The sequence below is a fragment of the Miscanthus floridulus genome, chromosome 18, assembly GCF_019320115.1.
Source record: "Miscanthus floridulus cultivar M001 chromosome 18, ASM1932011v1, whole genome shotgun sequence".
In the NCBI taxonomy this organism is placed as follows: Eukaryota; Viridiplantae; Streptophyta; class Magnoliopsida; order Poales; family Poaceae; genus Miscanthus; species Miscanthus floridulus.
The window spans coordinates 40,308,310-40,413,276 of record NC_089597.1 but is presented as its reverse complement, the minus strand read 5'-3'; the positions used below and the strand labels follow the sequence as shown (position 1 = coordinate 40,413,276).

General features: G+C 45.2%; 2 protein-coding genes across 7 annotated transcripts; one reads left to right on the top strand and one right to left on the bottom strand.

The window, feature by feature from the left end:
• Positions 1-34,838: 34,838 nt before the first annotated feature.
• LOC136521145 (12-oxophytodienoate reductase 1-like) lies at positions 34,839-36,819 on the top strand. Its single transcript, XM_066514842.1, has 2 exons — positions 34,839-35,397; positions 35,842-36,819. Exons 1-2 carry the CDS (start codon positions 34,959-34,961, stop codon positions 36,642-36,644), a joined length of 1,242 nt encoding a protein of 413 aa, XP_066370939.1. The 5' UTR covers positions 34,839-34,958; the 3' UTR covers positions 36,645-36,819.
• A 12,873-nt stretch (positions 36,820-49,692) lies between these two features.
• Positions 49,693-98,895, bottom strand: LOC136522155 (uncharacterized). Of its 6 annotated transcripts, none has more exons than XM_066515945.1 (6): positions 98,607-98,895; positions 98,373-98,493; positions 97,157-97,276; positions 96,994-97,043; positions 96,442-96,539; positions 49,693-49,721 (listed from the first exon to the last, which is right to left on the bottom strand). In XM_066515945.1, the coding sequence occupies exons 1-5, from the start codon at positions 98,696-98,698 to the stop codon at positions 96,488-96,490; spliced, it is 435 nt and encodes a 144-aa protein (XP_066372042.1). In that variant the 5' UTR covers positions 98,699-98,895; the 3' UTR covers positions 49,693-49,721; positions 96,442-96,487. The 6 variants fall into 6 exon arrangements, 4 of the variants coding, with proteins under 4 accessions (XP_066372042.1, XP_066372040.1, XP_066372043.1 ...); XR_010775800.1 differs by lacking the exon at positions 49,693-49,721 and adding an exon at positions 95,892-95,956 and having other exon boundaries at positions 96,492-96,566; XR_010775801.1 differs by lacking the exon at positions 49,693-49,721 and adding an exon at positions 96,129-96,196 and having other exon boundaries at positions 96,492-96,566.
• Positions 98,896-104,967: the final 6,072 nt, after the last annotated feature.

The window sequence follows — 104,967 nt, the reverse complement described above, 5'->3', positions numbered from 1 at the left end:
CGCGCGAGTGCACTCATCGGGTGTAGCCCCCGAGCCCCCAGGTGATTCGGACAGAATCGCCTGGGGGGTATTTCAATTCGCCAGAGGGTGCGCAAGAGAGCACCCGTCGGGTGTAGCCCCCGAACCCCCGGGCGATTCCGATAGAATCGCCCGGGGGGTAATTTCAGACCCTTCGCGGGTATGGCTGTGAGATTTGGTTTTTGTCAACTGGATAGTTTAAAGGGAACCCTGGTATCCCGTTCATGGGGATTCATCCAGGGTCAGCCCAGTTGGGACTTGGTTGTGGATCGAGGTTCCCTTGAGGCTCGTGCGCCTGAGTTTTGGTTGCTCACGGACCCATCCCTTGTTGGAACGTCCGTCGAAGCTGTTGGGCCAGCCCTCGAACTCTTGGGCTAGGTAGACCAGAGGAATGCTTTTTTGACCCATATCCCCTCTATGGGAAAAGAGTCCTAGCCTGCTCGGGAAGGCGAAACATCCAGCGTAATTTTAGTGGGAAAGGATAGGAATCACGTGCGCATATCCCGTGACATGACGTGGTAACATATTGTGGCAGGCTCAGAGACCTAGGCGGATGGTTGCTCTTCTCGCATCCGTCGCCCCTATAAAACCAAGGGGTTCGGCCCTAGGGTTCCGTACTTCATCTCCTCGCCTTTGCATCCACAATCTCCACCGCCAATCGCCTGATCTTCCTGTGCCCACATCACAGCCGCTGTCAAGCTCGTAGCCACCGTCAAGCTCGCGTCCACCCCCTCCCAATCATTCAATGGAGCCATGGTGCAGATCCGACATCATGCCTCAGCACCTGGAGGGCCTTGTTCATCGTGGCCTCCTTTGCCTGCTGACCACCGCCGAGGCATGGTGGCTGCTCGGTAATGAGGACGAGCAGTCACTGCTCGAAGGGTATGTTGTGTCCTTCACTCACTTTCACGAGCGGGGATTCGCCATACCTGCTCACAAGTTCCTTCGGGGGCTATTGGATTACTAGCAGGTGGAGTTGCAGCACCTTACTCCTGATGGGGTCCAGCACATTGCGGTGTTCATCACCCTGTGTGAGTGGTTTCTGGGGATTAGTCCCCACTTCGACTTGTGGCGGTATCTCTTCACCGTCAATCTTTACAAGAAGGGGGCCGGGAAGCAAGATCTGAGCGTGCCGATGTGATGCATCGGCATTCATCTCCGCAACAACCAGGTGAATGAATACCCATTGATGCATCTATCGACCTCCAACAAGGGGTGGCATTCACATTGGTTTTACGTCAAGGACGACGTTGCCGCCCCCTTGCCAGTGTTCTCCGGGCGCATCATTGAAGAGGTCTTAGGGCTGTGAAAGTGGGGTGTCCCAGACAAAGACAAGAAGAAGATCAAGTACCATCTCACCGCCCTCCAAATTTTGAAGGAGAGGGGCATGAAGGGATCAGGGATCATTGGCACCTATCATGCATGGAGGGTGGCACTGCTGATGAGCCATGCACTTCCCCCTTACCTGATGGTGCCCAGGGCATCGCTCGAAGGGACGACGCTTGTCGATGAAGCTCTCCCCCCACCGAAGTGGCACAACACATCAAGAAGGCGATGGAGCCTTCGAAGGACAACACCGGCATTGTCCTTGATTTCGTGTATCCGGTGCTGGGGCATCCCCCAATGCGTCCAGAACCGAGGTTCATCGATTTCGTAAGTTCTTTTTCCCCATGCCTCCTTTTTTCTTGAATTCTTAGCCCCTTGATGCTGACCTTAGGATAGCGGGACCAGCCAAAGTGACTCGTCTTCGGGGATAGCCCGGCTTCACAGCCGAAGGACCGGATCATGGCGATGGCAAATCGCACCGCGGCCGAGTGGGATAGGAAGATGAGGGAGCTCAAGAGGAAGAAAATGCTATGGAAGCAGCAAGCACAAGAGCGAGGAGAAGAGACAGGTGATGACGACGACGATGAGGAGGAGTTCGATGAGGTAGTTGCCGATGTGGAGTGGGATGTCTTAGAGGGTGAGGATACGCTGACTGGTACCCACTCATCCACGCAAGGACCCTTCCCATTCCATGTGGGGGGAAGTGAGTCCATGAGGCCAGTGGAGACAAGCCAAACTATGGGCCCATTCGTAGGACCAGTGGGAGTGGGCGGATCAGCTGCCGCGCCTAGGGTGCTAGTGGAGGGGGGCAGCTCCACTGCCATGCCCCATGAGCTGATAGGGGCAGGCGGATCTGCCACTGCACCTGAGGTGCCGATAGAGAGGGGTGGCTCCGCCGCCGCACCCTCAGAGGTAGGGGAGATGAGCCCCTCTGCCTGGGAGCAGGGGACAGGCTCGAAACGGTTCCGCCCAGATGAGTTAGAGCAGGAAACTAGGGGTTCATCCCCAAAACATTCCTACCGCCCAATAGCGCCAGCGTAAGTCACCGATTCCTCTATTTTTCCTGTATTTCTATTTTTTGTGTGACCTATGCCTTTTAACTCTTGTAGAGTCTTGAGATGGGGCCGTATGCCTTTTAACTCTTGTAGAGTCTTGAGATGGGGCCGTTCTTTGGCGCTGGCGCCGAAGAAGAGCGTTGCTCTTTAGGCAGAACGAGTGCCGTCGCCCAACGTCGCTCCTATTTTGGGTAGGAGCGGAGCCGATATTGCAGCCTTATCAGCCGGTCAGGTGTCGCCCGCAGTGGTGCCTGTGCCCTCGGTGGGTCAAGCAGGCATCGGGGCTGAAGAAGCACCTTCGGGGGTCATCGAGCAAATGGCGATGGAGGTGATTCCGCCGCCTACGTCATAGCAGATGGAGACGCCACTTGCGCTTGTGGTGCCCTCTGTGGTGGGCACGGCGCCACAAGCTGAGGCCCTAGCATCACAAGCGGAGGTGGCCATGACCATGACAAGCTAGGTGCAGCCAGATGCAACCACGATGGTGTCCGAAGGAGCGGCACAATCCATGCCACCGGCGGCCCAGGCGACGGCGCCCGAGGCGGGCCGGACAGAGGAGGATGTGGCCGGAGGGTCCCTCGGCATCATGGTGGTGGTGGAGAGGATCAATGGGGGGTTGCCCTCAGCCCTGATGTCGGGGGGCAGCCGCTCGCCTACGTGGGGTGAGCCGCCGCTCTAGTGGATGGCTCCTCAAGACCCAACGTCGACTCTCTTCTCGCTCGACGATGCTACCGAGAGCATGGAGCGAGAGAGTCTCGACATTGGGTTCTTGGCTGTGATGGATGCCTTGAGCCAGGCCAGGGGCATCCTATGTGATGTCATCGTTCCCACTAGCCGGGTATCCACTTGATCTTCCCTCTCGCTTTCTTCTTTTTTCATGTATTTTTGTTATCTTCGTATTTTTTATGCTGGTCTTCTTTTTAGTCCCTCATTGCTCGTAGCCAAGAGAAATCCTGATTCCTCCTTGAGAAAAAGGTGGAATGGGACCACCTCACCGAGGAGGCCTAGCTGCATGGAGATGTGAGCGCCCAGCTTGCTGCCGCCCAACAGCGGGAAGCCAAGGCACGTCGGGACACAAAGGAGATCCATGGGATGTTCTAGAATCTATCAGTGAGGGTGCAGCAAGACGAGGAGGCAGCCGCCAGGGTCTAAAAGGAGTGGGACAAGCTACTCTAGAAGGATGCCGAGGCCAGCTAGTGGCCCGCTGAGCTCTTGGAAGAGCTGGAGAGGGAGCAGGACCTCAAGCTAGAAGCCGAGGAAAGGTCCACAACCCTGCAGCAGAGGGTGAATCAGGATGCCAAGGTGATCGCCCGGTTGTGCAGGGAGCGAGACAAGCTACGCCAGACCACAGAAAGACTCCACTTGGAGCATGGCACGATCCGCGAGGAGCATGACCAAGCCGTCCAAGAGCACAACGAGGCGTGTCAGGTGGCCAGCTCCCTCCGGGCAAATCTTAGAGCCGTGGTGACCCAAAGGCTAGGGGTCGAGAGCATCTTTGCCGGGCTAGGTATGGAGCTTGCCGAGGTGTGGGGGATTCTTCAGGCCGAGAGTGATGAGCACGATCTTCTACGCACCACCATCGGGGTGGTCTTCAATGACATGGGGGTGGCTCGGCCGAAGGAAACTGTCTTACTTGTAGCCCATGCCGTGGATATCACGGCATGGGTGTGCCAGCTTGAGAAGAACGCCTTTCACACCAGGATCACCAAAGCCTTTGCTGTTGCCCACTCTCATTATGATCAGGAAATCAACTTGGAGGCAATGAGCCTTGGCTTCACGCCTAGCTATGCGAACTCCGAGCTAGATGAGATTGAGAAGGCGGTGACTCCTATTGCGCGGAACCCGGCGAATAGGCTGAAAGACATAGTTCTCCCTCCAAGGAAGTAGTTAGTTGAATAAGTTTGATAAACATTTATCTATACTATGTGGACAAGTGTTGGTACTTTTGTGTCCGAAAATATATTCGTAATTTTGTTTCATTCATTTGAGCTTTCTTCTTTTTTGCAATCGAGGAAAAAGGTTTATGCGATCCGACCCTAGGGCCTGAGGTGTATAAGGGGGAATTTTGATTATGCTGGTGAGCAAAGTTACCATAGCCATCGGGGCGTGGGCTTTTTGCAGTCTTACCTGGCATGCTCATTTATCCGCTCCCATAAACCTTGCCGCTAACCTTAACGTAAGGAAGAGGTCTGATGCAACGACTATTTTGAAAAACGAGGTATTTATACCTTTATCAGCCCCCGAGTGAGATCTGTCCCCTTGTGGTCTCTAGGGCCAGATGTTACTAGAGACCGAAGCGAGGGTAGCAAACTTACTCTTGTATTCGCACGTACCCCTTACTTAGGATTTTGGCGATCGTTTTGTGACCGTGCATTTGGTCTTATTGCTGGCCCAACCTTCCCTGAGCCCCCGAGTGTGGCGTAGATTCAGTCAAGGGTTAGCTTGTTTTGTGACTATTGCCCCGTCCATGGTTTCCGCAACTAGAGGGGTTGAGGCGACGTCACTTGCCTCGATGGCTCAAGTGACGTGCTTGATGAGCTCGCTAATGGGGATGTTCGAATAGAATCCGATCCCGTTGCTTTGTGACAGGGTCGGCAAAGCCCTCGGGTGGCGTTTCGTTGCTCCTTAACCTACCTTCCAATAGATTCCCCCTTAATGGGGATTGTATGGGCTCGGCTAGAGGTTGGATTGAACTAGAAGGTCGAGATGACCCTATCCGCCTTAATGCGGGTTGGGCAAACACCGCTGAGGCTCATCTACATTTTCTCCCCTGGCTCTTGTTTGATGCGAAGTGGCCTCGGACCCTTCGTGGGCTAGCCTTCGAACCTCAGTCCCTCGATCTCAAATCGAGCGGCTTGAGCCCCAAGCCCCTTGGGGTTTGATAGGGGTCGGTCGTGTTTCGCGCATCACCCTATCCTCGGTTTCTACAACTAGAGGGGCTGAGTTGACGACACTTTCCTCGATGGCTTGAGTGTCACGCTCAATGAGCTCACTAATGAGCATGTTCGTGTGGAATCTGGGTCTGTCATTAGTTGACGGGGTCGGTAGAGCCCTCATGTGGCATTTCACTATTTCTTAACCTACCTCCCGGCAGATGCTCGAGCCGTTCGATAGGCTCAGGTGGCCCGTTGGCCTCTCCTCAATGGAGATTCTGTGGGTTTGGCTCAAGGTTAGAATCAAACGAGAAAGGTCGAGATGTCCCTGTCCGCTTCTGAGCGGGGTCAGGCAAGGCCACTAGGGCTCATCTCGGTTTTTCTACCCTGGCTCTATTTGACGCAAGGTGGCCTCGAGCCCTTTGCGGGCTAGCCTTCGAACCTCGGTCAGTTGCTGCTCATATCGAATGAGGCAGGAGCCACTTCGTGGCATGGCATGAAGCGTTGAGATGCGACAATTGCATATGCGATGTTTGGATGTATGGGTTTAATGTACGATTTAATTGAAATGAAAGCGGGGGTAGGTAATGTTACCTTGGCGGTATGAGCAACAAGAAGCTCTTACTAGACATGTTCGTGCAGGGTTCGAGTCTGACGTTCACGATGGGGCCGACGTGACCTGCACGAGCATCGCAATTTTTTGTTTCCGTCTCTCGATGGCGATCTGAGCCGTTCGATTGATTTTAGGCGACCTGACAGCTTCTCCTTGAAGGAGATTCTACAAGAGGACCCCTCCAAACCCTTCTCGAGAAGGTGGATGCTAAAGCTTGGGGTGCGGGGAACTGTGAGATCGATTGTACTGGTGAACAAAAACACCATAGCCACCGGGGCATAGGGTCTAGTGGTTTGTCCAGTTTTACTCAAAGTTTTACACCCACACTCCGTGTCTCTGGTTTTAAGCATAAGGAGGGGTCAGGCGATGAGGATGTCTAAACAAGTAGACACTCTCGGTAGCCCCCCCGAGCGATGTCTATGCCCTGCCATTGCTGGGGTCAGAAGCTCGGTAATGAAATTAACACGCAAAGTAAGTAAACAGAGGTGCTTATCTTTCAGTGGTTGTCCGTTCATCATTTTACTTGGGCCATCCAATCGACCCAGGAGGCCCGTTGGGCCCCCCTAGATGGGGGTTCCATAGTCATGTCGTTCCATGGTCCTGCCTGGGGAAGCGGAGAGTCACCTACATGCAGGTGCGCCCTGATTCTTGCGCCCAGAGCACGATAGTGGTGGGCCATGCCCAGGCAATGTCCTATTTGACCCGGTGATGTCTCATCGACTAGAGCATGTCCCGTTGGTCCAGTCGTGTCCCCTCAGATTCCCGTCAGCATCGATTTCCCATCTGCATTGAATAGGGGAAGGGAGAGAGTTTTCTGTCCCAACCTTTCACCTTTCCTCAGCTGCTGCGCCTCTTCCTTAAATAGGGCAGGGGAGGGGAGTTCTTGTCCCATTCCTTCACCTATTCCTGAGCCGCTACCTCTCCTCCTTTCTCCTTCTCGCCGAGCGCGTTCGTATGTCGTGGCGATTCCTAATTGAGAGAGGGTAATGCGAGGGAGAGGAGAACTCACAGATTCGTTCATGAATCAGGAGTGCGATGTTGAGCTAGAGGTCATCCAACATAGATGAGATGGTGCTAGCCACCTTTGTCGAGAAGGGGCCACTGCTACCGAAGGGGGAGGCGCACTAGAGGGTGCTGAGCGTCGTCAGCTTTGCCGTCGTCCACGAGGCCTTCGTCGGGATGGAGCCATACGGGGACTTCTTCTGGCGAACCTTCTCTGGGCGAGCCTTGTTGGTGGGGAAGTCATCCAAGACTGCATTGATAGGGGGTTGCGCCCTTGCTACTGCTCAGATCGGCCAGTTCATGAAGCTTAATCAGATGTCAGAGACATCCATCAGCCATGGCGGCCTTTCTTCAGTGGGGAGCACCCCCCATCTAGGTGCCATTGTCAGGGTTGTGGCTGATTATGATGGCATAGTCCCTGGTCGCCCTGGCGATGGCACCACAGTCACTGATGTGGTTCTCGACATTGCATATGACAGCGCCCTCAAGGATCCCGTGGAGCGGTAGGACGTCGCCGATGGAGAGCGTGGCGTGGCGACCATAGTAGTGCCCATAGTAGAACTGGTCAAAAACTATAATCGAATAAGTTGTGGGGGAGCCCCCATGTGAATAGTCTTTTGTTTTTACGAATACATCAGTCCTTTTCATGATGAAATCACTTTGTAAGCGATGAATTTGTGCAAAGAATGAACAAGTTCTTAAATTTCGTTACGACAAATAGCTTTTCAGCTCTTCTCCCCCTTTTTGTAAAAGATGTTCTAGTGCCTTCCGACCCTTCCCATAGTTGAGGTCGCAAAAAACTTGGAGTGCGGGCAAATCAATTCTGATCACGCTGGTGAGCAAGGAGGCCGTAGCCGCTAAGGCATGGGTTTCCCGCAGTCCTACCAGTTGCACTCAGATTTTGTTCCTAAAATTCTTGCCTTTAGGACTTACCATGAGAAAAGAGGGAAACACTAAGAATATTTGCAAGATAACACTGAGAGTGTTCGTACGATAAACATACTTATATTAGCCCCCGAGTGAGGTCCAACCCCTCGCACTTTGCAGGGGTCGGATGTCACTAAAGATAGGGGATTTTTGAAGACAAAAACTGATAAGAAAATGCATGCATTTATTTAAGGGTAAAAACGATGTAGGTGCTCAATGTTCTAGGTGTTGGTGAAGACCTCGCCATCGATGGTTTTCAACTTGTAGGTGCCTGGCCAAAGTACTTCCGTGACGACGTATGGCCCCTCCCAGGGCGGGGAGAGCTTTTGACAGTCCTTGTTGCTCTGCACGAGGTGGAGAACCAGGTCCCCAATGTTGAAGGCTCGGTCCCGCACCCGTCGGCTGTGGTACCGACACAACGCCTATTGGTACTTGGCCGAACAGAGGAGGGTGATGTCACGAGCTTCATCTAGCTAGTCCATGGCGTCTTCGTGGGATGCCTCGGCTCCCTGTTCATCGTATGCTCTAATTCTTAGCGCTCCATAGTCGTGGTCAGTTGAGAGGACAACCTCAGAACCATAGACTATGAAGAAAGGCGTGTAGTCGGTGGCCCGGCTGGGAGTTGTCCTCGGGCTCCAGAGCACCATAGGGAGCTCGGCGGCCTAATGTGCGCCGAACTTGTTTAACCAATTGAAGAACCTAGGCTTGAGGCCCTATAGGAGCATGCCATTTGCACGCTCGACCTGCCCATTTGTTTGGGGGTGCACGATGGTGGCCCAATCGACCCGTATGTGTTGTTCATCGTAGAATCGAAGGAATTTGTTACCAGTGAACTATGTGTCGTTGTCCATGATAATGGAGTTTGGTACTCCAAAACGATGGATGATATCGAGGAAGAACAACACTGTGTGCTTGGACTTGATCACGGAGATTGGCCGAGCTTCGATCCATTTTCTGAACTTGTCTATGGTGACTAGCAAGTGGGTGTAGCCCCCAGACCAGATTGAGGGGCCCAACCAGATTGAGGGGCCCAACCAGATTGAGCCCCTAGACCATGAAGGGCCATGTGATGGGAATCATCTAGAGTGTCTAGGCCGGGAGGTGAGTTTGCTGAGAGTAGTACTGGCACCCTTTGTAGGTGTGTACGATCTGCTCAGCGTTGGCTACTACAGTGGGCCAGTAGAAGCTCTGTTGGAATGCATTCCCAACCAAAGTTCTAGGCGCAGCGTGGTGATCGTAGACCCCACCATAGATATCACTCAGCAGAAGCTTCCCCTGTTTGATAGGGATACATAGTTGCATGATCCCGGTGTGGCTTCGTTTGTAGAGTTCGCCCTCTACAAGAATGAAGGACTTGGCGCGACATGCGAGCCGTCAACCTTCTGTCTTGTCCATTGGCAGTGTGTCATGGAGGAAGTAGTCGAGGTAGAGTGTTCTCCAGTCAATCAGAGGGTTAGGCTCTGTCACTAGATCCTCCTCGAGCTCCATGACCTCAGGGCCAGACGGAGCCATCGGTTGGTCAGCCCTTGGGGCTGGACCAGATGGGCCATCATCGGCTCGCTCTGACCCTTTGTAGCGCACTAAGGGTTTGTGTTGGTCACTGACGAAGATGCCCCATGGCACCGGCTCTCAACCAGACATCACTTTTGCAAGCGCATCAGCCGCCTCATTGAGGCACCTTGGGATATGATTGAGTTCGAGGCCGTCGAATATATCCTTTAGCCGTTGAACTTCTTGGTAGTACATAGCCATCTTGGTATCATGGCAGTTCGACTCCTTCATGACTTGGTTGACGACCAGCTAGGAGCCACCCCAGATGTCGAGGCATCGGATGCCCAACTTGATGGCGATTCATTGGCTGTTGATGAGCGCTTCATACTCAGCCACATTATTTGATGAGGGGAAATGGAGCCGAACCATGTACCTCATGCAGACCTCAAGGGGTGATACGAAGACCAGCCCCATGGCGGTGCCCTTCTTCATCAGCGATCCATCAAAGTACATTGTCCAGTACTCTTGGTCAACGACCATCGATGGTGTTTGGACCTCGGTCCATTCCGCGATGAAGTCAGCCAACACCTAGGACTTGATCGCCATTCGGGAGGCATACGTGATGCCTTGATCCATCAACTTGAGTGCCCACGTCATGGCTCTTCCTATGTCATCCTGGCTCTAGATGACCTCACCGAGGGGGAACGATGTCACGACCATCATGGGGTGTGACTCAAAGTAGTGGCGTAGCTTCCTCTTGGTGATGAGGATGGTGTATAGGAGCTTCTGGATTTGGGAGTAGCGGGTCTTGGAGTCGGATAGTACCTCGCTGATGAAGTACATAGGGTGCTACACCTTGAGGGCTTGCCCCTCTTCCTCTCACTCTACTACTAGGGCGGCGCTGACCACTTGCGTGGTGGCCGCTATGTATAGCAAGAGGGATTCTTCGTCGCTTGGAGGAACTAGGATCGGCGGCCTTGTTAGAAGTAGCTTGACCATGTCAAGTGCCTCCTAGGCCTCGAATGTCCACTCGAAGCGGTCGACTTTCTTTAAGAGTCAATAAAGGGGGAGACCCCGTTCACTGAGGCGCGAGATGAATCGACTAATGGCAGCGAGGCACCCTATGATTCGCTGAACCCCCTTTATGTTCTGAATCGGGACCATCCTTGTGATGGCTAAAATCTTCTCTGGGTTGGCTTCGATGCCATGCTCGGAGACGATGAAGCCAAGCAACATGCTCCTCGGGACCCTGAAAACACACTTCTCGGTATTGAGTTTGATGCCATTCGCCCAGAGTTTCACAAAGGTTTGCTCAAGATCAGCAACAACATGGTTAGCCCGTTTGGACTTAACTACAATGTCATCAATGTAGGCCTCAACGGTTCGCCCAATGAGATCCACGCAGCATCTAAGCATACAGCGCTGGTACATAGCCCCAGCGTTCTTTAGTTCAAACAACATTGAAACATAGCAGAATGATCTGAAGGGGTGATGAAAGACGTCGTGAGCTGGTTGGACTCTTTCATCACGATTTGATGGTAGCCGGAGTACGCATCAAGGAAGAAGAGGGTTTCGCACCCTGAGGTAGAGTCGACTATTTAGTCTATGCATGGCAAAGGAAATGGATCCTTCGGGCATGCTTTGTTAAGACTCGTATAGTTAACACACATCCTCCATTTCCCACTCTTCTTTCATACAAGAATGGGATTAGCTAACCACTCTGGGTGGTATACTTTCTTGATGAATCCAGCAGCCGACAGTTTTGCTATCTCTTCACTGATGGCCCTATGCTTCTCCTCGTCGAAGCGATGTAGGTGTTGCTTCATCGGCTTGGAGCCTGGATGGATCTTCAAGGTATGCTTGGTGACCTCCCTCGGAATGCCTGGCATATCTGAGGGTTTCCACGCAAAGATGTCTTTGTTGCCACGAAGAAAGTCAACGAGCGTGCTTTCCTATTCAGAGGAAAGCGTGGTACCAATGCATACTATTTTACCCTCGGAGCTGCTAAGATCTATGAGGACCCCCTTGGAGCCTTCTGCCAATTCGAACGACCTGGTCGATTTCTTTGCGTTGGGCGCTTCTTCAGCGACCTCCTCCTTGAGGCTGGCGAGTTCCCCAGAGGCGATGATTGCCATGGCGTGGTCACAGCACTCGACCTTACACTCGTAGGTGTGCTGGAAGGAGGTGCCGACGATGATGACCCCGTGGGGGCCCGACATCTTTAGCTTGAGGTATGTATAGTTGGGGATGGCCATGAACTTCACGTAGCATGGATGTCCTAGGATGGCGTGGAAGGTTCCGGGGAACCCAACCACCTCAAAGGTGAGGGTCTTAGTCCTATAATTGAACTGATCCCCAAAGGTAACGGGCAGATTGATCTGCCTAAGTGGCATGGCCTACTTCCCAGGCACGATGCCATGGAAAGGTGCACGGGTTGGGTGGAGGCACATCCGGTCGACGCCCATCTCATTGAGCGTCTTGGCGGACATGATGTTGAGGCCGCTGCCTCCGTACATCAGTAACTTATCGCTGGCTGCCTACTCAGCTAGCCGCTGCCATTGCCGCTCTGACGATTTGCAGCCCCACCCACTGCCACACTACTGCCCTCCCTGCCTCATGCTATGGCGTAGCTGCTATCGCTACTACTTGCCTCACCGCGCACGTGGCCTTGTCCTTGTTGCCGGTGCTATTGCCTCACCATTTATGGCACTGTGGCCCCACATGTTGTGCTCGGTCATGGGTGCACACACATTCCCTCTAGCCATGATGGCCCATAGAGCTTGCACGTGTGCCAACTCGCTAGTGGCCAGTCATGCCCCACCAAGGCAAGGACGAGTTGAGCTCTGACCTACCTCCTCCCCTCTCTCTTCTCTGCTGCCATGGTGGACTGAGCCACGCCATTAAAGCAAGCAGGGAGAAGTCACCATCACCTAATTCGTTGCGTCTCTAGCTCAACCATCACACTGCCTAGCCGATCGTTCCTACCCCACCTTGAATGGTGCCCAGCCGAGCTTCCATTTTGGAGCTTTTCCCCGCCACCGTGCTGATAAGGCCGAGTCCACCCATCACCGAGGGTAGGTCCCATCTAACCACCTCGAGCCAAATTGGCTACACCACTAGACTCACCTTGAAATCCTCTTTGCCCTACGTGCCTTAGCTGAACCTCTACCGCCTCACCATCGTCGTTGACACGATCATGCCACCATGATGTCCTGCCACATGGCTCGGCCACACGTGGCCAGCCCTTCACCATCGTCCTCCACTCCAACCATTGCTTCAGCCTAGTCCATGGTAGCCTCCTGATGCTTGCACGCTAACCAATTAGGTCTGTTGCTGCCCTAGCTCATCGGAATAGTGGCATTAGCATCCCGCTGCAGCCTTCCCTCGGCAAGTCATGTCACCCACACTGATGCTTAGCATAGTCGCTCGGGTTGGATATGGAGACCGACCCATTAGGTGGGCCGGTGCAGGTCCTAGGTGGCCGACGTGGCCGCGCTGTGTCGCCGCTACCGTGCTGCCATGCGCTGAGTCCCTGAGGGTGCGCGCAAGGAATTACAAGAAAGTCAGGGTGTTAAGTGAGAAGATTTAAGAGAGGGGGTAATAGTATTGGGGCTTAGGTGTGATTCGGAAGAAAATCTGGGACTCTTTTGCAAAAATGCTAGCGCGTGAGCTTCCCCGTTGTGGGCTGGCCTCACATGGGATGCAGAAGCGGGCCGCTATGCCTGCGCCGCGTCATGTGGGCTGCGCGTGTGGGCCACGCGGGAGATTGGTTTTTCTTTTTCTAGGAATTTGTGAATGGTTTTCTAATTTAATTCTGAGTTGATCTTTGGTAATTAATATAAATTCGTGTAGGTGTCCAAAAATTGCAAAACAAATTTTGTTAGGTTCCTAAAATTATGATCTATCTGTTGGTGTATTTAGTTCATGTTTATATGTGTTGACACTAGGAGCTATTAAATCATTTGAAAGTACTTCATAATATTAAGTTAATTATTGTAGGATTTTTTGTGGTGAATTGATGATAGTTTGATCCTAAAATTTTTATAGCAGTTTCATTGTATTATTATGTGCTCACTATAATTTTTATAGCTTTAGAATAGACTAAGCATTAGGGTACTTAAATGCTATTTGTTTCAATATAAATTAAATCACTAGTAGAAATAAAGATATATCCTTAAATTGCCAAGCTAAGGGTTTGTTAGTTGAACCCAATACTTTGCTTGATGAAAAAGATACTTAGCTTAGTATCTTAGTCATTAGAGATATCTTAGTAGCTTAGTATGCATATTCTTATTTTAAGAGTAGTTGCCTAAATGCTAAGTGTTGCATCATCATCGCATGCATGTAGAGAACGAGTTGGCAGAGATCGTGACCACCGGCGATCATGAGTTCAAGGAGATCATCAAGGAGTATGAGGAGGAGATTCTCATGTAGGAGGAGGTCCTAGAGCCACCACTAACTAACTCAGCTGACACTGCACCTACCCAAGGCAAGCCCCGATGCATAACCCCTATTTTATAATTCACCATATATATATATGTGTTGTGCATTTACGTTATAGGAATTTTATTGTGGGGGGTATAACCCTAGGTACCCATGGCAAGGGGCATGGGCCACATGGTTAGGGACGGTCTAGCCCATAAGATTCAAGACTTGTGGCATATGGCATTGCTCGGCATACACCGCAAGGCATCTAGAAGATCTAATCAGATACTAAGGATATTGTAATCTAATACTTGCCATGTAACCGATTAGGATACTTTCCTTATAACCCTACCCCTCCAGAGTATATAAGGAGGGGTAGGGGTCCCCTAGACGGTAGATCTGATCACATGCAATATCATACGATAGCCAATACAAACCAACAGACCACAGGAGTAGGGTATTACGTCGTGCTGATGGCCCAAACCTATCTAACTCTTGTGTCTCTGTTGCCTTCTTGTTCTTGATTACGCGCACCTCTGCCGATCAATCTACCTTTGTGGGATACCCCTCGGAGGACTGCTGACGATATTCTGTCGACAGTTGGCGTGCTAGGTAGGGGTATGGCTGATCCCATCATGAACCAAATGAATTTCAAGATCATCAGCGTCGTTCGTAGTAACTCGGATTGTCACAGCAATGATGACCTACGACGGGACTTCTCGTCTCAAGCATCCAGCTATGACTTCAAGCCATCGACTTCAACCACAGTAGATTTATTGGATCCAATCTTAAACCTCACGTCGAGACTAGAATCTGTCCTGCACGCGGATCGACATAGTCAAAGTGCTAAAGCCCTTAATCGTGGTCACCATGATGCCACATCCGAGGTGCATGCATACGTACAATTCCAAGTCTCTAGACTCCATCGAGATCAATTCGATACAGGAAAAGGAAGCGGGCGAATATAACCATGGTGGCATCGGTAGCATGAGCCAGATCCGATCTAAAGCAAGCATCAAGATCAGAGCATGAATCTTCGTCTCCAACGTGACATCGACGCTAGAATTTCCAAATCAAGGTTTCAACGTCCTAGTTGAGGAAGCAAGCAGGGCCAAGGCATATATGGGTATATGCATGCATCGTATATGGGTATATGCATGCACAAATAGGTCATGCAAACCTCGTCCACTTACCAAGAACCTATCTACATGCAAGCCGATAGCAAGCAACCAGCGAGGAACATGCACGTATGAATAATTTTCTCGGCTACTTGTTTGCGTTTGTCAAAACCGGCTCCTACACGAGATCAACTCTGTCTGGGTACATACCAAAAACAGAGCATGACTTCGGCAATAGCACCACACAGATTAACACCGCCAAGCTCCGACTATGTCCGTCCTACTCGAACACGAGATCAATTCCGTTCCAGCCATCAAGCGAGCCGCTAAGCGAGTTGCCCATGTCACTGACCAGTAACATAAGGATGACATCGCCCCGAGTACTCGCTCCGACCAGCTGCCGCGTCACAATGATGATAGCCGTGAAGAAAGGCGCCGTGACAACCACGACCGCTGCCATGATGACAGTTCGGAAAGCTCGAGGGCCGGGCAATTTCATCAATGCCGACCACATAATGCCATACGCCACCGACCAGAGGTTCTGTCTAAAGCTAAGTCATGCTTTATTATTTTTCTAAATATTTCATATATCGCCATGTTGTATCTCCGTGCTGTTTTCTCCATGTTTATTCTCCAAACGATTTTTGTCTATGTATACCATCTTAAAGATGACATATGTTTTTACCTAAGGTAACTTCCTGAACAATCATGTTGACGCTCGGATGTCCCTAGATACGGCCCTGTCTTCGGCTCCTCCCTACATGTGCACGAGCGTCTGCCCTCTGCGTTATGGGTGGTCGGCAGCGGCTCCTTAGCAACGCTTTGTTCTTCCTACACGCACATGGGCCCCGTGCTCTGTGTTGTGGTTAACAGGCTAGCTAGGGCTAGAGACTCAGCTACACACTAACTGGTTGGACGGTTTATACTAAATATAAATACGTCTTCAGAATAACACTAAGTGTTCACACCAACTGATCGTCGAGCTGCATATGCTATTTCATCAGCATTGCTAATTCTTCTTCGGAGTTCATATATTTTATTTTTACATCATATACTACCTATTCTACACATTTGTTTCATAGGGGCATCGCTCGATCAATGAGCTTACGCTCAGGGATTGGACAAGATGATCATCATCTGGGTAGTTGGATCACCTATTGGACAGACTTCACCGCCAACCAACTGGTCGGACTACTTGGCACTCACTCCTACTTGACGTTCACTTCACCGCCGACCAGTTGGTTGGACTGCTCATTGCATGGGCTTCATCGTTAGCTATGCTAAGGCCTCGCCAGCTATGCTGGGGACTCCTCGGTATTAGGATTCTTCATGCAAGCATCACCAGCTAAGCCGAGGACTCCTTAGTGTTTGGATTCTTCGTGCAAGAGTTGCTAGCTAAGGCTAGGGACTCCCTTGGTGGCCGGGTCTTGCTACATCTCATCGGTGTGCTATCAAGCTGCTCCATGCTATTCGGATTAGTGTGTTGATCTTGGGCAACACATCTGGGGTCTTGATACGTGCTTGTTAGATGACTTCAGAAAGCTTTCAGACTTCTTTTCTTTGACCCTGCTACAAGATTTATTCTTCATCTTCCAGTAGGCTTGGGGACTAAGTGGCTATACTTCACCTGGCGGTGAATGTAGTGCTTATTTCTTGATTTACCTACTTTATTGATGGAGTATAAGTGGCTACACTTCTCCTAAGGGGAAGAATTTTCAAATTTTATCTTGAGCCCCTTACATCCTTCTGGCAAGCCTTACTTGGCTAAGTCCAAGGTCTCCTAACCAGTTAAACTGGTTGACATTGACTTTCACCGCCTAGGTCACCAGTTAAACTGGTCAGCTTTGATTTTCACCACCTAGGTCACCAGTTAAACCGGTCAGCTTCCACTTCCACTACTTAGATCACCAGTTAAACTAGTCGGCTTCACATCAAACTGGTCAGCCTTGTTCAAGATGGCGCTGCTCAAAGGATACAAGGCGCTCGGGGACTAGCTATGGGGGGTATAACCCCAAGTACCCATGGCAAAGGAAATGTGCCACACGATCAGGGATGATCAAGCCCATAAGATTCAAGACTTGCGGTGCACGGCACTGCTCAGTGTACACCGCAAGGCATCTAGAAGATCTAATCAGATACTACATATATTGTTATCTAATACTTGCCATGTATCTGACTAGGATACTTTCCTTGTAACCCTACCCCTCTAGAGTATATAAGGAGGGGTAGGGGTCCCCTAGACGGTAGATCTGATCACACGCAATATCATATGATAATCAATACAAACCAACAGACCACAAGAGTAGGGTATTACGTCATGCTGACGGCCCAAACTTGTCTAACTCTTGTGTCTTTGTTGCCTTCTTGTTCTTGATTACGCGCACCCCTGCCGATCAATCTATCTCCATGCGATACCCCTCGGAGGATTGCCAATGATATTCTGTCAACATTTATGGAAACCACATGCATAGATATACCTATCCTAAGAGTCTTACTAGTGCAGGTTCGAGTAGATGCTATGCTTAGGTCATCGGTAGCGTGAGTAACCTACCGTTGCTCTCAATAGAGGATTATTATTACTCTCATAATAAAAGAATGAAAGGAAAAATGGAAACATGGCAGGGATATGGTATGGGTATTGGTGGGTGCAACAGGTTGTCCCGCAACCAATGGGGCTTAGCTTGGTTACACTATTTTCCTTATTTGTGTTGATTAAGGACCGTTCGTTGCTATGGATGGTAGTTAGGTCACAGACTTATTATCCTGAGCACATACTTGCTTATGGGAGTGGGAAGGCTCGTTATGCTCTTGTCGTGGGTTCTGGCTCTTTCCAGACCGACTGATTGGAGGCGGGGAAAGGTGGAGGTCTAAGCACCATGTTGAGACTGGGTCTCAAGTGTGAGGGCTTGGAGTCCAAGTTTGGACGGGGACCTAGACCCCGTGACAAGAGTGGAATGGGTTGGTCTTGTTTTTGCCTGGGTACAAACGGGGCGTATGTTTTGGGGTACCTAGCTAGGATACATTGGTTCGTGAATCACCGTTTTCGTGAGACGGTACGACTTGGCTATGGTCTAGCACCATAGTAAGAACTAGAAGATGAAAGATGGTGAAATGGTTCTAATTGCTTAACCCTTGCTTGAAAGTAGAATAGGTGCTTACCTAGAATGGTTAGCTAATGAAGTAATCATGACTGCTAATAAAACTTGACTATAAGGATGAACTATTAGTAATGCTTTCTGCAAACAAAAAGAAAATAGCAAACCCATATTGCCTATCATATCCTTGAGTGTCGGAAAACTATTCCCACTAGTCGGGTAAGTCTTGCGAGTACATTGTGTACTCAGGGTTTATTCTACCCCTATTGCAGGTGCAGCTTGAGGAGTAGCTCTTGCGTGGAGGATTCTTCTAGTGGGCACAGACGGATCCTTGTATCGTTTTCGCTAGATGTTTATTTTCATTCCGCTGTTTGATTATCTCACTCTGAACTCTGATATTGTAATGAATAATTTTCAAGAACTCTTGTTGTATGAAATGGACTAAGTATTGTAAGCTCATACTCATTATTGGATTCTAGATGTAAAACGTGGATTGTTTCGAGTTCTCCCTTGGGTTGTGCTCGACGGAACTGACCGATGTAGTTCACTTTTGAGGTGCTTAGTGTCTAGTGGAAGATGAGCACCTCCGAAAGCGTGTTATTTCAGATGGTTCTGCCACATGTGTTCTTAATACATTCCAGCCATTATCGTTGCTCTTCTTGGTCATCCTTGTGGTTTTCATGGCTCCTATACTTTGGTTGTATTAATGGATTTCTAGAGTCATCATAAGACTTAGGAGAAAGAGCATAAGAGGGATCATTGGGGTCAAGGATGTGTTGAGACATGGGTTCAGATAAGACATCTAATGTGGGCATAGAAGGGGAGAGGATAGGAGTGGCTTCTAAATGGCTTGGTTCTCCTTCTATGGTATCACTAGACATGTCATCCTTGAATTCTTCCTACTATCCTATATGGGAATAAGGACACTTTCTAAGAGATCCCTTCTTGAAAGGATTTGAATTATATTCACTCGAAGGCTTCTTATTTAATGTTCTCCAAAAATCAGCACCAAAGAGATCATCCTTAATTTCAACAAGGATTCCCAAAGGTAGAATTCCCTCTTCTCTAGGAGGATTTTGGGGTATTGATGGTTCGAGATTGATAGCTAAATCTTGGGATCAGAGTGGTTATGATTTGGCTGTCAAAACTTCCTCTTCTTGTTTGGGAGAGGATTCCTTCTCTTCTTCGAGGAGTTTATTATGAAAGCTAGTGCAGGGAGTTTTTCCACTAATTCTATCAAGCACAGCCCATGCTTCACTTGCAGATAAATGAAGGAAAGCTACTCTAGAGGCTGCATCAAGGGATTTCCTAGAATCCTTGCTAAGACCCATATAAAAATGTTGAAGAAGTATAGGGTCTTGAATGGCAAGGTACGAGCCAGTGATGATGAGTTCGTTAAAACGATCCCACGATATACCAAGAGATTCTTCTTCTAGCTGTCTAAAATTTAGAACCCCTTTTCGAAGGCTAACCACTTTAGAGATGGGAAATAAATATAAACAAAATTTAGAGCATAACGTTTCCCAATCTCCTTGCATACTTTCTACGGTTTGACTGTACCAATATTTAGCTCTTCCCATTAAAGAGAACAGAAACAACTTCCATCTTAAGGTCTTATCAGACTTGCCAGTGATACGCAAGCATGCACAGATCTTTTCAAACTCTTATAGGTACGAGTATGGGTTTTCATTGCCTTCTCCCGAGAAGGATTTATCCCGAATCAGTTTTATAAAATACAGGCGCAGCTCATAACCAGGTGTATGATAGGGTTTGAGGATTCTGATGGCTTTACGCTTGTGCTCGTGGGTTTAACATATTGATAGATAGGAGTGGAATCCATGCTAAAAGAAAAAATAAAATAAAAGAAAGAATAAAAGATAAAATATTAAGCTAGACTTGTAGTTAATTCAGCAACCGTTTCCTCAGCAATGGCACCAGAAAGCTTGTTGGTATTTATTAACGCACAGAGATAAATCCACAAGCACATGGATACCACTGTAGCTTTCATCTAGAGGTATTCCAAGTATCGTATCCACTGGGAAACATGTGAGACTAACTATGGTCTAACTTAACTAGGGGTAGCAACAAGGTTAAGATAAATAGGAGCGTAGAGAGATAACTAATGTTCTCTAGTTCTGACTTGGGTAAGCTTATGTCTTATACTATTTAACTAGGGACATTACTAGGGAAAGACACCAGCAGAGGATGCTTTCCTTCGCAACCGCGTCCTACATGCGCCTACAGACGGGAGGTGGACTACAAAGGATCAATGAAGCTATATAGTACAGGCTATATAGAACTTATATCACTCATGCGATCTACCACCTTCTGGAATGCAGGGTGCATCCATGATTAACCCAACTCTAAGCACCACGCTTACACTTATGATTAATACTTTACTCCCCTATGTAGACAATAAAGCACTCAAAAGTGTCGCAAACCTAATGAACAATACAAACAAGATGCTTACTTGAATCAGAACTTAATTATCAGAGAAATCTCAGAAGTAAGCTCCAGTAGAACTTGAATCCGCCAAGGTACAAGCCATAGAGATAGCACCGATAGGCCGACACCTCCTCCAAACTCTTCCCTCACTCTCTATCTCACTATTTCTATTTATAAGACTAGATCCTATGGAGAACTAATCTTCTCTTGATAGCTGGCTCTGATCCTCATGATATGATTTAGGGTTTAAGGGATGCCTCAGAGAGGGGGGTACAGGGCTATTTATATAGGCTGGAGCATCCATCGTGATCCCTTGGATCAAGCTAACTTAAAGGATGGCGTAGATGCAACCTAGGAGGCGGTGGAGAACCAACTTAGTAACGAGGGGTAGACTGGTGGAACCCAGGGGCCGGTGAAAGCTCTAGTTTGGTTTTGGTTAATTGATGAAACCCTAAGTGCTAACCTAGTTTATCAAAGTGATTATGAGATAGGTAGCACTACTCCAAGTGATGAAGCAATGGTGAAGATCATGACAATGGCGATGGCATGGTGATGATCAAATGCTTAAACTTGGAAAAGAAGAAAGAGAAAAACAAAAGGCTCAAGGCAAAGGTAAAATTGTAGGAGCCATTTTATTTCGGTGATCAAGACACTTAGCGAGTGTGATCACATTTAGGATCGATAGCCATACTATTAAGAGGGGTGGAACTCGTATCGAAATGCGGTTATCAAAGTGCCACTAGATGCTCTAACTCATTGTATATGCATTTAGGATCTAGTGGAGTGCTAACACCCTTGAAAACATTTGTGAAAATATGCTAACACATGTGCACAAGGTGATACACTTGGTGGTTGGTACACATGAGCAAGGATGAAGAAGTTTGAAGTGAAATGGAGTTGGTCGCAAAGATGTTGGCGTCGGTCAATTGACCGGACGCTGGATCACCGAGCGATCGGACATTGAAGGGCTATGTCCGGTCGTGTTGTCGGATGGCACAGTGACTAGGGTTAAGCACTGGACGCTGGTCTATGTCCGGTCAAGCATAACAGGATGTGTCCGGTCGGCAAAAGATGGTTTTGGGAGCTTACTGGAAATGACCAGACACTGAGCTCTGAGCGTCCGGTCACTTGTGCCAGAGCGTCCGGTCAGTTTAACTCAGAATGACATGTGGCTTACATCGGGCAACCGAACGCTAGATCCAGCGTTCGGTCAACTGGACCAGAGCATCCGGTCACCCTGATCAGTACCCAGTGAAGGGGTACAATGACTCTATTTTGTGGGGGCTTCTATTTAAGCCCCATGGTCGGCTCAAGCTCACTCTCTTGCACATTTTCATTGACATAGAAACCTTATGAGCTTAGCCAAAGCCCTCCCACTCATCTCCATCATTGATCCATCATCTTTGTGAGATTGGGAGAAAATCCAAGTGCATTGCTTGAGTGATTGCATCTAGAGGCACTTGGTGTTCATGTTGCGCTATGAATTTCGCTTGTTACTCTTGGTGGTTGCCACCACCTAGATGGCTCGGTGCAGCGGTGGAGGATTGGCATGAGTTGGTGATTGTTCGTGGCCGTCTCCAGTGATTGTGAGGAGAGTTGTACCTTCCCCGGTGGAGTGCTGAAAGGTAACTCTAGTAAATTGCTCATGTCATTGAGTTACCTCACTTGTGGGTAGGTTCTTATGGTGTCCAATCATGTGGATGAGGTTTGTGAAACACCTCTTAGCCGCCGAACCACCAAGTTTGGTTGACACAACGGGGACGTAGCGTGTTGGCAAGCACATGAACCTCTGGAGAAAATCGGTTGTCTCTTGCCCATTTGGTATTCTCCTAGTGATTGGTATATATTCACCTTGTGATTGGTTCATCCCTCTATACATCGGTATAATCACCCTACTCACTCTTACATTCTTGCAAACTAGTTGTAGCAAGCTCTTTAGTGTAATTAGAATTGAGAGCTTGCTTTCATATTTAAGTTTGCTTAGTGAAGCTCTTTAGAGTAGAAAGATTAAGAGCTCTTAGTGAGTAGTATCATAGCAAATTGTGTGTCTAGCTATCATTGCAACTAGAATTGTTGGATAGATGGCTTGCAACCCTTGTAGAGCTAGAGCAAGTTTGCATTTTGCTATTTGTCATACTAATCAAATTGCTCTAGTTGATTTGTAGATTTTTAAATAGGCTATTCACCCCCTCTAGCCATATTAGGACCTTTCAAGTGGTATCGGAGCTGTGGTCACCATTTGATTAAAGGCTTAACAACCTCGGTGTTAAATTATGGCTCAAGTTGTGTTCAACCATGTGGGGGGCAAACCACCGTTCTTTGATGGCACATGCTATGATTATTGTAAGAGAAAGATGAGGATGTATCTTGGTTCAATCAATGATCAAGTATGGGAAGTGACTGAAAATGACTATGCTATCATTGATCCCAATGATCCAACCAACCAAGATAAGATCAACAAGCAATGCAATACAATGGCTCTCAACACCATATACAATGCCATTGATTCCAAGGTGTTTGAGCAAATCAAGGATTGTGAAAGAACAAATGAGGTGTGGAAGAGATTGGAGGAAACATATGAGGGCACACCAGCGGTGAAGAGTGCCAAGTTGTATATCCTCAAGGATAAATTGACAAGCTTCAAGATGAAGGAAGATAAGAGCATTCTGGAGATGTTCCATCATTTGCAAGTGATTGTCAATGATTTGAAGGCATTGGGAGAGAAGATCAAGGATGATGATGTCTCTCATCGGTTCTTGATGTGCCTACCTCCAAGATTTGAGATGTTGAGATTGCTCATCATAAGAGGAGGATTGAAGGAGATTACCCCCAACCAAGTACTAGGTGATGTCATGACCCAAGAGACATACCGTGTGGAAAGGGAGGGGATGACAAGGATGACAAGAAGGAAGAAGAAGACAAGAAGAAGAAGAGTATAGCATTCAAGGCTAGCTCATCATCATCCAAGAACAAGGGCAAGTCCAAGAAAGAATCAAGTGATGATGATGATCTTAGTGATATTGATGATGAAGCTATGGCCCTATTTGTCCGCAAGATGGGAAAATTCATGAAGAAGAAGGGCTATGGTGCAAGAAAGAGAAGAGATCACACCAAGAGCAAAGAGTATGTGAGAAGATGCTACAATTACAAGAGCCCCGATCATGTTGTAGCAAATTGTCCCTACAATAGTGATAATGATGAAGATGAGAAGAAGAAGCACAAGAAAGATAAGAATGAAAAGAAGGAGAAGAAGGAGAAGAGAATGACCTTCCAAAAGAAGAAGAAGGGTAGAGGCTATGTAGTCACTTGGGATAGTGATGGTTCCTTGGATGGTGATAGCTCTAGTGATGATGACAAGAAATCCATCAATAGAGCACTAGCAAGCATCGCCATCAACAAGAAGCTCCCCATCTTTGACACTCCATCGACATGCCTCAGGGCAAAACCTACCAAGGTAAAATATGATGTGAGTGATGATGATGAATGTGAAAGTGATGCTTGTAGGAGTGATGATGATGATGATGAGGAGTACTCCAAGGAGGAGCTCATGAACATGTGTGAGCAAGTGCATACTTGCTTTGAGATGAAGAGAAGGGAGTGCAAGGAATTGAACAAGAAAGTCAAATTTCTTGAGCAATCCCTTGATGAGCTCAATGCCACTCATGAGAGGCTAATGGAAGCCCATGAGAAGCTCGGCAAAGCTCACTCTAAGCTTGAAAAGGCTCACTCCTCTCTCATTGAGCAAGTCAAAGTGGAGGAAGCCAAGAAGGAGCAAGTGATCATAACATGCGATGTGGGACTAACATATGATCTTATTGATGAATCTTTTTATGAGTCCATCTTAGTTGCTTCCACTAACACTTCTTGTAGCACTACTACTTCCACTTCACCTTTGAGTGATGGTCTCACTTGTGATACCTCACTTATGGTGGAAAATGAGACCCTCAAGAAGGAGGTGAATGAGCTCACTCGTGCCTTAGGCAATGCCTATGGTGGAGATGCCCGCTTGCTAAAGTGCTTGGGTAGCCAAAGGTTTTCTCTCAACAAAGAGGGATTAGGATATACCCCCAAGAAAGGTAAGGTGGCCTTTGTCACTCCCAAAGTTAGCTTTGTGAAGGGCAATGGTCGGTTTTGCAATAGATGCAAGCAAGTTGGGCATATAGAGCAAAATTGCAAGACTAACAAGAACAAGCTACCTAATGTATCCTCAATTAAATTTGATTCTTGCTACATGCTTTTCAAGGGTGCCAATAGTGTGAAGGCTAAGTTCATTGGTACACCAATTGTGGGCCCAAAGAAGATGGCCATTTGGGTACCAAAGACCTTGGTAACTAACCTACAAGTACCCAAGCAAGTTTGGGTACCTAAAAGGAATTGATCTTCTTTTGTAGGTAAATTATAAAGCCAGAGGAAGGCATTGGGTGCACACAACACATGACCGGTGATCCAAGAATGTTCAATTCAATCAATGAAAGCAAGAGCAATGGGATTGATAGTATCACATTTGGTGACAATGGCCAAGGCAAGGTCAAAGGGCTTGGTAAGATTGCAATATCCAATGACTTGAGCATTTCCAATGTGCTACTAGTAGAGAGCTTGAACTTTAACCTTTTGTTGGTAGCTCAATTGTGTGATCTTGGTTTCAAGTGCATATTTGGTGTGGATGATGTAGAGATCATAAGTGTAGATGGCTCTAACTTGATATTCAAAGGATTTAGATATGAGAATCTATACTTAGTTGATTTCAATGCTAGAGAAGCTCAATTGTCAACATGTTTGATCACTAAGTCTAGCATGGGTTGGTTATGGCATAGAAGGCTTGGTCATGTTGGAATGAAACAATTGAACAAGTTGATTAAGCATGACTTAGTTAGAGGCTTAAAAGATGTCACATTTGAGAAGGATAAGCTATGTAGTGCATGTCAAGACGGAAAACAAGTTGGTAACACACATCCTAAGAAGAGCATGATGAACACATCTAAGGCATTTGAGTTAATGCACATAGACTTGTTTGGACCAACCACATACACTAGCATTGGTGGAAACAAATATGGATTTGTGATTGTGGATGATTTCACTAGATATACATGGGTCTTCTTTCTTGGTGACAAGAGTGATGTGTTTGCAACATTCAAATCATTTGTCAAGGGCATTCACAATGAGTTTGAAACAACCATCAAGAAAGTTAGAAGTGATAATGGTAGCGAATTCAAGAACACTAGAATTGATGAGTTATGTGATAAATTTAGAATTAGACATCAATTCTCGACCAAGTACACTCCTCAATCAAATGGGCTAGTTGAAAGAAAGAATAGAACCTTGATTGATATGGCAAGATCAATGTTGAGTGAGTACAATGTGAGTCATTCATTTTAGGCCAAAGCAATCAACATGGTTTGCTACTATAGCAACTGACTCTATTGTCACCCCATGATGGAGAAAACACCTTATGAGCTTTTAAATGAAAGAAAGTCCAACATAGCATACTTCCGGGTTTTTGGTTGTAAATGCTACATGTTAAAGAAAGGCACTAGATTGAGGAAATTTAAAAAGAAATGTGATGAAGGTTTCTTGCTTGGTTACTCCACTACTAGCAAGGCTTATAGAGTTTGGAATTTGGCTAGTGGTACTCTTGAGGAGGTTCATGATGTAGAATTTGATGAAACAAATGGTTCCCAAGAGTAAGATGATAATCTAGATGATGTAAGAGGCACTCAATTGGTCAATGCAATGAAGAACATGGACATTGGTGATATAAGGCCTAGAGAGGTGATTGATATTGAAGATGACAAGAATCAAGTACTCTCTAACTCAAATGTGCAAGCTAGTGATTCTCATGATCAAATCCAAGCAAGCACTAGTGATGGCAATGTGCAAGATCAACAAATGGCTAGTTCATCATCTCGACCAAGAGATCAATTAAATGCTAGCAATTAAGTGCAAGTGCTTCAACCAACCAATGTTGCAAGAGATCATCCATTGGACACTATCATTGGTGATATTTCAAGAGGTGTGCAAACAAGATCAAGATTGGCTTCATTTTGTGAGCATTTCTCATTTGTGTCATCCATAGAACCTAAGAAGATAGATGAAGCATTGAGGGATGTTGATTAGGTCAATGCTATGCATGAAGAGCTAAACAACTTCACAAGAAACCAAGTATGGGATTTAGTTGAGAGGCCTAAGGATCATAATATGATTGGAACTAAGTGGGTCTTTTAGAACAAGCAAGATCAAGATGGGATAGTAATAAGGAACAAAGCAAGATTAGTGGCTCAAGGTTACACTCAAGTTGAAGGTCTTGACTTTGGAGAAACATATGCCCTGATTGCAAGATTGGAAGCAATTAGGATCTTGTTAGCCTATGCTTGTGCCCACAACATCAAGTTGTACCAAATGGATGTGAAAAGTGCATTTCTCAATGGGTACATCAATGCGCTTGTGTATATTGAGCAACCTCCTGGTTTTGAAGATGAAAAGAAACCCAACCATGTTTACAAGTTGAGAAAGGCTTTGTATGGATTGAAGCAAGCACCTAGAGCACGGTATGAGAGATTGAGGGATTTCCTACTCTCTAAGGGATTCAAGATGGGAAAGGTTGACACCACTCTCTTCACCAAGAAGCTTGGAAATGACTTGTTTGTGATGCAAATCTATGTTGATGATATCATCTTTGGATCAACAAATCAAGAATTTTGTGAGGAGTTTGGAAAAATAATGGCTAATGAGTTTGAAATGTCCATGATTGGAGAACTTAGTTACTTCCTTGGTCTTCAAATCAAGCAAATGAAGAATGGCACATTTGTGAGTCAAGGCAAGTATATCAAGGACATGCTAAAGAAGTTTGAAATGGAGGAGAGTAAAGCTATTAGTACACCAATGGGGACAAGTGGAAGCTTGGATAGTGATGCTAGTGGCAACATGGTGGATCAAAAGATGTATCGGTCTATGATTGGAGGCTTACTCTATGTGACCGCATCAAGACCGGATGTGATGTTTAGTGTATGCATGTGTGCTAGATTTTAAGCCTCACCAAGAGAAAGTCATTTGAAGGCAACTAAGAGAATATTGAGGTACTTGAAGCATACATAACATATTGGATTATGGTATCCCAAAGGAGCAAGATTTGAGTTGATTGGATATTCGGATTCCGATTATGCGGGATGCAAAGTTGAGAGAAAGAGCACATCAGGCACATGTCAACTATTGGGAAGATCACTTGTATCTTGGTCATCAAAGAAGTAAAATAGTGTAGCACTTTCAACCGCCGAAGTGAAGTACATTTCGGCCAGTAGTTGTTGTGCTCAATTACTTTGGATGAAGGCTACCTTGAGTGACTTTGGAATCAAGTTCAAGCAAGTGTCATTGCTATGTGACAATGAAAGTGCCATAAAGCTCACCAACAACCCGATTCAACACTCAAGAACAAAGCACATAGATGTCCGTCATCTTTTCATAAGAGATCACCAACAAAAAGGGGACATTTGCATAGAGAGTGTGGGCACCGAAGATCAACTTGCTGACATATTCACCAAGCCACTTGATGAGAAGAGGTTTTGCAAGCTAAGAAATGAATTGAACATACTTGACTTCTCCAATATGTGTTGATGCACCCCCATTATATGACATGCCTCTCCTTCGAGCAAAGCAAGGTAAAGTTGATTGACATGTCATCCATCCATTGCTAAGGACTTGTTTAGTGCATCTAGTCATTCCTATCATGTCCTAGGCTCATTCATGAAAATCAAATGAATTTGATGCTTGTATGGTACCACTATTGCTTGTATGTTTGAAATGATCTAGTGGTAGCATATGACATGTTTGTGGGCTTGTAAACCTAATGTTTGATTTAGAAAATGAGCTATAAGTGTTTAACTCAACATGGTACAAGATAACCCTTATTTGGAGGTGTGAAGAAGCTTGTCCTTGGATCAAACCGAGTTAAATATCTTTTGCAAGTAATCTGGATTGAACCAAATTGGAAAAATGATCCTCATTTCACATGGTTTCACCCCAACCTATCTATAATTTAAGCTCACCTTTTGTGCTAATTGTTGACAAAGGGGGAGAGAAACAAAGATATAAGTGATAGGGAGAGATAAAAGGGATCAATTAAAATTTTGATCACACAAGTAGGGGGAGCAAGCTCATAAACTTGTATGATGCATTTGAATGAACATTTCATTTATTTGCTTGCATGGTATAAGTTCTTAATTTCAATATCCATGCTTGTGTGATGTATGCTAGTTATAGGTTTGAATGATGAAATGGAAAACTAGCATGCAAAGGCTAAGTAACTAGACTTATGTTTATTCTATGGAAACTAGACCCTTGCATGTAATGTTGATCTCATGGGGTATTCTAGTTTTTGTGTATGTCTAGTTACTAATGATGCTAAGGATGGTATAATGGTGCACTCCGGTTGGTATCACGCTTCAAAGGTCCATCTCTTATACCTTAGCATCATTTGGTAGAAATTGACTCCTATATTTCCTATCTAAACATATGTGCAAGCTACAATCCAAACTCTTAGCACATATGTAGGGGGAGCAATTACTACTATCTGGAGTTCATGAAACTTGTCCATATTCTTTTACACATGGTAAATATGCTTGGGCAAGCAACATGGATTCAATTAAATCTCAATTCATATCTTTGTGAAAGGGTTGTCATCAATTACCAAAAAGGGGGAGATTGAAAGCTCTAGTTTGGTTTTGGTTAATTGATGAAACCCTAAGTGCTAACCTAGTTTATCAAAGTGATTATGAGATAGGTAGCACTACTCCAAGTGATGAAGCAATGGCGAAGATCATGACAATGACGATGGCATGGTGATGATCAAATGCTTAAACTTAGAAAAGAAGAAAGAGAAAAACAAAAGGCTCAAGGCAAAGGTAAAATTGTAGGAGACATTTTGTTTCAGTGATCAAGACACTTAGCGAGTGTGATCATATTTAGGATCGATAGCCATACTATTAAGAGGGGTGGAACTCATATCAAAATGTGGTTATCAAAGTGCCACTAGATGCTCTAACTCATTGCATATGCATTTAGGATCTAGTGGAGTGCTAACACCCTTGAAAACGTTTGTGAAAATATGCTAACACATGTGCACAAGGTGATACACATGGTGGTTGGCACACATGAGCAAGGGTGAAGAAGTTTGAAGTGAAATGGAGTTGGTCGCAAAGATGTTGGCATCGGTCAACTGACCAGACGCTGGATCACCTAGCGATTGGACGCTGAAGTCTGTGTCTGGTCGTGTTGTCGGATGGCACAGTGACTAGGGTTAAGCACCGAACGCTGGTCTGTGTCCGGTTGGCAAAAGACAGTTTTGGGAGCTTACTGGAAACGACCGGACACTGAGGTCTGAGTGTCCGATCACTTGTGCCGGAGCGTCCGGTCAGTTAATAGCCGTTGAGATCTAGCGGCTCAGGTTTAACTCAGAATGACACGTGGCTTACATCGGGCGACTGGACACTAGATCTAGCGTTCGGTCAACTGGACCGGAGCGTCCGGTCACCCCGATCAGTACCCAGTGAAGGGGTACAACAGCTCTATTTCGTGGGGGCTTCTATTTAAGCCCCATGGCTGGCTCAAGCTCACTCTCTTGCACATGTTCATTAACATAGCAACCTTGTGAGCTTAGCCAAAGCCCTCCCACTCATCTCCATCATTGATCCATCATCTTTGTGAGATTGGGAGAGAATCCAAGTGCATTGCTTGAGTGATTGCATCAAGAGGCACTTGGTGTTCGTGTTGCGCTGCGGATTTCGCTTATTACTCTTGGTGGTTGCCACCACCTAGATGGCTCGGTGCAGCGGTGGAGGATCGGCACGAGTTGGTGATTGTTCGTGGCCATCTCCGATGATTGTGAGGGGAGTTGTACCTTCCCCGGTGGAGTGCCGAAAGGTAACTCTAGTAAATTGCTCATGTCATTGAGTTACCTCACTTGTGGGTAGGTTCTTGTGGTGTCCAATCGTGTGGATGAGGTTTGTGAAACACCTCTTAGCCGCCAAACCACCAAGTGTTGGTCGACACAACGGGGACGTAGCATGTTGGCAAGCACGTGAACCTCGAGAGAATATCGGTTGTCTCTTGCCCATTTGGTATTCTCCCGATGATTGGTATATATTCACCTTGTGATTGGTTCATCCCTCTACATGTCGGTATAATCACCCTACTCACTCTCTTACATTCTTGCAAACTAGTTGTAGCAAGCTCTTTAGTGTAATTAGAATTGAGAGCTTGCTTTCATATTTAAGTTTGCTTAGTGAAGCTCTTTAGAGTAGAAAGATTGAGAGCTCTTAGTGAGTAGTATCATAGTAAATTGTGTGTCTAGCTATCATTGAAACTAGAATTGTTGGATAGGTGGTTTGCAACCCTTGTAGAGCTAGAGCAAGTTTGCTATTCGCTATTTGTCATACTAATCAAATTGCTCTAGTTGATTTGTAGATTTTTAAATAGGCTATTCACCCTCCCTCTAGCCATATTAGGACCTTTCAGCCGGGCGGCCTATGTGTGGGGATAACCAGTCCCACATGTCCATGTCTTAGGCTACGGAATTACGCTATGGAATTACGCGAGTTCCCCTCGGCGGTTTTCTGGATAAACCCTGCTGAAAACACAGATTCACCAAAACTCATGGAATTTATTAGTTTAGACTCCAATACCTATGTTTGGTGATGGAATTAAGTATATATGCATGTTATGTTGATGGTTTATAATTGATGTTAGTGACCATCAACAGTGCTCATATTCCTTTGGCGCAAACACCAAATTTTCCAAAATTGCAGTGTTTTAGGTTCCCTTGTTATACACACCTATTCCTTTTCTATTCCTGTATTTTTTTCTATTCCTCTACTCCGTAAACTTGGGGATCTAAGGTTTTGCTGGCATACTTGAAATTGTGTTCTTGAGTTTTGAGTAAAAGATTGTCAACATTTTGTTGGCATCTAGCATTCTAATTTCCTTTGTGACTAATCCTAGGAACATCTAAACTGTGGAATAATTAGGTTTTCTAGTGAGGTAACCTAAATTGGGCGAATGACATGCACGTCGCTTGTTTTTCAAGATGAAGCCTGACTTTTTTTTTTGCTTTTTAGTATTATAAGTATAAGAAACAATTTTAATTAACAACATAGCTAGTGATAGTAGTTTTTAGAAGTTCGGTCTCTACAATTTTTAGAAGTTCAATCTTTATGAAGTTCCCATGATCCTTGTGGCCCACAAAGATATCAGCAAGAGCATTGTCCCCATTGATTATATCATGTCTGTTTCATTCATTGCTTCTTTTATGGAGTTGTTGCCATCTATTGTGACATGTAGTGTACCATAAAAATCTATTGATCCATGTTAACCCTTAGAGTCTTGACTCGCCTAACATATGAACACCCCAAACACTTAATTCACAACTTGAAAAGTGCCCTAGGGTTGTTGAAGTTCCTCAGTGTAGCATGTGTAGATATTTAGGCAAATTTGAGTATAATTTAATCCAAAAACTTCGTAAAATATTTTTGACAAGCATGTGCACGTGTGATCTAACCGTTGACGTTATATTGATCATATAAAAAGAAATAAAACAATTGGAGTTGTAGCAGTATACCCTAAGACAGGACCAAGGCCGTGACTTCGTTCCCACTAGGTGACATAGGGAGCTTATTGATATCATAGACCACAGTCGATGCAAGACGAGGTATGCAATACAGTCCTACGAACAACCATAAGAAAGTAGTCGTACATGTACTACTAAAGTAGATGTTCTCCTTCGTCGTGGACTGAATTGCCAGGAATAGGAGTGTGCTATACGTCGGGAGCAAGGAGAGAGCACAAAATTATTGAACAAGAAGTCCTTCACCTCTTCAATCAAATTAAGGATGATTCCAAAGATCAGTACATCACCGACATACGAAAACAAGACCACACCTTCACCCCTACCATAGAAATAGTACAAACATCTGCTAGCCTCATTCACAACAAAAACTAGCATATGTCAAAGTTTTGTCAAACCTCTCATGCCATTGCTTAGGTGCTTATTTTAGACCATACAAAGGCTCAACTCTTCTCTTGTGAATGTCTTTGTCCTAGCCTTCTCTTCAACATCAAGAGAACCATTATGGTCAGCAACGCCAAATTTTGTCTCAATCACTTCCCACATTTCTTTGGCAAAAGACAACATGTAGATGTCCACAATGTTTTCACCTAAAACATTTAGTATGACATCTCGAAATAGGTTTTCGTCAACCTTGACAACTTGCTCTTGTTCAGGAGTAAACTGTTTGGCCTTTCCTTATGCAATATAAAAAATGTTCATAGTTGTCAACCACAAGACCATATTAGCACGCCACCATTTGTAATTCATATCATCAAATACATTTGGCTTCGAAGCAACATCAAAACTAGTAACCAAAAGTACCTATTATAGGGTTTTTGGATCGTTAGATGTTTAGGAAAATTCAGGCATAATTAAATCCAAAAATTAGCAAAAAGTTTGTGAAGTATATACATGTGTGATCTACCCATTGACATCATACTGATCATATAAATAAGAAAGAAATCATTGGAGTTGTAGCCCACTAGGTGACATAGTGAGCTTGCTGAGATGTTGTGAACCACCGTCAATGCAGACCGAGGCACACAATTCAGTCCTGCGAACGGCCACTTGGAAGAAGATGTACTTGTATTGAAGTAGCTGAAGTAGTTGTTCTCTTTCATTGGGTACTTGATCATACATAACATTTAATCTAGGTCCTAGGATTTATTGACTTTAGTCGAATAAAATTAGAGCAAGGCCAATTAAGATCTAACAGCATGCATGGTGACCGTGTAGAGTTCTTGGTGTTAGTAGTAATTATCGCCATCGTGGGGAGGTAAGCACTGGTCTAAAATTCTCTGCCTTGCTGTCTTGATCAGTAGGTGCAGGGCGTGCTTCTTTCATTGTAGTCACCCATAACTACCTGGAACCTTTGGCGGGTCAGAGCTAGGACCACCCCACCATCCCAATTTTATTCAACTAAATTGTTGATATGTTGGCAATTCTAGTTCCTCCATTATTAATATTTGTAAAGGGTGTGTGGGTGTCAAGATAAATGCATGGTGATGTTGGAGACTTCTTTCCCACACACAAAATGTCTTAGGCATTGTGATCCACTTTTTTCAATTTTATACAACCTAATTGCTAATCTATTGGCAATTTGAATTGCTGGAGCAAAAGAGAATATTACCAGTTTGTGGATGAGAGTGGTTCCGCATTTAGTAGATGAGGTCTACCAATCTTACAATAAGCTGATGGCAAATTATTTTTTGTGGATCATGATCTTGAACATGCAGAATATATCAAATTTCTTTTAAATACTTTTGAATAATTGTCTTGGTTCTAAATTAATTATGTGCTCCTAGAGGATGATCGAGACAAATGCAACGAAAAAGACATCCAATTACAATCGATATAGATGGAATCAAAGTCGTTCAGCAATATGCTAATTAGTGTGTAGATCCAAAATGTCATAAAAACGAAGCTTCCTCAACCTCTAACAAAGCAAAGGAATGATACGGTTTACAGTTACATGAGAGAACACTTTTCTCAAGATTAAATACTCGACCTGAATAATGTATCTTTATCCGGGTGTTCTGTACCTTTCAACTAATTTAGAGAACGAATCTACCAGTATGTTTATGTGAATGTAATAAGGGCAGCTCTAACAATTGACTCATAATCTAGCTCTAAACATTTTCTTCATATTTTAATAAGGGAGATAGAGAAAAGCTAGCTCTTGATCAAGAGCTAGCCTCGTACATATGTGTCAAGATTATGTGAGAGTGTCTTGTAGAGCTATCCATATTATATGCTATGTGCTTGTTTAGTTTTCAAAAAGTTTTCCAAAAAGTGCTACAGTAGCCATCACATCGAATCTTGCGATACGTGCATGGAGCATTAAATGTAGACGAAAGAAACTAATTGCACAGTTTGGTTGGAAATTGCGAGACGAATATTTTGAGCCTAATTAATCCATAATTAAATATTAATTGCCAAATAAAAACGAAAATACTATAGTAGTCAAATTCCTAAAAATCACGAACTAAACACACACTATATGCTAAAAGTTAATACTATTAAAGATGTTGGCTTAGAGCTAGTAACTGCTTGTACCATTGCGGGTGTCCTTAGTGTGCTATTCTACTTACATGTCAGTGGTTGGTCGAACTAAAAAAATACACGTAGGAACGATCGGCGAATATCCTACGTGTAAAATGTCACACGTCCTAGTCACGTCATCTCTTATAGCAGATGACGTAGTTGCACAACAAGTCAAACAGCCCACACTGTGAACTTCGCGTGCGGTTGTTGCTGCTGTGCAGCCGAAACACGACCGGATACGACGAACCTGCGTGAGAAATGAGAATCAAGGGCGTGTGCGTGTCCGCTGCTGCTGCCACAGACCTGAACGCCAGTGGATGATGGAAAGGGTGACGCAACGGGTTGCATTGGGGCACGCAACAGGTTACACAGTCAGAAACAAACGGCGGGCTGGCATCCACTGGCCAGGAGACGCCCACTTCGACACGTATAAATGTACAGCGACACCGCTGCCAGGAGACGCAGAAGAAGCAGAGCAGAAGCAAAAGAGAGAACGCCGGCGACCACCGAACAGGGAGGCAAGATGGTGCAGCAAGCAGCGAAGGAGGTGATCCCGCTGATGACGCCATACAAGATGGGCCAATTCCAGCTCTCCCACCGGGTGGTGCTCGCGCCGTTGACGAGGTGCCGCTCCTACGGCAACGTGCCGCAGCCGCACGCCGCCTTGTACTACTCGCAGCGCGCCACCAAGGGCGGCCTGCTCATCGCGGAGGCTACGGGGGTGTCGGCCACCGCGCAGGGGTACCCGGAGGCTCCCGGCATCTGGACGCAGGAGCAGGTCGAGGCGTGGAAACCCATCGTCGACGCCGTCCATCGTAAGGGTGGCATCTTCTTCTGTCAGATTTGGCATGTCGGCAGGGTCTCCACCAATGGTATGTTCCCATCTAGGGCCATGTTTAGTTGCCCCAAATTTCAGAATTTAGCACTATGCAAAAAAAAGATTCTCCGTCACATCAAACTTGCGGTATATGCATGGAGTACTGTATGTTGACAAAATCAAAAACTAATTGCACAGTTTAGTTGTACTTTACGAGACCAACGTTTTGAGCCTAATTAGTCAACGATTGAACAATTATTATCAAATAAAAACAAACGGTACAGTAGCTACAGTGCAGCCCAAATCCGGCGGTGCCGATTCGGTGGCCGAACTAAACGCGGCCTAGCACAAACGTATATATGTCATGTAGCATTTCACTGTACCTCGTGAGCTTACCGCGTGAGCTTATAGCTTTTTGTGAGCTTGACCAGCATTTCTTTGTCTGATGAGGAGCTGGTTGTCTAGTTGGTTACTGATTTTCCTTTGATCCAATTGGCAGAGTTTCAGCCGGACGGGCAGGCGCCTATCTCGAGCACGGACAAGCAAATTTCCCCGGACCAAATTTCCCCGAGCGCCGAGCCCCAAATGGTGTATTCAAAGCCGCACCGGTTGCGGACTGCGGAGATCCCTGGGATCGTTGATGATTTCAGGCGAGCCGCACGGAACACAATTGAAGCCGGTTTCGATGGTGTTGAGATCCACGGCGCGCACGGATTCATCCTCGAGCAGTTCATGAAGGATAGCTGTAATGACCGCACAGATGAGTACGGCGGCAGCCTGGAGAACCGGTGCCGCTTCGCCGTGGAGGTCATAGACGCCATTGTCCGCGAGGTGGGCGCGTACCGCGTGGGCATCAGGCTATCACCCTTTGCTGACTACTTCGATTGTGTGGATTCCGATCCCATGGCGCTTGGCCACTACATGATCCAGCAACTCAACAAGCACGAGGGTTTCCTCTACTGCCACATGGTGGAACCTCGAATGGCAATTGTCGACGGCCGTAGGCAGATTCCTCATAGGCTCTTGCCGTTCCAGAAGGCATTTAACGGCACATTTATTGCCGCCGGCGGGTATGACCGGGAGGAAGGCAACAAGGTAGTGTCAGAAGACTATGCTAACCTTGTTGCATATGGAAGGCTCTTCTTGGCTAACCCGGACCTGCCTAAGAGGTTTGAGTTGAATGCACCACTGAACAAGTACGACCGTTCTACTTTCTACACGCAAGATCCCGTTGTTGGCTACACGGATTACCCTTTCCTCGAAGACGGTAGCAATAATGATGAGTCAAGCATTCAACCTTAATCATATAGACAATCAATCTGATCACAACTAATAATGTGGATGGTTCATCAAGTATGAGTTCATCATTATTTCCAACCTTCTTTATTGAGATTCTGGCAGAGTCATTACCTCATGTTGTATCATTCTGTACTCATATAAGGAGAAATAAATGTACTAGCTAAAATTATTGGAAGAAGTATCTACTGTTTCTAGAGAATTGTTGTCACGTACCTTTTCAAATTCCCTTCTTTGGCACAGTACAATGCAATTCTCGTGTTGCATTTCACTGTACCGTGTGAGCTTATAGCTTTTTGTGAGCTTACCCGGCATTTCTTTAGTCTTCTCGTGCAAATTATAATAGTCTAAATCCTTATGTAACAATTCATTGAATCCTCGTTGAGTCAATGGCCCTGTTCGGCTTACTCCATATTTGACTTGTTCGGCTTCTTTTTCTACCGGAACAGTGTTTTTCAGCCAGTTTCAGCGAAGTTTTAGACTAGCAAACGGCGCCAATATATTCAGTCAAAACTAGATTTTCGGTAGTTTAAACACTGAAGCAGTGTTTGGAATGCGGGATTTATGAATTCCTTTCTAGTGGAAAGGTTTTTGCGGTTGTATGTTTTGAAGGAACGAGAATCCACTGCCCCCTCTTGGTTTCAATTTCTTCGCGAAGTCTGCGAGACTGTTCGATGCCACTTGTTGACACCATTTTTTGCACGTGTCAAAATGATCAGAGTGGGCTAATCAGCAGGAGGAAAGTTACTGTATACGCTGACAGCCGATGAAAATCAGCTTGTAAAGATGGTTGCCGATGAATGGTGGTGATCGATGGAAAGGTTGATTTAGACTCGGGCGTTGCCGATAAGGTTGGAGATGTTATTGTCGATGCCGATGAAGGAAGGCTTGAAAACTACTGCCGATGAAACAGGAAGTATGCCGATGGAAAGGAGGTCGGTGAGAATTCCATCGTAATTGAGGCGGACAGGGAAATAGATAGGAGTTGATTTTCTTTTCTATATTTAGAGTATGATTCATGTAAGAGTCACGTGTTTCCTTAGATATGGACTTTGTGTCCTAGTCGTAGTCGTATTTGGTTATGTCTCTTTAGATCAGGGTATAAATATAGATTGAGGGGCAATGTAATAAATAATCAATCAATATCAAAACCAATTTTTACTCCTATTTGCATCTACTTACTTTTCGGCAACTTCGTCAATTTGCATATTTTTCCTTTTTACGAGTTCTCATTGATTCGGCGAGTTGCATCGCTTCAGTGCGACCTTTGGTGATTCTCGAGTTCCGTGTGAGTACCTCTTGGCCGTGTCTTCCGGGCGTATCGCTGTTGTCAGGACCAAAGTGCTCGTATCTTCATCCTTGTCGATTAACAGGTCAAATCGACTGGCACGCTTTGGATATCGATTCGGGTATTAGCCCTTTGTGTTTGCAGATCCACTTTTGCATCAACACATCTTTTGGCACGCTCGGTGGGACCAATCAATCCGATCAATATGTTCAATTCCGAGATCGATTCAGGGAACATTATCGCGGTATCAGAAGAAGATCTTAAGGAAGAGCAGAGGCAGGCTATGGAAAAGGCTGTAGAAGAATACTTGCAGCTTTGTCTGAAATCGTTTAGCCTGAACAAGAGTGGACAAGTCATCCAGAAGCAAGATTTGCCGTTGCCTCGGCAGGTTACCTTTGACTCTAATCCTGGTAAACTTCAAGAGATGGTTAATTCTGCAGTAAATCATGCTTTGATTAATCATTCCAATGTGCTGTCCAATACTGTTCATAATGCTGTGGTTCAAACTCTCAAAGAAGGACAAGCATCACCGCATTACGTTGGGCCTGTCTATCACCAACCAGAGCCGGCATCTGTCAATACTCCATCGGCTCCCTCGGCCGTTGTGGGTACAGAAGTTACTTCTCCTCCAGTATCGACAGGCTTACCTAATATTCAATCTACACCGATACGATCAGATCCGATACTACCAGGAGGACGAGTTTAGCTTAATACAGATCTATCAGCATCAGCTATGTCAGGCCCTATGTCTCAGAATAGCCAGATTCCTGCTAATTGGTGGGGATATGGTATGCCTCCAGAGTCATCTGCTTTCAATCCTGGGTTACCTCAAGTGTTTGATGCAGTAGGAAAAGCTCATATACCATCGGCTGTTTCACCGATGGCTCAAGTGCCTCAATATGCCATAGCAACTACTGTGCAACCAACTCCAGGAGGTTTCCAGATGCCTTTGGTTCAAACACCCAATTCAAGTCCATCGGCAAGCTTACATGCTGATGCAGCAGAAAGCCCCTGCTATGAGTCAAACTGGGGTTCAGTTCATGCCTCAAGCTGGTTATAATTATCCAACAATGTCAGTAAATTACCAGCCATCGGTAAGTTTTGTACCGATGAGTTCTAATAATGGTTGGTCAGGACAGTTACCTGTTCAACATACAGTTCAGCAAAATCAGCAGGTTGTAGGGATTCAACAAGGTCATATGCAAGCTGGTTTCTAGAATCAAGCATCGGCAACTCAGCCGATGAATCCTTTCCAACAGGTTAATGGACCACAAGTAACGACAAATATGCCGACTGCTGGAAATCGTGGGCCACAAAGATATGTGGAGGGATATCAGCAGGCACCTCCTGTAGAAATTCAGCTAGTTCATCAGCAGGAGGCTGATGCTTTTTGGGCCGATAAGATAGCAGAAATTATGAAGGATCAGTTTAGGATAAAGCCCAAGGTCAATACTTATTCTTATCGGACTCCATACCCTCCTGCATATGATTTAATTCCTCTCCCAAATCGGTACAAGGTACCAGATTTCACTAAATTCTCTGGGCAAGATGATACATCAACAATGGAACACGTCAATCACTTCATTATTCAATGTGGAGAGGCAGCTAGCGGAGATGAATTAAGAGTTCGATTATTTTCATCATCTTTGTCTGGATCGGCATTTACATGGTTCATTTCATTACCACCAAATTCTATTATTACTTGGGTTGATCTAGAAAAACAATTTCATAAGTATTTCTTTGCTGGAATCCATGAAAAGAAGCTTACTGATTTAGTAAAATTGAGACAGCGTAATGATGAATCGGTAGAAAGCTTTGTGCAAAGGTTACGAGATGTAAAAAATAAGTGCTACAGTCTGGTGCTGAATGATCGGCAGCTTGCCGATCTGGCTTTCTAAGGGTTATTGCCACATCTTAAAGACAGATATGCTTCTCAGGAGTTTGAAAGCCTCAGTCATCTTGTGCAAAGGATCTCTGATCAAGATACTAGGGTTTTTGAACCTAAAAAGAATTGGAGTAAAAAAGTATGATTTGTTGAAGAAGTAGGAGATTCTAATTATGATGAAGAACCAGTTATCGGCTTAGCTGAGTGGGTTAAGAATAAAAAGCCAATATCTTGTCCCTTTGGTCAGAAAGAGCCAGAAAAGTTTACCTTTGATATCACCAAGGCCGACAAGATATTTGATCTTCTGCTTCAAGAGGGCCAAATTAAGCTGTCACCTAATCATGTGATCCCATTAGCAGAAGAGTTGAAGAAGATCTTGTACTGCAAATGGCACAATGCAACTTCACACAGTACAAATGAGTGCAAGGTGTTCAGGCAACAGTTACAATCGGCTATTGAATCTGGGAGAATTAAGTTTGGTACTTCCAAGACCCAGAAGCCGATGAAAATTGATCAACACCCTTTTCCAGCAAATATGTTGGAGGCCAAAGGGAAGACCAAGGTATTGACGTCAGAGGCTGCTGAGAAAAATGTATCAGTGGATCCCTAACATCGGATAACTCCCGATGATGCAAAAAGAAAGGGTTTGCTGGGAGAAAGCAGTAGTTCCAAAAACCCTCCTCGACCTGGCATTGTGATTACCCATCGAAGGCAGCAGGAGGGTTGGCGTCAGTGTAAGGACCGATATCGACAACAGCAAGAAGAGAGACGTCGGGAAGAATGGTATCGGCATAAAAATCATTGGAGGTGCCCGTTTTTCATCCATTGCTGGAAAGAAGGTATTAAATTGCCAACTGTTAAAAATTGCCCTGAGTGCAATGGTTATTATGGGGTCAATCGGTCAGAAAGGAGGTTTCAACCTGGCAATCAGGGTTTATTTATCAATGAGCCGATCAGAGGCAGAGCATCAGTGCATGATCGGCTAGGGGGCAGACTTAGTGTACATGAGAGGCTTGGTAAACGCGCTGATTATTTTCCAAGGAATCAAGAGGAGCTTGAGGAGATGGCAAACGCAAGAGTTCCCGATGAAGAAATATTCTACAGGGACCCTAATATACGTCGTGTAGAATCAACTGGGACCTGTTATCAGCCAGTTTGGAAGACCAAGTTTCCTCGATGGTGCCCGGAGGGTCTGACAAAGACACAAAAAAGGAGGATGCAACGTGAGCATCAGGTGGATTTATACCGAGAGGAAAATTCCTCCAATGAGAGGTCCGGTCATCAGCAGTGGCAGTTAAAACACAAAAATAAGGGTCCATCGGCAGATATTAATATGGTATTCATGTTGCTGATGGAGTTTTTGGCACTATCCGATAATGAGGAAGAAGTTGTTCTCTCTGATCAAGTAGCTCAGTTGACACTAGATCCAATGATGGCTGTTTTTGAGAAACCTACCGATGACAAGAGACAGCATCTTAAGGCTTTGTTTGTGAAAGGCAGAGTTGATGGGCAGCCTGTATCTAAGATACTTATCGACGGAGGGGCTGCGATTAATATTATGCCTTATGTGATGTATCAGAAACTTGGTAAGGGAGATCAAGACTTGACCAAAACCGATATGATGCTGAAGGATTTTGAAGGCAATGTGTCACCGGCTAAAGGGGCAGTATGCGTTGAATTGACCATCGGCAGCAAAACCTTGCCGACGACGTTCTTTGTTATTAATGACAAGGGTGCATATAATCTGCTTCTAGAGAGGGATTGGATTCATGCTAATTGTTGTGTTCCTTCTACAATGCATCAATGCCTCGTACAGTGGATTGGGGATAAGATTGAGTTTGTCCCTGGTGATTCTTCTTATATCATCGCATCGGCAGAATCAGATACTTATGAGCGAATTAAATGTATATCAGGAGAAGTTTGGGAAAAAGAGTTCCTTAGAGTCGCTGATTATGAAATTCCACCGATCCAAGCAGTCGATTCTGAAGAAGAGTTTTAATGGATAGGTTTGCTGATGATGGAAAATTAGGTCAAAGGTTCACATCGGCAGATGATTTAGTAGAAGTTGATATTGGTGATGGCGATAGGCCAAGACCTACTTTTATTAGTGCTAAGTTAGATTCCAAGTGTAAGCAGCAAATAACTGATTTGTTAAAAGAGTATAAAGATTGTTTTGCTTGGGATTATACTAAGATGCCTGGATTAGACCGATCGATAGTTGAACATCGGTTACCTATCAAATCTGGATTTTGGCCACATCAGCAGCCAGCGCGTCGATGCAACCCTAATATACTTCCTGACATTAAGGCCAAAATAATTAAATTAATTGAGGCAAAGTTTATTCGGCAGTGTCGATATGCAGAGTGGGTCTCTAATGTGGTTCCTATTTATAAGAAAAATGGAAAACTTCGTGTTTGTATTGATTTTAGGAATCTCAACAAAGCCACACCGATGGATGGCTATCCAATGCCGATTGCTGATTTGTTGATTGATGCTGCAGCCGGACATCAAATTATCAGCTTCATGGATGGTAATGCAGGTTACAATCAAATATTCATGGCTAAAGAAGATATTCCCAAGACTGCTTTCAGATGTCCAGGTCATGTAGGGTTGTTTGAGTGGATAGTCATGACGTTTGGTTTGAAAAATGTCGGCGCTACTTATCAAAGAGCTATGAACTTTATTTTTCATGAATACATCGGCACATTAGTGGAGATCTACATTGATGATGTAGTGATTAAGTCTGGAGATATCACAAAACATCTAGCCGATCTACGAAAGATACTGGAGTGCACAAGGAAGCATGTATTGAAGATGAATCCTAATAAATGTGCATTTGGTGTATCGGCAGGTCAATTCTTGGGTTTTATGGTGCATCAGCGGGGCATCAAAATCAGTAGGAAGTCTATTGATGCAATTAACAAGGTGGTTGCTCCTGCCAATAAAACTGAATTGCAATCTTTGATCGGTAAGATTAATTTCATTAGAAGATTCATATCTAATCTGTCAGGTAAGATCAAGGCTTTCAGTCCATTACTTAAATTGAAAGCCGATCAGGAATTTGTATGGGGAGCTGAGCAGCAGTTAGCCCTAGATGAAATTAAGAAATATTTAACAAATCCTCCAGTGCTAGTTCCACCTCAACACAGGAAACCTTTCAGGTTGTATTTGTCAACTGATGATACCGTTATCGGTTCAGCTCTTATTCAAGAATTTGAAAGGAAAGAACGTGTTATTTATTATTTAAGCAGAAGATTAGTGGATGCTGAGACAAGGTATTCGGCCATCGAAAAATTATGTCTGTGTTTATACTTTTCTTGTGTCAAATTAAGACATTATTTGTTATCTGCCGAATGTACGGTCATATGCAAAGACGACGTAGTCAAGTATATGTTGTCGATGCCGATATTAAGTGGTAGAATCGGCAAGTGGATTTTAGCATTATCAGAATTTGAACTACGTTACGAATCGACTAAGGCAGTTAAGGGGCAGGTTATGGCTGATTTTGTCACTCAGCATTGTAATACAGTGGACTCTCTGGAGGTTGCTCCTTGGACACTTTTCTTCGATGGGTCCACATGTGGTGAAGGAGCAGGTATCGGCATTGTGTTGATTTCACCTCAAGGAAGGAAGTATGAGTTTTCATTGCCGATTGTTGCTACATCAACAAACAATCAGGCTGAATACTAAGCCTTGATAAAAGGGTTAGAATTGCTGAAGGAGATACGTGCCGATGCTGTTGAAATCTTTGGTGATTCTATGCTAGTTATAAATCAATTGGCTGGGATTTATGAATGCCGAAGTGAAGTTTTAATTTCGTATTATGAAAGATGTTTGCAATTGTTGAAAGGGTTTAGAGATTTTCGTCTTGAACATATTTCTTGACTGCATAATGAAGAGGCTAATCGACTAGCTCAGCATGCTTCAGGGTATCAACCTATTCAGGAAGTGCTAACATCGGCAGTCGATACCGATGACTGGAGAAAGGAGATTGTCGATTATTTAAAGGATCCATATAAAAAGGTTGAAAGACATATAAGGTTCCAAGCTACCAAGTATGTGCTCCTCGATGATGAATTATATTATCGAACTATAGATGGAGTTTTACTCAGATGTGTTAGCAGTGATGAATCGAAAAGCTTGATGGGTGAAATTTATGAAGGAGTGTGTGGAGCGCATCAATCGGCTTTCAAGATGAAGTGGATGATCAGAAGGAATGGATACTATTGGCCGACTATTCTTGAAGATTGTTTTAAATATTTTAAAGGATGTCAGAGGTGTCAAAAGTTTGGTAATATTCAAAGAGCGCCTGCATCGGCTATGAACCCTATAATTAAACCTTGGCTGTTCCGGGGATGGGCTATCGATCTCATCGGTCAGATTTATCCGCCATCGAGTAAAGGACATAAATTTATTCTGGTTGCTACTGATTATTTCACAAAATGGGTTGAGGCAATTCCTTTAAAAAAAGGTGACATCGGCTAATATGATCGATTTTGTGAAAGAGCATATTGTTTACCGATTTGGTATTCCTCAAACTATCACTACCGATCAGGGTACTATGTTTACATCGGGAGAATTTGATGAGTTTGCTGTAGGTATGGTAATTAAAGTTTTAAATTCTTCTCCATATTATGCTCAAGCTAATGGTCAGGCTGAGGCTTCTAACAAAGGGATCATCAAACTCATTAAGCGCAAAATTAAAGAAAATCCTAAGAGGTGGCATACAGTATTAAATGAAGCCTTGTGGTCATATCGGATGTCATGTTATGGTGCAACCAAAGTAACGCCTTATCAGTTAGTATATGGACACGACGCAGTATTGCCTTGGGAAATTAAAACTGGCTCTAGGTGAATACGTTCTCAAAATCAGCTGACAGCCGATGATTATGATACTCTTATGAAGGATGAGTTGGAAGATGTGGCGGGTCATCGGTTAAGGGCTTTAGTTAGCATCGAAGAAAATAAGAAAAGAGTAGCCAGATGGTATGACAAGAAGGTGAAGGTAAAGGAGTTTGCCGATGGAGATCTGGTCTGGAAATTGATTTTACCGATTGGGACTAAAAGTTCAAAGTTTGGAAAGTGGTCTCCTAATTGGGAAGGTCCATATCGGATAAATCAGTCTGTTCCTGGTAACGCATATATTCTAGAAACCCTCAAAGGGGTTGTGTTTCTCAGAGCATTAAATGGAAAATATTTAAAGAAATATTACCCTAGTATCTGGATGGATGCATAAAAGTATAAGTGCCGATAACAGTTCTATCGGCTAGAATTATACAAGTATGTCAATGTCTCATAAAGTGCCGATGCAATAGACAAGATTTACAAGTTTAACAAGGATTGGATAGCCAATATCGCACGCAGGCGAATCTGGTCGGCTTCCTTCATTTCTTTAATGTCTTCATCGACAGCACCCTCCACAGGCTTGAGTTTTTTCTTCATGGCCAAGGCTTTGCGAGCCTAGATGTCTCTTTCTTGCTGAAGGGCCTTGATGGCATTGGGTAGCTGGCTTTCTTCTTGTTGGGCATGAATTAAGGCTGCCTCGACTTCTTTCAATTCAGCCAATAGAGCCATCCTCTTTGCCGATAAATCTAAGATTTTCTGCTTAAGTTCAGCACCCGAAGTCTGCAAGTTGCCGATGCCCTTGTGCTTCTCATCGGCAATCTGTTTCAGTTGTAGCATCTCTTCTTTGAGTTGAGCCTGAGCTGCTCTATCGGTGATGCGTTGAGCAGCCCGTTGATATTGCAGTTGGCGGCTCTCTAAATGGGCTACTGGGAAGAGTGCTTCTTCAATATCGGCAGGGACCTGACCACGGATTGTTTTGAAAATTGCCTTTGCGGGGTCCGAGTCATCTACCAGTTGGGCGGTATCCTGCTGTAACAAGTCCAGAAGAGCTTCCAACTTGGACTTAATTTCTGCCGATATTGTTCCCAGTGCAAGGGAAGAACTTGCTTCCTCTCCATCATCATCAGAAACGTCAATGGCAAAGGAAAATAGGCTATTTGGGGAGTCTTGTTCCTGAGAAAAAGAAAAAGAGGTCAGTTAAGGATAAGTATGAATATTATAAATCGACTAGGTCAATCGGCTTACCTGTTTCAAGGCAATTTCCTATACTTGGCTAGAGGAAGCAGCCTAGAGTATGCCGTGTGGAGGATCGGCTGAGCTTGCCGATGGGATATCCTCTGTGGCCTCATCGGTGGTTGGCCCTTGGGGTATGATGACCGATGGTATGTCCTGTACAGGAGGATTAACTGGTTGCTCAGTTGCATCGACTGATTCTTGCCGGCTTGCAGACGTTGGGGCAGATGTGGGGATCGGCATGGACTTCTATCGTTTTGGCTATGCCTCGGCATCTGTTAAGGCTTTGCGCTTTGCTTGGGCCTCAGCAACGGTTGGCTGGGGGGCATCGGCACTTGTTGGTTGTGGAGCTTGAACATCTCGTACGCTTGCCGATGTACCCATTTGTTGCTGCAAAACAAGTGTAAGGTATGATATTTAATAGATAAAATGTAAAATCAAAGGGATACCTCTGAAGGTTTGTCAGAGGTAGTGGTGCTTGATGTCGGAGGAATTGCCGATGACGATCCAGCAGCGGCTCTTACACCCTAATGATTAATGTTAATACAGTCTATGATCGGCATGAGTAGAAATAAACAGGGTTGTTACCTTGAATGCCTTGATCAGGGTTGTAGCAGCAGCCAATGGAGTGGCCCTAGCTGTAGCCAATTTGGACTTGGAGGTGATGGTCTTGGCACGGGTCTTATGGTGAGTCAAAGCAGCTAAGGTGGGGGCATTGTAGCCGATCGGTGATATTGGGGAAACAGGCTGAAGATCGAAGGGTTTCCCACTTTTGCTCATAGATGGTGCTGGGTTGTTAACCTGTCACGAGAAAGTTAGTTACCGATATATGAAAGGAAAAAGCAGAAGGAAGTTAAAAGAAACTTACTGCGTCATCGGGGATGGCGTATTCAGGGTCGATCATGTGCCGATATGTGTGAGCAGATGTTGCAAACAGTTGTTCCCTCCATTCTCGCCACCATTGCTTATATGATTCGGTGATGAAAGATGTTGGCATCCAGATGGATATATCGACATCTGTAGTATCGGCATCGGGAGAAAGTCGCACTACCCTGCTCCAATCTGTTCCGTAGGTGATTGTTTCTCTGGGTTTGATCACATCGACAAAACAAAGTTTGATTGACAGTTGCCCAAAAGCCAATTGACGGGATACTGCCGATGGATTGTAAAATTCATACGTGATATTGGTGTTTTTCCCGCTACCGAATGTGTTTACTGGGATTGCCCTGGGAGTAATGATGGCCATCATGAGTTCATTATCCTGATTCAGAGTGTCATCGGCAAAGTTGAAAAGAAGGGGGAATCTATTTTCTTCATCAATATAAGGTACCTAGGCCCTATGATCACGAGAAAGACCATTGTAGAAGCTTTGGAAGAATCTGCCGATTTGGTCTTCATTGGCCTCTGTTCCAGGGAGGACAATTATGGCTTCACCAAAATTGAGGTGTGAGCGTGTTGCCGATTCCTCATCCCCAAGCACGTGGTCTTCAACAATTTCTCATGGGAATTGTTGGGCAAAGAAGTCCCATTGCAAACGTTTGTGCACATGGGCATTTAGCCACATGTTGATAAACCACCACGGGCCTCCTAAGTTGCCGATGGGTTCGCCAAGCAAAAGTTTCTGAGACACTTGATGAAGAAGATGATAAGTGGAGCTCAGAAGGTATCGGCCAAGAGGGAACCTTACACCATTGGCCAAGAGTTCAACCGCGGGGAGGAAGGCGTTGGTTGGTCCTACTGATCGACCACAGAAGATAAATTTTTCTAACCACATATTCAAGAATGTGGCATGTTCCTTCTGGTTAATTGTCCCGGTCCTCTGGCATTCTTGAATATATCCCGTCCAACCGCCGATGTTGCGGGTATTCACCCTATATTTAGATTTTCTGCCATAGATGGAGCCTTCATTGGCAGTTGAAATGTCCAAGCCAGTGAGCATGTAGACATCGGCAAGTGTGGGAGTAGCTGGGCCATGTCCAAACATAAAAGTGTTTGTTGTGTCTGACCAAAAGTAAGCAGCTACAATCATCATTGACTCGTTCTTTTGCATATCGGCAATGGATAGCCTAATGCATTGGTCTAGCTTCCGTTCTGCCCAGTGTACTTGCATCGACCTGTTGACCCTCAAGTACCAATCTTTCCACCCTTTGGTGGTTTTGGGCCAAGATCGGAATGTATCTTTCCATAAATTCAGAGAGAAATTTTGGGCTCTAAAAGGGATTCTGTTAACCTCTGCATTAATCAGATCAGTTAGATCTAGGTTGCCCATTGGTCCTAGGCATTGGAAATGTGGCTGATCGGTTGGAATAACTAATTTGTTGTGAAGTTTCTAAGTTTAGAGGATCCGAAGAACAAAGAAAAAGAGAAAAAATTACCAACTGTATGAACTCACAAAGACCAGAGGAATCGAGGTAAAAAGTAACGGAAGTGGAACGAACTGCAGGGACGTCGAAGTTGATTGCCATTATCTTGAGGTAGATGGGGGCACGAGCTGGAGACTCGAGGTTGATGCTGGAGAAAAGTTCTTGTTGGTAGAGGTCATGCAGTTGTTCGTCGGAGTCGCCGCCGGAAAGAGAGAATGCCAAAGATTGGAGTCTGAGGGTAGAAGACGAGCGTTCCGGAGAAATCTATTTATAAGCCACTCGGAGTAGGGGTATTTTGAACTTATCTCTATGCCGCGTGCATGTGGGTCGAGGTGGTTCAGATGGATATGGTAACTGGTCGCACGATAATCAAGGGATTGTACAGATGATTTGATGGCAAGTAATCATGACTTGGAAGAGATCTTGGTATAGGATATTTTAATTCTGAAAATGGCGGCATTATTATGTTAGGATCTTGCCGATGGATTATTGTTTCGGTATCTTAACCATAATCAGGGCAAGAGTGGTTGGAAATTGTGCGATATTTACTGAGGTGCGTGAATCAGGACTAGATTTGATTAGATTTGATAACAGATCAAGTTTTGGCTTGGAGGATGAGTTATGGTAATTAGGCGAAGGCAAACATTATCTGGAGTAAATTTCAGAGCATTAATGGTTTTATACTCCGAAATTGGGGGGCATATGTTAACACCGTTTTTTTCACGTGTCAAATTGATCAGAGTGGGCTAATCGGCAGGAGGAAAGTTACTGTATACGCTGACAGCCGATGAAAATCGGCTTGTAAAGATGGTTGCCGATGAATGGTGGTGATCGATGGAAAGGTTGATTTAGACTCGGGCGTTGCCGATAAGGTTGGAGATGTTATTGTCGATGCCGATGAAGGAAGGCTTGAAAACTACTACCGATGAAACAGGAAGTATACCAATGGAAAGGAGGTCGGTGAGAATTCCATCGTAATTGAGGCGGACAGGGAAATAGATAGGAGTTGATTTTCTTTTCTATATTTAGAGTATGATTCATGTAAGAGTCACATGTTTCCTTAGATATGGACTTGGTGTCCTAGTCGTATTTGGTTATGTCTCTTTAGATCAGGGTATAAATATAGATTGAGGGACAATGTAATAAATAATCAATCAATATCAAAACAAATTTTTACTCCTATTTGCATCTACTTACTTTTCGGCGACTTCGTCAATTTGCATATTTTTCCTTTTTACGAGTTCTCATTGATTCGGCGAGTTGCATCGCTTCAGTGCGACCTTCGGCGATTCTCGAGTTCTGCGTGAGTACCTCTTGGCCGTGACTTCCGGGCGTATCGCTGTTGTCAGGACCAAAGTGCTCGTATCTTCATCCTTGTCGATTAACAGGTCAAATCGACTGGCACACTTTGGATATCGATTCGAGTATTAGCCCTTTGTGTTTGCAGATCCACTTTTGCATCAACACCACTAATTGGCGAACACTCACTATAATTTAATCAGCGGACAATTCTCCGACAACTTCCAGACTTTTCTTTTTAGAAAAATAATTATTCCCGCATGCTTCCTTTTACGGATGGTCTCCTTCACTTTTCGGGCAGAGGGGCGCGTGCATCTCATTCTCTTTTCACGTGCTACTACATACGCGCAGCAGCTTCCTTTTCGCGCTCTTACGCGCGCCCACATTTTCTTTTTCTTTTTTTTAAAGTGTACGCGCATAACTTACACTAACTGAGTTAACAACGTAACTTCGAGGAATAAGTTAAGCGTGCTAAGTTATACAAAATTACTTATTCTTTTTCACGAGCTATGTCCACAAGCAATTTAAATTTTGAGAACAGCTATGGGAATAACATTCTCTTTAGATTTCATCGGTATTTTTTCATTTCAGAAACTAATCATTCAAGAACATGGAAAAATGGTTTAAAAAGGGTGGGGGCAAAATAAAAGTAACTTTTACACCCTATACTACACAACAAATTCCATAAGATGGTACAAACTTGCATAACAAGATATATAATAACTTTCATAACTTGTGCAACTATGATAGTCAGCATCTCTGTAACTATGATATTCAACATATCTCTGTGTCTTCAAATGGAAGATCTACAAAATATTTAATATTTAAAATAACAAATAAAAAACAAAGTTGATAGCAAGAAACACATAAGTTAATAGCAAAACTAAGATGATTATCTAACATTGTGTGATAAACATGAAACTAAGTACAGTAATTTAATCAAATAAGTTAGGTAGCATATAGATGAAAACACAAGTTAGATACACAATAAATTTAGCATGCAACACAACTGATGGCATAAATATGAAAAAACAAGCTATACAACACAACTTCGAAAGAAAAAGTTATGCAACACAACTTGTGCTTAAAAAGTTATACAATACACCTGATGTACATAAGTATTCACAACAACTTATGCACGTAAGTTAGTTCGTAAAACTTATGTAGGTAAGTTATACAACAAAACTTATATTTGTAAGTTACATAACACAAGTTATGCAGAATATTATGTAGTGAACGTGTCCTAATTATAAATTAGTATATGATTAGTATATGAGAAGTACATATGGAACTATAAATATGGATTATGGTATATAGAGAACTTGTACTTATCCTAATTATGAGATAAGTTATGACCATAACTTATGAAAGTAACTCATGTCATAACTTGAGAAGACATAAGTTATTCATCACAACTTATGCACATAAGTTAGTCCACAAAACTTATGCAAATAAGTTACACCGCAGAACTTATGTTAGTAAGTTATACAACACAAGTTATACAGGTTATTATCTAACTGATATTATCTAGCTGATATTCAGCATCTATGCAAAGTAAGCATAGGTAGCCTTAATTTGAATTGATAGAAACAAAATCAATTCATTTCTGAAAATCGTAGAATAACACGACAATAAATTAGAAATACACATAACATGGAAAATGAAGAATTATTTGGCAAAAATCAACATATCAATCTATCAGAGCAAATGTGTCAATTGTCACAATCACAATTAATGGTTCATTTAGTACCAGGCCTAATAGAGCATCCAACCACCAACACAAACCATACTCGGAGAAAAACACATTCATCAGTTTTGTTTGAATCATAAACAAATTGTTTTAGTGGGAAAAACAGGAAGAGTTTTATAATGACAGATGTCGATGCATGTTCCCACTACTTGAAGCAGTTAGAAGGAGCCCTGCAGTAATACCAATCCACACAAAAGCAACTTAGCTAACAAGCTACCAAACTACTAAATTAAAAAAGCATCAACCACAAGTTTGAACCAACGAATATCACAACTGGAAAGGAAAACGAATTACTGATGCTCACATGAAGTAAATCTACACGCATAGGCATCCAGATCACGAAGACGAAATCACTTACAAGCCTACGACTAACTAGCTCTCCAATCCGAGCCAACCAAAGATCACAAGATCTGTGCAAGATCTTTACCAAAATGGATGTCGTGGGGCATCGAGGCCACAGATCTAGGTTGTTGCCTGCTCACCTGCATATTGCACTAGACGAGGTTGAGCAACGTGAGTAAGTCACGGCCATGTGGGTGAGCCCACAGGTGGCAATTCCTCTGGCGGTGCAGGAGGCATAGATGGCCGATGAGTACATCTCGATCTTCTCCTAGTGTGCCAATGGCTCCTGCTCTAGCTGTAGCAGGCCCAAGGGTAGAGCGGGAGGTGCACAATGGCAATGCCTATGGCGATGAATGAGTGCGCCGAGGAGAAAGCCGCACAGAGGAAGCTCGGGACATGAGTTGTTCACCATCGGGGACGGAGAGGTCTCTGCTGGATTCATGGGCGGAGTGGGCGGTGGGCCACCTCTAGACACCTACTGCCGCACAAGTGGCCAAGATCCGCCATCTCCGGGAGCAGATGGTTGGACAGGAGACCAAGATCCATCGCCTCTAGGGGCCAGGGGTTGGCCGAGAGGGCGAGAGCTACCGCCTCTAGTCGCCGATGGCCGGGCGCAAGGCCGAGATCGGCTGCCTCCTAGCGCCGATGGCTGGTTGGGCAGGCGAGATCTGATGCCTCCGTGCGCCGGTGCCAGACTACATCGGGAGAGAGAATGAAAGTGCAAGAAAACAAAGAAGATAGGAAAGTCACGGCAAGAGCACGTAGAAAAGTGAAGACGGGTAGATTGAAGATGGGCCCCACAAATAATTGCACCTGTCGGATCGTTCACTCGAGTGAACGCTCTTCAAAATGGAATTGGGATGTTACTGGTGCATGCTTTCATGGAAGCAAACCGCCAAGCACAAATTGATTAACACTAAAAAACTAGAGTCCATGGTTTCAAAAAGCACTAGCATAAGTGGCGACCTGGATATTTTGATTTATTAACTAACATATGCCGCTTTGTGAAAGAAAAAAAAATACTTTATGTAGTTCTTGTTTAGTCTAAGTGTTGACACCAAAATTTGGCAAGTTTACCCTGACATGAAGGAGTCAGTTGATGGTGTCAAAAGTAGGAAAATCTCCTAATTAAATGATATTTATGAACCGGGGCCGAAAAATATTCTTTAAGACATTTGAAGATGTATTTGCAAAAGCTTGACGTCCAGGAGCTCTTCACTGGCCAAGAAACATTGTTTAATATATTTGGGAGAAGCAGATGTCCAGAAGCTCATCACGTGATGGCAAAGGAAAGACAGGAAAGCCAAAAGATTGTTTTATCTAAATCATCTCCGTTGCCGAGTAAGAAAAGATCTGATAATCTAGAGCTGAAGCAAGGTAAATTCTCCCTCGGCGGTTGGATGTTGGCGCCTGGTATGGAAATCAAAGTTCAAGTTCAGCATGCCTCACGTAGGTGCCATATTCTAGAGTCATCAATTTAATATGGTACGGAATCAAATAATCAATGCAAGTTTAGGCCTAGTGCATGGACTTGTCGGCTTATATACATGGACACACAGCCAGCTAACCACCTGGTGTACGTCATACATGTTTGGCTTTTGGAGCAAATGTGTTCAGGACATGTTAAGCCGAGTTAGATTGGATTTGATTCGGCTATCTACGGAAGGAAGCTGATAAATATTATTGGAAGATGGCGGACTCTAGGATATATACCAAGGAAGAATACGTCAGCCAAGAAGCTTTATTAGCAAGGATTCTAAAAAGGGAAAATTAGAGTCCATGTACTTTAGTATTTCTTTTTGATTGGCAGGCAAGTTACATACATGGCTTGTTAGGAGTTATTAGTTCAGGGTATAAATATAAACCCCTAACTATTGTATCAAAGACACATCAATCAAAATCAGTCTTTACTTTTTCGGCTTCACACCAACCCTTAGGAGTAGGAGTAATATAGATCTCGACGAGTTCTTCAACAAGCAGGGCTGCATCGGCTGATTGACCTCTGGCATGTTTATGAGTACCGTCACGACTTGTATTATCGTTTGTAATGCTGCATCAGCCGTTTGATCTCTTGTGAATTATAATATAACTTAGTTATCGATTCGTATCATTGTTTGCGAGGATGCATCATCCAATTGATCTCTTGTAGATACTGATATTGATCAAAGTTATCGATCTTGTATTAATTGCAAGATCACTAGTTACCGAATTTGACTAAGATTAGTTAGATTCTTCTTGCCCTTTTCGGTCAATTCATCCAGTTATCGATCTTATTATAATTAATGTTTCGTTAGTTATAATAATATCACAATTTATCTAGTTAAGATCGAGATAGATCGGCATCATATCATGTTAATTGGTCGTCTTTTGGCTTTGTCACCATCAGATCTTAAATTTGATGACTCGTTCTGTTAAGATCGGCTGTTTTATCTCGATCTAAACCATACATAGTACGATTTCGAAGGAATGAATTAATATTAGATAGATTCATTAATTGATAAAGTTTGATTTATCGTTATTATCATAGCTGCATCGATCCGGTCGAACCTCATTGATGGAATTTTAGATTGGGATTTATTAATTAATGAGTTTGTTTATGGTTAAGACATGTGCTTTGTTTGATTACTATGTTTGAAATCATCTATTTTAGCCGATTGCGTATGCTTTCACATCTATAGCTTGTACCATGAAACTGTCGAAAATATGGATAGATCTATAAGCTTTTTGGTTTTAGTTTATTATCGTTACCATAGCTGCATCGATTCGGTCGAACCTCACTGATGATGGTAATATATTAGATCTAATTTGTTTATAAATTTATTCTTATTCAATAGTTGATTGCATACATGTTATAATCTCCCTTTTAATCTGAATCGACTGTTTAGCTGATAGCTTGTGCTTTCAAAGATGAAATCATTGATCTTTATAATTGGGTGTATTATACTTGTTTTTGTCTCGGTTAATCAATCACTATGAATCTTCCATGATCCATGAGCATCGGTTATTTTAATTCACGTCATTATCATTTAGTATTAGCCGATCATCCTTGATTTAAAGATCTTCCTTTCATGGATATGCTGGATATCGACTATTTAGTCGATGGCCTTATTTATTGGCTTTCAAAGCTGTATATTTGGAACTGTCTGGTGCAACACCAGCATATTCCACCATAAACTATTGATTATCGTCTCGGAGCCGACCGGTCAAATTGACTGGCACGCCTCCGGCCTCAAAGCTGACCAGTCCTGTGTTTGATTCCAAGCAGTTCTCCAGCCTTGCTCCATCAAGCGAATTCTTCTGGCTTACTACGTGTTGATCACATTTTTGTGTCAACATCTTTTTTGGCACGCCCAGTGGGACCACAGTCCTTTGATTAGAAGTTGGATACTCATCAAGTTTTGTTTCATCGACAAGGTTCGGCCAACAGAAGTGAAGAAGAGCAAATACAACGTTATTCTACACTTGGCCAATGACCTCCTAATCAGTTTAATGGCTGATATCATCAAGGACAAGTTTAGAAGTGGTGCACATAGGAAAATGTCGAGAGGTTATCACACGAGCAAGGTGTTTTGCTACATGTCCAATAATCTGAGATATTGGTCCAAGAAAAATGGAAAATTAATGCGGACAAATCGGAATCCTAGGGCAACACGTTAGTTGCATATAATGCAGAGTCGGATACGACACAGAGATTACAAGCAGAACATATATGGATTCTTTATTAAATCAAAGCAAACATGGAGTAGATGCAAACAAACAAGGTTAGAAGCCATGCGTGCAAGCGTCAAACTACTCAAGGCATCAAGCCGATGGTTGTATTGAGATTGAATTGAGCTTTCATCCATCGGCTATTATCATCGGCTACTCCATCACTTCCATCGGCTCAAGACACTCAGTCAACCCTGACATTCTGATAATGGATTGGGGATCAGTGTCGTTGAGTGGACCAAGACAAAAAGATCTATCCACGTAGAACAAGATCTCATCGCTCCGCTGTGCAGATCATCAAGTTTCAAGAAAGAGCATTCAATCTTGTAACCGTGTAAAGATCTAGCGAACAGTCCAGGACGTTCACAAAGCCGTGTGGACACCAAGCGTAGTGCGTCTGCTGATTGCAAGGAGGTAATGCATCTGCTAAATACGTCCAAGATACATGCTATTACCACAAGTAAACATGCTTTTTTATTGGATTTATTAACTGAACGAACCGGCGAATGGCTGTTGGTGTAATTTTATCGGCTACTGTTGACAAAGCCATCAATATAGAGAGAAGCTATGCAAATTCAAGAGGCTAACTGATCTGGGAAATAGGATAATGGCTAGCTCCGCTGATGCCTAAATCTTGGATTGGTGATGGCTATTCCAGAGTTAAAATATTTGAATAGAACATATGTCATTAGCAGGCTGGCTAGAATATTTTATTATATATGTTAGCCAGACTGCAGTTGTCGTCGATCTACTACTATCCTCATCGGCCTAGGAAACAGCTACCTTACCAGAACGAAGTATTTGGGCCGATGACATCAACAAAAGCCGATCAGCCAGAGCATAAAGCCGATGGTTTGTTGGATAGAAATGATAGTCGAGCTCCTATTGATATGTCCAAGCCACCATGCTCATGGCAACAGTGTGGTGTCGTTGAATATAGAACACGGGTCCTGCTAACTACATATTTGCCTCCCAAACCAATGAGGGCCAATCACTTCCTAAAATGGAATCGGCTATGAGGATAGCACTTCACGTCATTTAAAAGGAAAGAGCTAACACGTTACAGTGCCACGCATGCATATATACATGTTGATATATATGAAGAAGCTAGCAAGTGTGTATACATCCATGCATGGTATACGCTTCTCAAAATACATGAAGTTGATTAGTTGCTCAGAAGTCATACAAAGGATTCCTGCTCCAGATTGCCAAAGATCGTGGTGTATCCATATATAAATAAGAATCGGCTACTCCCCTCATCTGCATCGGCTGATCTTTCACCTCCATAGACTCCAAGAACAGATATACAAAGACTGGCTTGGGGGCCAGTACTGGCTCAATTTCCACTTCAGCTGATGCATCAAGTGATGGAGCCATTTGGCCTAGCAGATACGACATGGTTGGCTCAGGTAGAGCTGCCGCTAGCAATGGTTCTTCAGCAGTGGATGACCACGCGCGACATGGGGGGCTTGGATACACCGGTGGTGCTCTGAACGCACAATCAGCTATGTAGAGCCGATGCCGCCACTACTGACCAAATTTTGCTGCTGAGACAAAAGAGGAAAAGCATCAAGAAGTTGAGTCCAATTACTATACGAGCCAAATGGAACTCTATTGACGATTGGGAATTATTATATTTGGAAAGAGATCGAGACACAAAGTCCAGGTACCCCTCGGTCGTCACGTGAAGATAAAAAGAAACAGAAGCTAGCAGATTAAGGAATAGTGGACACATCATGACCAGAGAATTGGGATACATGTCTGGCTTCTCGAGATATGCTCATGCATGGCCATTACTATATTTGGTTATGTGCGGATAATTCAGTCGGCATGGGGGCAGACTCTAACTTGTGCAAACGGTGAATCAATTTAGAGTTCTATCTTCTCCGCAACCAGCATATCAGTTCATGACACCATTACAGTACCTAGGTCGAGGAGAGCTGATCAGGAATCAAGAGCAGTTGACCTGCATGTCCTATCAGAAGAAAAGTTCAGATCAAGTGGGCTGATAAAGTTGTGCAAACTAAGAATAGCTGATAGGCAGAGGAGATATTTTTTCTAATTATCTCACCATCAGCTGGATAATTTTGAAAAATAAATATTACATTCCCAGTGTCCAAACTCATGGCCATGCGGTTGAGCCGATAATGATGGTAGCCGATCACTTTCTAAAATGGAATCAGTTGTGAAATTAGCAAGTCTCTTCACATAGGATGAAAAGAAAAAGCTAAATCGGTTGTTAGTTCAAGACCTTACCCTTCGAGCTGATGGAGTCTGCAGTCAATCAGCAAGGGCGTAAAGCCAGTGAGATATCGGTTTCTGGTGCAGTAGTGGAAATTCAAGAATAACCAGGAGAAACCAATGAAGATCAATATAGCAGATGACCGTAGCTGCTTCGGCTGGAGCCAATGGGATTGTCGAGGTAAGATTAAGTTTTCCTCCATGGGTTATTATCATCGGCTGTTCGACCAAGCATATTTTTCGATAAGAAGAAAAGTCATCATTGGAGGTTACATCAGAGAAACGAAAAAAGTTAGCAACTTGACTGCTGATAGGAGACCATTAGTTTTTGGATTTGAAAATCATTACCAGCATACGAAAAATCGGTTCCAAGTATTAAAAGGTGCTCGGAATTTATATTATGGAAGCCGATAACAGAGGACGACTTTTTATCGTCAGTGGCGATATTGGAAAACAAGCCATGAGAACAAAGGAATTGCTGCTTCTTTAAGTTGCTGATGTCTATGCAAGGAAGAGCAAAATGGATGGTTGTATACATGGATACGTTGTGTAAAGAAGCCACAAGAAGCCATCACATGTACAAACAAGGAGGCAGCCGATGTTCATGTGCTATCGGCTAGTCACAAGGAAATAGCCGATAGTAGGGAAGAAGCCAATGTTCATGCTTGTTACCTCCAGCTCCAGATATAGCCAATTATAAAACATATCAGCTTCTATTACAACAGTATTCGGCACTATTCTGAGGCATGCGCTGGAATTCACGTACGAAGGAAGTTGAAGAGGACTTGACTTTGCCTTCCAGTTACGCATTTGTATGTGAGATTAATTTAAAACCACAAGAGATAGAGTCTGAATACCACACATGTGCACATGGCCACGTTAATGCTTGGAGTATGAAGCTCAGTGCTGGACGACAGTATCCGATTGAAGCACAGAGCAGAAGCAGACCTGCTTATTCAAAGATGTTACACATCGGCTATTCAGCATCGACAAAATAGCAACTCACATTTAGGCACTGCTGCAGAGGCTAGCAGGTGTTGGTGCATGGCAGCATCATGGTGGACAGCGGACCAATATGTCGTTGATCCGATACTATCCTCCTCAGCCCAGGAAATAATTACCTTGCCGGAAATCAAGTGTTCGGGCTGACGATGCCGACGAAAGGCGATCGGCAAGGACAACTCAAAGGCCAATAGAACCCAGATAAGTATCATGGAAAATTAGTGTATATGCGATGCTATCTTGTGCGTGCAGAAGATGGCTTGCAAGCGTCTCGGAGTCAAGTTGGAGCTGTATGATGACAACAAGAAAGCCAAGTCTGTTAAGTGTATATGTGCATGCCATACAAGGGAATTCCAAGAAAGATATGGGCATACATATGACTGTAACCAATCGACTAGATAAAGCCGAATGAAGCACAAACAATCATTTATGGACTACAATTCTATTTTGACACTTTTGCATGCCTTGCTAGCTTGGTTATTTATGTGAGGAGAAATAAAGGAAAATATTTGTATATCATGTGCAAGACAAGCCCAAGATCAAGCCCTACAAACACCAAGGGGGGCAAGATCAGTCCCTGCAAACACCAGGGGGGGCAAGGTCAAGGTCAAATGACAAGGGGGCAACCACCATCATAGCAGTCACCAAGTGCCCCTATCACACAGATAGCTCAGCCTCCTACTGGATGAACCTAAGTGTATTTAGTCCAGCAGCCAACCTCGCTAATTACTCAGCAGGTCATGCAACGGTCGGCTCAGGAAAGATTCAGTACCTCATATCAAACGCCATAGTCAGCCCATAAAATTGCTCCATCAGTACAGAAGGGACAGATCAATGGAAGCACAACAAGAAAACCAATAAAAGTCGATGGCTAGAAGTTCCAAACATACTGTCGGGTTCATAAAACCAGGGTCCCTCATGGACCGGCTTCCCAACAAAGGCTTGGCCCAAGCAGACAATGTGCAAACTCATGGGCCAGCCCAAGTACCTAAATGATAGGCCAAAGGGGTGATCCATTCTCCGACCGAAAGGCCTAGCCGAGGAGGAATGGCACCTGCTTTCGACTCTGGCCCACCTCTCTGACCAGAATGCTCGCTTCGGTCTCTAGCCTGCCTCTGGACAGCCTCTCCGACTGGAAGGCCTAGCCAGACACCGCTTCCGACTCTGACCCGTGTCTCCGACCGGGAATGCGCCAAACCCCTACTCACTGCTCTTCTTCGACTGGTGTGATCAGAGCCGACTGGGACCAACCGACCGGGGACGCCTGCTTGGTAAGGACCAGGAAACGAACGGAGAAAGTAAGGTAGGGCGCATAAGTCAAACTACAATACCGGGGACCATACCCTATACACCTACAGAAATAGTACTCTATGACCTCCCTGGCATGATAGAGCCCAAGCAGTGTTGTAGGCGCCGACACTAGGCGCCATTAACTCCCATACGGTAAGGCTCCCCCACATGCCTCTAGGCATCGACAGTGTTGTGGGCGTAGGCATTTATCGTACCAGGCGAACATGGTAAAACCCCTTGCATGCCTCCAGATATCAACAGTGTGGCAGGCGCCGATGTCTGCCATACCCGAAGAAGACAACACAACCTTCCATGTGTATCTGACATTCAACAGTATTATGGGCGCCTACCATCATCCTATACCCGTCGGCATGGGCAACAAGGCTTAGTAGCATATGTACTCTCTCCCTCTCACTTGTAAGGCCATCCCCTTTATCTATAAAAGGGGATGTGCTCTCTCCCAACAGATAGATTCATTAGATCGATCAAGTTCACCAGTACACAATAGAAGAACCACCAAGTTCAAACCACGAGCACATGCTCGAGCATTTAGCCTATAGCGGAGCTCCCATCGCTCTCGGTCCGTCCGACCAGAGCTCGACCGGACCTCTTGTACCCCCCATCTTTCTCCTTCTCGTTTGTAACCCCACTGTAAACTTCGAGCACCTAGGCTCAGGAATAAAGTCACCGATCGACTCAGACTGGACGTAGGGCACGTTGCCTGAACTAGTATAAACCCTATGTCATTGAGTGCTAGGCCACCTCCGATCACAACGTACGGCAAAACTACAAATATTTACGTGTTGGTCACTTTCTGCACCAATAGTTAGCGCCGTCCGTGGGGAAGACGCTGTACGTTCAACACTTTTTGGTCATCAGATGACCCATTTTTCTGCCACCCTCGCCATGGTAGGCTCAAGCAATACGACTCACTTTGGCTCACTAGAGTTTCCTGCACTCCCACCTGTTGGGATGTGGGTTCCACCCATCTTCGAGCCATCCCAGGCCTTTCTCTTCAGAAGCCTAGACTTCATCGCCGATCGGCTCGGCATACTTCACCTCCGTGAGGAGGCACTCGTTCTAGCGCCTGTCGAAGGGGCGACCTCCATTGGCTTCGGGATGCACGACGACTTCAACGATGAGGATTCTGCGCTTCATGCTAAGCAAACTCTCTACTCAAACCCCGCTATGAGTAATGTACATACTATTATTTACTCTCTATTTACTATCTCTCACTGATTATCTAGAGGGACTGTATTGTCCGCACTGCAAACACCATATGACCGGTTCCCCTATGGCCTCGTGTCTCCCGTGGATACGTGTGCTTGGGGGCTCCGAAGGATGCTGGCACCGCCCCCTCTCACATCTAAATTCATGGGAATGGCGAGCTATGCTCCCACCACTCTCCACAAACTCCTAGATGATGAGGTTGAGAGCGACGGCTCTAGCATCGGTGATGTGGCACCTAGCCACCGTCCATCCCGGGAGTGCGCTATGGCCGACACTCCGGGGCAGCTGCTGGTGGTTGCAGAGTCTGTACAGACTCACACCCTCCAAACCTGCTTGTAGGGGCCCTTGCGCAAGGGCACGCCAAGGTGCTACGACAATGATGGCAGAACCCACCGCCGCCTACGTCGTCGCGCTCGGTACAGCACGTTGCGCCCCACGCGCATGACCCTACCGGTGGCGCTCGGGGTCGCGCCCGACAAGTCCAGTGTGACATCATAAACGAGGGGAATGACCCCCCAAAGTTCGCTCGAGCTAGCCAGAACATCGCCGCTGTGGCAATGCTTCTGCACGGTGTTCCCGAGCCCCTCGACCCCCAGGAGCGGGCGGTCTACCAGAACCTTCGAGCACTGGTACAAGCCACCGCCATTCAACAGGCGGAAAGCTCCGCATCGCAACTCCGACATGCGCCCTCTCTCCCTACTATGGGAGTGGGGACGCACCAGACAGGTCGTTCCATCTGCTCACCGCTATAGCCGCCAAGCATAGCTCGAGAGGCAGCAACTGCGCCACGTTCTGACCTAGCGCCTGCTCCGCACCAACCGCCGGTACGCAAAGAACCCGGTCTGCACCGAGACGCTCACAGCGTCATCAGCAACTAGCATCAGGCCTAGCAAGAAGATGACGTCCACTAGGCGGTGATGAGGGCAGGCGACATGGATCCTAGCCGAACCATCGAGGGGAGCGGTGAAACACGCCCCAGGCATGGTCGCTGGCCAAACGACCGAAGTCCTAGCCCTAAGGGCCTAGGACCATGGGCCTTTGGCCGATGTATCCAGAGAGCACCATTCCCACAGCGCTTCCGATCGCCCACCAACATCACCAAGTACACCAGGGAGACAAACCCTGGTATTTGGCTCGAAGATTTCTGGCTCACCTGCCAAGCTGAAGTGGTGGATGATGACCTTTTCATCATTCAATATCTCCCCATCTATGTGGGGGAACAAGTTCAGGTGTGGCTCAAATTCCTCCCGCATGACAGCATCTGTGGCTGGGCGGCCCTCAAGAGGGTCTTCGTTGGAAATTTCTAGGGGACGTATGTCTACCCTAGTAACTCCTAGGACCTCAACAGCTGCCAGCAAGAGCCCAGCGAGTCCCTGTGGGATTACATCCATAGGTTCTCCTAACAATGCAACTCCCTCCCTGATGTTGTCAATGCGGACATCATCAGCGCATTCCTCTCTGGGACGACCTGTGAGTCCCTGATCCACAAGCTTGGCTGCCTAAAGCCTCGTACCACCCACGACCTGCTCAATGTCGCCACTAACCACGCCTCCAATGAGGAGGCAGTCAGAGTGGTCTTCAACGAAGGCTGGGACAAAGGCAAGGCCAAGCGCGCAGACCAAGACGAGGGCCCCTCCATGCAAGGGGGAAAGAAGAAAAAAAGGACTAGCGCCGATCGGACAACACCGCGTTGGCCGCCGCAACTGACTGCATGGGCAAGCAGCCCTAATAGGGCCTGCCTGACCACTTCAGCAAACTCATGGATAGCCCATGCACCAACCATTCCTACCCCGTCAAACACCTCTACAAGGACTATGAGCTCCCCAAATGTTTCCTCCGACTAGCCGATGGGCCAAAAGAAGGAGATGGCAAAGAGGCAGCAGCCAAGAAAGGAGCCGTAGTGGGCAAGGACAGAGATGGCTTCCCCGACACTGAGGAATGCATCATGATCTTCGGTGGATCCAACGCCATCTGGACCAAATGCCAGCACAAGGTGCGCTATAGGGAGGCATGCGCCTCCGAGATGGTCGCCCCCTCTTTCCTCAGCTGGTCAGAATCTATGATCACCTTCGATCAGAGGGACCATCCCTCCCACATCGCAAGACTAGGACGCTACCCGCTCGTCGTTGACCCCATTGTCCACAAGAAGTGCCTCACCAAAGTGCTGATAGGCGGAGGCAGCGGCCTCAACATCCTCTACATCGACACCCTCGATGCCATGCGCATCCCGTGGTCAAAACTCCACCTAGTGGGTTCTCCCTTCCATGGGGTGATCCCAGGAGCACAGGCATACCACTCGGGCAGATCGATCTACCCATCACATTTGGCAACTGAGCCAACTTCCGCTCGGAGGTCCTCACCGTCGATGTGGTGGACTTCCCAGGGTCCTACCACGCCATCTTGGGGTGTCCATGCTATGCCAAATTCATGGCGATCCCCAACTACACCTACCTCAAGCTAAAGATGCCGGGACCAAACGGTGTCATCACTATGAGCAACGCCTTCTCGCACGCCTTCACGTGCGACCACGAGCATTTCAAGCTCGCCACCGCGGTCATCAACTCGTCCGAGCTCCCATGGCTCGGGGAGTCATCGACCCCAACTATCCCAGACTGCAACAAACCAACCTTCTCGGTGGCCTTCCGCCCACTTGAGGAAACCAAGGTGGTGGGAATCGACCCCACTGACCCAACCAAGATAGTGTGGATCAGGACCCAGCTCCCGGCCAAATAGGAATGCAAGCTCATCGACTTCCTACGCGCCAATCGTGATATCTTTGCATAGCTGCCTTCTGACATGTCAGGCATACCGTTGGAGGTTGCCGAGCATGCACTACACCTCATCCTAGGCTCGAAGCCTACCAAGCAGCGCCTGCATCGCTTTGATGATGAGAGGCACAGGGCCATAGGCGAAGAGATCACCAAACTCCTGGCAGCTGGATTCATCATAGAGGTTTTCCACTCTGACTGGCTCGCTAATCCTGTTCTTGTTAAAAAGAAGACCGAGAAATGGAGAATGTGCATTGATTATACTGGCCTCAACAAAGCGTGTCCAAAGGATCACTTTCCTTTGCCGTGCATAGACTAGATAGTCGACTCCACATTGGGTTGCGAGACCCTCTCCTTTCTGGATGCCTACTTGGGCTATCACCAGATTGCGATGAAAGAGTCCGACCAGCTCACGACCTCATTCATTAGCCCATATGGTTCATACTGCTATGTAACCATCCCTTTTGGCCTAAAGAACGCTGTCACCACCTACCAAAGGTGCATGCAGCAATGCTTCGCCGACCAAATCGACCCGCTCGATCAGCCCGATCAAGCTGAGCGACCGAAGCCAATAATTGCCATCTATGTTGATGACATAGTGGTCAAAATGGCTCAAGCTTGCGACCTGATCGTAAATTTGACTGCAACGTTCACAAACCTCTGAAGGTTTAACATCAGATTAAATCCCAAGAAATGTGTTTTCAGGGTTCCAAAGGGGAAGCTGCTAGGATATATTGTGTCCGAGCGTGGCATCGAGGCCAACCCTGAAAAGATCATGGCCATTTCCAACATGGGACCCTTGCGCAACATCAAGGGCGTGCAAAGGCTCACCGGCTATTTGGCCACCCTGAGCTGATTCATCTCTCGGCTCGGTGAACAGGGGATGTCACTCTATAAGCTCCTCAAAAAGACAAATGCCTTTGTCTGGACTAAGGAAGCTCAGCAGGCTCTAGAGAGCCTCAAAGTGTCCCTGACATCAGCCCCAATCCTTGTCGCTCCCGAACGGAGGGAACCCCTCCTCCTCTACATCGCAGCCAACAACCATGTGGTAAGCGCTGCCCTAGTCGTCGAAAGGGAGGAGCCGGGACGCCACCTTAAGGTCCAGCGGCCCATATACTTCATCGAGGAGGTACTCACCAACCCTAAGGTTCGGTACCCATAGGTGCAAAAACTCCTATACGCCTTGCTGATGGTGATCCAGAAGCTCCTGCACTGCTTCACCGACCACGAAGTCGCGGTTGTCACTTCATACCCGCTTAGAGACATCATCTGCAACCACGATGCCGTGGGACGGATCTCCAAGTGGGCACTCGAACTCATGGGCCATGACATCAGGTATATCCCCTGTACCACCAGTAAGTCTCAAGCTCTCATGGATTTTGTTGCTGAATGGATGGAGGTCTAGCTACTGACCCCAGACGTCACCCACGAGTTCTGGACAATGTACTTCGATGGGTCCATCATGGCACCCGGCTCGGGGGCAGGGGTGGTTCTAATCTCCCTAGATGGGAGTAGGCTCTGCTATGCCATCCGCCTCCACTTTTCAGCCTCAAACAATGCTACTGAGTACGAGGCCCTCAGCAATTGACTCTGCATCGCCATTGAACTTGGAGCTACGCGACTCTACATTTACGGCGACTCAGACTTGGTCGTTGACCAGGTCATGAAGGAGTCCTCCTACAAAAGCCCCTGAATGGCTGCATACTACCAAGAGGTGCGCAAGCTCAAGGACAAATTCTAGGGGATCGAGCTGCATCACGTCCCTCAAAAGGACAATGATGCCGCCGATTTCCTCACAAAATTGGTCGCCAGGCACAATCCGTCTCCAAGTTGGATCTTCATCAACAATCTCCATGAGTCACCCGCTCGTGTCCCGGAAGGTCTGATCCAAACAAACCCCGATGCCAAGCTAGTGCCTGGGGGCTCCGACCCTAGTACCAATATAACGACATAACCCGCTGACGTCGCCGTATTAGCACTGGATCAAACCGATCGTCGAGCGCCGCTACTCACCTACCTCCTCGAGGAGGTTCTCCCACCCAAAATGACTGAAGCCCATTGGATCACTCGATGCGCCAAGACCTTCATCACGCTCGGTGATGAACTCTACAAATGGAGTCCATCGGGGGTGCTCATGAAGTGCATCCCCACCAGCCAGGGGAAGCAGCTCCTCCTCGAGGTCCACGTCGGGATCTACAGACATCATGCGGTCCTGAGGTCGCTGGTCAGAAAAGCCTTTTGCCAAGGTTTTTTAGTAGCCCACCACACTACGAGATGTAGAGGAGGTTGTCTGTAGGTGTGAGGGATGCCAATTCTATGCTTGGCAAACTCATTTGCCGGTACAGGAGCTTCAAACCATCCCCATCACCTAGACATTCGTGGTCTGGGGCCTCAACATGGTAGGACCTTTCAAAAAGGGCCTAGGCCACTTCACTCACCTGCTCACAGCAGTCGACAAGTTCACCAAGTGGATAGAGGTCAAGCCCATCAACAACATCCTCTCAGAAGAGGCAGTCAAATTCTTCCTCGACATCATCTACTGGTTCGACATTCCTAACTGCATCATCACTGACCATGGGACTAACTTCACCAGAAAGAAGTTCCTGGACTTTAGTGATGGATATAGCATTAGGATTGATTGGGCCTCAATCGGACACCCATGTACTAACAGTCAGGTCGAGCGTGCTAATGGCATGGTCCTCCAAGGACTTAAGTCATTCATCTTCGATTGACTCAACAAGTATGTCGGGCGATGGGTGGCAGAGGTCCCAGTGATCCTCTGGAGCCTAAGAATGACACCGAACCGATCTACAAGGTTCACACCCTTCTTCCTAGCCTACGGAACTAAAGCAGTGGTGCCTTCCGACCTCAACCACAACGCCCCAAGAGTGAAGGCTTTTGACCACGATCGAGCCGAGGAGGATCAGCAAGATGAAGTTGACCTAATCGAGGAGGCCCACGAGACGACCATGATCCGCTCCGCTCACTATCAGCAAACTCTCTTCAGGTACCATGAAAGGAAGATCAGGGGGAGAATCCTCAAAGTCGGTGATCTCGTGCTCCAGACGACCCAATCGACGAAGGAAAAACACAAACTCTCTCCACCATGGGAAGGACCCTATACGGTGACCGAAGTAATCCGACCGAGCGCCTACCGACTACAGGACAATAATGGCAACGTTCTCACCAACACTTGGAACATTGAACAGCAATGTTGTTTTTCCCCTAAATTTGGTCTTACCGCTTTTTAGTCAACACTTGCTCCTATAAAGCACCCCAGCCTGAACATTTTGAGCCTAGGTGGCTCAGGGGCTCCATAAGGGTACGATACTAAATACTACCTCTCTTTTTTACTATCACATGGTAAAATTTTTTACCCGAACAAAAGGGCATCCCATTCCTTTAATTACCCTACATAAATGTGTTCTTACTCCCAACCGAACGCACCCCGCCACGACCTACGGTTATAAGCAGCCGAGCCCCGCGGGCCATGCCCAGGTTCTTAAAAGCTGCAGCCTATGGAACGAATGGGCAGGTGCAAAAAAGAAAGGATAAAAATAAAGCTATGCTAGGATAAAAAACAAGGAATGGATAGTGATTCTATCACAAAAATAGAACTAATCTATTGATTGATATAAAAAATTGTTCACAAGGGGGCTCCCCCAAACTTAACAATTACATTTGCTGACTACTTCTACTCCAAATACTACTACAACCGCTCGACGACATCGGCTGACGCCAAAGGAGAAGCCAGGCCCCGCCCAGTTCCGCTCCCTTGACTTCAGCAAGCGCAACAGGTACCTCAAGGGACTCACCCGGTTCCGCTCCCTCGACTTTGGCGAGCGCAACGGGTACCTCATGGGCGTCGCACCCATAGATCCTTAGCAGAAGAACATGGAGCTCCTGACCTTCTCATGTAGTCGAGGCAGCTCTTGGGCAGGGATGTAGCCTCCAAGGTATGGCCACCATGGCTGGAGGATATCTCCTCAAACTTTATGAACTGGCCATCCTAAGCAGCTGCAGGCATGAAACCCTCCACTAGCATGATCCTAGGCAACTTCCCCTCTGACAAGGCTCACCTAGTGAAGATCCACCAAAAATAATCCACACATGGCTCCATCCCGAAAAGGCCTCGCAGATGAATCCAGCGTGCCACCTCCTTCGGTGGAAGTCACCCCTCCTCAGGCAAAGATGGCCAGCACCACCACGGATAGCCTCTAGCTCGACATTGCTCTCTAGATTCATGAAGGGATCTGTGAGTTCTCCCCCTCACTTACTCTCTCTCTCACTTAGGAACCGCCGTGGCATACAGGCACTCTTGGTGTGAAGGAAGAAGGAGGAAAGGCAATGGTTGGAGAATAGGTAAAGGACTACGATGAGAAGCTCTCTCCCTTCCCCTATTTAAGGAGGAAATGCGGTAGTTGAAGAAGGGCAAAAGATTAAAGCGAAAAATTCTCTCCCTTCCCCCATTCAATGTGGATGGGAAATGATGGGACGTGCCCTGACTGATGGGACGCATACTGACCAATAGAACGGCGCCTGGTCAGATGGGACATGGCCTGACTATGGCCCACCACTTCCACACATCAGGTGCAGGCACCAAAGCGCCACCACTCATAGGTGGCCCTCTGCCTTCCTAGGCCATACTTGAAAAAACCCAAACAATGGGATCTCCGCTCCATGAAGGTCATGCTGGCTCCGTCACGAACGATGATCACGGGTCCTGATCGGACATTTTGATTGGAGCTCTTCAAACCACGTCACTCGAGTCATCAAGGTAAACTTACCAACCCCTACTATTTCATTATAATCATTCATACATCTATACACACATTCATTCCATATGCCCGTGCCCCTAGATGATTCGGGCCCTGAATTGCCTGGGGGCTTGCAAACTAAGGCATCGCACATGCGGCGAAATGCATCACAACGCTCCATGTTGCATCATGAAGCGGTAGTTGCCTCATTCAAACATGAGCAACGACCGACTGGGGTATAAAGGCTGGCCCACAAAGGGCTCGAGACTGCTCATCAAACAGAGCCAGGGGAGAAAACATAGATGAGCCCCGTGCGGCCCTTGCCCAGTCTACCCCAAAGCAGACAGGGTCATCTCAACCTTCTTGTTTGATCCTAAACCTCATGCCAAGCCCACAAAATCTCCATCGAGGGGAGGCCAGTAGGCCACTCGGGTTGGTCTCCGGAACGACCCAGACATCTTCCAGGTTATAGGTAAAGGAGCAGTGGAATGTCACAAGAGGGCTATGCTGACCCCGTCATGAATGATAGACTTGGATTCCACTCGATCATACCCGTTAGCGAGCTCACCGAGTGCGTCACTCAAGCCCGAGCGATCGAGGCAAGCGACAAAGCACAGCTCCTCCGGTTGTGAGAAACCGACAACAGGGTAGTGCACACAACTCAAATCGACCCCTACCAAGGCCCAATAGGGCTTAGGGGCCCAAGACACCAAAACACCTTGGTCTGTGACCCCAAACTCGCCCCATCCCTTGGCTACGCTTTGACTGCACACCAAACACCAAGATCTACGACCCTGAACTCACCCCATCCCTTAGCTACGCTTTGACTACACACCAAACGCCTAGGTCTATGACCCCGAACTTGCCCCATCCCTCAGCTATGCTTCAACTACACACCAAATGCCTAGGTCTATGACCTCGAACTCGCCCCATCCCTCAGCTACACCTCAACTGCACACCAAAACGCCTGGGTTTATGACCCCGAACTTGCCCTATCAGGATCAGCGAGCTCCGTCTCACTCGATCCCTATACTAACTACCTTGATCCCACGGCGCGCACCGATGCCAAGATCCATGACTCCAACTCGCTCAATCCCACGACGTGCACCAACGTGAGGATCCACGACTCCAACTCGCCCGATGCCACGGCACGCACTAACGCCTTGATTGATGACTTCGTCTCAACTAAAAAAACACGCACAAATGCCCGCTGACAAAACCCCCCCAGACGATTCTGCTCGAATCGCCCAGGAGCTCACAGGCTACAACCGCGGGTGCGCTCTCGCACACCCACCGTCAAGACAAAAATCCCCCATACGATTCTATCCAAATCACCCGAGGGCTCGAGGGCTCCTGTCGGGTTCATAAACCTAGGGTCCCTCGTGGACTGGCTTCCCAATAAAGGCTCGGCCTAAGCAGACAACAAGCAAACTCATGGGCTGGCCCAAGTACCTAAACAGCAGGCCAGAGGGGTGATCCAATCTCTGATTGAAAGGACTAGCCGAGGAGGAATGGCACCCACTTCCAATTCTGGCCCGCCTCTCTGACCGGAGCACTCGCATCGGTCTCTAGCCCACCTCCGGACGACCTCTCCGACTGAAAGGCCTGGCTAGACACCGCTTCAAACTCTAACCCATGTCTTCGACCGGGGATGTGCCAAACCCCTGCTCACTGCTCTTCTCTGACTGGCACGATCAGAGCAAACTAGGACCAACCGACCGGGGACGCCCGCTCGGTAAGGACCAGGAAACAGATGGAGAAAGTAAGATAGGGCACACGAGTCAAACCGCAATACCGGGGACCATACCCTATATACCTACAGAAACAGTACTCTGTGACCTCCTTGGCACAACAAAGCCCAAGCAGTGTTGTAGGCGCCAACGTTTTCCCCTACAGTATTGTGGGCGCCATTAACTCCCATACGGTAAGGCTCCCCCACATGCCTCTGGGCATCGACAGTGTTGTGGGCACCAGCATTTATCATACTAGGCGAACATGGTAAAACCCCTTGCATGCCTCTAGGTATGAACAGTGTGGTAGGCGCCGATGTCTACCATACCCGAAGAAGACAACACAACCTCCCATGTGCATCTGACATTCAACAGTATTATGGGCGCCTACCATCATCCTGTACCCACCGGCGTGGGCAACAAGGCTTAGTAGCATACGTACTCTCTCCCTCTCACTTGTAAGGCCATCCCCTTCATCTATAAAAGGGGATGCGCTCTGTCCCAATAGATAGATTTATTAGATCGATCAAGTTCACTAGTACACAACAGCAGAACCACCAGGTTCAAACCATGAGCACATGCTTGAGCACAAAGCCTATAGCGGAGCTCTCATCGCTCTCGGTCTCTGACTAGACTCGACCAAACCTCTTGTACCCCCAACTTCCTCCTTCTCATTTGTAACCCCACTGCAAACTTCGAGCACCTGGGCTCAGGAATAAAGTCACTGATTGACTCAGACTGGACGTAGGGCATATTGCCTGAACCAGTATAAACCCTGTGTCATTGAGTGCTAGGCCACCTTCGATCACAACGTATGACAAAACTAAAAATATTTACGTGTTGGTCACTTTCAGCATCGACACGTACTGTCATGAGATAAAGATGGAAAAGATTACTTTTGATTGGCTCAGCATCTAGAGAATTGCTTGATGGCCTACTGAAGGTAACTTCGTCCTTAGCAAATGAGGGCCTCATGATCAAAGGAGTACAAACCATTGCTCTAAGAAGTATCTTGTGCCTATTGAAAAGACAAATAAACTAAGAATACAAATGTTGGGTAGTCAAAAGACAGGAAAAATAAACTCACTAGTTTTCATCGGATTTCTCTTTCTTGGTGAGTTTCAATAGCCGATGATGCAATGGGTGAGGCAATCAGCTAATTAACATTTGGAGGAATCTCCATCCATCGACTCCTCTTAAATGATCCATGCAGCCGATGAAAATATAATAAAGAATTATTTGAGCTAGCTCAGATCAAAGAAACCATCGACTCTGATATAGAGCCCATGATATTCATTGACAACAAGAAGCTAATATTAGCATTTGTTCGGCCATCTATCTAGGTGCTATTCATTAAGGCTGATTTCTCCCATCGTTCTCCAGCTATTGTCTGCTGGGAAGGTCAAAGCTTTATCTTGGCCGATTCTGATAGGTTCATTCAGATGGTAATGGTGTGGCGTCATGCCTCAAGATTCATCCAAACCATGCAGGTCACTACAACACTAGAGTTAATTATGTCGCAACTCCTGAGCAAGCTACAGCAGGAGGCCACTGATGATTTGTTTATATATTTGAATCAAGAGTGAGTCAACATGTGACTATAAGATTCATCGGCTTCATAGTGAGAAGATAAAGTGCATAAAGCTAATGGTTTCCCGATAGAAAAGGAAAAGACGACCAAGATTCTCCTGTTGGTATGTTCAAGCATATTAATTCAGATACTATAGTAGCTTAGCCTCACTCGAGTTCGGCCGGAGGGCAATGTATGGATAGAAATCCTCATGGGCATTCTCAACTACTCACTCACCGTCTCCTCTGTGGGGTGAACATCTCAGTGAATCAGCTGTTGGTTCACCAACGTTGTTGCAGCTACATTGTTATTCTCTGGCACCTTGGGTCTCACTGGCGACTATGTCACATTGATGCTTAGCTGCTTTATTTCCAGCGCCGATGTGGCTACAAACGAGGGCCTAGTACTCCTCAAATGGTCTATCAAGATCTTGCAAATACTTGTCCAGATTGGGCACCAAGGTATCGGCTATGAGTGCTCGGAATATATTTTAAATATGGTGGCCGAGAACCGAGGCACTGTACATGTGCAAGGCTACATTAGCTAGAGCTCAACCAGTTCGGCTTTATTATCTACAATGCCAATGTGGATGGGTTGAGGCATAAGTACTCCTCCTACCTAGACCAGAAGATGCAGCAGTAGATATACATAAATCGGTAGGGGTCAGCTCAGCTGCACATGATTGATAGAGCATCCGGCCTCGAGGCTGGTTGCTTCTGTTTCTGGCAACAAATCAGGCCCAACACCGATTATGTTTACTGAGCTTGGCACACATAAATCTATCACAACATTAGACTCGACAGTTGTGCTGGTGATCTTGTGGAAGGCAAATTGAAGGTTCTGATATGTGTTCTTGCATCTACAGAGAAAATACAAACAGTACTAGGGAAAGGGATAAATGTTAAGCATATTCCTCTGGCGATGTATCTAAACTAATGACTTTCCCCGAAGAAAACCGGCTGCTAGTTCGAGACCCCGCATTTCAAACTAAAGAATCATTTATTCCTAACTTGTGCGGATAATTCAGTTGGCATGGGGGCAGACTCTAACTTGTGCAGACGGTGAATCAATTTACAATTCTATCTTCTCTGCAGCCAACATATCAGTTCGTGACACCACTATAGTACCTAGGTTGAGGAGGACTGATCAGGAATCAAGAGCAGTTGACCTATGTGTGCTATCAGAAGAAAAGTTCAGATCAAATGGGCTGATAAAGTTGAGCAAACTAAGAATAGCCAATAGGCAGAGGAGATATTTTTTCTAATTACCTCACCATTAGCTGGATAATTTTGAAAAATAAATATCACATTCCCAGTGTCCAAACTTATGGCCATGGGGTTGAGCCGATAAAGATGGTAGCCGATCACTTTCTGAAATGGAATGGGCTGTGAAATTAGCAAGTCTCTTCACATAGGATGAAAAGAAAAAGCTGAATCGCCGTTTAGTTCAAGACCTTACCCTTCAAGCTGATGGAGTCTACAGTCAATCGGCAAGGGCATAAAGCCAGTGAGATATCGGTTTCTAGTGTAGCAGTGGAAATTCAAGAATAATCAGGAGAAACCAATGAAGATCGATATAGCCGATGACCATAGTTGGTTCGGCTAGAGCCAATGGGATTGTCGAGGTCAGATTAAGTTTTTCTCCATGGGTTATTATCATCGGCAGTTCGACCAAGCATATTTTTCGATAAGAAGAAAAGTCATCATAGGAGGTTACATCATAGAAGTGAAAAAAGTTAGCAACCTGACTGCCGATACGAGACCGTTAGTTTTTGGATTTGAAAATCATTATCAGCATACGAAAAATCGGTTCCAAGTATTAAAAGGTGCTTAGAATTTATATTTTGGAAGCCGATAACAGAGGATGACTTTTTATCGTCAGCGGCGATATTGGAAAACAAGCCATGAGAACAAAGGAATTGTTGCTTCTTTATGTTGCCTATGTCTATGCAAGGAAGAGCAAGATGGATGGATGTATACATGGATACGTTGTGTAAAGAAGCCACAAGAAGCCATCACATGTACGAACAAGGAGGCAGCCGATGTTCATATGCTATCATCTAGTCACAAGGAAATAGCCGACAGTAGGGAAGAAGCCAATGTTCATGCTTGTTACCTCTGGCTCCAAATATAGCCAATTATAAAAGATATCAGCTTCTATTACAACATTATTCGGCACTATTCTGAAGCATGTGCTAGAATTCACGTACGAAGAAAGTTGAAGAGGACTTGACTTTGCCTTCCAGTTACGCATTTGTATGTGAGATTAATTTAAAAGCACAAGAGATAGAGTCCAAATACCACACATGTGCACATGGGCACGTTAATGCTTGGAGTATGAAGCTCGGTGCTAGACGGCAGTATCCGATTGAAGCATAGAGCAGAAGCAGACCTGCTTATTCAAAGACGTAACACATCGGCTATTCAGCATTGGCAAAATAGCAACTCACATTCAGGCACTGCTGTAGTGACTAGCAGGTGTCAGTGCATGGCAGCATCATGGTGGACAACAGACCAATATGTCGTCGATCCGATACTATCTTCCTCAGCCCAGGAAATAATTACCTTGCTGGAAATCAAGTGTTCAAGCTGACGATGCCGATGGAAGGCGATTGGCCAGGACAGCTCAATGGCCAATGGAACCTAGATAAGCATCATGGAAAATTAGTGTATATGCGATGCTATCTTGTGCGTGCAGAAGATGGCTTGCAATCATCTCGGAGTCCAGTTAGAGCTGTATGATGATAACGAGAAAGCCAAGTCTGTTAAGCGTACATGTGCATGCCATACAAGGGAATTCCAAGAAAGATATGGGCATACATATGACTGCAACCGATCGACTAGATAAAGCCAAATGAAGCACAGTCAATCATTTATTGACTACAATTCTATTTTGACACTTTTACATGCCTTGCTAGCTTGGCTATTTACGTGAGGAGAAACAAAGGAAAATATTTGTATATCATGTGCAAGACAAGCCCAAGATCCTCAAGTTCAGCCAACAGCAGGGGGGCAAGATCAAGCCCTGCAAACACCAGGGGGGCAAGGTCAAGGTCAAATGATAAGGGGGTAACCACCATCAAGCAATCACCAAGTGCCCCTGTCATGTAGATAGCTCAGCCTCCTACTTGATGAACCCAAGTGTATTCAGTCTAGTAGCCAACCTCGCCAATTACTTAGCAGGTCGTGCAACGGCTAGCTCAGGAAAGATTCAGTACCTCATATCAAACACCATAGTCGGCCCATAAAATTGCTCCATCAGTACAGAAGGGACAGGTCAATGGAAGCACAACAAGGAAACCAATAAAAGCCGATGGCCAGAAGTTCCAAACATACTGTCATGATATAAAGATGGAAAAGATTACTTCTGATCGGCTCAGCATCTAGAGAATTGCTTGATGGCCCACTGAAGGTAACTTCGTCCTTAGCAAATGAGGGCCTCCTAATCAAAGGAGTACAGACCACTGCTCTGAGAAGTGTCATGTGCCTGTTGAAAAGACAAATAAACTAAGAATACAAATGTTGGGTAGTCGAAAGACAAGAAAAATAAACTCACTAGTTTTCATCGGATTTCTCTTTCTTGGTGAGTTTCAATAGCCGATGATGCAATGGGTGAGGCAATCGGCTAATTAACATTTGGAGGAATCTCCATCCATCGACTCCTCTTAAATGATCCATGCAGATGATGAAAATATAATAAAGAATTATTTGAGCTAGCTCATATCAGAGGAACCATCGACTCTGGTATAGAGCCTATGATATTCATCAACAACAAGAAGCTGATATTAGCATTTGTTCGGCCATCTATCAAGGTGCTATTCAACAAGGCTGATTTCTTCAATCGTTCTCTAGCTATTGTCTACTGGGAAGGTCAAACCTTTATCTTGGCCGATTCTGATAGGTTCATTCGGCTGGTAATGGTGTGGCGTCGCGTGTCAAGATTCATCCAACCCATGCAGGTCACTGCAACACTAGAGTTAATTATGTCACAACTCCTGAGCAAGCTACAGCAGGAGGCCACTAATGATTTATTTATATATTTGAATCAAGAGTGAGCCGACATGTGACTATAATATTCATCGGCTTCATAGTGAGAAGATCAAGAGCATAAAGCTAATGCTTTCCTGATAGAAAAGGAAAAAGGGACCAAGATTCTCCTACTGGTATGTTCAAGCATATTAATTCAGATACTATAATAGCTGAGCCTCACTCGAGTTCGACCGGAGGGCAACGTACGGATAGAAATCCGCTTGGGCATTCTCAACTACTCGCTCATCAGCTCCTCTGTGGGGTGAACATCTCATTGAACCAGCTATTGGTTTGCCATCATCGTTGCAGCTGCATTCTTATTCTCTGGCACCTTGGGTCTCGCTGGCGACTATGTCACATTGATGCTTAGCTGCTTTATTGCCAGCATCGACGTGGCAACAAACGGGGGGCCTGGTACTCCTCAAATGATCTATCAAGATCCTACAAATACTTGTCCAGGTTGGGCGCCAAGGTATCGGCTATGAGTGCTCAGAGTATATTTTAAATATGGTGGCCGAGAACTGAGGCACTATACATGTGCATGGCTACATTAGCTGGAGCTCAACCAGTTCAGCTTTATTATCTACAATGTCAACGTGGATGTGCCGAGGCACGAGGAGTCCTCCTACCTAGACTAGAAGATGCAGCAGTGGATATACAGAAATCGGTAGGGGTTAGCTCAGCTGCACATGATTGATAGAGCATCCGGCCTTGAGGCTGGTTGCTTCTGTTTCTTGCAACGAATCAGGCCCAACACCGATTATGTTTAATAAGCTTGGCACACATAAATCTATCACAACATTTGACTCAAAAGTTGTGTTGCTCATCTGGTGGAAGGCAAATTGAAGGTTCCGTTACGTGTTCTTGCATCTACAGAGAAAATACAAACAGTAGTAGGGAAAGGGATAAATGTTAAGCATATTCCTCTGGCGACATATCTGAACTAATGACCTTCCCCGAAGAGAACCGGCTACTAGTTCGAGACCCCGCCTTTCAAACCGAAGAATCATTTATTCCTAAAAAGCCGTTGAAGATCAGACATCATTGAAAATTGGAACTCAGAGTCGCATCGGCTGAATATTTTAATCAAAGACTTCAAGGCTTATTCTAACCTATTCGTTTAGCCAACAGTGGTTAGATACTGCTCTAGGCCACCATATGTCAGGATTTGTCCATTTGCTTAGGCCGGTACCACTTCCAACTTCTTCGGTGACAACCAGGGATTCCACGAGCTGACAAAAGTCACCGAGCAGGCCGCAAAGCACACGGAAGTGACCAAGCTTAGGATGGAGGTACATGCATGCAGATGTCAGGTATATATTCTTTATTTCTTGCTTTTTCTATCACCTATGAACAATTTATCATAGGGAAAGTATGCCATGCAAGTAGTTGATGAATGAGATATGGTATGATGAAGGGAACCTTGCTTCTTTTTACAAAGTACTTAGGAAATTTTCTTACAAAAATTCAAAATCAATAGTTTGTCTCCTCGATGATATTGAATTTCCTACCAAGGCCATATGTTATCATTAAAAAACCTTCCACATAGGTTTCTTACTTTGTGTTGGGTTTTGTCAAGTCTTGTTGACCCTTGTTAATAGATTTATCATGCTCCCAAGATCAAGATCATGTACACGTCTCATATATATGATGCTTCTACACTGGAAGTATGCAAAAACATGATTTGCATCCACCTCAAAATGTTCTACTCCTACACTGGGAGAAGACAAAAATATGGTTGCTAGGCTTTATCAAAATAAATGCTCCAAATTCTTGATAATATTTCTCTCAAAAGTTTGTTGTAAAAAGAGACATGGGTTATGCAAAAATATAAAAAGATGGAAACAAAAGAGGTCCAAAGTAAAAAAAGGAGAAAAAGAGATGAGAATAAAGATAACCCATGTTCTCGCAAAAATATTTCACAAGAGAGAAATATATTTTAGAGAGCATAGTAGAATTAGGTTAGCCACTAAATATTCCACACACATGCACATCTTGATCTACGAGTATGACACTTCTCTCCTTAGATCTGGGGTTTGACTTTACGATATACGCATGGTAAGTATGCTACATATTTTATCCCTACCCAAACTCCACATAACCTTTTTAGAAGTAGGGTGAATAGAGGTGAACAATGTCTTGGTGAGGAACTATACACATTGAGCGATATGAGAGATTCATTTGAGGAGCAAAGCTTTGTTTTAATTTAAAAATCTTTCAAAAAGCCAGGTTTTCTAAGCAGGAGAAGTGAGGATGATTGGATTCTAATCTGTTCCATTCTTCAACCACCCAAGACAGTGTGATAGACACTTCAAAGTTCACATATATAGGTGAGGCTTAGAATAAGGTAATATTGCTACCGGTGAATTCTTCAGCTCCTTGCTAGTGATTTGATAGCCGATTATAATTATAGACTCGGGGGGCTAGCCCTTAATCGGCTAAAGTAGATGAATAGCCAAGAGATTAAACCCAAGTAAGTCATCAAAGCCAAGTATTGCAATCAGATGTCACTGACTCGGAAAAGAAGACCATCGATCAAAATAGTTCGAAGCATGAAAATTCGAACTCCGAACTAGGGGGGCCTGTGTTGACACCAAAATTTGGCAAGTTTACCCTGACATGAAAGAGTTAGCTGATGGTGTCAAAGGCAGGAAAATCTCCTAATTAAAAGATATTTACGAACCGAGGCCGAAAAATATTCTTTAAGACATTTGGAGATGTATTTGGGAAAGCTTGACATCCAGGAGCTCTTCACCGGCCAAGAAACATTGTTTAATATATCTAGGAGAAGTAGATGTCCAGAAGCTCATCACAAGAAGGCAAAAGAAAGACAGGAAAACCAAAAGATTGTTTAAGCTGAATCATATCCGTTGCCGAGTAAGAAAAGATCTGATAATCTAGAGCTGAAGCAAGGCAAATTCTCCCTCGGCGGTTGGATGTTGGCGCCTGGTATGGAAATCAAAGTTCAAGTTCAGCATGCCTCACGTAGGTGCCATATTCTAGAGTCATCAATTTAATATGGTACGGAATCAAATAATCAATGCAAGTTTAGGCCTAGTGCATGGACTTGTGGGCTTATATACATGGACATTCAGCCGGATGACCACCTGGTGTACGTCGTACATGGCTTTTGGAGCAAATGTGTTCAGGACGTGTTAAGCCGAGTTAGATTGGATTTGATTCGGCTATCTATGGAAGGAATATGATAAATATTATTGGAAGATGGCGGACTTTAGGATATATATCAAGAAAGAATACGTCAGCCAAGAAGCTTTATTAGCAAGGATTCTAAAACGGAGAAATTAGAGTCCATGTACTTTAGTATTTCTTTTCGATTGTTAGGCAAGTTACGTGCATGGCTTGTTAGGAGTTATTAGCCCAGGGTATAAATAAAAACCCCAGGCTATTGTATCAAAGACATGCACATATCAATCAAAATTAGTGTTTACTTTTTTGGCTTCATGCCAACCCTTAGGAGTAGGACTAATGTAGATCTCAATGAGTTTTTCAACAAGCAGGGCTGCATCGGCTGATCGACCTCCCGCTTATCTCTGAGTACCATCACGACTTGTATTATCATTTGTAAGGCTGCATCAGCCATTTGATCTCTTGTGAATTATAATATAAGTTAGTTATTGATTCATATCATTGTTTGCAAGGCTGCATCATCCGATTGATCTCTTTTAGATACTGATATTGATCAAAGTTATCGATCTTGTATTAATTGCAAGGTCACTAGTTACCGAATTTGACTAAGATTAGTTAGATTCTTCTTGCTCTTTTCGGTCAATCCATCCAGTTATCGATCTTATTATAATTAATGTTTCGTTAGTTATAATAATATCACAATTTATCCGGTTAAGATCGAGATAGATTGGCATCATATCATGTCAAGTGGTCATCTTTTGGCTTTGTTTCCTAAAAATCATTCTGCTAAGATCGGTTGTTTTATCTTGATCTAAACCATACATAGTACGATTTCGAAGGCATGAATTAATTTTAGATAGATTCATTAATTGATAAAGTTTGATTTATCATTATTACCATAGTTGCATCGATCGAACCTCATTGGTGGAACTTTAGATTGGAATTTATTAATTAATGAGTTTGTTTATGGTGAAGACATGTGCTTTGTTTGATTACTATGTTTGAAATCGGCTATTTTAGCCGATTGCGTATGCTTTCACATCTATAGCTTGTACCATGAAACTGTCGAAAATATGGATAGATCTATAAGCTTTTTGGTTTTAGTTTATTACCGTTACCATAGCTGCATCGATCTGGTCGAACCTCACTAATGATGGTAATAGATTAGATCTAGTTTGTTTATAAATTTATTCTTATTAGATAGTTGATTGCATACATGTTATAATCTCTCTTTTAATCTGAATCGGCTGTTTAGCCGATAGCTTGTGCTTTCAAAGATGAAATCATTGATCTTTATAATTGGGTGTATTGTACTTGTTTTTGTCTCGATTATTCAGTCACCATGAACCTGCCATGATCCATGAGCTATCGGTTATTTTGATTCACGCCATTATCATTTAGTATTAGCCGATCATCCTTGATTTAAAGATCTTCCTTTCATGGATATGCTGGATATCGACTATTTAGTCGATGGCCTTATTTATTGGCTTTCAAAGCCGTATATTTGGAACTGTCTGGTACAACACCGGCATGTTCTACCTTAAACTATTGATTATCTTCTCCTTGTCAATTGTAGGGTCAAATTCACTAGCATGCTTCTGGCCTCAAAGTCGACCGGTCCTGTGTTTGAAGCCAAGCGGATCTCCAGCCTTGCTCCATCAAGCGGATTCTTCCGGCTTGTTATGTGTTGTTCACATTGCGACATTTTTGTGTCAATATTAAGCAGTTGTGTTTATCACTAACCCCTAAATTCCCGTGGTGCTCATATTCTTTTGGTGCAAACACCAAATCTTCCAAAATTGTTGTGTTTTAGATTCCCCTGTGAAAGGTCCTAAATGGTTAGAGGGCGGTGAATTGCCAAATTAAAAATTCTACAAAGCACTATAGCAAAGTTGGTTATACAGCAATAAGGCGATAAATCAATTTTGCTCTAGCTCTACTTAAAAGGCAAGCCACCTACCGAATACTAGTTGCCATAATCTCTATATCAATCAATCAAGCTATGTCACTACTAAACAATCTAGAGAGCTAGCTAAGCGACTAGATACAACTAACTACAACTAAACTATCAAGCTACTCAACAAACTACACAAGGCAAGCTAGTGGCATACAAGTGAGAGAGTGATATACCGAGCCAGCAAGTGTCCAATAAAAATATCAAGAGACAAATTGACATAAGAGTTATACCCGAGGTTAAATTGCTTGACGGCAATCTATGTCCTTGTTGTGATGACACACTCACTTGGTGGCTTACGCGCTAATAGGCATCACACGCCTAGCCCTACACAAGGGCACCATAAGAACCAACACAAGAGAGGGTACAAAAGTCATGAGCAATTTACTAAAGTTGTAAAATATTATGTCTTTCATCTAATAAAACGGTTCAAATTAAACATCAATCAAAACAACACAAATTAATGAAAAATATAATCATTTGCAATGCAACTAAAATATTATAAACAACAATTATAGCAATAAAAATATACATGGCAAACATACTTCTAACTAAATAATTAACCTTAACATTGACAAAATCAAACTAATATCTTCACCATAGTTCCAAAGATAATTTTTCTACTAACCTTAACTCCCATTCATTACATCCTATCCGCCATTCAAACAAAAATAAAATGTGCATCATTACCTTGAACTAGGACGAGGAGGGAGGGAGGCGACAGGCGAATGGAAGGGAATGGAGGGAGGCGGCAATGGAGGGCCGGGCTACCGTCGTTCGTGGCACGGCGGCCGACGTGCTTGGCGACGGGCGGGCGTGGGAGCGACACCTAGGCGTCTTTGCTGCTCGGGCAGCGAGACTGGCCACAGGGTTATATCCAGCTCTGCCGCACCACGGATCAGGGTGCGGCACTGCCGCGCTAAGATCAGTGGCGTGGCAGAGCCTTGCCACGTTAGCAGTGAAAGGTCCTTGTGTGGTTTTGGTAATTGAGTGACAACCTAGGTGGACTAATTATGTTTTATGTGAGATACGCAGGTGATTAGTCCACAGGTACATGTGTGTGAGCAACATATGCTATGAAGGTGAATATGGCTTGGAGATGTTGCAAAGCTCACACATGTGATGATGAAGGAGCTTATTGCACATGAGACATGACATTGAGTCATGTGATCAAGGTGGAGAAGATCAAGACAAGACTTGGCTTGATGGATCGGTTGCAAGCGTGAAGGGCAAGTCGGAGGCTTTGGAGTGATGGACCGTGTGGCGGTGAAGCTTGAGCAAGACTTGACGCTGATGGACGAAGGCAACGGTGAAAAACGAGTGAAGTCAAGATCGATGAACCAATATGATCATGTGATGATATGAAGTGGATCATATCATTGTTGATCGTGTTGGTGCATGTGTTGCATCAACATTAGAGGAGATGGAATGGAATGCGCAAGGCAAAGGTATAACCTAGGGCATTTCATTTCACCGGTCATAGGTGTGTAGAGAAGTTTATGACCGAGTTTATGACAGATGGCTGTACTATCAAGAGAGGCAAACTTGTTTGCATATCGGTCATCTAGTGCCACTTGAGTGATCTAACTTTGCATCATCGCTAGGATCGGGTGGCGTGGCAAGTTGAGTGGCTAATCCTTTGGAAAATGATTATGAAAATGCTAACACACATACACATGATGGTGTTGAAAGCTCTAGTTTGGTTTTGGTTAATTGATGAAACCCTAAGTGCTAACCTAGTTTATCAAGATTATTATGAGATAGGTAGCACTACTCCAAGTGATGAAGCAATGGCGAAGATCATGATGATGGTGATGGCATGGTGATGATCAAATGCTTGAACTTGGAAAAGAAGAAAGAGAAAAACAAAAGGCTCAAGGCAAAGGTATAAACCATAGGAGCCATTTTGTTTTGGTGATCAAGACACTTAGCGAGTGTGATCACATTTAGGATTGATAGTCGTACTATTAAGAGGGGTGAAACTCATATTGGAATATGGTTATCAAAGTGCCACTAGATGCTCTAACTCATTGCATATGCATTTAGGATCTAGTGTAGTGCTAACACCCTTGAAAATGTTTGTGAAAATACGCTAACACATGTGCACAAGGTGATACACTTGGAGGTTGGCACATTTGATCAAGGGTGGTGAAGTTTAGGTGCAAGGGTAAGAAACTCCACCGGCGGAGTGTCCGCCCGTAGAGTGCGGACACTCCGACGGTGCCACTGGCACCCTAGACAGAAAAGTTGGAGGTCATTGCAAGTGACCGGACGCTGGCCTCGGCTGGACCGGTGCGTCCGATCAGTGGTAGCAGAGGGTGCGCGTGTCGGTCTATTGATCGGACGCTGGGTCACTCAGCGACCGGACGCTGATAGGCTGCGTCCGGTCAAATTGATGGGTCAACACAGTATCTAGGGTATTGCACCAGACACTGGTCTATGTCCGGTCAAGGTGGACCGGACGCGTCCGATCGAAAAAATATGCCTCGGGGACCTTACTGGAAACGACCAGACGTTGGGGCTTCAGCGTCTGGTCAGTTTTGCCAGAGCGTCCGATCAGCTTCGTAGCCGTTGAAATATGATGAACAACGTTTGAAGCTAGTGACACGTGGCGTCCATCGGAGGACCGGACACTGAGAACCAGCGTCCGGTCAAGTCTGATCGGACCGTCCGGTAAGCCAGCAGTGTGCCCAGTGAAGGGGTACAATGGCTCTATTTCGTGGGGGCTTCTATTTAAGCCCCATGGCCGGCTCAAGCTCACTATCTTGCACATTTTCATTGACATAGCAATCTTGTGAGCTTAGCTAAAGTCCTCCCACTCATCTCTATCATTGATTCATCATCTTTGTGAGATTGGGAGAGAATCCAAGTGCATTGCTTGAGTGATTGCATCTAGAGGCACTTGGTATTCGTGTTGCGCTGCAGATTTTGCTTGTTACTCTTGGTGGTTGCCACCACCTAGACGGTTGGAGCAGCGGTGGAGGATTGTCATGAGTTGGTGATTGTTCGTGGCCATCTCCGGTGATTGTGAGGAGAGTTGTACCTTCCCCGGCGGAGCGCCGAAAGTTGATACAAGCTCTTTAGTGTAATTAGAATTGAGAGCTTGCTTTATTATTGTCATTCATCTAGTTGAGCTCTTTAGAGTAGCAAGATTGAGAGCTCTTAGTGAGTAGTTACATAGCAAGTTTGGGTGCCTAAGTAAACAATGCAACTAGAATTGTTGGATAGGTGGCTTGCAACTCTTGTAGAGCTAGAGCAAGTTTGCATTACGCTATTTGTCATACTAATAAAATTGCTCTAGTTGATTTGTAGATTTTTAAATAGGCTATTCAGCCCCCCCCCTCTAGCCATATTAGGACCGTTCAGGTGTACACTTGGTGGTGTTGGCACATTTACAAAGGAGATGGAGTTGGAGTTGATGTGGATCAACTTGGCGATGAAACGGTGGCGAGAAGGGTTAGGAACTCCACCGACGCCCTATATAAAAAAAGATAGGGTCCCACAGAGTGGACCGGACTCTGGTCACGTAGTGACCAGATGCTGGGTTCCAGCATCCGGTCAGTAGTGGTAGTCAGCGGGCAGGCGTCGGTCATCAACCGGACACTGGCGCTGGAAGTGACCGGACGCTGGCCGTATGCGTCCGAACAAGACGACGTGTGATGATGTAGGCAGAGCAAAGAAGCTGGAAGTGACTGGACTCTGGTGGTGCGTCCAATCGCGACCGACCGGACGTGTCCGGTCATGTCTGGTACCTTACTAGAAACGACCGGACACTGGGGTTGCTGTATCCGGTCAGTTCAAGCTGCTGCGTTCGGTCAACAGATGATCGTTGGGATCATTCGAATAGCTTTTGAAGAAGGGGACATGTGGCATGCATCGCATGACCGGACGCTGAGGTCCAGCGTCCGGTCGATCGGACCGAAGCGTCCGGTCGTCCTGACTTTTGCCCAATGAAGGGGTAACGACTCTATTTGTTCGTGGGGTTATAAATAGAAGCCATGGTCAGCCTTGGGCTGGTAGCTGAGCACACTAGAGCCTTGGTGGCTTGTGTAGTAGTGCTTAGGAGCCCTCCATCTCACATAAACTTGATAGTGATCATTCGATTGTGTGAGAGAGCGATTCTAGTGTGATTGCATCGTGAGGTTGCATTGAGTGGCACTAGGTGATCAAGTTGCAAGCCAGTGGTGCTTGTTACTCTTGGAGGTTGCCACCTCCTAAATGGCTTGGTGGTGGTCTCCGTCAAAGCCCGCAAGAAGCTTGTGCGGTGCTCTGGAGAAGAGCTTTATGAGGGGCATTGTGCTCGCCCCACGGGAGCCACAAAGAGCAACTCTAGTTGAGTGTGTCATTGATCTACCCTCACTTTCGGGGTAGGTTCTTGTGGTGCCCGACGTGCGGGCTTGGCGGGTGATGCCAATTGGCCGCCGAACCACCAAGTGAGTGGTCAACACAACAGGGACGTAGCGTGTTGGCAAGCACGTGAACCTCGGGAGAAAATTACCGTGTCAACCTTGTTCTTTCCGTTGGTTTGCAATCCCCTTACACAAGCTTGTGATTACTTTTATATACATTGTGCTTGTGTAGTTGCTCTTGTGATTAGTTAGCTTGTGTAGCTCACTAGTTACCTTCTTGCTTGTGTAGCATAGAAGTAGCTCCCTTGCGTGGCTAATTTGGTATGTGTAACCTTGTTAGTCACTTTGCTTAGTTTGTGTAGCTAAGTATTTATGCTCTCTAATTTGGCATGTGTTGCCTTGTTATTGAGCATTGCTAGTGAGATTAGTTGGCTTTGTGCTTTTGCTTACTAGCATATGTAGGAGCTCCCTCATTGCTTGAAATACTAGTGGCATAGGTTTGTGTGACCTTGCTCCTAGAATTGGTTAGGTGAGCTCTAGTTAGCCCGACACCTTTGTTGCTTAATTAGGATCTTTGCAAGGTGTTAGAGAACATAGATAGAGGGGTGTAGTCTTGGCTAGACCGATAGTTTTAATTCCGCACTTGTTTCAGTTAGCTGATGTGATTAAGTTTTAGAAACAACTATTCACCCCCCTCTAGTGGCCATCTCAACCCTACAAGTGGTATCAGAGCTAGGTCTCTCATTTGTGGTCTTCACCAACCCGAGAGGATGGCATCTAGTGGGCTAGATGTTTATGAGACACACATTTTTTATGGCATAAACTTTGCACTTTGGAAAAATCACATGCTTGATCATTTTCGTGCAAAGGGACCTAAGTTTTGGTGGATTGTCACTAATGGTCTCACCCATGTCTTGGACCATAGAAATCTCACCAAAGCTCAAAGAATTCTCTATGAACTTGATGCACATGCTTGTTGTTTTCTAATGGATGCATTGAGTTTTGATTTGATAAAACAAGTAAACTACACGGGAAACGCTTGTGAGATATGGGAGTCCATCAAGCGCACCTTTGGTGATTCCTCCACATGGGATGATGGCAAGTTCAAGGAGGATGAGCCCAAGAAAGTGGCGCATGAGGATGTTGAGCATGACCACAACTTGGTGATTGTGGAAGATTGCTCCACCACATGGTCAAGTGATGATGATGATCGATCTACTAGAAGTTCACTTGACAAGATTGATGATGCCATAAGTGTTGCAAATGATGATGCTACCCTATGCACACTTGATGGTTATGATGATGGATCATGCCCGGATGACATTGCTACTCCAAGCTCTCCTACATCACCACATTGCTTCATGTCACAAGGTGACACCAAGGTATCAAATGATAATGTGGTTGATCATGTTGATTCATATGATGAGCTTGTTAGTAGACTTGCTAGCATGACCATGTCTTTAGAAAATGAGAAAGCTAAAACAATGAAATTAGAAAATGAAAACTCATTTCTAAAGAACTCTTGTGAAGAACGTAAGAAATTACTTGATGCTTTTAAATCTTCACATGATGAGCTAAAATTGAATCATGAGACACCACTTGCATCTCATGATGAATTATTAGAATAACATGCTTCTCTCATTAAAATGTTTACAAAGAAACTTAAAAATAATGAGAGCTCATCACATGGATCAAATGATAAATTGCAAAATATTGCTAACCCTTGTGATGTAGGCAAGACGCATGTATCCACCTCTTGTGATGATTTATTAGAAATGCCATGTTCTTCACAAATAGATGCTTGTTCTACTTCTATGTCTTGTGAGACTAACATTTTGAAGGAGAACATTAAGCTTAAAAGTGAAGTGAAGAAATTGAGCAACAAGTTAGAGAGGTGCTACAACTCAAAAGTCATCTTTGAGCACATGTTGAAGACTCAAAGAAACTATGGTGACAAGTGTGGCCTTGGCTTCAAGAAGAAGATGACAAAGGGCGAAAGAAAGAGAGAGAGAAAGATGAAGAAGCTACAACAAAGAAAGCTCTCTCATACCATGTGCTACCGATGTCATGAAGCGGAACACCTTGCAAATGGTTGCCCTAACATTGAGAAGCTCAAGAAGATAAAAGAAGAAGAGAGGCTAAAGCATGTTAAGTGCTTTAAGTGCCGCACTTGGGGTCACCTTACCTCAATGTGCCCAACCAAGCAATTGGTGAAGCAACTAGAAGAGCCTCAACCAAAGCCACAAGTTGAGCAAGAGAAGACACCCCAAGAGCAAATCAAGATCAACCATAAAGATGGTGGTGACTTGATGATAAAGAAGAAGAAAACAAGGAGTGGAATGGCAAGGCATCCAATGCAAACTCAAGATGCCAAGATGATGAGCAAGAATGAAGATGAGAAGAAAAATTATGCTCACATCAAGTGCTTTAAGTGTGAAAGTATGGGACACTTTGCCTCTAAGTGTCCTACCAAGCTTGAGAAGAAAGCTCAAGCAATCCATGAGAGGCAAGGCAATGAGAAGCACCACATGAGCAAAGAAGAGAAGGCTCAAGCAAAGAGAAAGTGCTACTCATGCCAGGAAAGGGGACACATGGCACATTCATATCCCCTAGGTAAAACTTCTAAGCCTATTTCAGTTGATGATGAGTCTATGCTTAGGAAGGATGATAATGGTACCTCTATGGTTGCTATTGCAAAACATCCCGCTATTCATACTAAGGCTATGCCTAAGTATGTTTCTCCTAACTTGAAAGGACCCAAACTTGTTTGGGTACCATCAAAAAGTGGATGATAGAATGTAGGTACTATCGGCATTGGAGACTTAATTCAATTGATTTCATATTGATCATCATATGTTGAGTCAAGATATGAAGCCTAGTGAGCATCCAAACCCAATGTTAAGTAAAAATTGAGTGAAGTCCAAGTGCTATCAACATACAAGTGCTATAATTCTAGTTGTTGGTAATTCATTAGATATATTTGATGACTTTCAAATATTTGAGTTGAAGCTTGCTAGTTGGATGATCATGAGCTAACCAAGGTATATCTCTTGTTGATCATTTCATTTGGGTGCATATGAGTTGATTGAATTGGATAAATATGCAATGTTGCTTGCTATGAGATGATTGAATCGATAATTGATTAGTAGTCAAGTTTGGATTGATTTGTGTTGGATAAGTTCATAAGATTGTATTTAGTAAGTGGATTGAATGGATTTATGTCTTGTGAAAGTATTCAAACGAGTTAGTTTCAAGTTTGATTCATATTTGATAAAGTATAGCTCAAGTGATTGAAATCTGTCCTATATTAAAAATCTGAGTGAGCTGTGATCTTAGCCATGTTTGAGTGATCAAAACTTATTGGATTAGTATAAAAATAGTGTACATGCTCTAGACTTATGGTATAAGATGCTGTACAAATTTCATGAGAGTTGGATAAGAAATGCTTCGGTTTTAGAGTGGTTCTTGTCAGCTATAGGGCAGCAGTTTTCAGCATGTAGCAGTGGTGGAAGAATTGAAATCGGGTAGCAATATAGAAGTCAAATGAAGCTCAAATTTTTACACCTGCTAGATAACTTGGTAAAGCACATCTCCACCAAATTTTGTGATATTTGGATTTGTACTTTGGGAGATATGCTTATTTCTTCAAAGGGTTCAGAATCTGCCAGAAAAGTGATAAATATTGGATTGATCTAGAGTCACTTTGATTGAAAGGTCCTCAAATTGGAAACATGTTTATAAGTAATTGAGGCATATAAGTTTGGTTTTGAGACAATCTAAAAGCATGACAAGCAAAGAGTACAAGGTCATTTGATTGTGGAGTGTACTTTGCACACTTTTGGTACTCAAGATGAAGATCAAGATCAAACTCAAGTTGAAGATGAAATTTAAGTTCTAGATATGATTGGAGATCATTTCGCAGAAAGAAAAGGACTTAAAGAAGGAATCAAGGTTACTCATCAAGTTAAGTTCATCACTTGGATCAATCAATCAAGTTATTTCAAGTGAGTATCAAGGATGGTTCTTGGAGAGAGATCACTTCTCCCTAGTGTAGGGGCTTGTCGCCTATGTGTAGGTGAACCAAGTGTGGTACTTGGAAGGCTAACATGAAAGTGGTGATCCGAGGAACATTTGAGATGCTTAGTTGAAGCAATCAAAAGGGTTGATCAAGAAAAGCAAGCAACACCCAAAAGAGAGCTAGTCATGATATTTCAAGTGGTATTCTCAAATTGATGCTCTCATGCAAGCAAAGATCAAAGGATAAAGCAAGCCAACCACAACAAGAAAGTGCACTTGATCATAAATGGTATTCATTTCATATAGGTGAAGAATGGAATTCAAAATTATATCTATTGGCCTTCACCAAGCTTATAATTGGATTTCACATTGCTATTAGAGTAATGAATTAGAATCTATGTGACTATCCTCTACTCCAACATAGCAAAGGTATTATTGTAATGTGCATGATCATTTCATCCCTTACTAGTATGCGGTTAGTGCATATAGTACATGCTTCATAGGATCATGCATAACAAATGAAATGTTTAAATTCATAACCTACCACTATTGCTTGAATTATTACTTGATCTAGTGGTTAGTATATGAATTTGTTCATGAGCTAGTGATCCCAAGTACTTGATCTAATTTGGATTGCTAACAAGTGACAAGTACAACATTAGCAAGATAACCCTTGCAAGAGGTGTGAAGAAGCTTGTCATTGGTTCAAACCGGACTTGAAAGCTTAGGCAAATTAATTTAGTTAAAGTCAACCATAGAAGCTTATGATAGTGATAAGAGTACAAGCACAAGACAACAATGCAAATGGATATCTAGTTTGTTTGATTCAAGTGGTATCTATACTCAAGTATTTTATCAAGAATCTACAAATGATGTCTAGATCAACTCACAAGTGATATCCTATAAGTCGTACTCATGAAGATAGCAAATGTTCAAGAAATGGTTTTTATTGATAAATCCAATAAGTGGTTCCATACTAGAAGATTCTTTCAAGTGATATCATATCTACACATGGTATCAATCATGCAAGACGATGGTTCCACAAGTGATCCTCAACTTTAAGTGATCATCAAATGAAGAATGCATCCTTCACCTATAAGAGCTCAAGTGTATCAAATGGATGACCCATGCTATCACATAGGGGGAGGTGTCCCACAAATTGATCTCAATATAAAAAATCTTATGTGTGGTATCTCAAGAAGCCCTACACAAGATACAAGTGGTATAAGTTACAAGTGGTATCTACAAGTGGTGTCATTCCAACAATCAAGTGATGTCCATAAAAAATGCAAGATTCAAGCCTCAACCATCTACCCCAAACGTATACCTTTGCATCAATGAGAAGCTCACCTTTTATGGAAATTGATGGCAAAGGGGGAGAGATTGTACAAAGATATGAAAGCTTTGAGATTGAGATTGTACAAGGGGGAGAGATAAGATATAAAAGCTCAAAGAAGTAGAGGTTGGACATGGACATGGACAAAGAGGGAGCAACATTGAAGAAAAGAGATGGATCAAAATTCTTGGACAAGAGAAGCACACAAGTAGGGGAGCAATCTTATGAACATTGATTGATTGCATTTGATATGTGCATATTCATGTGCTTGCTTGCATTGCATAAGCTTTTAAATTCAATATGCATGCTTGTGTGGTGTATGCTAGTTGTAGAACTTGAATAATGATTTGGTAACTAGCATGCATAGGATGATAGCTAGACACTTGATATGCTTTTCTAGTAATGCTAGTACCTTGCTTTTAATGTTAATCTCACGAGGTATCTAGTGCTTTTATTTCCAAGTGATATCTAGCTAACCATGGTGCTAAGGATGAACTTAAAGGTGCAACTCCGATTGGTACACGCTTCAAAGGTTTATTCTATACACCTTAGCATCATTTGGTAGTAATTACTCTCCCACATTTTCAATCTATGCATATGTGCAAACTTCAATACAAACACTCTAGCACATATGTAGGGGGAGCTAATACTACCATCTTGAGTTTGTGGTACTTGTCCAAAATCATTTTCACATGGTAAAATTGCTTGGGTAAGCAACATGAATCCAAAAGAGCTTAATTTTCATATCTTTGTAGAGTTGTCATTAATTACCAAAAAGGAAGAGATTGAAAGGTCCTTGTGTGGTTTTGGTAATTGAGTGACAACCTAGGTGGACTAATTGTGTTTTATGTGAGATACATAGGTGATTAGTCCACAGATACATGTGTGTGAGCAACATATGCCATGAAGGTGAATATGGCTTGGAGATGTTGCAAAGCTCACACATGTGATGATGAAGGAGTTTATTGCACATGAGACATGACATTGAGTCATGTGATCAAGGTGGAGAAGATCAAGATAAGACTTGGCTGGATGGACCGGTAGCAAGCGTGAAGGGCAAGTCGGAGGCTTTGGAGTGATGGACCATGTGGCGGTGAAGCTTGAGCAAGACTTGACGCCGATGGACGAAGGCAATGGTGAAAAACGAGTGAAGTCAAGATCGATGAACCAATATGATCACGTGATGATATGAAGTGGATCATATCATTGTTGATCGTGTTGGTGCATGTGTTGCATCGACATTAGAGGAGATGGAATGGAATGCGCAAGGCAAAGGTATAACCTAGGGCATTTTATTTCACCGGTCATAGGTGTGTAGAGAAGTTTATGACCGGGTTTATGACAGATGGTTGTACTATCAAGAGAGGCAAACTTGTTTGCATATCGATCATCTAGTGCCACTCGAGTGATCTAACTTTGCATTATTGCTAGGATCGAGTGGCATGGCAAGTTGAGTGGCTAATCCTTTGGAAAATGATTGTGAAAATGCTAACACACATACACATGATGGTGTACACTCGGTGGTGTTGGCACATTTACAAAGGAGATGGAGTTGGAGTTGATGTGAATCAACTTGGCGATGAAACGGTGGCGAGAAGGGTTAGGAACTCCACCGGCGCCCTATATAGAAAAGATAGGGTCCCACAGAGTGGATCGGACTCTGGTCACGCAGTGATCGGGCACTGGGTTTCAGCGTCCGGTCAGTAGTGGTAGTCAGCGGGCAGGCGTCGGTCATTGACCAGACGTTGGCGCTGGAAGTGACCAGACGCTGGCCGTATGCGTCCGGTCAAGGCGACGTGTGATGATGCAGGCAGAGCAGAGAAGCTAGAAGTGACCAGACGCTGGTGGTGCATCCGATTGCGACCGACCGGACACGTCCTGTCATGTCTGGTACCTTACTAGAAACGATCGGACATTGTGGTTGTTGCGTCCGGTCAGTTCAAGCTGCTGCGTCCGGTCAACAGATGACCGTTGGGATCGGGCGAACAACGTTTGAAGAAGGGGACACGTGGCGTGCATCGCACGACCGGACGGTGAGGTCCAGCGTCCGGTCAATCGGACCGGAGCGTCCGGTCGTCCCAACTTTTGCCCAGTGAAGGGGTAACGGCTCTATTTGTTTGTGGGATTATAAATAGAAGCTATGGTCGGCCTTGGGCCGGTAGCTAAGCACACTGGAGCCTTGGTGGCTTATGTAGTAGTGCTTGGGAGCCCTCCATCTCACATATACTTGATAGTGATCATTCGATTGTGTGAGAGAGAGCGATTTTAGTACGATTGCATCGTGAGGTTGCATTGAGTGGCACTAGGTGATCGAATTGCAAGCCGATTGTGCTTGTTACTCTTGGAGGTTGCCACCTCCTAGACGACTTGGTGGTGGTCTCCGTCGAAGCCCGCAAGAAACTTGTGCGGTGCTCCGGAGAAGAGCTTTGTGAGGGGCATTGTGCTCGCCCCGCAGGAGCCACGAAGAGCAACTCTAGTTGAGCGTGTCATTGAGCTACCCTCACTTTTGGGGTAGGTTCTTGCGGTGCCCGACGTGTGGGCTTGGCAGGTGATGCCAATTAGCCGCCGAACCACCAAGTAAGCGGTCGACACAACGAGGATGTAGCGTATTGGCAAGCACGTGAACCTCAGGAGAAAATCACCGTGTCAACCTTGTTCTTTCCGTTGGTTTGCAATCCCCTTACACAAGCTTATGATTACTTTTATATACATTGTGCTTGTGTAGTTGCTCTTGTGATTAGTTAGCTTGTGTAGCTCACTAGTTACCTTCTTGCTTATGTAGCATAGAAGTAGCTCCCTTGCGTGGCTAATTTGGTTTGTGTAACATTGTTAGTCACTTTGCTTAGTTTGTGTAGCTAAGTATTTGTGCTCTCTAATTTAGCATTAGTTGCTTTGTTATTGGGCATTGCTAGTGAGCTTAGTTGGCTTTGTGCTTTTGCTTACTAGCATGTATAGGAGCTCCCTCATTGCTTGAAATATTAGTGGCATAGGTTTGTGTGACCTTGCTCCTAGAATTGGTTAGGTGAGCTCTAGTTAGCCCGGCACCTTTGTTGCTTAATTAAGATCTTTGCAAGGTGCCAGAGAACATAGATAAAGGGGTGTAATCTTGGCTAGACGGTTTTAATTCCGCACTTGTTTCGGTTAGCCGACGCGATTAAGTTTTAGAAACGACTATTCACCCCCCTCTAGTCGCCATCCAGCGCTTCTAGTCGCCGCCACGTTAGACCTCTGTCGCGCCACGTATTTGGCCGCGCCAGGGCAATAGATGCGGCCAAAAGTGTTAGTTTTTTTTAAAAAAACAAGAGGGTTAGATTTAAAATTAGTTTTAAAAAAGTGTTAAAATTAAAAAAAATCGCAGGGGTGTCGCTGTATATTTATACGTGTCGGGAGTTGGCGCTCCAGGCGTGCTGATGCTTACGGCCAGCCGGCCGTTTGTTTCTAACTGTGTAGATTGTTCCCGTTGCGTCACCCTTTCCGTCATCCACGCGTTCAGGTTCAGGTCTGCGGCAGCCGGCAGCAGCACAATGATTTCTTAATTCTCACGCAGGTTCCATGTAACCAGTTATTCGGCACAATAACCGCACGTGAAGTGCATGTCATCTGCAACAAGAGATGACCCAACTAGGACGTGTGACATTTTACACGTAGGATCTTCTTCGTCGATCATCCCTATGTAGTACATTTTTGAGTTCGTCCAACCACTGACATATATTAGTATAATAGCACACTTATTAAATAGAGTCGTGGAGTCATCCGAGCAGTTGTCTAAATTAGTTCAAAGTTAGCGGACACCCATATATAAAGATACATCATTAAGGTCGAATATTTAATCTTGACAAAAGTATTCTCTCATATAACTTTGAAGTGTAAACCATATCATTATATTGTTTTTTTTTTGACAAATCCCTTAACATCGATTAAGTTTAATTGTTCATATGCCATAGGTATTTTGATGACATTTTGGGTCTAGATATTAGGTACACATTGGCTAGCATATTGTTAAATGACTCTGACTCTATGTCACCACGTAAAAAAGGTTTTGTAGGGGCGGGTGAATACCGTTTGTAGGGGCGGTTTGCCTAGCCGTCCCTATGTAAGGGTCTCTACAAATCATGTATCTATAGGGGCGGTTCCCAGACCGTCCTTATAAATCAATTTGTAGAGGCGGCTGGTGTTACCAGCCGCCCCTACAAATCGATTTGTAGGGACGGTTGGTACTGTAGCCGCCCCTACAAATCGATTTACAGGGGCGGTCTGGGCACACCAGCCGCCCCTACAAATCGATTTGTAGGGGCGGCTACAGTACCAATCGCCCCTACAAATTATTTTTCTGCCAAAAAAATTAAATTTACAATTCAAATTCGACCAGAACATTTATTTATACCAGATTATAACAAATATTCCATGACAATACATGGTGCAAATTATTGTGCTTGCTGTTCATTTAAACTATGAGACTGCACATAGGTATATGAAAAAGTATTGTGAAAACCAATCTTCGCTCGATGCAAGTAACACAAGAGAGAACAAGACACACCGCAGCCAGTCTTGAGAATGTACAAGACAATGACTCGGTAAGCCTAATTGTCTCCAACTGCATAAACAGCAGCACCAAATGAGATGCCATATTGCTTGTGTACAGGCTGCAAACACTAACCACAAATGGAAAGCAAAGCCTTTTTTTCTCTCGTACACAAAGCCTTTCTTTTGAATGAAAGAAAATGGAAATGTCCTAGGAACTGAGCCGAGCTTAGTTGGTACGCCTACCACCCAGATTCGTGTCATTTTTTACTTCAATTTTGGTGTCTATTTCTCCTTATTGGCAATGCCACATAGTTCCTCTTAGTGTTTTTTTTGGGGGGGGGGGGGGGGGGGGGGGGTGGCTGGCTAACAAAATGGCCACTCAACCAAGATGAAATGTGGGAACAACAGTAAATCTAAACTTCAAAGAGTAGACACAACAAAACAATTGAACCTAACCTTCGATAGTCTGCGAAGAAGTTGGTTGCAAGTCCTTAGCATAACTAGTTTTCCACGTCCAAAAAGTTCTTGCTACAAACAACCCAAAACGATAATCGATCAGCAAAGTTACAAACATGCATCTTCTGTACTTAACCAGAATTCTAACAGCTGGAATACCATATCACCCTCAACATGCCCTCTTTCGCAAAGATAAAGCACAATATCTATCATGGAAGAACATTGTTTTCTCATAACAGAAACTAATGCTACACAGGCACCAAATAGTGTTCAAGAAAAAAAGAGAAAGTGATGCCATAAGGTCCTCAGATAGGTATGGATTTGAACAAAGAATGTTGGAAGAACTGCAACTGACCAAGAAGGCGAGTTATCAGGCAGTTACTTTCTCCACTATCCAATGAATTCCCATATTGCATGATCTTTTTACCCGATTGCACTGCAGATGACTAAGAATACAGATTTAATAAAAACAGAATCAGCAATCAATGTTGATTTCTAAGATTGCAAATGAAATATGGAAATACACACTCCATATAAAACAGAATCAGCAATCAATGTAATTTTCTAGGATTGCAAATAAAAATGCAGCCACACCTTCCGTTTTCTTTTAGAAATAATCATTAAAACCCTACTGCTCAGAACAGATGCAATGACCCAGAAAAATGCACGTGCCGACAACACTCCCTAACCAATTTATCATCAAGTGAGATCAAAGGACAGTGTAGCCACATAGAAAGTTACCACAAGCTCCTGCAGCAATGTTCGATGAGCATTTTCCAAGGATTGGTTCTCCTCTAGAACCAACACGGTTTCCTTCTGTGAAATGAGATATGCGTGTCAAAGCACAGTCAAAGTACCAATGAAAATCCTAGTACTCCAGTCTTGTATATAAACAAAATCAGGAAAAAAAAAGGAATTGCAAATGCGCAAGAAGTGCACATGTACATTGTAAGCTTTTGTGGTCCATTTGCCCGGGGTAATTAACAGGCTTCTCCGACACTAACCAACAGAATTTTACAATTCCAAGATCATTCGTTAAACTGCACTTTTAACAACAGAAGAAATCACTTTCTGACAGGCAATCAGCATACAAAATGAATTGTGCAACTCACAGGAAGCAACTGACATCCTACGGTTGCACACGGCACAAACAAAATGAACCAGGGAAAGTTTTTTATTTCTTCTCTTTGCATACAGAATGCAAGCAACCACTTTTTTTTCCAAAAGCACAGTTAGAAATTACCTGTGCCCACAAGGCGTGGTGGTCGGCTCAAAGCAGATCTCCAGGCAAATCTGCACAATGAGCAACTCCCAAATCAATCCCCAATATTACAACATCACATTTAAACTGGGGAAGGGAATAAAAAGGTCCATCCACAGAAAAAAAAAAAACATCCAGCACTTACAATGAAGGTGTCATTGAAGGATGCAAAGATGTGAGCAACACCAAAGACAGACTCTCCTTCACGGACAGTGGGTCCAAGGGTAACGTTCTCCTCCTTGGGCTCCCTGGTCTTCCTCCTCGACTGCAAAAATATATGACTATCAGATTAGATTGAACTTATTGTCATGTTGACAGCCTCCAGAAACAATTTCACCATGCACAACGAGTGAACCTGAGTTCACCTCATGTTCTAATTTTAAGAGCCTAAGAGGACCAAAAGGCCATACTAATTGAGCACAATGCAGTATGAATAAATAGCCTGTCTGTGGATTTATACTACGAAATTGTGTTGAGCGAAAAAACGGATAGAAGCCATTCAACAGCAAATCAATCTCAGTATACTAATCAAGTCAATCATTTCAAGGATTAAAACTAGATTAGCATCACAATGTATATTGATATTGGGAAACAATAAACCTTGCAAAACATGACTTTCCAGCTTCGTAAATACTTCCAACCCAAGCAAATCCCCAGGTAATCAGCATATCTAACTCTTAGCTCGTAAGCAGTAGGTAATCAGCATCTCCGGCCATGTTCGGCTTACCCCATATTTGGCTTGTTCGACTTCTTTTTTCAGCCGGAACAGTGTTTTTCTCTCACAACAATTCAGCCAGAACAATGTTTTTCAGCCAGTTTCAGCCAAGTTTCAGACCAGCGAACGGGGCCGACTCTTAAGTTTGTAAGTAGTAGTTTCTACTTTCTAGCCGTATCAATACTTCCACAGTTTTAAAAGCACATCTCAAATATTGCATTTGACAGCTAAACATCTTCACCTAGAAGACTGATATCGCGATTAGATTCACAACAGAATTACCCCAGCACATCACTTCAGTCTTCAACTCAGGAGTACGAATTACAGTCAACTAATTCAGCGAAAGACGAATCACGATTGCGATGCAGCAGCCCACAGAGCACAAGCTCCAATCAAAAAAATTTCCACGCAAATCTACGCTCTCAGGAACCCCCACTGCTACAGATATTGCACCTAGATCCACGTACTTAACCAGACGAGATGAGGCTCGCTTACCATGGTTGCGTGGATCGACGGGTGACCGGAGCCGAGCGCGCGAAGCCACATGCATACACTTAGACTTGTGATTAGATCAGATCCGGATAGGGTTCGGGGCCGGGTGCTCAGTTTTGCAGAGAAGGAAGGGGAGAGAGGGGGGAAAGAGTACCTGCTGTGGTGGGCGCTCGTCGTCGGCGAAGGGACCTGGGCAGCTGGGAGTAGGGCGGCGGCGCCGGTGGTCGCTTGGCCCCGTTGATGCAGAAAACGGCCGAATCGAACGTATAGGCGAGCTGAACGGGAGAAACGAAGAAAAACAGCAGACTGGTGTAAAAGCAGGGCTATTGCTCCACCGTACCGGCGAGAAGCCGAGCAGGAAAAGAATTAGGCGGGTCGGCCGCCGTACCTGGTGCTGGATCCGGCGCTGCCGCCGGCGGAGGAGGTGGAGGCCTGCCTCTTGTGACGGGACTCGCGGATGGGGGTGTCCTCGACGACCATCGCGGCGAGGATGGACTCCTCGTCCCACCCGGCAGAACCCCTGCCACCCTAGGGTGCGCCGCCGAGTGCCGCCGCGCGGAGAAGAGGGGGGTGCGACGCCGTGCGCCTCCACTGGAGAGGGAGGTCCCGTCACCGCGTGGGGAGAGGGAGGGGCGGCGTGGGGGAGAAACGGAGGGGCTCGGAGAGTCGGAGGAGAGGGAGAGTGAGGGAGAGAGAGAGAGGAGGCCGTAGATATTTCGGACGGTTTATACCGTACGTTGGGCATTTCTAAGGGCGGTTCAATCACCAGCCGCTCCTATAAATAGAAACACCGAGGGCGGCTGGTGATTGAGCCGCCCCTACAAATCCTACCTATTTGTAGGGGTGGCTCGTATCACCAGCCGCCCCTGCTGTTTTATTTGTAGGGGCGGCTGGTCTCGTGGATTCCGAGCACGTCACTGTAGGGGTGGCTCCATCACCAGTCGCCCCTAAAAAAATTTATCCCGTTGCTAAAAACCGTTTTTTACGTAGTGTGTATATCCATCGTAATTGGATATGGCTTTAGAGGAAGTGGTTGGTGCCTTGGCGAGTTGGAGAACAAACGTTCTTTGAGATCTTGAGAGAAGGAGAAAACATCTAAAGGGGGAGTTGGAGAAATGTAGGAGAGGGGTGATGAGAAAAGACCAAATCAATAGGGAAGGTGTGTTGCGGTATAAACTGGAGAAGGTGGAAGAGCATGTGGACACTTACGGGAGAGCGTGCACATGTAAAATGGATGCAGTTTGGTGATGGGAATACTGCGTTTTTCCATGCTTCGTGTACAGAGAGGAAGAGAAGTAATAGATAGGAAAGCTTAGAAAGGAGAATGGGGGTTGGGTAGAGGAAGAAGGAGAGAAGAGGGGGTCTTATCACTAACTATTTTTCTGAGCTATCCAGGTCATCTGGTAACCAAAATACACATGGTTATTGTATTATGTTGAGACCAAAGTTACGTTTGAAATGAATGGGACACTAATGAAGGATTTTAGAAGTGAGGAGGTGGTTGAGGCCCTAAAGGCAATCAGAAACTTGAAGGCACTAGGGTCAGACGGGCTACCGGCTCTCTTCTACAAAGAGTTTTGAGAGATAGTAGGGGAGGAGGTGGTCACAAACGTCCTCAATGTTTTGCGGGGTGGACCGATGCCGGAGAGATGGAATGAAACTACCATTGTTCTGATTCCTCAAGTCCAAGGCCCAGAAAATATAAAGGATTTGAGACCTATTAGTCTATGTACGTGATAAACAAGCTGGTGTCCAAGGTGTTATCGAATAGACTGAAGCGAATTCTCCCGGATATCATAGCACCATCACAAAGTGCCTTCATCCCGGGAAGACTCATTTTGGATAATATACTCATAGCATATGAGATTGTTAGAGTAAATAGGAATAGTACCACATTATCTACCCACGTAAGGTGTTAATCCTATGTACTCTATATAATTAGCCCATGAGGCCCAATGCAATATATCATCCAATTCCATCAATTCTATTCTCCTTCATTGTATCATTCGCCTAGGTTTTAGATCCTAACCCTAGCCGTAGCCGCCGCCGCTTCCGCACCGCGAGGCCCCGGGAGAGGTCGATCTCCACCGGGGGGCAGCGCCCCCATTTAGGCTCCCGATCTTATTGATCCGGCTACCATTGTAGTCGTCGCGCAGCAGATCGGGTTCTCCCCAACGTCACCAGGCCGCCGCCGCCTTGTCCTCGGGCTTGTCGCTAGTTGTCGCCATCAACACCTTCTTGATCGTCGTCGCATGGAGGCAGTGGATCTCATACTGTCCCAGGCTGCCGTGGTGGCGGCCAGGCCCGGCCACACGCCCAGACCCTGCCATGCCATGGAGGTAGCTAGATCTGGTGTATCGCTGCTGTCGGGCAGATCTGCCCATCTCCACCACGTCGATCCGCATCGGCACCTTCGACCCAGCGCGTCCACAACCCGCCGTGCGCATTTCACCACCTGATCGGGTCGCACCGCCGCCATCGTGCCATCTCGCTTGGTACACCCGATCCCCTGCTGCTGTATCTTTTTGGTTTGCCTAATCACTGATCGAGATTGAGTCGCCCACCGCCCGTCGACCTCGCGGGTACTACTCCGACGTCGGCATCGACTGGGCGATCAGCTGCCCCGGCATGCCATCGGCTGGGCCTATTGGTTGTGCATCGGTCGTCCTAGCATGGTTGCACGCCCCATCGGCTCGTCATCGACACCATCGTCGAGTACTACGCGCATCTTCTTCGAGCAACAGGGCTACTGCTGTGTCGCCTCATCGGGCCACATCACCTCCGTCCATGTGTCCGCTTTGCCATTGCATCTACATCGCCATCACCTGTGCATCGACGACTATGCTGCGTAATCCCTGTTGTGCCATCCGTCTGCACAAGGTCTTCGTCCTGCTGGTTGGGTCTTCACCATCGAGCTGTCGCTACCCGCGCCATCGCTGAGCCATGCTCGCCGGTGGCACACCTCACGTCGTCACTGAGCTCTGCTCACCAACGCATCTACTACCGCACTACTTCTTCTTCGTCCTGCACAACCACGTCATCAGCAACACCGTGGTTGGGGCCCTCTCCCTTATACGCCTGGTATTGGCAACACCGACGCGTGCTTTCGTCCCCGACGTGTTGTTGGGTCTAGCAAACCCAGCCGCGCCTCGGCGCTCAGGCGGCTTGACTGCATCGACTTCGGGATCGACCCTCCCGTTCCCACCCCGTCTGCCTCGATTGTGTCATCGCCTTTCTTCTACGTCTACGATGGCCCTGACTATGTTGACTTCGACATCGCCCCTTTCCACGACGACTGCCTCGATGCGTCTCCGTCATCACCATGGCGCCCCTTGTGCGCCTGCAGCTCCATCGACATGGTAGCCCGACCACAACTACGTCGACCCCGGCCATCTTTAGCATGGCTTCTTCGACCAAGGCTATTGCACCCTCATGCTTAGCTACCTCGACATCAGCACAAAGGGCTACCGCCTTGCATGAGGACTCATTGGCTTCTTCTCCAGCCACAGCATATGCGACGCATCGACTGTTATGACTACGGGGGATGTTATCTTGTCAGCTTCTTCTCCAGTCTCACCATCTGCAGCGCTCCCACTGTGACTGCGGGGGGATGTTAGAGTAAATAGGAATAGTACCACATTGTCTACCCACGTGAGGTGTTAGTCCTATGTACTCTATATAATTAGCCCATGAGGCCCAATGCAATATATCATCCAATTCCACCAATTCTATTCTCCTTCATAGATGACGTGCTATACAAAGAAGAGAAAGAAAGGAAAGGAAGGTTATGCAGCTATAAAACTCTATATGAACAAGGCGTATGATAGAGTTGAATGGAATTTCCTCCGAGATATGATGCAGAAATTAGGCTTTGACAGGAGATCGATCGAGCTGGTGATGAAACGTGTCTCATCGGTGAAATACAATATCAGAGTCAATGGAGAGCTAATTGATGAGTTCATACCAGAATGCGGGCTTCGGCAAGGGGACTCGGTATCGCTACAAGAAATGTGTCACTCTATGACATATATGGCATGGCATCAGGTCAAAATGTTAGGATCAAATGATTTATGACATTTTTTCTAGAGGCATCTCAACTTTGTGACATAAGTAAATGCATGTCACAAAAAAATGCATCTCAACTTAGTGCCAGAGGGAGGAGGGAGGTGGGAAAAAGTCGGGTGGGCTTTTGGCCTTTCGGCCCAGACGAAAAGAGAGAGGGCGTGAGCGGCCTTGGGCAGGTGAGGGAGGGAGGAAGCTAGGGAAGCCGGGTGGGCCTTGGCCCTTCCAACCTAGCGAGAGAGGGGCTAGGGAGAATGCCTGGTGGCTACTGGCCATTCAGGCCTAGGTAGGTGAAAGGTCCTTGTTTGGTTTTGGTAATTGAATGACAACTTAGGTGGACTAATTGTGTTTATGTGAGATACACAGGTGATTAGTCCACAGGTACATGTGTGTGAGCAACATATGCCATGAAGGTGAAAATGGCTTGGAGATGTTGCAAAGCTCACACATGTGATGATGAAGGAGCTTAAATGCACATGAGACATGACATTGAGTCATGTGATCAAGGTGGAGAAGATCAAGACAAGACTTGGCTTGATGGACCGGTTGCAAGCGTGAAGGGCAAGTCAAAGGCTTTGGAGTGATGGATCGCGTGGCGGTGAAGCTTGAGCAAGACTTGGCGCCGATGGACGATGGCAACGGTGAAGAGCAAGTAAAGTCAAGATCGATGAACCAATATGATCATGTGATGATATAAAGTGGATCATATCATTGTTGATCGTGTTGGTGCATGTGTTGCATCGACATTGAAGGAGATAGAATGGAATACGCAAGGCAAAGGTATAACCTAGGGCATTTCATTTCATCGGTCATAGGTGTGTAGAGAAGTTTATGACCGGGTTTAGGATAGATGGCCGTACTATCATGAGGGGCAAACTTATTTGCATATCGGTCATCTAGTGCCACTCGAGTGATCTAACTTTGCATTGTCGCTAGGATCGAGTGGTGTGGCAAGTTGAGTGGCTAACATCCTTTGGGAAATGATTATGAAAATGCTAACACACTTACACATGGTGGTGTACACTTGGTGGTGTTGGCACATTTACAAAGGCGGTGGTGTTTGCAGGGTTGAGATGGGTTCGGCGCTTTCGGGAAAATGGAATGCCTATTTTCTATTGCGCCGGATGCAAATTCTTGTGGTTAGCACACTTGAGCAAGGGTGAAGAGAATGGAGAAGATGCTGGCGTCGGTCAACTGACCGGACGCTGGATCTGAATGCACCGGACGCTGGCAGGCTGCGTCCGGTCGCACTGACGTGGAGTGTAGCAGTAGCTGGAGAGTGACCGGACGCTGGCTGCGTCCGATCGCGTTCGACCGGACGCGTCTGGTCATGCTCGGGAGCTTACTGGAAACAACCGGACGCTGAGGGTCCAGCGTCCGGTCAAGTTGAAGCTGGAGCGTCCGGTCAAGACAAATGACTGTTGGAACCAGGACACGTGGTCGTCTGTGAGCGACCGGACGCTGAGGTCCAGCGTCCGGTCAACACGACCGGAGCGTCCGGTCGGCCCGACCGTTGCCCAGTGAAGGGGTAACAGCTAGTTTAGCCCTTGGGGCTATAAATAGAAGTGGCCCTCGGCCATGGCTGGAGTGGAGCACCTCAAGGGACTTAGTGTCCATGCTTGTGAGTGCTTGGGAGCCCTCCATCACACATATACTTGATAGTGATCATTCGATTGTGTGAGTGAGCGATTCTAGTGCGATTGCATCGTGAGGTTGCATCGAGTGGCACTAGGTGATCGAGTTGCAAGCCGGTGGTGCTTGTTACTCTTGGAGGTTGCCACCTCCTAGACGGCTTGGTGGTGGTCTCCGTCGAAGCGCGCAAGAAGCTTGTGCGGCGCTCCGGAGAAGTGCTTGTGAGGGGCATTGTGCTCGCCCCACGGGAGCCGCGAAGAGCAACTCTAGTAAAGCGTGTCATTGAGCTACCCTCACTCAAGGGGTAGGTTCTTGCGGCGCCCGACGTGCGGGATTAGCGGGTGATGCTAATTAGCCGCCGAACCACCAAGTGAGCGGTCGACACAACGGGGACTAGCGTGTTGGCAAACACGTGAACCTCGGGAGAAAAATCATCGTGTCAACCTTGTTCTTCCCGTTGGTTTGCATCCCCGTTACACAAGCTTGCGTTTACTTTCATATACATTAAGCTTGTGTTGTTGCTCTTGTAATTAGATAGCTTGCGTAGCTTGCTAATTACCTTCTTGCTTGTGTAGCATAGAAGTAGCTCCCTTGCGTGGCTAATTTGGTTTTAGTAACCTTGTTAGTCACATTGCTTAGTTTGTGTAGCTAAGTATTTGCGCTCTCTAATTAGGCATTGGTTGCCTTGTTATTGAGCATTGCTAGTGAGCTTAGTTAGCTTTGTGCTTTTGCCTACTAGCATGTGTAGGAGCTCCCTTGTCGCTTAAAGTACTAGTGGCATAGGTTTGTGTAACCTTGCTCCTAGAATTGTTTAGGAGAGCTCTAGCTAGCCCGACATTTTTGTTGCTTAATTGTTATCTTTGCAAGGTGCTAGTGAACATATATAGTGGGGTGTAGTCTTGGCTAGACCGTTAGTTTAAATTCCGCATTTGTATTGGTTAGCCGACACGATTAAGTTTTAGAAAAGACTATTCACCCCCCTCTAGTCGCCATCTCGACCCTTTAGTAGGGAGGATGGATGAGAGGGAGGAGTTGGGCTAGGGGAAGACTGAGCC

Coding starts and splice junctions, on each gene's coding strand:
- LOC136521145 (XM_066514842.1), top strand. CDS start 34,959: ATGTACAGCGACACCGCTGCCAGGAGACGCAGAAGAAGCAGAGCAGAA. Junction 35,398..35,841: donor CGGCAGGGTCTCCACCAATG/GTATGTTCCCAT, acceptor TCCAATTGGCAG/AGTTTCAGCCGGACGGGCAG.
- LOC136522155 (XM_066515943.1), bottom strand. CDS start 98,698: ATGGTCGTCGAGGACACCCCCATCCGCGAGTCCCGTCACAAGAGGCAG. Junction 97,277..98,372: donor ACGAGCGCCCACCACAGCAG/GTACTCTTTCCC, acceptor ATATTTTTGCAG/TCGAGGAGGAAGACCAGGGA. Junction 97,044..97,156: donor CCTTCAATGACACCTTCATT/GTAAGTGCTGGA, acceptor CTCATTGTGCAG/ATTTGCCTGGAGATCTGCTT.